This window comes from Alosa pseudoharengus, unplaced genomic scaffold, assembly GCF_046254945.1.
Source record: "Alosa pseudoharengus isolate Yale_2024_CS ecotype anadromous, Long Island Sound unplaced genomic scaffold, YU_APseudo_1.1 YU_APseudo_1.1_scf_7, whole genome shotgun sequence".
NCBI classification, from domain to species: domain Eukaryota; kingdom Metazoa; phylum Chordata; class Actinopteri; order Clupeiformes; family Clupeidae; genus Alosa; species Alosa pseudoharengus.
This window is the reverse complement of record NW_027468859.1, coordinates 39,128,124-39,272,302: the sequence shown is the minus strand read 5'-3', so window position 1 is coordinate 39,272,302 and position 144,179 is coordinate 39,128,124. Positions and strand designations below refer to the sequence as shown.

Sequence of the window (144,179 nt, the reverse complement as noted above, 5' to 3'; positions counted from 1 at the left end):
CGACACTTGAAGAACGCTGCACGTGTTTGGGCTATGCTGGCAGTCTCCCCATACAACTCCTGTAAGGCTGCAAGAAGTTTTTCACCTGTGTCACGTCTATGTTCGTCCAGCAGTGCCACTTAACGTCTGGCTTCTCCTTCTAGTGCGCTGAACAAGAAGTCGGCTTGTTGTTCGCCAGAGAGAGGTTGTGCATGCAGCATAGCTTCCACCTGGGCTCGCCATTCCCCAAATTGTCGCCGCTCCCCACTAAACTTTGGGAGCCAGGGGGCGCTGTAAAACCATGGCATGAGTAAAGGTGATGCAGGAGTACCCATCATACCATCAGTTCCCTGAGCTGGTATATTTAGTAAATTGGTAGCCCTCCCTCTTGAACTACTTGGCCCTGAGTATTCGTCTTCTGTGTCACTGGTACCTTTCTGTTCAGACACTCCCTATAACCTTTCACCAATGCCCAGGACACAGAAGCTCACAACAAATTTTAGTATAAAAAAATACAAGTTGCTTTATTTATTATTATATAATATATAGTTGTAAGATTTAAAATTAGTTAAAAATAGTGAGTTAAAGTTCACAGTTCAAGCTTAAGCTGAGACGATCTTAGTGTAGTAGACGGTGTGTGACGTCATCGGCCGCGCCTCCGTGTGATGATAGGGGTTCCCCCGGAATTCCCAGTGACGACGTCAGCAACCTGGGATCAGGACACCGCAGGTCATTCAAACAAGTTCAACCACGCAAACAAGCAGGCAGACTTACGTCCCTTTAGGTGGAAATAGTGAGCGTTGATCGCTGTTTGGGATCAAATCTTCGTAGCCCAGGTAGTTGGCTCGTCCGTCGTTCTCGTCTTCCCCCTTGGGTTTAGCGGCGTCTCCAAGGCCGATGTGGCGTCCGTCTCCCCGCCGTCTCTCCTCGTAAGTACTGTACCACCTCTTTTTATACTCCTCCTCGCTGTCTGTTGCGATCGTGGATAGGCTGGGTAGTAATAGTCAGTATAATTGTCCACGTCAAGCAATTAAGAGTTAGTTGAGAGCCTGGGTAGGAAACAGTCTGGGTAATAGCAATCTTGCATCACACGGTGCAGACAATCAAAAGGAGCACAGCAAATATACGTGAGCACTACAACCAGTCACACAGTGAATATAAGCATAATAATCACAGCAATCTATCAGTCCAGTAAATGTGAGCACTGCAATTAGACATCACCCCACCACAATGCTTGTCCCACAGCTATTTCTATTAGGCTGACATAAGCTACGGCTGCACCTTACCAACAGGCAACTCAACAACGATAAACAGTTTCCAAGTTGACCTAACTTTCCAACTCTACACAGTATCCCATTAACTGCATGACAGTAGGCTATTTACAATATTTTATGTAAAGTAGAGTTTGTAAACACGTTATCATCAACTTAATGCACGCACAACTTTTGTTTGAGCAGGAGAGAGAATAACAATGAATGGACGCAGCAACTACAGAAATTGTAGGCAAGGCTACTTGCTGCTTTCTTTTATGGTTGCTGGTTAACAGCACATAATAAGCTTATTTAAGCGAATTCACAAACTCAAGACTTCCGGGCCATCATGGATATAAAACGTTTTTTTGAAAACAACGAAAGGATAGAGGGAACATAGCAAAGTTTGGAGTTATTTCAGATGGGCTACAACAAGGTAGGCAAAATTGTGGTGCTTGTCAAAACCTTAGCGCAGCTGGAATAATGCTTATAGGCTGATGTTAAAGCACACACGATGTTTAAAGCCATACACAACGGTAAATTGGAACAAAACTGTATAAAGTTGTCCAAATTAATTCGTAATTAGGTCGTAATTAGGTGTTGTTGTTGTAAAGATATTGCATGTAGATGTACTAGGCCTATATAGGCTACTAAATTTTTAGTTGACCAATGCACGAACAAAACCGGGAAATGGACAAATATTATCAAGGCTTTGAATGTTTCCATCTGTGCACAGGGTGTCTGTAGATCAGTGTGCATAGCATTCATTTCTGCAGGCCTGTGGTCATGCATGCGCCCTTAAAATAGCATCTGAATTTGCGCCACTGACTTTAGACCAGGAGGTTCCTGGTCTGTGGCGGAATTGTTTTCTGAAACTGCAAAATATCAACAGGGACCGTTTGCGCCGGAACACGCCCCCTCTTTTTGCTGAAACGCCCCCGTGGGCGCACATGTACCTTTGGAGGGAAAATTCCAATATGCGCTGACTGCAAAATAGGAAAGACAAAAGCGCGAGTATACAAAGTCAATTGCGCTGGTGTGCAAGATAGAGCCCATGGTCCGTTTAACTGGACCGAACCCGAGTGTGATTACTTCCCCCTAGACCTGACCCAGCTTGTTTCCGTTCACATTACATTTTTGTTTGCAGGTCCGTTTATGTCATAAACAATAGTTTTCTATTTACCAATATCGCTTGGCAACATCACAAAAAGCCAGTTCATTTCCTGGTTTTGGAACAGATAGCATTTGAACTCGAGTATTCGAGTTCTAGCGAACCGTACCCCAGACCACTGTTATCTGGTGGACTCTGGTCCAGTCCTGGGTCCACACCCGGGTTCGGTAGATTGCGTTCACATTAGCAAAAATAGCAACATCAGTGCAAACGAACTGCAGCTCGGCGTGTCTAGTGTGAATGCGCCCTAAGTCACTCTGGGAAAAACTGAGTATTTGACATACACTCTCTGCTCTATTTACTGCAGTATAAATGAGTATTTGGATATATAATAGAATTACAGGCTCCAGGACGGCTATTTTAAGTTGGAAACTCAAACTCAAGTACACAATTTAATAAACAAAAAAGAAATGATCCAAAACAGTGTTGATATTATTTATTAATTATCCAAAACAGTGTTGATATTATTTAGTAAGCTAATCAACATTAAAAAATGTGTCTATTTTGGAGGGGTGAGAGGGGGTACTGCATAATTAAACTTTCATTACACTGCAAATTCCTGGGTTGCACTTTTTTTTTCTCCTCCGGAGCTTTTGATGTTAAGACCAAAGAGGTTGTCAAAAATGAGTTGTGTTGTAAGCAATTTGCTAATTCAGCCTCCAGATGGATTGATGAGGTAAATGGCTAAACTGACATTAAGGCGGGGATATGCTGAAATGGAGAGAAGAACATGGCTTTAAGTGTACACATCACAGAGTTGTAAAATACTACACGTATCACTTATCACCCAGCAATAGTAACTCAAACATGTGCTAAACAACATGTAATGCCTAAAGAGCATTGTCAACATATTTATACCCCATCATTTTCCTTAGATAGTTGCTCAGAAACTGACTGACTTGAAGTCAACTGAGTAGTGCTGGCTCAAGTGAAGTGTCTGGATCCATTTGCCTCTAGCTTTGAAGCTACTCTGCATATAAAAGTAGCTCCACTCAGTGGAAGACTAGGAAATATGTAAAATAAAAGGCTAAAGCATCTTTCCATGACAACCCTCTGCTACACGAATCACTGATTTCACAGTGCAGACCTTTCTGAGCCCTGTTCCATTCTCTTTTGCAATCCTGACCCCAATTCCTTAGTTTGCAGCTATGATTAAGATCCCCAGAGGTATTGGCTCTGACGCAGCTGAGAGCAGGCCAAGGAGGCTTGGGCTTTCTGTTCTCCAAAGAGTCGACAGATCCCCTTGAATGTGGAAATAGATTTTCATGTCTGGCTCTGGCAGCTCAAGGTCTTGCACGTCCTGGCACATTTTGCTCAAATTATGCCCCCTAATGGTGGTGTGCAGCTATAAATAACACATCAAATTGACCCACTCATGCGCCCTTAGCTTGTGTCTGTTTTTTACCTACTGTCTAAATGCTTAAATGGTGTTATTATTTGCTATTTAATGTATCACTGTTCAGGCCTCCGCGTCAGCTAAATAAAGGTGAGTTTACTCCTTGCAGCTTATCATGTCTGTTTAATAGAAATTAATTGCCAGCTTTGAGGTACAACACACTGCTTATCACTGAACACTGTTTTCCATTACATAATCCAAAACAAGAAATGTGCCTGTCAAATTAGGTTGGAAATAAATGACCAGAGGCGCTTGTTTATACGCAGGCAATTAGGTCATTATCGTTGACACATCACTCGACAAGCTATAGCTGGTGTGCTGTTTTATGCTGTATGCCTGAAGCATGCTTGAGCTGTTGTGAATGGGAGAGAGGGAATTGAATTGAAGTAAATGGAAAGGTAGGGAAATCCATTCTAGATTACCTCGGTTGGATTCCGAAAATTTAGTGATATTTTTGACATATAGTAACCTACTGTTTTAGATTAAAAAAAAAGATGAATCAAGGACTTTTTAGAGGGCATTAAGGTATTTAAATTAATCTAATATCAAAGAGAAGCAGGTTCACTGTGTGTACTTCTCAGTTGATCAAATTCATTAATACAGAAACATATGTACTTTGCAGCCTACCATACTCTGGGGTTCATATCCTTAGTGTTGTCAAGGACAGAAAAGAGAACGGATTCAGTGGTTATATAGACACAGATTATGAATGACCTATGTGTCCTGTTGCCCTTTGGCTCAAGCACAGGACTGACTTACATGTACTGATTACAGGATTTGCATTAATGTGCTGCAGTTATTGGGACCTTTGATGGCTTCAGTGATGTTCTCCTGCACTAATCCAACCAGGCAGCTGTAATGCCGACTGCCCCTGATTTCCCTTTGAAAATGTGCTTGATTAATCAGCTGACAGCACATAGTCTCTACACCATGCTTCCTCTGTGGGGACACAGTGCGGGTAGGTGTGCTGCATGTCATGGAAACAGATAGCAATACAAGGTGGGTATTAATGAGACTAATGGAAGTGGTAAATAATTGCTGCTATTAAAATTGCAGTTCCAAGGTGTTTGGCAAACCGGTTAAAGGAAAAGCCTTCATAGAACTTTAGGGTGTTCTGTGACATTGTATGTGCGCATTCATATTTGTAAGTGTAATTTGGTCTATAAATCAAACCATAAATGTGCTTTTTATTCAGCATTTTTTCTGAATAATGTGTATCCCTACAATAAAACTTGATAAATGAGTTCCACAGGTAAGCTAATGATAAATGAGGCAGCAATGACATTGCTAAGGACCAGTTGGGAAGAATTACTTTTTAATTTGATTTATTACTATTTTCACAGAGCATATGGAGCGAAATCACGATGCACCTGGGGAGATGTGCAAGTTGTTTTCCCATGGAAGAGATAATACTATAATCAAAACAGAGCAAAAACACCCTTCTAGTTATGCTCGGAAGCACAATACTCGTACAAGCAGGAAGGTGGTTGCAACTTTTTGAAGGAACAGAAAGCAGACATCCAAAAGAGCTAGGAACTGTTGACGAATGGGATTTGATCAGTTAACCTTTGACCCTTTCACACAGAGGAAACTTTTCCAATACTTGGCACTTCATCAGACACCTCAAACATGTTTCAAATTCAGCCAAGAGCAGCAAAGACATAATTGCAAACCAGCCAGTAATTGTGGGCAACCGTGGCCCACTGGTTAGCACTCTGGACTTCGGTTCAAGCCCCGACCAGTGGGCTGAAGTGCCCTTGAGCAAGGCACCTAACCCCTCACTGCTCCCCGAGCACCGCCATTGTAGCAGGCAGCTCACTGCGCCGGGATTAGTGTGTGCTTCACCTCACTGTGTGTTCACTGTGTGCTGTTTGTGTTTCACTAATTCACCGATTGGGTTAAATGCAGAGACCAAATTTCCCTCACGGCATCAAAAAAGTATATATACTTATATACTTAATTCTGTGGAATAATAAAAAAAGAAAATACTACTTCACCTAGGTAAGGTAAAATGTGTAATATTCAAGAAAGATAAGTTGAAATAGTACATTTCTGCATGCATAGTTATGTCAGAAAACCACAAAAAGAATTCCCCTGAATTCTAACATTTAACCAAGGCACACCAGAACCCAGCCACACTGTATTTCTTTGTCCAGTTGTTTTGAGCTTGATATTTGAGAGCTCACTAGATGTCTAATCTGCTTCTCTAATCACAGAACAGACTTTCAATCTATTCAATATCCATTTTCCACCTAGACTATGGTCAGTCTGTTTTCTATGTTTTATTTTCAGTCTGTGTAGGCCTACCTGTGATGAGTGTGCATTAAAGTAAACCCTGAAAAATAAACCAGGCTGTCCCTTCCTCTGTAACCTCTCAGAGGTCCAACTCTTTCTAAACACTGGGTTTGGTCAGCCAGACATGATTCTCTCATCAATTCCACAAAGCATTATATCAGCTTGAATCGAGCCACTAATCAATATTTAGAAAATGCAAATATGGATCAATATGCAAATATGATTTTAGATATCAGTCCTAGCAAATGATGTGCTGCTTTACTCTTTGTTCTGGATTTTTTACTTGAAAATCCAAATGAACTTCACACTCCCTCTGCTATCTGTCTGCTACTCAGAGGAAAGTCAAACCCGCTAACGTTACTTGTCAGCCTGCTGTGCAGGACTGTTTATGAGTGTGCATGATGCTGTGGAACTGTTTCTGTGTCTTTTCTAAGCCTGCATGCAGATGATGATGCAAAAGCATCCCATAACCTTGCATTGTTGCCATTAACCTTGCATTGTTGCTCTAAGGACATCAAAGAATGTTAAACCATTTGGATACAAACAAGCGACGTAGTCATCACAGGAATAGGTCAGTAATGTAAGAAAGATAATAAATATTTAATATCACAGAGAGTGACCGCAGGCATGCTGAGCTCCATCTTACAAACACAAAGAGCCCAAGGAAGGAGGGGGTGAGTGTCAACATGGCTACATCATACACATTCAGGGTTTCAGAAACACGGCTTGTCAATACATAATGAACATTGGAAATGCAGGAGCTCATGAGTCAAACAGTTCTTTTCATAGACTGTTGGAGGAGTTAATATGTCTTCTAAAAATAATACCTACCCACACATGAATTTTATAACCGTGTCTGTCTGTGTTTACATAACATTCATGTCATGAGATACGTACTTCCTTTGGTTATAGTTTGTAAGAAGTACACTTATGCTATAACTTCCCAGGTAAAAAAGTAGTATACTTTAGTGTGTTAGAAATATGATTAAAGTACATGAAGTATAAAGCAAGTATGCTTACACTTTTTGTACTTTATGTAAAGTATGTTTAATGTGTACTTTTAGAAAGTATACTTCAAAGTAGATGTTATTAAGTTCAACTTCAGCTAAAATTAAATATACTTATTGTGCAATATTCAAAGTGTTTTTGTAATGTACTTTTTAAAAGTGTACTTTGTTGTTAGTGTATTTTAAATGGTAAAGAAGTGTATTTAGTTTAAGTGTATTAAATTGCTGATACTTAGAGGTGAAGGGAACTGAAAGAACTGATTCCCGGAATAGAATCATTTGGCCCATGCCTAGGCAGTCCAGTTGACCAATAACATGGTTGTTTGAATTTGAAAGTGGGCGGATCTGTGCAGCTTTCGAGCAAAACGTGGTGTGAGCAAACATTAATGTTATTTTATACAGTCTATGCTTGTAACTTTATTTGCAAGACAGATTGACTGTAGAGACCAGAAAATGCATACGTTTACGGTCCGTATAAGGTTACAGGTTTGTCCAAATTAAAGATACCATAAATTGTAGTCATGCCAGAGACGTTGGTCCTACAGAGCCAGAAGGACTCGTCATATGAGATAACAAGGGCTGAAGCCAGTTGGATTCTGAAGTGCCAAGTTATTCGTTATCAGGTGAGTCCCAAAGCATATTGTTAAATGATTCTGATGTAGCTTACTCTTTATGACCTTTGGTAGTCTTTGGAGAAGTTAAATTGATGGCTTAGCAATCTTTCAAGAGTTTGTTTTTATCCTCGCTAGTACAAGCTAGCAATGCCAGATCACGTTAGCTAATTTAGCTCACGTCATAAACGTCGACCAGATCCCTATCAAGAAGAAAACTACATTAGCCTGCTTTGTGTTTGTGGGATTATTGTGTTTGTGGGATTATTATTAACCGTTGGCTAGCACTAACATTAGACAAACTATGATGGAAGAAAGTGTGTTCTTTATTAAGCAACGTTTGCCTAAAGTTCACCAATGTTCTTTAATATTATAGTGTAGGCTAAGTTAACTCACAGAAAGGAGGATGGTGCTAGGCTAGTCACACTTCACATTCATTAGGCATGCTAATAACATTGTAGCTGTTTTTTTCTTTAATCGTGGAGACATCTTTTAAAATGAGTCTACAGGACAAATTACATGCATTTTATGAAGTAGACATTTTTTTTCCACCATTAATATTAGAGGGGGAATTAAACCTGGTGTTCTACTAAATTAGTGCTATGAAGCTTAGGCTACATGATTGATATTATGCCTTGGTTTATGCAATAGATTTAGATTTTTTAAATTATTTGTGTTTGACAGAGCATTCAAGTTCATTTCATGGTAGTGTTTGTAATTTACCTAGTTTTAATCTGTAGCCTAACTATGTTTTTACAGGTGTTCCTGGACAGTTTTGAAACCGAGATGTCTGAACGCCTCAAATAATCAGCAGTAAAGGTAAATATTCTTCATCCAGGACCTTGTCCCATTACTCTTAAAGCATAACTCTGCCATTTTGAATGGGAGTCGTAGGGGCAGAACTATTTTGATACATGATGATTTTGATTCATGCATCAAAATAATAGGCTAGTGCCCCTACGACTCCCATTTAAAATGCCATTTGACCCGAAAACGATAATACGGTTGTATTAGAAACAAAGGAATCTAAGGTAATCAAATGCAGAAAACAGGGTGGTTGCACTCATATCGGTGCCAAAGTGCACAACACTTTAAGGAAAGACTACCTGGCCAGGTCTACCCATACCAGGATGGCAAACAGATGGTGTCAATACCAGTTTGACCAGTGGCGTAACTATAGTAGGTGCAGCAAGTGCAGTCACACCAGGGCCCGTGACCTCCCGGGGCCCGTCGCTACCCCCGCCCTGCCTCCTTTTTTTTGTTTTTGTTTAGAACTTTAGAATGTTAGAGCACGGAGAGTGAAGCGTCACTTTGACGATCTATCGGAAGATGAGCGCTTAACCGATGCAGAGAGATACTTCAAATTGCAGGTATTTAATGCAACTCTGGACATCATAATCAGTCAGCTCTCCCAAAGATTTGCAAGTATGCGGGAAACTTGTCATGTGTTTGAGTCTTTACGTCCTATGACCCTTCAACTTGCAAGTGATGATGAACTGCTTGAAAAGGCAAGACGTTTGTCAGACCATTATAGCAGGGACATTGCACCGACATTCCCAACACAACTCCTCTCATTCAGGTCTTGCTTTAAAGCAGAGATTTCACAGAAGTCATCTATTTTTCAACTTGCCAAAATGCTGGTGGTAGATTATGACAGTTTAACATCCACATTCGGGGAAGTGTGTACTCATGTTGTTTCTGACATTGCCTGTGACTGTGGCAACAGCTACGCGATCTTTTTCCAAACTCAAACTTATTAAGACCTATACCTAAGGAGCAGCATGGGGCAGGAGAGGCTCCGTGGGTTAGCTATCCTGTCCATTGAAAATACGAGAGCCAGAGCATTAAATATTGGATACATCGTTGACGATTTTGCACAACGAAAGGCTCGTAAGATGGCCTTCTTCTAATGGCCTAATTCACGCATATTGGGGATTGTATGCATATGAATGATTTTATTTGGTTTCTGGACGGTTAAATAAGTTAGGCTACATTAAGTTTTGTTTCTGCGCAGTGCGAGTTTATAAGCAAGCAATCTACGCTTGCAGTTTCAGCAGAGGGTTGAAGAGGCGCATTGAGTGTTCCCATAATTCCATGCGAGTTGATGTTAATGCAGTAATATTAGATTACCCTGGCCTGCAGGCTGTTAATAAAATTATTTTTTAATGTTTTTACATGAGGAACAATGGCGAATCGACGTCTGCGCCTTAACTTTGTGATGTTTTGCCTGGTGCGTGAACTCCAAAGGTTGAGCACAGTAGAAGAAAAAAGCAGAGGCGCACTCAAGGACTTGAATCTAATACAAATTTGTATTTGAGAGCCGAGGTTTTTCAACGAGTCTACAGACAAAAAACTGGAAAACAAACGTTTCGGGCTTAGCCCTTTCTCAATGTCTCCATCTTTTAATGTTTTTACATGTAATGGATATGTAGTCGTGTGTTTTTTATTTGAAATTGTAATCTGTAACTACTAAACTACTTCGGTGCCTCATCCCTTTGCATAAACAATTGAAGTCACCCTTAATGTGTATTGCATGTATCAGAGCTAATTCATCCTGGGCCAAAGTTCATCGGTTTGGGGCCCGCCTAGCGCTCTCGCACCTGGGCACACCATTGGCTTGTTACGCCACTGAGTTTGACCCATAAAAAGTAAATGGCAAATAGGTACAGATAATCTGTATTAATCTCATCATTGCCAATGGATTTCTGTGTAAAATATTGTTTATGTTGTAAAATGTTGTCCATCTTCTCTAATACCAAGGTCAATGCATTTGACTGCTGTCCAGCCCCGGGTTGCCACCGAAAACTCTATGCATCTTGGACTGGAAGATGGTGTGCTAGTAAGGAAGCTAGCTACCACAGCTTTTGCCACCACATCTCAGTGTTGGGAGGGAAGTTCACTCACTGCACAACTCTAACAGCTGTACCTTGCCTCCTCAGCCATGATCCGTAACCACCATGGTTTTCTTTCTGGGCCAGAAGACTTTGCAAACAAATAAGCAATAAATGATCATGCATTACAAATTTAGCCATGTTAGACTGTTAAGTTGTTGGCTTGTAGGCTGGGTGTCCAGTAAACAATGTCAAGCTTAGAGGGCAAATTCTCTCACCTAGGAGGGTAAACAACTTTTGTTTTTCATGTAATCTGCATTTTGAATTGATGGTCTACCAATGAGGCTGTAGAGTATCGCGACACAATAGTGGCAAAAAGCACTTGCGCGATGAAACATGCATTCGGGTGTATTATATTATATATTATTTCACACACGTAGATATTAAATGTGTGCGCACAAATTCTCTCTGCGTGTGCGCACTCAGAGGAAACTGCTCCCCAAGCATGGAAGAAAATGCTGCGAGCGAGGAGGAATCTGACCAGCGCTCCAAACAGCCACTCGAAAAATCTATGCATGTGAAATAATATAATACGCCCAAATGCATGTTTTATTGCGTTACCACATTCAACTTGAAAAGATATGCTCAAGAGATCCATAACTTTCAGAAAAATGTTTTACTTGGTTGATGAATATTATGTTTTGTTTTCATTCATGTCAATAAAATGTTTTTATCATAATCAAAGTGTAATTTGTCATGTAACAGAATAGGTAGGAGAGTACTTATAGTACAATTTTAAATCACACTAATATTATACTTAAATTGTATGCCTTTATAATGCTTAAAGTATCTTAAGACTATACTTTTATTAACATAACTGCAAACTTTCAAGGCACTTATTGTACATTTGAAGTTAATTAAAAATATTACAGAAGCATGCCACATGAATAGAAATGAGGATGATAAGAGTGTATTCAAAATACACTACTACACTATTATTAGTTATACTGTAATGCATTTTAAGTACATTTCCAATACACTTAGGATGTTACAAAATTGTACTGCGACTGTGTTTCGAATGCTCATAAAATCTCTTTTTGTATAATGTACTTAAGAACACTTAAAGTTTGAAAAAAGTTGTTCCATTTTAGCACACTAATTACACTCAAAGTATAGTCAAGTTGGTATTAAGTTGAACTTAATACATAATTCAATACACTTAATTACACTTGGATTTGACAAAAAAAGTACAAACGGTACTTAGTACACTTTCAAAAAGTATACTTTTAATATTTTTTTTTTTTACCTGGGTTGCACAGTAACCAAAATCTTGACCATAATTTTTCTGTCCATATTCTAATAAAATGATAAAATGGGAATGGAATGGAATAAGATTCTGTGTGTCCTAATACAGGACTTGTAAGCGAAGGGGGGAGTGTTATTTCTTTTTTTAAGGAAGTTCAAGTGTGACTTTCAAATCACAATCAATTGTAGGACTAACTTAAAAGTCTACAATGCTTGGAGTTTTAAAACATCCTGGTCAGACTATCTGCAGGGACAGGGCTGTCAAGCAACACACATGAGATCACACACACATTCTTAGATTCAGATGACCAGTCAAGGGGATCTGTCCATTAGAGACCAGACCACTGGACCCACATAGACAAACAAAGTGACAGCCAGTTCTGCTTGTTGACTTCAATATCGCCATGAGAACCTGAAACATTTGACTTGTAATAAAATTACCTTTATGATTTACATATCTGGTGGGTAACCACAATTTAATTTAACATGATTCAAATTCTGACTTATTTGAGTTTACTGTGTATGGGAATACAAACTATGATAACGCTTTTTTGACAAAGAGGGTCTCATTTAAATTTGGACTGAGAGGGTGAGACCTGAGGGTCCCTAATCAGAACTTATTAAGCAGCTGCTCTGAGTTATGGTTCCTGATTTGATTTTAATTAAAAGGATCATAATCTCTGTTAGGATACAAGTGTCTGTGAGCTGTCTTAGGAGAAAACATAAATATTTCAATGACAAATGCAAATGGAAAGTGAAGGCCCATTTAAAAATTCTGGATGAAAGTTATAAAATATGTATTCAATTCCAACACCGCATATCAAATTTTGTTTCAAAATTGTGAAAATATATGTCACAGAGGCACCCTGCATGTCATGTATGCCTGTCCCTCTGGTAGGATTGAGGCCTCCTAGCCGACTGACCAGATGTCTCCTGGGGGCCTTTTGAGTTTGCGAGGGGTGATACCTGGGATCAAGGGACCTTCACTCTGACAGTGAGAGGGAAGATGAGCTGCAGCATGGCTCCCGCTGTGGGCAATGCAATTCCTGGGTGAGTTCACATGGCGCACACAGCAGATGGAGAGCTCTCTCAAACAAGCTCCAAAGCTGGTGGAAAAAGAACCGCAGCTTTGTTAAAACCATGACCATGGCTGTACCACTTCAGGCAGAAATATGTGGGATGGGCCTCCACCTATGTCACCTATGTGATATACAGTAGACAGGCATCACTAGGATGGTTAGTTCTCTCCTCTGGTTGAGCATTATAAGGTGTGGAAGAGGTCAGGATTATCAGATCAACTGTGGGAAATCAGAATGCATCTTTTTACATAATTAAAGATATAGGGCTAATCTATCAGACAACAAATGTGGTTTAACATCAAAACACAATCTGGAGTCAATCTAGCTGAAAAATGTATGCTTCAGAGCAGATAAAGAGGCTATTTTTTCTCTCCACAAGACACCAACTATACACAAGCCCTATTACCATCATAGATAAATAAATAAACAAAAAAACAAGCAGCATAGCAATGTTCAAAGGATATTCAGCTTTGAATGAAACAAGCAAAGAGTAATAGATGCATTCTATCACAAGATGCATCAAAGGACAATCACAGTGTGAAAGTGTCTGTTGTCCTTCCCTGATGGCCCCTCTTCTCAGTTCACGCTTCATTTCCCACCCTACTTGACAAATATCTCGCTCAAAGACTTCACACATAACAAATGATAGTTTAGTCAAGCTCAGTCTTCTCAAAGCAACTGAAATTCTTTTGACAGAAACAAATAAATAAGCCCAGCCATGATAAGCTAATGTAGCAAAGAGTCCAAACCAAAGAGTCATACAGAGATAATGCAGGAAACGTCATCACATACACTGACAAATGGTGCTATTCTTCACCAAACAAAGCACCAATACTCACTACTGTGCAGCAATTCACAGTGTTTTTTTAAAACAAAGGTATGGCATCAATGGAACATTTCGGTGTTTGAAAAAAGGAGTGATTATTTGCGATCACACTGACCAAATACAATTTAATTGTCATGACATCATTGTCATAACTTACACACTTACACATACATACATCACTTGTGATAACGTATACTGTAAGTGGCATTAGTCTTGTGTGGTTTAGCATGTGGGAGAAAAGCAGTGTTAGGCTCATAATTGATGAAGGCAATAGGCAGCGAGTGTGGAATGCTCCATATCAATCATTCCAACAAAAGTGCTTAATAAGCCATTTACTGTGTAGTTGATATGGGAGCCTGAAGGGGATCTTTGCACCACAAATGCCCATAGGCATCAAGGCAGTGTGTCAGTATGCACTGCACTGGTAAAGTGTGTTAATGATTTCTATGAAGTGTAGGACATGATGAGGACCTCACTGTTCACTATAACCAGATACTCCTGTTTAGACATAGAGTGATGTGATGAAAATACGAGATGATAGATGCAGAGCAGCCTGCGCTAACTGAGGTTATTATTTAACCAATAAGACAACAATGTATAGAGGAATGACTTGTGTTTACTCCAACCAATATTCTTGAATACATTTCAAAAAGGCAGTCCCTTCTTTTCTAAATTGAAACCTGACCTAATTTATTGAAAGAGGAATTTAACAGAAAAAACAACCGTTTCTTTGAAGTCTTAGAACTAGATCCATGAACTTTTGTACCTCCTTTGGTGGATAGCAGCTTACTGGGTATGTGTCTTGCTTATTAAATATTTTAGCGCCCTGCTTTTGAGTTGCTTTTCTTGATCACTGGCAAAGCACTTGCAGTGTTGGCACACTGTGTGATGAGGCATGACATATATGCCTCTTATACGTTTTGCATTTATTCTGAGATCACATGTTTAATTGTGTACATGTTTGATTGTGATTGGTGTGTGAGGCTTTAATCCCCTTACATTGTAAAAAGGAAACAGATCCCTTCAGAGTATACATACATACTGTATGCATGCATAACATACATACATACATACATACAGTAGGGGAGACCGGGGCTGGTTGGAACACTTTTCACTCTCGGTTATATTTCTCCGTCTTACAATGCGTTGAAATGGTCAAATTGTGATTAACTGAAAGCTTGGGATCTCAGCTACAAAATGTATACATTCAATGTCAACAAATGATCCCTTGTTTTGAGTTATATATGATTAAAGTGGTGTTGTGCACGTGTTCCAACCTGCCCCATGCACGGGGTTGGTTGGCACATGTAGTCGGGGTTGGTTGGAACACCTATGTTATAGTCCTTTGCAGTACTCCTTTTGCTTTTGTTTGAAGTGCTCATCTATATCACTACCTGTAGGGCTTTGCTGATTTCTTTTCTGTGTGTTTTTCTTCAGTAGGGCCCACCGTCAAGACCAATTTGGTCCCTACCGATTTTTTTTTACTTCAAATGTTTAAAAATGTCTGAAATGCTTCCAAATGTAAAACTATGTTCAGTAATTACAATAACAATGTTAAAATAAAGATTGATGATGTTTTTATATGTAAAATACAAAGTTTATAGATTTGTCACAAAATAGCCATAGAGAATGTATGTGCCAACCAACCCCAAAATCAGTGTGCCAACCTGCCCCGCCCACATTAGGTCAAACTTTTTTGCACCAATGCTGTTAGCCTGCTAATATCGGTCACCTCAGGTTTTTAAACTTCATTTTAAATTATAGATGAGTCCCCTAGCAATCAATTATAATGAATATTTTTTATATATCCCTAACTATTACCCTTCTAGGATGTATTTAGTGGGAGGTGCATATTCTAAGTTTTGACACTACAAAATCAAAAAGTTGTTCTCACCTAAAGGGTTAATGACCTGGAGACCAGTTACATACGTGAGTTTACTCTACTCAATAAGGCCGTCAGTTTAGTGTTGGAATTTTTTTGCAGCTCCCTCTAGTAGCCTGGATATTAACAGTGTCTCAACCTGCCCTTGTTCCAACCAGCCCCGGTCTCCCCTACATACATACATACATACATACATACATAGATACAATAATAACCAAACACTACACACTACAAATTCAAACTCACTCAAATCATTATTATTCATAACGTAATGAGAGGTTCATACAAGGCCGTAGCCATAGAGTAACATGGGGGACAAATATCCCATACAAAGTCATGAACAGATGGAGTGATGTGTTTATATGTTTTCTTTTTAAAATAGTGTCCAATAATACATACCTCTGTTATTCCCCTTTTCATGTTATTTTATCTAATGACATTGAATAAATTACAACCATAACTATGATATGAACAAAAATCTATGCATTGTTATAGGAAAATAAGTGTATTTTTTTATTTATCTCAAAATGTTTGCTCTGCTTTCTTCTAATGTTGTGTAATGTTGTAGGTGTTACAACATTGAGTGTCCCATAAACAACTGCAATAAGCATTTTCAGCATAGTTGAATACTGAGGGAGACATGCCTCCCTCAAATTATATTATAATTATGGCCTTGGATACATAACAAAATACCTTAGATACATAGCATATGTCATATGACTTACTAAGTACTGAGAGAACTGAAAATGAAGCTTTTCCTCAGTCAGGAATTGCTAAAAAAGAACCTTTAAGTGTTAAGGTGAATTATCATGATCTTTATCAAAGTTAAATACATGAGTCACCCTGCTCCACTCTGATTTAAAACAATCAAGAGATTATATATGAACTGACAGATTTTTCCTCATATTGCCCTGGATAATAAACAACTTAATGGGGTTTTCAGATTTCTAGAAATGATATCAGAAACTGGAACAATACTCCCTTTATCTAATACAAAGTCTGCATCTCATGAAACTGTATTGTTCCCTTTTATCAGTTTTAACATGCATCTTTCTCAGACTTTATTTTAGAGTATTTAGATTGTTGCTCTAATACAGTGTTAGATTAGATCTAAATCAATGTATGAGTGTGTTTTAAGTGTTCTGGGTTTATCCTATATGTCAAAATGACTATAAAATACAATTTTATTAATGACAAACTAATACAGATACAGTATCTGGTCACAAACACAAGCCAAACAAAAAATGAGATTCAGACTGCAATTCAGATAGTTACACCACAGAGTTAATTACTTATAAACAATAAAAATGATAGAAACTATCAGATCAAATCTCATTATTCTTAATGACTCAATGTTTCATCATTTATCATGATGGATGCATGACTGCAGCTTACTTAAAACTGAGGACAACAAAATACCTAAACTGACCAATAAGTATTAAGTTTTAAATAAGAACACACATGCATTCACACTCTTGTGCAGTATAAAGGCATTTTGTTTGGACAGACTGATTTTGAGAATGTCTATTATGGAGGTCTGCATGAAACAGACAGATTGTTGTCTTAGAATGTAATACATTGTTGCTGCGTTCCCTTTGCTGTGCATTTTCAATCAAAATAGAAACAAAAGAAGTTTCAGCGACAAGCCATTTGAAAGCGGCCTTGCACTGCTGCCCCATAATAAAATAAGTTCTTCTACCTCATGACCATATTAAGCTGTTCAATTGAGTGCTTTACAGAATAGGATACAGGGTTGCAGTGCCAGTGCATTTCAATTTATCCTCCCCCTACCTCAGTGTGACTGAAGTCCTTGGTCATATTTCATCGGCTTTCCAGGTGATGGAGGAGTCTGCCTTAAGGAGCAAAATGAAAAGAATCCAAGTGAAAATGAAATGGCTCAGTCGTGGGCTCTGTTTGCCATGGGACTCGGCAGGATCCTGGGGTTAATCAGAGAGAGGGGAGCCAGATCTATCGGGCGGCTGCAAAGGAAGGCAGAAGCTGTTTAAAAAGCACAGCTGCACACAGCTGAGGAAGAAATTATTTATTGTGTAATCATGCCTATGCACTCATAAGCTTGTGACAACTTACAGAATCATATACATGAATATCCAATATTTGATTTGTCAAATGGATAGCTTGGGGAAAGTTATTGAATTAAGGGTGTTACAATTCAAACCTTCAATTATTACAAAAATGGAAATCTGCTTTTGCTGAAGATATATTGTGACTGAATGAAATGAATTCTCAATTGTCAGTGTCTCTGTTTGAAAGATATTAATATCAAATATATAGAGGGAGTTAGAGGGAGCTACTATGCAAAATCGATTACACCAGCATTTACTGTTATCTGGATGGCACTGTCTTATGGTGTATTGCCAGGATTGCAAAAGGTGTGAACAATGTTACAACTAATGGTGTTCTACTGCTCTCTTGAGTTTGAGGTTGAAATTGCAGACTTAGTGCATCTGTCATAGGGTGCAAATTTGACAGTGTATTTTGCCGACAGTGCATGCACACTGTGGCCAGAGCAAAGTCAGACGTACAAAGTGGACTGAGTCAGGCCGAAGTTCATTAAAAAAAGATAGAATCGAACACTGGTTGCATGTGATTGGTTTATTCAGTTTCACAAGCTTCACTGGAGGTGTCGTCCATTTCAGATTCCCCGTCGTAGCTTCCCGCTACCTATATCGCCACCGAACTTGGGCCCATAATCTGATAAAAGTTTAAATGTATTATTGTGACTATAAAAAAGACAAAAATAACTGTCTGTGATGGTGGAGATGGCCCCGCTTTCCTGTGCTGACTTGGCAGAAAAATCGTAGATCGCAGATCGCTAAAGCCCGTGCACTGGAGGTAGATCACGCAGCGTGAATATAGGTGGCGCAAAAAACATCCATTGCCGTTGAGGCTTCAGACGGGATTCGAACAGGCAGTCTACTGGCATAATTACACACTCGCTTGACAGTGCAAGGGCTGCACCATTGTGCTACGCAGTCAATAGGTTGTTGTTGTGCTTTGTATGTTAGAATGTCGTAGCCTTCTTTATTGCTATAGGACTGAGGCAATAAGTCTCCACATGAATTCATATGATCAAGTAGCCTACTTTTGGTAGTTAATAGGCCACATAGATAGATAGATAGATAGATAGATAGATAGATAGATAGATACTTTATTGATCCCCAAGGGGAAATTCAAGTGGTCTCGGGGACCCAGTCGACATTCAGTCAGATCCGTTTTAAAGTGTGTGGGCCAGTACAGGCCTGGGAACCAGCCGACACTCAGCTACACCAGTTATGTAGTGTGTGGGCCAGTACAAGCTCAGCCAACACTCAGCCAACACTCAGCTACACCAGTTATGGGTCAGTACAGGCCCAGAGGCCCAGACGACACTCAGACAACACTCAGAGAATAATATCAGAGAATGTCTAATACACTCTAAAAAATGCTGGGTTGAAAACAACCCAAACTGGGTTGTTTTCAACCCAGCCGCTGAGTAAAATGTGGTCCAACACAGCATTGGGTTATCTTAACCAAGCAAATTGGGTTACTAAATTTAACCCAACAACTGGGTTGAAATTTAACCAATATGTTGGGTTATGTTGACACAACTGTTTAGTTAAAGTTACTTAATGTTTGGGTTATGTAACCAAATCCCCCAAAACTACTGGTTGATTTTTAAAATACTCTGCTTGTACAAACTTTTAATAACTCAAGGTTTGTATTTACTTACTTGAAAGTCACACCTTCTGTTAACAGCTTTAGGCCTGATATAAACAGTCTATATTAAATGGCCTTCAAAAGCCATGCAATGAAATAAAACAGTTCGACACAATTATTTATTTGATAATTTTCTTTATTTTTGAATAGATAGCCTAGTATAAAATGCATGTGATACTTCCATGAAGACAGGCAGATTCCAAAGTCCGTTTTGGGGGTCAGCCCTGTCAATCAAACAAAAAAAGAGTGCATTTTAATCACTGTTGTTAGCCTAACGTTACAGAACTTTATATCAAGACTTGCATGAACCATTACCAGTGAATGATATTGACAGACATAAAAATCCACCAGGAGACAAATTATTAGTGCAACACACTCGGAAACCATGACCACCTAATATTATGGAGTAGTTTTAAACATAATACCAGTAATAGCCTACAAAACGTGCGTTTATGTCAGATGAGCTTGATAACAACATTACCATTAGCCTAACATTAGGCTGACAAACATAAGTTCAGCAGTGCTAACGTTAGCTAGCTAATGTTAACACATTATTCAATTAGTGAATCCAAGTTAATGTTACCACCAAGAACCACCCAGTAAGTTACATGGCTATAATATGAGGCTACCCTGAATGATTTAATACGATGTTGTTTGGCATGATTATTATCGTAAGTTACGTGTTGTGAAGAGACTACTTCGACTGTGAGGGCTAGTTGACAAACGTTAACCACGAAGCATATTTAATTAGCATAAAGTTTCCAAGTCTGCTAACGTTACCTACCAGCTGCTGGTATGCTAATTGCAGTTCGTTGTAAAAGTTCGTTTTGTTTCTGTTCAGCAGTTCCTACCCAGTGAATACAGAACTATGTTTTTATGAGTCTGTATTTGTGTAGATTTAACATTAACAGTAGCTAATATTAGTGGAATGACACCTGCTAACCTGCTTGAAGCTGAACGAAATGGCAGGCAGAATATTCCTTGATATCACGAAGGGTATGTCTCTGGGTGGACTTTTAAAATCCGTCTGGATAAAAATAAATAAATAAATAAATAAAAGCAGATACATACCTTCCGAAATCACCTGATTTCCATTGCATGTTGACAGCTGCTGGACTTGACGGTTGAAAGAATATGCCTGCCTGCCTGCCTGCCGATTTTTTTTTTTCTCAACCTTCAAATAACTATGCAGCTGTGTTGAAGTCACCCTGGTGCTGGGTAGTGTACTCCACGTCAGGTGGGGGACAGGAGGGAGCACAGCCCTAAACTATCAACCCAGCAGTGATAAACTATCAACCCAGCAAGCTGGGTTACAGAAATGACCCAATATGAGTAAAAACAACCATACAAAATGACCCAACAGCCTCAACCCAGCGTTTGGGTTGAAAAAATAACCCAGCATTTTTTAGAGTGTAAGGTTGTGTGTGGGCCAGACCGGGGCCAACAGAATGCATGACAGTCATTTCACAGTGTGTGGGCCACACCTGGGCCAACAGAAACAATAAGAGTCATTTTACAGTGTGTGGGCCACATCTGGGCCAGAGGAAATTATTTGTGTCAGTTATCAGTTACTGGGCCATTGTTGGGCCGGAGGCCCAGCCAGAACTGGGCCAACAATCATGCAACTCTGAGGCAATGTAGTGGGCCAGAGGTGGGCCGGTCAAATTTTGCTATCTGGGTTGTGACCTCCACGGCAAGAGTTACAGTGACATAATTTGACAGTAGCCTATCAAAATATGTATGTGACCTGTCCTGCTGAAGTCCACCTGTACACAGGAGTGGTGAGGGCAAGGGCGTAGGTTTGGTCTGAGCTTTGGTGGGGACACTACCCACTAACCCCCCCCCCCCCCCCCCCCCGAAAAAAACAACAACAAAAAACACTCAACTCTTTCACCAGCCACTATAGATATATAAAATGATTAAAATGTGCTATTGTCCAACTATATCCATGATTAAAATGTGCTACTGTTCAACTTGATCTAACTACACTGTGTAGCCTACATAATCTGATTGTATGTAGGCTACAGATATGTAGGCTATATTTAACATTTATTTTCTATTTGGTCTGTTATGAAATCATGCCTATTTAAGCACAGCTCAGTTTTAAGAAACTTAAATACATGCATGCTTAGCATTTTGTGAAAAGAAATCATTAAGGCTACATTGACAAACTCTTAACCGTGAGCTGCCTGTATATTCTCTGATTGTAATATTTACAGATATCTAGGCGATGTAAGCACAGCTCAGTTTTAAGAAATGCAGCCGAAAGACCATGTTGAATTTTTCTATAATTTATTTAAAAACCGGATTACTCTGGAACAGCTAACTATACACGGGAATGCATTACACCTTTGTGTTCGGTAAGGTCTGCTGTTTATTCTGATATATGGTTTGTCATGTGTTGCGTGAAGAGTGTGTAGGCCTACGATATTCCACCGAGACGAATGGATGTGGAGATGGGCGCAGAGAATAATTATTAAATATCTTGAAGTTATTTTTCTCACGAACTGTTTATCACAGCAAACAGTGGCTAGCTAGCACCGTTTAAAAGCTGAGAAAAGGCTCTTTCATGTGACACATGTGTGATGAGTAGCCTACTTCTCGAGGAGTTCAACAGAGAAGAATGTGTGAATTTGGACGCACTTCATGCTTAGTGAAGTAAAGTAAACTTCAAATCAGCGCGATTTACCCTTATAGGCTACTGCACATTACAAGATCTGTACGAGGTGATCCGCAGCACTGAAGTGAGAAATGATTTAACTATTTTTTCCCCATTTCAACCTGAATATTGGTGGGGACATTTCAGTCGTAATTTGATATTGGTGTGGACACGTCCTTCGGTCCCCACGCAAATCTACGCCCCTGGGTGAGGGCTATAGGCTTTAGCTCTACTCTACTGCATAGAGATAGTATAGAGAGCGAAGATACACAGGCAGGCCTGTGGAGTAATATACCCACACCCGGTCCATGTTTCAAAGATTTACAAAGTTTATTAGAAGAATTACACACATAACAGAATTGCCTCGTCAGTGTGTCAGTACAGCTCAGTACATTCAGACTCCAATAAAACAGCGCCCTCTAGAGTCACAAAATTCGACAGCTCACAGAATTTGGTGCAACACCTGTTTTATACTATACGGTATCTGGCTATCATGTTAACTGGCTGGACTGTTTACTTTGCCTCTGGAGTTAACCGCCCCATTCTTTTGCAGATTTGTTCAGCTGATGATTCAGCCTCTGATACCTGGTCGCAGATTCGTCTGTTTAACTCAAGTTCAAATTGAAATGTTTGTGATGCTCCACTTTGTTGTTTAATAAAGGTTTACAACACAACGTGTCAGGTTGTCTGTAGTAGGCTGGATGCGCTGGACCATGAATATTCCACCAAATAAATAAGGGTAAGGCTATTTGCACCCTGGTACAATTAGCAGTGTATGATATTCGTACCCTGGTGCAATAAGAAGTGAATTCTATTCGTACCCTGGTGCACACAGCAATGTGTCCTATTAGTACCCCGTCTGGTACAAATATAAATGTATGCTATTCGTACCCCGGTGCACACAGCAATGTGTTCTATTAGTACCCCGTCTGGTACAAATATCAGTGTATGCTATTTGCACCCCTGTGCATTTATTCTGGCATATTGATCAAACAATGTAGGCTAATAATAAAATTATTAAAAAAACAAGCAACATGTTTTTTTGTTGTTACGTAACAGGGTGTGAATAGCTCAGCTGTGTAATAGACACTCTGAATAAGGTATGCTGTTTGCATCAATGTACAGTTAGAAGTGGATGCTATTCGTACCCTGGGGTTTATAGTGCTGCATGCTATTTACACCTGTATGAAGGTATATTGGGTGCAAAAGTGGCGAGCACATTTAACTGCAGATTTTGCATGTGCACACTAAAGTCATAAATGTGTAACAGTAAAGTTGAAGTTGTACATATTTTTTTATATCTTGTTAACACAAAATAGGGGCTACGGGTTTACAAATCCTTTTTACAGGTACACAAATCCTATCCTGTGAGTTACAACTTTCAAGAGTCATGCACTCGACACTTTTGCTCAAATCGTTGCAGCGCAGTTGGTGCGAAACACATTTGCACATCCGTGTTTCATAATCTGAGAACATGCACAACATTCGTGCATTTGTAAACCCAAATGTGAACTAATGCATCCGAAGTTGTGCATCTGTGAAATAATTTCTCATTAATAAAATTCTACATATGGCTTTGATTTTCTTGCACGACTACAAGTCAATTGATACAAGTGCTCGAATCTGCTTCTACGAGTGACGATACTTTTGCTCCTGGCTAGGCGATATAATAGGAGCAAAAAGATATTATGATATTTAAAGTAACATGATATTATTATCATGTTACTTACCTTATAGGCAATGGTAGTCTGAGCGCGATCCAGGATCCAGATCCGGCCGCCTTGTTTTCTCGATCGATTCGCTCGACGTGCACACATACAAATCTTTTTGCTCCTATTATATCGCCTAGCCAGGAGCAAAAGTATCGTCACTCGTAGAAGCAGATTCGAGCACTTGTATCAATTGACTTGTAGTCGTGCAAGAAAATCAAAGCCATCTGTAGAATTTTATTAATGAGAAATTATTTCACAGATGCACAACTTCGGATGCATTAGTTCACATTTGGGTTTACAAATGCACGAATGTTGTGCATGTTCTCAGATTATGAAACACGGATGTGCAAATGTGTTTCGCACCAACTGCGCTGCAACGATTGGAGCAAAAGTGTCGAGTGCATGACTCTTGAAAGTTGTGACTCACAGGATAGGATTTCTGTACCTGTAAAAAGGATTTGTGAACCCGTAGCCCCTATTTTGTGTTAACAAGATATAAAAAAAATATGTACAACTTCAACTTTACTGTTACACATTTATGACTTTAGTGTGCACATGCAAAATCTGCAGTTAAATGTGCTCGCCACTTTTGCACCCAATATACCTTCATACACCTGGTGCATGAACTAGCTAATTGTTGCAATCAAAACTTCCGTTTGAGAACCGATTTCTTGTTCAAATTGCGCGCCTTTTCTCCAGAGACGTACGAACACATGCACACTCACTCTGCCAAAATGCATCACACAGGAATCGAAACCCAGTCTCCCACATGCTAACCCTTGTCTGCAGATATTAGTGGCGAAACCTTGTGCTCAGGCTATTCGTACCTAATTCGTACCAGGGGTGTAAATAGACACTCCGAATAAATAAATAGGCCTAGGCTAACTAAAATTAACTCCTTAGGGCAGGGGTCTCAAACTCCCGGCCCGCGACATATGTCAATATAATAATGTAATCCAGCCCTTAGGGAATTTTTAATTGCGACAAACAATACTGATTAATAAAATAGATAATAGATCCAAGTATGGTGACAAATCTCATTTGTACTCTCCTCCACTATTTCATCCAGAGTTTGATTCAAACCCAAAATCGCTGCACAACGTTTTCAGGAAATAGCCTACTTGTATTACGGCTCCCACACACAGCTGCGTTCCGTCAATGCATGCCAGTGGGTGTTCCCGACGGTAGCTATGCAAATGACTTGAAGTAAAACCGTAATGTGATTGGTTGGTGCCATCCGTGGCTTGATTGGCCGGTGCCGTCTGTCGGTGCAGCAACAGCTGAACTCCTCAACGCGAGCGGCGGGAGAAACGTGACGCGACGGACCCACAATTCAGTTCGGCAACGGATCACGTGAGCCCATGTAAAGTGAATAGGATGCGTCTCCAGCAATGCGAAGCACGCAGCTGTGTGTGGGAGCCGTTAGGCCTACACGCGATAAACACGAAGACGTGCATTTGTAATGACGCGGAAGCGATGCAGGCCATAGTTTTGCACAAATTGAAGCAGAAATAGGCCTATACAAAACGTTCACGTGTGATGAAATCTTGGGTAGGCTTGGGTATTCACCTATTCTGATTCTGAAGGAGAAGCTTATCCTTTTGGAGATTATGATCGATCGTCTATTGACAGTCACGGTGCGTGAATGGAGGTGCGTCTTTGCGTGTTTACGACGGTGTCCACTAAGCATACCTGCAACGTGGCCACAACGTTGCCTCTATAGGGAGGGAAAGTAATCTCATCGCCATCTAGTGGTTGCGTTCCTAGAGTTTAGCGGAGGGGATGGGATTTTTTTTTAGAAAAAATATATCTCGGTGCACATTGGGATCTTAATTTAATGCCTTCCATATGTTAGGCACTGGGGTCACCTCTATTGCTTCAAGTGGTCATACCTTATTTTTAGGATCAGTTGAATTGTTTTGAGTTTTCGTCGTAACATACACGGGTTTCCCGTTTACCAACAAAACTAGATGCGCGCGCAGCCGCGAGGCAGAAGACGCTTGGTGGCCGTCCACAACGTTATAAACTTAACCTAAATAGTCGGCTGCTGTAAGCTACAATCGGATTTTTTTGTATACCCCTGTTGTCTCAATGATAATAACATCTCATTTCAGACTATATTTCAAAGTTTGACGTTCATTTGGATTATTAATATAATATCGTATTTTGTCATTTTTGGCGAAGACATGCATTCCGTTAGGGATATTGAACATATTTAACATTCTCTAGCCATCGTGATTTCGAATTGGTGCAGTTTTCAGCACAAAAACTCTTTTGTATTGCTCTATGCTGTTCTGTGGTGCTTTCTGCCTCTTGGTTGCGCATGCATGTTTTCGTGACGTTCCATAGAAATCCATGTATGGTGATAACAAATTACAGTAGCATGTGACGTCACAGGTTTGGGCGCTTAATCTCTAACTGATCAATACGGCAATTTGCTTAAAGGAGAATTCCGGTGTGATATTGACCTAAAGTGTATTGAAACATGATACCGAGTGTGAACGTATGTCTCATAGCCCATCTCAGCTTGTCCCCTGCACTCCAAAATCTGGCGCTAGTTAGCCGATGCTACCAACAGCTTTTTCAATTGTGGTGCTTCGGCATCGGGCTAGCCATGAAAATAAATCACTGTTTTACACCATTTACGAGGCTCAATGTATCTCCACACTTCATTGGTAGACTTCTGAGGGCCCTGACATTTAAAACGAGACATTGAGAACTTTGAAAAAGCACTGGTAGTTTACTTACAACACGATTTATACAGACAGTATCTTCACGAAGTTTAGCGTTTGCAGCCATCTTGAATTTAGTCACGATAAGTCGAGCGACGAGTAAGAATGAACAGGTATGATAAGGGATCAGATTCCAAAAATAATTCAGTGGAAATGCATGGATTCCAGTTTCTTCCAGTAGCAGCAACTGGAATCCATGCATTTCTCCTTTAACTGGCTTACATATTTTTGTAGTAACGGAAGGTGATGTAAACCGCGTGGTGATTTTATGTCTGGATAACTGGTGTTGTGCTTCTACTCACACGAAGAGCTGGCAGTAAGTGTTAAGTGGCAATGCTAACCAGGCTAATAAACAAACCATGCTACCGTGAGTAACGTCGAAGGGTAAAGTCACGTGGCTTTTTTGTAGTTCGTTTATGAAGCAAAAGGAGCAATTTCGATTTTTTTAAATAAGGCAAAATAGGGTCTGACATTTTCACAGTTAGAAGATTATTACTGTATAAACATTGAAAAATATTAAATAAATCGCTGATTTGGCTTCACAGTATTTTTTTTAAAATAGGTCTATGGGACCTTTCGGACCCCACGTCCATTGGAATGGACATTATATATTTTTGGGTCTAAACCAATGAAAATCTGTGGTTTCACCATTTTAATTATGCTTTGCTACTGATTGGATCCTGATGACCCAATCAGAATGCAGTTATGACCTGAAACTTGATCTGAGAGCACCTCAGACATCAAACAACACAAGCATGGCTCTGAAGCTAGATAGGAACAGGAGTAAGCATCTTTTTTCCCTCATCAATATGAATTTATGTTTATGATAGCCTAACCAATTTGCACTCAGTATAATTCTAACCATTGCAGGTGATGATATTTTAAGTTAGTTTGAATATATTTCATAACAGTGTAGTACAGGATTTTTTCAAAGTTTAATGTCCATCCCAATGGACACCAGGTGTTGGGAGATGTTAGCCAACACTCATTTAATTATTGTCACCAGGCAAGGTTCTGACATCCTCAAGACCCAAGCTATAATTCTAAATATATATTTTATTTATTTCAGCTATTTTGGATGAATGTGCACTCATTTCACTAAAATGTGTGGTCAGTTGTACTAAATCGTCCTCTCATTTTACTAGATACAGAATTTAGTAAATTGTGTGCCCGGTTTACTAAATAGTATCCTCATTTTACTAAATCATGGACTTATACAACTACATATTCTGAGCATTTAGCTAAATTGTGCTATTTTTTGTGCAAAAGTGTGGAAGATTTAGTAAAACGAGCACACTATGTAGTAAAACTAGCGCAAAATTCAGGGTGCGTTTGTAAATTCAATCTGACACTGAGAAAAAGACAAGCAGTCTAAATCTCTGTGAATTATTTTGGGTTACAAACAGTTTGGTTTAGGCCTACAATATGGACACCACTACAGCACTTGTGAAACAGTGTTTAGGGCCACTTCAACCTTAGCCTGCTTCAACTTAGCCTGACGAGCCAGATCCACATTATTTGCTGCCGCTAGGGTGTGTCTAGATTTCTAGGCTAGCTTCAACCCTCTCTGGTATAACACTCTCTCAGCCTACTGTGTGATGTCATGCTCTGCCACTCCATCCCTTCAGCTGGAGTGCCCAGAGTACGCACTGAAAGCTCCAAGATTGTGACACTCTGAATAAACGAATAATCCGACCCACGCTCCGAATTACGAACGGTTAAAAGTTTCAATGTGTACATTTGGAGTGGCAATTTAAGAATGCACTCTAAGTAAAATGAGTGCATAATTCAGTAAAAACAGTGTATATTATCTTGATATACAAAAACAATCTTGCAATGACATCTCCTGGGGTGTGTCATTGCACGATTTTCTATGTATTGAGAAAACATACACTTGTTTTACTAAATCATGCGCTTGCTTTACTAAATTGTGCACTTGTTATAGCCTACTACATTGTGCACACAATGTGTGTATTGTGCTCTTGTTCTCATTTTGCTAAATTGTGCTCTCATTTTAGTAAATAGTACGCGATAGTGAAATGAGAGTGGAATTTAGCAAATTAGCCCACAATGTAGTAAAATAAATGCACTGTTTAGTAAAACAAGCACAGGGTTTACTAAATTGAGCAAAAATGTAGGAAAATGTGAGCACAATTTCGTAAAACGAGCGCACAATTTAGTAAAGTGAGCAATCAAATATGTTCCAAGCATACCTCCGGTGTTCCGTATTGGAACATGTAATTAAACAGTTCAGTTCACAAGACTGTGTGAAAACAACAAAATGCAAAAAACAATGCAAACAGTGTGTGTATTGAAAACTGCTAAACATTTAGCACTAGCACCACAGGTCTATTGTGTGGACACAATCCGGCACATTACTTTTTTGACCTGCAAAAAAAAAAAAAAAAAAAAAAAAAAAACTATGATGTTATATTTTAAAACTCTTTGGACCTTACAAAAAAACATCATTTGAACTGTTCAAGTTCATGTTCCATGTGATGTCAATGTGAATTATAAGACAAAAAATAGGTATGATGTTGTCATATGATGTTGGTATTTTAACAACTGTTTGGACCCGATGTACATTGAAATGGACAAAAAAAATAACAATTAAAAGGTTGTGATAAAAATTATTTTTTTATTGATTCTCATTTATGGTTGCATTAAGGATGGGAAAAAATCATTATTATATTTTTCACAACCTTGGAACATAATTGGGGTCTGAAGGGGTTAACATTGGCTGCTCTTCGATAGGAACGCAACCACTTGGGGCGCTGGTTTTCACTTTCCCTCCCTATGAAGTTGCCATTTGGTGACATGAGCAATGTTGCCACAATGTGGCGCTAAGGTCACTTGGTAATGTTGCCAGTTCCAAGTAAACACCAAACGTTAGCTGAGGTTATATCAATAGCAATCTCTAATGCAACTTCTAATCCATTTTACCTCGACTTCTGGGATCAGCATACGGAACTCAGGCGTGACAGTATGCAATTTGGTGTCCGGCTCAAGTTAAAGATTAGGTTTGCATGCTCTCTCTCTCTCTCTATTCTATATAAACATGCTATAAGAATAATCACATATATTATCTTCCAGCCAGAAAAATGGACCACTGGTTTGTATTGTTTACTACCTAGTGATGACTCAATTCCCACAAAAAATGCTCAACTGAGATTAATGTTGACCAGAACATCTAGAACTACATTACAAATATATTTAATTTATTAATTTATTTTAAATGCATATGCAGGGAGCACATCAATAAATCACACTGACAATTATTTCTATTAACACATTTGAAGTAAAATTCATGTGTTTCATGAATTCAAGTGATGTGTAGGCCTACAAACAAACCACATTGCAGGGTATACTTATTGGTCAACCAGAGAGCATAAAGACCTTGGAGAGGCTGAGGTGGAGTGACTGCTTATCAGAATCCCATCCAAACTAATGTTAATTATTTATAGTCCAAATTTAAGTTACAAGAAAATAACAGCAGTGCACATGACCCACGGGACAAGACTGATAACTGACAATCAACCAAGTTTAATTTTAGTATTCAGTTACCAAGGCTGAAATAAGGTCAAGCAATTTGAAATTGTGTGAGTATGAGTTGAGTTGGGTAATGATATAATCACGGGTGTTTTGTTTGGCTGTAACCTCGAGGTTCTGAGGTTGAGTAGCGAAGGTAACAACCCCACAATCACAAGTGTGTTGATTCAATACATTAATTCTACCGCCGACTAATTAACCTTAAAATACCAGATTATTCTATTGACCTGGGATATTCCCACTTATGGAAATATCTGTCTCTCGCCCAATAAGAAAACAAGTAAACAATTCCATAGAACCCAAATGTTGTATGAAATCATAACATGAGAAACTAAATTCTACATTACAACACCAGCTTAAGTATTATAATTCAAAAGTTTAGAGGTCATGTTAAGTTCACTTGTAAGGTTATAATGGTTTTTTAGTGAGCAGTGTATATTGCATTTCACATGGCCTTTAAGAACTTTTTCTAAACTTACATTTATTTTCAAAGGTTCTAATCATTCCCATCTCAACAGTACTGCACATTTTGCCTCTGGCAATCAGAATTAAGCATATATGAAGAACATAGGAATGCCATTTCACAGCCAATTTTATTCAATCAGAATTGGTTTGGGCAATACAAATATGAGCATTCAATAATAGGCAATGACACAAATGAACAAGTTTCTGCACCATTATATTTTTTCCATTCATTTGAATAACAGATGACACTTTAGAAAAAAACAGAGACACACAGCTCTGAAGATGAGCAGCAAGCACCAGGAACAGCCACGAAGGGGGGTATCGAGTCCTCGCTGGTTACATCTGCCGCAAGTTAAAAGGGGGAAAGAGCTGGAGCTGGCAGGATGGAGATGGCAGGTGAATGTCTTTTCAATCGCCTATGCACCACGAGAAAACGGCAATAAAAGCCTAGATGTAGCCGGTCTCATTTATAAAGATATCCGTAAGGTGAGTGCTTGATTAAGCATTCTTTAATAGCAGCAATCAAAACATTTTGCATGCAATTACAGTTCCAAAAAATGGCGAAATATATTACTCCGTTCTATTATTTTCTTGGGTTGCCACAATCTCAACCACTTACGTAGGCTCAGTTGTGTGATTAGTATACGTTTTTTTATAATCTACACCCTTGTGCAGCGTAATGGTGGCCAAAGACGACAGTCGCGTTTTCCCAAGGACTTGATGGATGCATAAATCATTTGGCACTTGCTCCTTACGTTACCACGTTCCCAAACACTGCAGCAAGTCAGGTTGAAATAACGCTGCCACTGTCAGCAAACATTCCATTTTATTACCAAAAGCGTCAGGATTTGATTTGCGTTAGCCAATTACGCAGCCTACATGGTAGAAATCGGAAAAAATTGCCATTTACCGTTGAGTGTGATGCAATGTGAAATAACTTGTCTGTAACATGGAGAAGGTTTTCACGCGTATTGTATTTATTCATAGATCGAAAAAATAAATCTCGATCTATGGGTTCTTTTGCACCACTGTAATTAAGCAGACCATATACTTATAAGGCATTTTCCTCTAGGGAATTCGAACCTGGACAAGATTGTTACAGTCCTTAGTGTCACAATAGTAACCTATTGGAGGCGTGTACTGAACAGAGATAAGCCTGCTGTGTTGTGAGTTGTGTTATAATCAGGATATTACTATCAGTGTTATGGGAATGCAATTATTCATCACTTTGGATTTCTCTTACTATCATTAAATAAGCATTTTATTATCTCAAAAGCTAATATATGTTTTTTGCATTTTTGTTCAAGGGAGTCTGGAAATCAGATGGAGATCAGACTCAGATCAAATCGAAAATGCCCAAACAGAAGACCTATAGAATGAATACTTTGAATAATATTTTTTCCTGTGTAATCTTTTCTCCTGTACACTTTTCTTTTCAAATATTCTATTTAAGCTATAGGTCTATATAAAGTGGTATACTGATGAATCAATGTGGTTCCCAAGTGGGCAAGTGCAGTTTTAATGATATCAGGTAAGTTGTCAATTTCTGGTGTAAAACTTCTGGTGTATTGTATACTTAAGATACTCCCATAGTAGACTTGCATGACGTGATATTTTGGGAGGAAACCCCAACATAGCCTGCATCAATATACATATTTGTTATCATCTGTCTTATGCATACAAATTAATTAAAATTAATCTGAAATGATGTTATGTCTCCTCTGTTAAAACAGCACAAAGAATGCCTTCAACATCTTTCAATGGAATTCTGCGGCCACTTCTTATTGGATTCCTATTGCTTGGCTGTTTTGTAACTGTACTTTTTATGTACTTTAAACCATCTAATAATAACTGGCTTTCAGGGCCCACAGAAACAGTAACATCTGCAATCAAGATTAAAGCTCTACCTATTGTCAAAAAAGAGGTGGACCAGACTATAGTGCTCATTTGGCTATGGCCATTCGGTCAGACATATGATTTGGACTCTTGTAATACATTTTTTAATGTTGATGGCTGCTACTTGACAGCAGACCGGAGTTTATATAATAAATCAAGTGGAGTCATTATTCACCACAGAGACATAAGCAAGGACTTATCAAACCTGCCCCCACTGCAGCGTCCATCATTTCAAAAGTGGATATGGATGAATCTGGAATCACCGTCTCATTCTCAAAAAATTCCAGGACTTGAGAAGTTGTTTAATGTGACTCTGAATTATCGACAAGATGCGGACATGCAGATGCCTTATGGGTCAGTTGTGCCCATTCAGGAGGACAAGGAGTTCATACTGCCAACCAAGACAAAGATAGTGTGCTGGATTGTCAGTAACTGGAATGCTGACCACGCCAGAGTAAAATACTACAATGAGTTGTATAAGCACATCGAGGTACATACGTATGGTCAAGCCTTTGGGGAATACGTCATTGACAAAGAGTTCTTATCGACAATATCTAGTTGTAAATTCTATCTGTCGTTTGAAAACTCCATCCACAAAGACTACATCACTGAGAAACTCTTCAACCCTCTCTCTGTGGGGTCAGTGCCCATTGTCCTTGGACCCTCTAGGCAGAATTATGAGAACTTTGTGCCAGGAGATGCCTTCATACATGTTGATGATTTCCTCACTCCTAAAGAGTTAGCTGAGCACCTATTGTACCTAGATAAGAATGACAATGTGTATTTGCAGTACTTTGACTGGCGGAAACAATTCAAAGTGAAAATGGCCTCTTTTTGGGCAGAGCACACATGCCGGGCCTGTGATTACATTAAAAAACATAAGGAGTACAAGGTGTGTAATAATCTTGACACATGGTTTTGGGACTAAACAATTTCAACACAAATGTTCACATAAATATGTACATTTGTGGACTTATTCACAGGCTCAAAATATCTATGAAGTTTTGTGGTACAGTCCACTTATTCAAACTGTTCAGTAAATAGACACGTGTGACTGTCAGGCATCATTACATGCTATATTCTTAAGCTTTGGTGGATCATTTGTCTTATTTATGCCCTGATGATTAGGATGAACTTTCACATTTCATATGACTGTGCCACATCTGAAATATCTGTGGAAATGTCAAAAACATGAGGACAGTATCTTGTCATCACTGCTTGTTTTATATGCTGTAGCCTATGTTTTATAGATCAGTGATTAGTTCTACAGCAGTTCAGACCTATTGTGAACACACATGTTCTGGCCTTGTGCTCATGATCTCTAATCCTGGGGTTTTGATCTTCTGCCAATAAACATTTGATTTTTGCCAATAAATATCACTATGCACAGCAATGTGTGAAAAGTGAAAAGGTATTTGATATGTATCAGAGTAGGCCTTATATGAGAATATATAACGCCTATGAAAACCTTATGTGAACAGGATATTCCCAACCGCATATACGAAAGACGTTTGAACTTAATGGCTATCCGTATTACGTTTTTCTAAGCTGACGTGGGTCTGCCTTCCATGCCGATTGTCAACATTATGAAGATTTAGGCTTACTATTTCACCCTACTTTCTACAACCATATCGCAGCTGATGGGAACGCGACAGTGCTCTGACAACAGAATAATTTAAAAAAGAAAACTCACTAGATACCACAATGGCAGCTGATTGGGAAGAAATCAGGCGACTCGCTGCAGATTTTCAAAGAGCACAATTTGCAGACACTGTGCAACGGTAGGTTAGCTATCACAGCTAGCTAACTTGAAAGCTGACAGATTGTCTGTGTAGTGCCGTTTGCTTTAGTGTGAAATGACCACGGTGTTCACATAACGTCTTTCAGCGGTCCAAAACAATTTAGCCTGATCTGATTGCATTGAAACACCTTGAATGATGGTGCGTTTTAAAACTTGCCGGCTAGTTAGCGACAGATTTTATTGTTGCACGATATAATGCTAAGTTAAAGTTGACTAACATTAATGTTAACCAACCACCTTTCATTAAACAGATGTTTGTTGTAGGACAACAACGTGTCAGTGACCAAGTCTTCTACGATTTGAATGCAGTGTTCTGTATAGATCATTATAGATCATTCGAAGTTACAACTAGCCCAGCCAAGACTAAGTTATTCTCCAAAAGCATTGCAAGTCAGCCTCTTAGGCAAAAGCTTTTCAGGCTGCTGCTCCACTTCCCTTTCACTTCTTCTCCATTACTATTATACAAACACGCTACTACGACTTACCACTATCGAACCATTATAGCCTAAAGACTATAATGGCCAGGCAACTTATTAACAACCACCATATTTAGAAAATGTTCAGCTGTCAAATTCAAATTCTTTACTCGCAAGTGATCGGTGGAAAATCGTGCATGAGTCATGTCAATGCCATGGCGAAATGTGCTAGTTTTTTCTACTTTTTCTCACTCCTTGCCCTGTGTTTTTTTCCTCCTGTGGTGTAGACTGTCGGAGAGGAATTGCATAGAGATTGTTGCCAAACTTGTGGAGGAAAAGAAATTAGATGTTGTGCATACACTGGACGGAAAAGAATACATTACACCAAGTCAAATTTCCAGAGAGATTCGGGATGAACTCTATATTCATGGAGGTCAGTTTGTTAAAAATGACATGGGCTGTTGCAAGGCATGTTCCATAAATAGCTTCAGCGTTTTTCCCCCCAACTGCTTTTTCTATTGGATGAATTGGAATTAGGTTGGTGCTTACATGTCTTTACCCTTCTGTTTATTCAAGGTCGAATCAACATTGTGGACCTACAAAAAGTGAGTTTGTTAGATTGAAGTAAACCTGCAAACATTACAATGTAATGGTGCTTCATCCATTTCATTACAATTGCTACAGCCACCGTTACCATATGTTATCCTTTTAAATACTTTATTTTAAGGGATGCACTGATCCCACTATTTCAGACAGTCTGCAAGTAATTGCTATTACAGACGGTAGTATTTCTACCAAAATCACAATTACCATCAAGCTTAAGTGAAAGAGAGGCTTTATTTATCAAATGCACACTGGTTGTTACAAAATATATATGAATATATATAAGAAACTGGAGGCTATTTATGACCAATAATAAATATAAAATGTTTATAAGTGTAATGTTGCCATGAAGTGCTATCACTGAATTGAGAACTTTTTTGAGATCAACTACAAGTCTGAGCATCTGATGCCTCTTTACACTGGTATAGGTGATGATGCATGCAGGCTGTTAACTAATGGGCCCACTGTTTGGTGATTGGGTACATCTTGCTCTGTTTACAGATCATTAATGTGGATTTAGTACATGTTGAAAAGAGAGCCAATGAAATTGCAAAATCAGATCGGAGCGTTCAGCTGATTCTTGGACAGCTGATTGATGAGTAAGTATCTTTGTCTATGATGTTCAATAGACCCATGTAATGTGCATTTTTGCTCCACTTTTCATGTGCATCACAGATACACACAATTCTACGCTTAAATAAATCAAACACACATCTTGGTACATCTTGCTTTAGCAGCACATTGTAATGCTCAACAGGTGTCTTGTCTTGTGACTGTCCCAAATGGAAAACCTGCAGGATACCCTACGAAGCATGATATGTTTAGCATAAAGCCTGGAGTGTGTTCAAATTTGACAAACAGAGGTGAACGTTCCTGGTGAATTTTATTTCATTGAACGCACCTCAGGATTTAGGCTCAACATACCACTCATCTCATTTTATAGTATACCCCTCTGATGTCAGCTGTGATTATATATGTGGATCTCCATATACCACCCCAGGAACTACCTAAATGGCCTTGCTGAGGAGGTTAATGATAAACTGCAAGAGGCCGGTCAGGTAACCATCCCTGAGCTCTGCAAAAGCTATGATCTGCCTGGTGACTTCCTTACTGAGGTGAGTTCAAGAGCTCTAGAGGACATTGTGAAAGGTTTGTGATCAGAGTGACCCATATCTAACAATACTGTGCTCTGTGTGTGGTAGGAGCTGTCTGTGCGCCTTGGCAAAATCATCCAAGGTCAAATGGACCAATACAACAGAGGGGTCATCTTCACAGAAGCCTTTGTGCTACGCCACAAAGCACGAATTCGAGGTCTTTTCAGTGCAATCACTCGGTATGCTCCAATTCCCTCATCTGTCTGTTTTGGCCTTTCTCTCTAATTCCCATTTTCTGCTCTCTCTCTCTCTCTCTCTCTCTCTCTCTCTCTCTCATTCACTTCATGTTTAAGAAAGAATTATAAATGCTTTTAAGGTCTAATGTGCCATTGTGTTTCCAGGCCAACACCCATTAGTAATCTTATTGGTGTCCATGGGTTTCAGGAACATCTTCTTTATTGTAAGTAATTGTAAGAATATGTGAAAAGTGTGTGTGTTTTAAGAATATGTCTCTGTTAGTATGAGACTGTATATTCAATTCTATGTTTAATTCCTGCAATTTTTAAACATATACTTTTGAAACACAAAAGTCCTTTAAGGGTATTTTTTTCCAGATGAATAGTTCCATTCCACAATATTCTAGAAGTGTGTAAGTGCAGTGTGTAAGTCTGTAAGCCCTGGTGACCAAGTGTGTAGAAGTGTGTAAGCCCTGGTGACCAAGTGTGTAAGTGTGTAAGCCCTGGTGACCAAGTGTGTAGAAGTGTGTAAGTGTGTAAGCCCTGGTGACCAAGTGTGTAGAAGTGTGTAAGTGCAGTGTGTAAGTGTGTAAGCCCTGGTGACCAAGTGTGCTGTCCCCAGCTGTGCTGGAGGAGCTGGTGAACACTGGCCGTCTGAAGGGCTCAGTGGTCGGGGGCAGACAGGACAAAGCCGTCTATATCCCTGACATCTACTCCAAGACGCAGAGCAACTGGGTAGACTCCTTCCTCAAGCAGAACGGATATCTGGGTGAGTTTTGACTGTAATATCTGGTTTACTACTGGTTACTTAGCACGAACCACAAAAGAACATCCCTGTCTTTACCATTGTAAAGCAACATTCTAAAACTGATAGTTCCGGTCCTTGATTGTGATTGGCTGAATCACGTTTGATGCTGTTGTAAAATGCAGCATAAACATACACCTTGACCGCATTTCGTTCTATATTACTGCGCTACCATAACTTGATACAAAAGTTAAAGTAACTGCGTCTCGACGTTGCTTGGCAACCATTCAGATAAAGGAAATATATTTCTTGGCGGAAGAATGATTATCTAGGAATAACTCGTTATATTTCTAGTTGCTGTGCCTTTACTTTATGAAACTTTGCCAGGTATTTATAGTAACAGTTTACTGCTTTTACAGTTTACTACAACAATTCTACGCCCCTTAGCTGTTGTACAGTAGAATCAGTGTAACCTACGGCCTCTTGGGGCTTATTGCTTAAATATGTAATTATTGTAATTATTGTATCTTAAAATAACACCTTTTTTTATGAAACACTGATAATAGTACAGAGAATGGCGTCCATTTGCGGATGTGCAACGACTGGTGTGTGTGTGTGTGTATACATTGAAATTTTACAGCAAAGGGTACACCTGTTCTTACATTATGTTGCGTTAATAGTGCCCTGTCCATTGCTGCTCTGTGTGTTATTTAAAATGAACTCATTGCATCTTTTCAGAGTTTGAAGCCTTGACTCGACTGGGTATCCCGGATCCTGTAAACTACATTAAGAAGCGCTTCAAGTCCAGCAAACTTTTATTCCTGAGGTCAGTCTGTGTCGGTCAGGCTCTAGTCGACCAGCTGGAAGCGTCAGTGGAAGAGGCAGTGAACTCGGCTACTTGGACAGATTTACAGGTATGTAAAGTTCATTGAGGCCATGGATACTGAACTTTAGCATTACTATCATAGATAGATAGATAGATACTTTATTGATCCCCAAGGGAAAAATTTTAAAGTGTTGATCTCTGTTCAGACACTAATGATCATAAATGATCAAGTGCTTTGTGCATTATGTGTCTCTTTATGTGCCCAGCCCATCCTACCCAGCAGTTTCTCTAATGAGGATGTTGGCATCCTGATCAACCAAGTCATGAGAACAACAAACGTGCAGTCGTCTGCCAGAGTTCTGAGTGGCACCGTCGTGGTCAGTGAGAAGTTCATCAGCAACTGCCTGGCACTGTTCAATGAAGCCATGCAACACAAAGCACAGAGAGTAAGCATGGACACAAAATGCACCTGGCAGGCTCAGAGCAGTCGTGGAAGACTCAGTTGAACATTCAATTGTTTTAAAACATTATTTGCATGAAATGAAATAAAATAAATAAATAAATAAATAAATGTATGTGCCAATATGTAATAACATGTGAATGTTTGTAATATTTTCTTATCTTATGGTGGTGCCTATTTTTAACACCACGTCATCTGTTTCTTTTTCAGGAAGTCAAGAACAATCCGGTATTTTTAATCACAGAAGAGGATCTGAAGCAGCCATCTGTGCTGGCTGAGAACACCACCTCCAGAAAGGACAAGAGGGACGAGCGTAGGAAGAAAGCTGCAGGTGACGCACTGTGCTGCACTACAGACCAAAGCCCTCATGAATACCCAAAAGCCAGCAATGGGCTGCTTCTGCAGAACAACAAGATGCACTAAAGCCTGGTGTTTAGCTTCCTGTGTTCATGTCAAAGTAACTGTTTTGCATGTTTCCTTCACTAGAGGGAGGTGGCAGTGTGAAGGGTGGCGGTGGGGGCAACGCTCGAGAGATCAGGATCCGCAAAACCAAGAAAAAGGGGTCAAGGAAAGACGAAGACAGCGACGATGAGGCTGGACCCAACATACAAAGTACGAGTACATGCTGTACTGTGACCTCACACTCTGCTGCATACTGTATGAAGTGTCCAGTCCAGTCTAGAGGCAACATGGCAAAGCTGTTAAGCGTGTATTGATTTTTCACTGCGTTGACGTGTATTTCTCATCTGTTTTGAAAAGATCCCAATAGTAAGGCAGAGATTCCTTTCATGTCTGTTGATGAGATTGTGGCCGTTTTGGAGGAGAAGGTATGTGACTGCTCTGAGGACATGCTCCTGGACCTAGCAGACCACTTACTGAGGTATTCATCGCTTATGACGCATATTCAACTCTCTCCAGTAGCAAATTCCAAGACAGATTTCATTGTTTTGTCTAGTTAAAGTATGAATGAAAATCTTTAATCCTGAATTCTTATCTGACAGACCTTTGACAAAAGTATATCAGGAAGTGGTGCGGACGACATTTATGTCCTCAACCTCATCAACTTCAGGTGGCAACCGCAAGCAGAATGTGAAAGACCTGCAGGATGAAGTCACTAACTTGTACAACAACATCAAGCTTTTTGATAAGGGCACAAAAGTCTTCTCAGGTATGTCATTTTTAGTTGCTGAAGAAAATAAGGACCACATATGCATTGTGCTTTTGATTTTACATTTTTGTCCAATTAATAAATTAACTAATAATACATTGAATTCTTTTCATCAGATGAAACCCAAGCCAATATTGCCAAGCATGTGCTGAAGACTGTGTGTTCTGATGTCACTAACATCCTAGTCAACTTTGTGGCGTCAGATGGCTTGATTACTTCAGATAGTTCTGGGGCTATTACTAATGAGGTAACAGGCTGATGTGTTGATGTTGATGTTTTTACCAAACTTCACATTCCTGTATCTAAGTGAGTGAAACTCTATGCCCAATATGATGTGTCCCTCAGGTTCGGTTGAAGATCTTGGGAAAGCTGTCAAATGAAACTAAGGCTCCTCTAATGAGGCTCCACAACAGTCTGAATGGAAAAGTAGGGCACTGGTTCAACTAGAGCATGTCCATTTAACAGTTCTGTTGAAGTTCTGCTAAAACTTACACAAAGAAGACGTGAGTTTTTGTCAGTTGCTAGTGGTATAGAAATAGCTTCATTTTGCATAATCTGGTGTGCACATTTCTTTTTACAGAGCATTGAGGACTTTATTGACAGTTTAGAAACTGCAGCAGAAGAATGTGGGTTAATGCTAAAGAGAGGAGACAAGAAGAGAGAGAGGTACAGTACTCAACACATACATGTTCAATATGGAGCATCTTAGTGCACATTAAGAGCAAAAGGACATTGGGCAGGAGTTGTGTGGTTTCATGTGAGCAATATTTGTGTATCTTGTAACACCTCATTCAAAGGTTTCATCAAGAAGGCACCAATGTTAATTTAGTTGTGAAACACATCCGCATGTACTCCTTCAGAAAATGATGTAGATATTGTGGAATTAATTTTAGCCAGCTACACTACTACAGTGATATCAGCTTCAATATGTTTCTGAGTTTCTGTGTGTGTGTGTGTGCTCTCACAGGCAGGCCCTCTTTCAGCACCGGCAGGCCCTGCTGGAGCAGCTGAAGCTGACGGAGGACCCTGCGCTGGTGCTGCACCTGACCAGTGTGCTGCTGTTCCAGGCCAGCACCCACTGCATGCTGCACGCGCCTGGACGCTGTGTGCCCCAAATTATAGGCACTCTGGTCGGCAAGATCCCTGAGGTGCCGTTCCACATTCACCACTACACTGCACAAATCCCCATGCCCTCATTCCACCAACAACAAATGATTGTTTTCATCTGTTAATAACAGATAAGCAACAACAAAGAAGTTAAAACTGTGGTTTTCCTTTTAGACCACATTTCTATTTTTAGACTTAGTGTTCATTTTAGACCACATTACTATTGCTACATTGCATTTAAATTGTCTTCTAACGTGATGATAGCCATGGATATCCATCTAGGCCATCCAAATAAGTGAAGCATTTCTATTTGCCCCATTGGGAAGTGTGTGCTAATGGACTAACTGCAGGTGTGTTTTGCGGCTGTGTAGGATCAGCACAAGCTGCTCTCCCGATACCAGGCCCTGGTGGTCAAGCAGCTGGTGAGCCAGAGCCAGGGGAAGAAGCCGGAGCAGGAAGGAGGGGACGGCCAGGGGGACGACGACGGCGAGGACATCCACAAAGAGCTGCTCTCGCTGACCGCAGAGGTCAAAGACCTTGTCTTCTCGCAGAAAAAGAACTCAGTGACCGAGGAATAAAACCTGTTGAACTGACAACAGAATGGATAAATGGTTTAATAAAATTATTAAATGGTTTAATAAAATACATATGGTAAGCCAGCTATTTGACGCCGCTGCTTTGTGGATATATGTGAAGACTGAATTGGATGGGATATAATTTTCTTTCAACCCCATACCCCCACACCCCCCAAGTAGCTGTGGTATTTGGCAGGAAACAGTGCTGTATTCGATTCCAGCCTTACTGTAACTGCACAAATAACCTATGCTTCAATAGCTCAGCTGTGAAAGGATGATACCCTCATTCTACACACTGATACATTCATTTAGTTAACTGACATTGTCTCTATTGAACATTGTGGGATAATGTATGTGAATTGAGATAAGCAACCTCAGAGAGGTGGTACTGTAAATAAATGACCTAGCACTGCATTGAAAACAATGCTTATGCCTGTCAGTGAATTGTACATCTTGCCTTAACAGGATAATTCACACAAAAACCTTGGGTTACTCAACCTCCACCAACCAAACAACCAGCCCCCAACTTTAATTTCTCAGAAAAACACAACTATGAGCTAGCCTATCTAGCAGAAGGTCAGCAACCTAAACAAATCGCTTAACATACTTGCACAGGATTTGAAATGGATCATGAATACAATAAGATTGTGCTGGGAGGCAGGTGTGTAGTGACTAACTGTATTTTCATCTTTTTGTGTGAACTGTCCCTTGAAGATGTCCCCTCAGTATGGTGCCACATTGCACCCATGTTGTGTCCCTCAGTATGGTGCCACATTGCACCCATGTTGTGTCCCTCAGTATGGTGCCACATTGCACCCATGTTGTGTCCCCCAGTTGATAATGCACTTGTAGCGCTCAAAGATACAAATAGTAATTAAAAACCCATCAATACAACCTGTCTAATGTCAGTCTTCTTCTGTCACTTTATTCTCTCCAAAAGGCTTGTACTTCTCATAGCCCACCATGTTGTTACAGTGGAACTGTATCGTATCTTTTCGCTGTTGCATCAGAGGCTTGGTTATTTGAGCTTGTCCCTAGCAGGCCTCAGAAGTTTTCAAGCAAGAGAGTTTCAGTATGACAGTGCATGTGTGCATATCTAATTGCATATGTGTATTTTCTCTGATGTAAGGTAATCAAAGTTAATGTATGATGTGAATACACATTCTTTGAGATTACTTTAATTGATGTGTTCACTGGCACTATTTTAATGTTCCTATCACTGTTTGATTAATGGCCTTTTGCCATCTTGAGTCTATTATGTAGGTCTACTTACCTAGCATGTAAATATCATTTTTATTTATTATTTGACATTTTGTTTTGATGTTGTGTCAACTCCTCAGTACCTGTGTGGTTTGTTTTACATTTGTAGACAACTGTAAAATCTCACATCATAGCATGAAAACAGGTGCATCTCTAGTGGCATCTCCTGTAAATATATATAGACAACCATTATTCTTAGCTATCCTCTGAACATTGAGCATACCGGTAATTATCTGCTCTGTACCTAAAGCAGTGGGCTACAATTTGACTGATGAGAGGGAGGAGCACATTTCTAAAAGATGAGGAAATGATTTCACTCCTGTCGTGTTGGTGTTACCATGTCAACAGTGATAAGTTGCTCATCTGTGTATGACATTATAGGAGCCCTGGTGAATAGGAAATGTAATGCAGGGATTTGTGTTATCTAACATGATTTTGATGTAGCTCAAAAACAGTCACAACATAGCCTAACTTTAGATATTTATCCATCCATTTATAAATTGGTGCAGTATTACTGTGTTATATGTTACAAAATTGACTTGAAGGGAAACTGCGTAAATAACTGAATTTACAGTAAAAAACACCTTAAGAATGGGAATACCATGACACCAAATGGATTACAAGGGTTGACATGACAGACCATGGAGTATATCAAGAGTTAAACTGATATGAGAGATCAGCTGGTGGCTGAGCCATGATTAATCACTGCTTGACTAAGCGAGCCGCTGCAAACAACAATAAACAATCAGGAAAACGATGAGCATAAAACCAAAATAGCCAAATTTGCCAAATAGCCTTTAAAAAAAAAAAATCACACCCATTTGTGGAAAATGTTGTAATAGGATTGACGATAATGGATGAATGCTAATGATGATGATGGTGATGATTACATTAGGCTTTGAGGATATTTTACTTTGCATTTTGGAGACCTAAATTCATGTGAACAGACATGTTGCAGAACCTCACTTAATTAATTAACCAACTTCATGCTAAACACCTTTTGTTAAATGCTAGCTGTCTTGTGGGTCTAGTGTGATTTTTTTGACAGCTACTTCTTCTGTCAGATGCAAGACACGTGCAACACACATACACTGACTCTGTAGACACGTGCTCCTTATTGCCATGGAAACAAGGAAGAGCTATCTCAAGCACAAACCACATTTTTCAAGGTGAGAATTCTGATCCCACTTCTGCTTGGTATGGTGTCTAAAATAACACCAACAGCTGATTAGGTCTGTACTGTTGGGGGAATCACCAGACACTAACACAGCACCCTGACAGACAAAACAGTCTGTTAGGTCTATTCAGACTACTTGAGTTGACCACAGAAGGGAGGACTTCACTGGAAAGGAGATTCAATTTATTTTAAAGAAGGACAAGGTCCTCTCAAGGTTAAGGTTTACAAAATGCTGGCAATTGAGAGTTTACACAATCTCATCTGAAATGGGGATTTTTATTGTTGCATTAATAATTCCTTTTAGCTTAGTTTACATCAGGTTCAGTCTAATTTACTGGGCTATATCACCTACAAGATGACACAGATTTAAAACTATTTGTTCAAGATGACCAGATTCCATGTTTAAAGACCAACATATTCATAACAATGACCAATTATCAGGAGCAATTAATGCTATAACATGAGCAGAAGTAGAATGCTAATAATATTTCAGTCGTGATATAGGCAGGCCAACGGCTTACACATGATTCTTTGCACAGTATCTCATAGTGTTAGTTAATATGATCCATAACACAAAGTAAATAAATGATTTTTGGCAACACAAGATATATTGTTACAAAATATTTGACTTAATGTTATTTCCTCTGTTCTAAAGTTCCATAATATGTCTAGTTGCAACAATCAACAGACATTAATTATGTGTGTTAGCCAACAGAATTATAAAAGGACTCTTTATGTTCTTTAATACGATGCTATTATGAGAGCTAATGACTCACACAGCACAGCTCAATGATTCAAATGTAGCCTATGCTTTTAATATTGGTCACATGGAAATAGCCAGCTAAACGACTAAATATCAATACTTTAACATTAAAAACATTACATGAATAAAGCAGCTTCAACTGGGCAGCTGTTTGCATCATCAGGTTCCTAGGTGATCCAGTTCTCATGATCACATATGGAACAGGAAAACATCAGGGAGTTTAATTCTTTAGGGCTGAAGAGGCGAGGCTTTTTTTGTTTTTGCTCGTTGGAAACCATTCTCTGGCATACAGAGCATAAGTTAACATCAATTAGATGGTCAGTCAAAAGCATCAGTGTCTGACAGCAAAAACATTTTTAATGGTTCAACCATTGTGAACATTTTCTTTCTATATTTCTTTTCCCTGCATATACAGTTGTCTCATGGATAATTGCAAATTGTGGGTAGAATGTCCATACAGGCATGCCATTTCTCAGGAGCAAGGTACTTTTCTCAGAGCATAAAGCCTTGCATCTCTCCAGCATCTCTTGAGACAGCCGTAAGTTCCTGTTGCTTAGTAATGGCACCCTGAGCTATGATTAAGGTGAGCTTCAAAGAGCTGAACGTACTCATTAGCTACTGCTGGCAGAATAATGAATTCCATGGAGGACACTGATTAAGAAAATCATCCTTTGTATTTACAAAGCTGAGAGGAATAAACTCAACCCAGCGCTAGCTGCATTTGAATTATCCTCATCTAAATTAAACTGGCTAGACAACCAGAGGCCCACTGGGGATGCCTACCCCTGAAACCCACACCCTAAAACCCCATCTAACCTCTCTTGGATTTCCTGCCCTTTGGCGTCTGACTCATTGGGCTGTCTGCACCCTCTCTTTGGGCATTCATTCGGTCCAATACGCTCATTACCAATTATATTCTGAAGAGACCTACAACACAATGAATTACACAATTTAAATTCCAAAGAAAGTTTAATTCAGAAATTACCTATTAAACATTCAAGCATTCAAACAGAGCGTTTCATATTTTCTAATGTGAACTTCCAATTTATAGATAATAAAGAAGCATTATTCTGTACAGGTGAAAATCGGCTGGCTTTAGAAATAAAGACATTGATAAGGAACAAGGGTATGTAGAGCATACAAAACGCTGTTAAACCGGCAGAGTCCAGTCAGGTGCTGCTACTCTGGCATCTGAAAGAAATGGTTTATATGCCATTTAATTGGGGCATCAAGAGTCAAAAACAAGACACAAATACACAACAGATGATGTCTTCCTGTGCAAATGCTCTGAGGAGGGAGGCAAATCCTCAGAGGTAGTCACCACTTATCTTACCACTGTGAAAATAAAAGCTCCCTCAACTACAGTTTCCATATACTCTCACAATATCATTTTACAAAAATAGTCTACACAAGCAGACATAACTGCATGTGATGTGTGACACCTGTCTTCTGTAACAGATGCAAGAATTCATATACAGTATGTAAAATATAGTTTGACAAACAGTACATTTAAGGAGCGTGCAGATTACTTATGGAAATGCTCTTTTCCATTGTATACACTCTTCACTTGTGATTCATGTTCACAGCCTCAATAACAATCAAGTTAACCAGTCTGGAAAAGTAGACTGGGTTTATCTTAAGGAAACTTAAAAAGACACTTTAAACAATACTAACAATGTAACAAATATCCACATTGTATTACATTCAATATAATTGTACAGTACACTGAAATTGCACATTTTCACCAGATATAGCAGCATCCTGACTGGTGTTCCCTAAACAAAACATTCTAGTACATATCAATGGCAACAAACGATTTTCAGGTTGTCAACCATCAATTTAAGCACTTAATTTACAGGCTTTGTAAACTTGATTTCCACAGAGCAAAGACACATCCTTAGAAAGCAAAAAACAATCACAGCTTACTACAATTAGTTAGAAATGTCTTAACAGGAAAGGATCACTTCAGCTGTGATTCAAGTCAATTGTTATACCACAGAACGATGCTCTCCACACACGTAGATGGCACTCGGGCGGATCCGCCTCTTAGTATGGCCAGGCAGCTGGGGGAGAAACTTAAAGTACTTGGGCATCAAATCAAGGCAGGCGTCGCGGAACTTCTTGATTCTCCAGTAGTAGATAAGGGGATTTAAAGCCGACTTGAGGTAGCACAACCAGAGGAGCCAGGTGCTGATCTCAAAGAAGCTGTTCTTGTGGTAGAAGCCACTGCTGAAGGTCGAGACTAGACTGTACGTGGTGAATGGGGCCCAGCATACAGTGAATATGGAGAAGAGGATGAGGATGGTGGTGAAGGCACGCGTCTTAAAGCTCATGTCAATGTTCATTTGGAAGGGCCTCTGCAGGCTCATAAGGCCCAGTTTACTGGCCTGACTCAGACTGATGCTGTCAGGATGACTGTGGATGCGAATAGTGTTATGGCGGATGGTGTTCAGGATTCCCATAAAGGTGTACAGCATGACCATGAATGGTACAAAGAAGAAGACTAGCATAATTAGCACAACGTAGGCATGATAGCCAGGTTCACCGGTGTAGCCAAACACACACTGTGGGGCTCTGGGGGGGATCTGTAGAGATGGCTGCCCAATAGCCAGAGGGAAGGAGAAGCAAAACGACAAGCCCCATGAGATTCCAATGAGAACCTTGGCTCTGCGTGGACTTAGCTTGTCTTGTTTCTGTACAATGATGAGGAAGCGATCCACGCTAATTATAAGCAGGATCGCCACCCCTTCAATGACAAAGAGCCAAAAGAACATGGCTGACACCCTGCAGAAGATGTCCCCAAAGATCCAATTTGTGGTTACAGCGGTCACCAAGGCAAACGGCATGTTCAGGACTGCCAGCATCATGTCTGCAAACGCTAGGCTAGCCAACAGGATGTTGATGGCAGAGCGCATGGCAGCACGCTGATAGACCATCAGACACACCACCACATTACCAAGGAAGGCCACCAACAGGATTGCAATGATGACGGTGCAGAAGAAAATCTGCAGTGGGAGGCTGAGGCCTCGCTCAGTGTCCTGTGATGCTAGACTCACTGGTTCTGAAAATGTCCTGTATCCCACAGAACTGTTCTCAGCCGAGGCCCGCTCCATTTCCTGGTGAGCCTCGGGGTGTTGGGTGGAGTTCAGCGCCCCAAAACCAACCAGGCTGGCAAAGGTTGTGTTGACCTCCACAGCATGAGTAATGGTAGTGTGAGTGGCATACACCATTCTTCTTCACAAGCAGCTGACCTGTGTTGAGGCATGGTGACTACAAGTCTTCTACCCTATGTGGTAGCTTCAGCAGTGGCATCCCAACACTGGGGATGAATCGTGTGACAGGAACCTGGAAACAGATGAGCAGACAGACAGAAGGAAATATATTCAATTAAATCTAAAATTTACTGAATAAAAAAACATATCATTTTGAAAACACACTATGATTTTTCTAAAATGATCCATTAATCACAATGGCTCTGGTCTATTCCAACAAGACTTCTAGAATAAAAATACTTTTTCCAAGCCTATGAATTTTAGGGTGTGTTTAATTTTAAAGCCTAGCATTTATGCAAGAGTGCACTCTGATATATCCAGTCTTTTGAATTTTAATCCTATTAAGGTAAGCTTAATCACCATAAACCTTGTCTCATAAAGCTGAGTATTCATTTTGCGTTATCCTAGAGATGTGGCTTCTTGTGCATAGGGGTTGTGTTTTGTACAGGCGCCGACAGCTGCTCACAATATACGCTAGTTTATACAAACACAAAGCATTAGTGGATACTGACCCACTGAAAGTCTGCCTTTGACACAGTAGGCTATTGAACAGGCTGATAAGAAAATGAACGCCAGAGTTTTCAGAATAAGGTAATAACAAGGCACTGAACAGGCTTTTTTTATGCATGCTAACCAGCATTGGGCTAGCCTACTCATCCTGTTTTCAGTGTATCACAACATAAAACCACCAAAACCACACATTAACACGCAAGCTGATGATCAAGCCTAATATAATGGGCCATTTCTGGAAAGCATGATGGAGTAAGCAAACGTTCATCTGGGGACATCTGATAGCAATAAAAAAATCTTATCGCTTGTCCAAACAGAGCATAGCCTATTATTTTACGCCTGCTATGGAGCAGATGTCCAGCTACGCCCAAATCTGATATGGAGACAGGATTTAAACATGTGTTCTCTCCTGTGGAGAAACATGTTTAGTTGAATTTAAGTCTTTGTTTTTGTTGTTACTACCTAGGTTAACAGGTAGGGTTGAAACAAAGATAACCATAACAAACAGCTTGAGAGGACTAGCAGTCATTTTTAGACCTATAATGTACTAAAATGTAAGCCTAAAGTATTAGCACTGCATTGAGTAGAAACTAAGTACTAAATCCAAGGCCACCTGGTTGACTTTTTAATTAGAGGAGGGCAAAGTAGATTTGGAAATGGTACTGTATAAAAAAATGGATCAAACTCAGAACCCCATTTATCAGCTACATTGTACAGCTAATGCCACTATCAGTCCAGCCCAATGGACCAGTGACTGCTACAAATCTTGCAATAAAACAGGGATGCCTGGGTAAGGCAAAGAATAATATGTTTAATCTGATACACATTGGAGTCTTCATCTTCACTATGTCCCATGGTGGGAGTCAAGGGTAAATGGAGTAATAAGTCTAACTTACTGCAGCAAATTATATTTTATTTCTATCAATCTATTTGAGCAGGCATTTAAAGAGTATGGGTTTACCTGAAAGTCACATTTCCAAATCCGAATTCAAATAAATCAGATTATTTTAAAAAGCTGGACCAAAGTCAGAATGCAGGTATCTAATGCAGAAACCATAGTAACTGGAGAAGGGAAATAGGCCTTACTAGAATCACTGACAACATGGTCCAATGCAGAGTGCTTGTTGAACCCAGCATCAAGGCCCAGGCATCTGACTTACAGTATCATCGAGTACACTGTCTAATGTGTGCATTAAAGACTACATTTAGACAGTTAATGCATTACATGCAAATATGCCATCAACTGACAGCAAGGGTCAATCCACCCACTGAAAGCATAACAACCATATCATCCTACTTTATTTAGGGAAGCACAACACAGTAATTATCACTTAATTAGCTGGTCACTTAATCTATCTTAGATCAGTAAGCATCTGAATTTAAATTGCAATCTGGTAATAGGCTAGCATCTACATCACATAATAATTTACATTAATCAAAATCATTTGTTCCTTCAATGCTGCTAACGTATTTTGCCATAGGTTTGGGTTTATGACTGCCTTAAAGACATCACTGCTTGCCTGCAAGTCTGCTTCTTTTGGCAACCTTATTGCCTGGACATTGACAAGGCTTTATTTATTCCCTGAGTAAAACGTATAGACTGTAAAACTATTACCAGGTTGATTTAATCGGACGTTTACTGAACTGTTGGACAAAGACATTGATCTAATGCATCACATTGTGCTTTACATGAGCATTTTAGCTCAACCGTTGCCCTAGAAATAGACAGATGTTCCGTCTTACATGTCACTTAGGCTATCGTATCGTTACACTTAAATGCTTTCGGTAGCTGCTAAGTAAGACGACGGAATCTCATTAGGCTACTGGTTTTCACATACAAAATCTATAATCAACCTTATTAACAAGTAACGTTAATGACAAACCATACCTTATTCACTGTCAGACGAGCAGGAAAATGTCGGTGTTGATCAAGTGAGGGTACCCACATCAATAACTGTAGTGATGATCTAGTAATCACGTTAGAATCACGACAAGACATTTCACTTAGTAAAGATTTTGCTTGTGTGTGGCTGGATACCGGGTAGATATCATCCACTTGTTAAGGTTAACGTTAGCCTACATACTCAACGCGGACTAGCTAACAGGAGGAAGTCTTCGGCGACAAAGAAACACTGAAACACTGATTGCGCTTAAAAAACGACGATGAGGTGTTCTAAATTCTTGAGTGAATATTGTAAGGGTCGGGTGTTTCCTAAAAACGCATCTGTTGACTATAGTGAGTTGTCTATATCCACGGTAAACACGCGTTTACACGTTCAATGAAAAATCACTGTTTACTCTCTTCACCAAAAGGCTTCTCATCAAGTTCCTACCTCAAAGCATAGGCTAATGAATGATTGCGTCAACGCTACAAAACGCCTATCACGAGCTTCAACGAGACCACGTTTAGATTGGCATTTCTTTAACCAATCGTATCGTTGATAGAGGGACATCACCGCCCAATATCAAGTTTGACTGCCATAGCACATGCAATTAAAAGGGCATGCATGATAACAATGATAACTAATGAAATGCATTAAAGTTTACTAGGATGAGGGTATTTGCCAGACTTTAAAAAATAAAAAAAGACACATTTAGAATATTAACAATAACAAATCATAATGCATAACATGTTCCACAATATGTAGTGAAAAGCTATGAGGGAACATACCCCTTCATACATGAAACAGACTACTGTATGCTGGTCAAATGTCACAACTGCAGCTTTATTTGGTGCTATTATGTTATGTCTGCAACTTGGATCTGGCATTCATGTTAACATCCATTTGACATGTTCCAACTACCAAACCATTACTCTAGACCGGTATCCCAATCAGATTAGATGATCAACCAGCCTGGCGGCGATCATGGAGAGTAAGTGGTAGAGGAGCCCTATGGCTTTGTTTTTGCATGAGAATGAAGCCATGACGTTCTTGGAGGTTTACAACATACTCCAAGTCAACTTTGTCAGGCTTATTACTAATCCATGTTCTTGCGTTGTTCAGTGACACACTTGGGTAAACTAACTGAGAGTAGGTGGTAAGCCTCCTAATAGAGCCCTGTTGCTCTGGTTTACTAAAAGAATGAAGCCATGAGTCTCTTCTACTAGGTTTGCCACCTACTCTGACTTAACCTATCTAGATATGTCACTTAATCACACATGGCATATCTAAGGCCCTTCATAGCAACAGTATGAGGAGTGTGGACTCTTTCAATACAATATGATTATACACCCTGCCATAGTGCACACATTATTGGCAAATGGTTTTGAGAAACATGCAAAAGAGGAAGGTGTTGCCTTGGCCCCCATATTGCCCAGATTCCAATGGTAAGGAACAGAAAAACAAATCTGAATCATTTCAACGCCTCCTCAGAATCAGCTACTGCCATCTGAGAGGTAGATGCAACAGGGAATCTTTAGTACAAGTGATTGGTAAGTTGGAGCTGCAGAGGGACCAGAGGACTTAGTCATAATTGGTTTGGCTCATTGGTGCACGCCAGGCTTTTAACATTTAGGGTTTCTCAGCAACACTCCTATCTGAGGCCAAGAGGTTGCAGGGCTACTTCAGTTTCTCAACGTTAGTCCCCATTATACACAGCTATTCACTGATTAAGGCCATTGACTGATTCAAAATATTGTGCGTCTTTTCTTTAAATTCACATTACAACATAAAACATTTTGCTTCTATAACGTGGTATTACAGACATCTTTAACGCAACAGTATGTCAATAAATAATTGTACTCCACTTTAGGCAGAAAAAAAATACTTCTCAGTATTCACAGAATATCAAAATAAACAGGTAATATTTGTGCACGAGCACACACAAATTCAACCTTGACAGTTTGAATCAGATATAGACAGAATGTGCTCCTAGATCCTAAGAGTCCTTAATCTGTTGGGGCCCACCCTCATTGGGTGGTATTATTTTCACTTCAAAGGGGATAAAAAAGGTCAAAAGGCCCCGAGTATCTTTCAAGTCTAACGAGTACTCTTGGGCCACTTTCTCTGGAGTCCATGTCTGAGGTTCCCGTTTGTGGTGGTTGAGTGCATTGAGAGCCTCAACAATGGAGATTTTCCCTTTGGGGACGTCGGTGATATCGCAGATACCATACGGGTCACCTGGCAAGCTAAACTTTAATGGCCTCCGTTCAGCTTCTGCTTTCGTCCCTGACTCAGACGGCACACTCTGAAAAGCAACACATGCAACAATGTTTAAAACACAATGAACTAGAACTGGCCATGAAGGATTTTAATGCCAATGTTTCCTGTTTCAATTATCATGATGTTCTTGAAACTGACATATAAATGTGTGGTAATATAATGGTTCTTATTTATAAATATATTCCAGTGTATGTGACCATGTAGAGGCAGAACACTGCAACAGTGACTGTGAAAAGTAACATGTGTCAACACTGGTGGAGACTGCTATTGGAAAAGGGCCCTTAATCTGGTCTCTGGATTTAACCAATCCAACGCAGTATGTAGATATCAGTGATGTTGGGAATTGATAGCAGTTCTCAGTGCAAATCCCTTTATCTTTGAGAAACAACAACAATTATGCATCTGATCAATTAAACCATGTTTTCCAGACAATGTGGCCTTGAGGAAATTTGCATCACAGCATAGCTCGTCATGCCAGCCCACCATAATGTTACCGCCAGTCTATTAATCACCAACAACTCAGAAATCACTGCCTGATGGCCACACACTGGACAAAACATAGGCTTTAGGAAGACATACCTGAGGTGCTGGATCTTTTGATTCCACATAGACAGTCTTCAATAATGCCAGCAATGGGTCATTTTTCTTATGGATTTCCTCCGTGATTTCTAAAAACAAGAGTAGATATTCTCAAAATGTTCAGACAATACAGTGAAGATGCCAAACACAAATAAGCTAGCTTCTACTGTGACTGTGTGACTGGATGAACGCAATCGCAGCGAACCTTGCCGAGTAGCCTACCTTGAGAGCAAACACGAGACAGACCACTAGCTGCTACGTTTCTTACATCATTTGGCTTGGAGAAGAAACTGTTTAGATAACTGACTGAGAAACTGACTATTATGCCAAAACAACATTAACAAAAGTGGTCACAAATTAGCATCATGTCATGCTGCTGTGAGTGAGGTTGCCAGCTGTCATTGCATATTACGTTAACAGATAACGCATTAAATGTCAGGAAGCGACACTATAGTTTTGTTTAACCCTCGCACTAGCAGCAAGAGGAAATCATGTCCCATGTGAGTCCCAGACTATCCAACCCAGAGTTGTTGTCTATGGCTGGTCGGAATAGTGTGAACCAAGGTTACCGTTAGCGTTGACGTTACCTAACTTACTTCAGTAACCTAGAAGCTATGTTTTATGGGTTAAAAAGTGATCAGCAAACACCTACCCTCGGCGCTTTCAGCCGTAACGTTAGTCACTGGAGTTGGGTGTCGGGGAGCAGCGGCTGGTTTTTCCCTTCCTATTTCACGGTGTGCACGATTTTCTAAATTAAAATTTCTGAACATGCGTCCAACCCGAGCCCCCATCATGAACTGTTTCGTCTCTACGTTTGGTGCCAACCATAGACTGTATAAAGGTATTACACTTTGGTGTCAACCAAATGAGCAAAAAACTAACGCAACGACCTCTTGTGGATAGGATGACTCATCGAAGAAAACGAAACGAAGAAACATCTGAAAAACAGCGAAGGACAACGAAACGAGCTACTTTTTGACCAGATGGCATCATTTCTGCAACACTAAACCACACTGTCTATATCTATTGCATTCACATCACGTTGCGTTGATAATTTCCTGGTTGTGAAACAATTTGCTACACAGGGTTTTTTCCCATACAGTAGGGCTTTTCCTCAACTTTGACCAGCAGGGGTCTCTGTAGGGCTTCAGCTTCTTTGCCATCACTAGTTCAACCATGACAGTTTGATATAGTTGGTAAACTGGATAAAGCAGTGGTCCCCAAACTACGGCCCGCCACCTCATTTTGGGTGGCCCCCCAAAACATGTCCGTGGTATATAGCATCTAGCCCGCACGGGAGAACGACATCGTCAAACTATGACCTCCGTAATTTCCCCCCATTCATTCTCGAGTCTTAACAATACACGTGAAATACTTTTTTTGTCCACTGGTGGTTGTTTTGGCGCTGTTTCGCGTTTGCCATCGAAAACGGAATGAAATGTAGGCCTACCTGCAAACAATATTAGAGGCCTATGCTGACTGCATCAGTGCTCAAAGTATTCTAAAAGTTTATCAATTAATTGGTAACAACTAACTAACTTCTATTTAAGTCATATTTCTGGGACTTTCTGGGATAATAATTTCTATTTTTTTATTCACTCATTTAAATGTTCATAGAGTTCACAAAGTTCTCATAAGGGGATTTCAGATGTTTTTGCCAGCACTTCATAAAACTCTCATAGGTTGAGAACTTTGAATTATTTGTAGGATATTGCTTGTTCACAACTTGAGCTGTGTATGCAGACACAGAGTTCAGAGTTCACACATTTGGAATATAATACTTCTGGGACTCCCTGCTAATACTTTTGAGAATGCTAAAGTCTTTTTATTAGTATTATTTCATTTGAGCTACATTTTACACTGATATGGCATGATGGCAACATAAACACAGCTAACAATGGTATTAAATTGCAGTAACCTATGATTAAATGTAATGGAATATTCAACAAAGGTAGACTGCTGTTGTTGCTGCTAAGCTATTTATGGTTACTGATACTCCGAGTCTCTGGCCCTCTCTTAGAGCCAGGCATAGTGAGCTGGCCCTCGGAAGAAAAAGTTTGGGGACCACTGGGATAAAGGAAAAAAATGGTCAGCAATGGTCGTCTTTGTGATCAAACAATTTCTCGAGGGTGGGGTTTCATTTTGTGCAATCAGTAGGCCTAAGTCTAGGCTAAAAGCAGGCCTACATTTGGCCTACTCTTAGATGCTTATGGCAGTGTGTTATCCATGAATATATTTGTCAGTCATTGTGCCGTAACCTACCATGTAGTTGTTTGAAAATACAAATCCACACAAAATAGACCAGTGTTTTGCAGAATTTTTAATATGTTGAACAATGAAACAGCAAAGGGCATAAGCCTACCAAGAAGCCTAAGTGTTTTAGAGTTACTAGAGTTACTAAAGACCCCTTTAAGATTTTGAAAAGCGAGTTTTGAATTATATATAGCGTACCTGTGCATCTGTTAGATGCACAGGTAGGCTAATGGCCCATTGCATTTTGTGTTGATCTCAAATTAGAAGAAATTAGCCCATGGCTAAACTACAACCTAGCTCACTGGTGCTGCTTCTCAAATAAGCGTTGTCAAGTGATTCCATATCTCATGCAGGAGTGGGACCACCAAGCACTGAAGGATGACCTGTCATAACATCTCCATCTGGTGGCAGCATAGGCCAGCTTTTTTAAATCAACAATTGCATGTCAACTGTCACGGCATAATTTTGTATTGATTTAAATGATGTAAAATGTATTTACTGATAAATCCTTGAGTACATTGTTTAGCTACTGCATGCTAGCCCAGCTCTCTAGCATAACACCACCACCTCCACCTGACCTCATGTGTAGCCCTGCTAACATAAAGACAAGGTTAGATGTATTAGTCCATTATCTTAATGCACCTTTACCTTGTGATCACCTGTTTGTTATGTTGTCATACCATGGTTCAACACGTGGGCCTTGAGAATGTGGGAGCAACTTAAGGTTCACTCTGAAAATGTAACACATTCTCAATTTACTCTAAGTAGCCACATGACATTTTTTGTGGAGCAAACACTGTTTTTTTTCTTTGCTCATAGTGAGCACGAATTTCTAAACTAAAATTCCTTGTGTCCAACTCAAGGCCCTATCACGAGCAACTTATAGGATTCAGTGTAATACATTCTCAATTAAAGTGTGTGTCCATAATGCCATTTCTGCTCATTGTAATGCTAAAAACGTTTTCAATATTACTTCTGACGAGGGCACAGCTCCTGAAATAACACAGAAGGAGCCATACACACTATGTATGTGTTGAAGTTAGTCAGTCATACAGTGCAATGTATGTGTTGAAGTTAGTCAGTCATACAGTACACTATGTATGTGTTGAAGTTAGTCAGTCCTGCACCTGTGGACATGGGATCTGTGCTGTCTTTCTAACACAAGAGTTGTGCAGATATTCAACATACAGCATTATACAGCAACAGCTCTAAAGAGATGAGAGGATTTATTTTTTCATCTGAATGTGGTGCTGATTATGGTACAACTGTAATGGTATTAATAAGGACCACACAATGAAATGCAAGTCATATTTCTGTACTTTAATTACAAAGAGTATAAAATAACTTGAAAAATATATCTTGTTTTAACATATATACACTTTTATATATTCTTGAGAAACATAGGACATTTCCCATTCTGTGTAATTTACCATTCTGCATAGGCCATGACATGACATCTCTGCATTTTAGTGGCTATCCTGGGAGATGTTTGACGTGAGGCAGGAAGTCTGTTGCATGTCAGAGCTCATACAAACTTGATTCTAAAGCTCCACAGAAGCTTACAATCTCAAAGGTGATCTTGCTAAATACGGTAATCTATCAATTCCTATTTGGAATTAACATTTCCTCAACACCCCCATTAGGTTGGCTCAGGTCGGGTGTGCAACACATTCACTCTCTGTAAACGGCAGAGGTTTTGAGTGTGGATTAAATTAACAACACGGTGGCACAGAGTGAGGCTGTCAGCACTGTGCCTGAGAACATGACGAATACAAACAAAGCAGAATGAAGCTGTCAATGATGAGGACACAGTAGAAACACCTCTGGGTGTGCAGACTTTGGGCTCTCTGGAAGCGTGTCAACAGCACAGCCAGGAGCAGGATGAAAGTGGCAATGTTTAGAATGAGGAATATCCGTATGTATGAGGTGGTGTTGGACAGGTCTTCGCTTCTGGCTGTAGCCAGCATATGAACTTCCTTGTATTTCCGGCCCTTTATAAAGCCGGCCTTCTTGCCTTTGCGGATATCGGAGTAATCCACGAAAGCCCTAGAGTCGCCGTCCCCTTCCTCCGGGACCTCTTCATACACACGCTTCATTGTCCTCTGCCTCTCCTTCTTTTCACTGCCCTCAATCAAGGCAAAAATGTCCGGTAGGCTGTCTGAAAGTCTGTCTCCAAGATTACCTTTCTTGCCAACCTTACCTTTGCCCTGCTTCTTGGTCAAAGCAAACATTTTCTCAACAGTTTCCTCTGTCTTCTTCTTGTCAGAGAATTGAAGGAGGCGCTCGGCAGTCTTGCGGAAATGATCCGTGTTGAGCACCCGCGCCAGAATCTGCCTCTCCAGGTGCTGGAAGACGGGCTTGACGTGCTGAAGGTTGTCCTCCACCACGTTCACATACTCCTCCACCTCCTGCAGCTCACTGTCCCTCACTCCTGCCGCCTTCTCAAACACGATCTTCTTGTCGTTGGCCAGGACCATGGCAAACAGCGGCTTGGTGGCCTTATCGCCAGTGAGCAGGTAGATGGTGTAGGTGTGCTCCTTGGTTGTTAGATAAATGTCAACTCGCTGTGCATCTCCTCTCATATTGAAGCTCTGCACCTCCATCCCTGGTCCAAAGAAGATGTAAGCCACTCTGTTGTGGGGGATCCTCAGAGGCATAGTCACATTCACATAGTTTGAGCCATTGTAAGGATATCCACGTGGATAACCCTTGTATCCCAGAACTCCTCGTTCGCTATGGCCCGTGTCATCCATCCAAAACATTTTGTAGGCCTCCTCATCTTGTTTGATGAAGGCGCCATAAATGCCATTCATTGTGATGTCTTTGAAAGGTTGGTCAGTGTTGTGGAAGAAGCTGCTCATGGTCCTTGTCGGGCTGTCTTCTTCCAAGTGGATGTAATCCACCAGAATTAGTAGCTGAGGGTGAAGCAGGAGGAGGTTCCTCTGAAAGCTCTGGATCTTCAGCTCTTCGCTGTAAGCATATTTGCCCTCTCCGCGGATGAACACCATTCCCTGTCTCTCCAGGACGGCGTCCACTCTGCCCAGGCAGTCCGCTGCTGGGCCATGCTTGTATTTCAGCCACTTGGAGTTGCAGGCCTCAGTTAGCTGGCCCTCCCATGGGGCAAAGCAGCTCTCTGACACGGCAGGGGAAAACATGGCCGCATTGTTGAGGAAAGTGTACTTTGGGCCGTAGAGAGCCTCTGTGATGAATGGGACCCCATTGGGAGCGAAGGTGAAAGAGTTCTGGTCAGGGTGCTCATGACCTGCGTTAAAGTTACGCCAGCCCTTAATCCACTCCTTGTACTTGTTCTTGTGTACAATGTCATATATGGCACGTCCTCCCAGCTTCCCTGACTTGAAGGAGAGAAAGGTGTGGTTGAGCGTGGCTGATAAGGCACTCCCATAGGTGACCACTCCCCAGTCCTCAAAGTAGTGGAGTCTAGATAGTCCATAATCAGGAGGAGGTGTGGCTGTTAGTTTTGGATCATACCTATAGAATAAAAAGTAGATATAAGGATAGCAGATCAAATGACTCACAAATATAATTTGATGAGTCCACTGTGTATGGTACAGCCTGACTTTGTGAACACTTACCAGAGAAACTCTGTGTGCAACGTGCACCATCTCTGGCCTTTTCCTGCTTGGCCTGGCCCGTCCACTACACGGTTCTTTTGGATCATGTTTGCAAGCCAGTTCCCACTGCCATTTCGCATTACATATCGGTCCAGGAACACCAGCTGGCTTTCTGGACCATAGAACCAGTTGTAGTTGGAGTCTGCAATGGCAACACTGCGCTGGAAACCTGATGAGAAAAGAGCAAGGTCCATGAAAGATCACACAACATCTAAACATGAACTTCAATGCTCCATATGCGTCATGCCACTAAGAGGATAATCACACAATAAAAGAATTGTCATAGCAAAATGAGACATAATTACATTATACATCTGGGCTCTTCTTCAAATGAAATATTTTGAACACATAACATATGTCTGGAGTATGCCATACTGGGAACAAAAGCTTTTTGTCCGGTCACAAATTTCTACTATAAACAGTCCTAACATATTATTAACCACACATATTGTTGAACTGAGTCAGAGTATATTATTACTTGTTTGGTGAATGTGAATAAATTAAACACAAGGTTTTCATTAATTTGGCTCCATCTAAAGATCTGAGAATAGAAGCAGCAGTTTGATCTGAAAGCCTAGCAACTGCAAGTAAATATTTAACCAAAATGCATCACTAGAAAGCCAAGGATAACAACATGAAAGAAGGAAATCAAAGTGAGAATGACTCTTTTTGTAAAAGCCTTGATGGCAATCAAGGTCAGGTGAAGTGAAAGTGCAGACAATAACATTTGGGCTATCCAAATGAGAACACAAAGAAAAGCTATCCTTTTCTCATTCTGCTCTCTCTTCTGTCATGAAGATAGATAAGTGGAGAAAGTCGAAATTGTTGGTTTAGATCTTCTTTCTGGCTGTAATTAGAGCAGAGCAGTAAATATGTGCAGGCTGTGCTGTCTAAACACAATACAGCTCCTGTTAACAGGGAGTTGTACAATGCCCAGGGCTGACCTGCCGGCCTTCTCCATGGCTGCCCTCCCCCTGACCTTCCAACGGGCCTCTCAGTACTGCCATGGGAGGAGAACTTCACCTGACAACTTAAAGAGGTCACCAAAGAAAGGTGGCCGGCACACATGTGGAATCCTAATCTGAGCATGTGGTGTTTCTCAGTAAGACACAGCTTCTAGGTTCTAGACTAGACTAGACGACTAGACCACAGTCAATGACTCACCACAGACAACACACACAAACACTCAGATTTGTTAAAATACAAAAATAATATTAAGTCTGACATTCAAGGTAATCCACTTTGTATTTAATTCACTCTGCACAAGTCACTAATATAAGCAATGCTCTATACTGGATCAATAAAAGTATCAATAGGTAAACATAACAAATATTGTAAGTGATGAAGCATATTAAACTCTATTTTAAAACTGTAGGATGTAGATCAGCGTGTAAAAGATATGGCCCGGACGGGACTGAGGGCCAGAGCCAGGCAAATATCAAGGATTTAGAGATTTGATCTGTAAGATTTCACTCTTTTGATGCAGGCAATTTTCTCCTTTTCCTTCCCTTCTTACTTTGTCGATTCCGGTGTGAATGTTAAGGTGGCAGTTTTTATTTTTTGATTATCACACTTGTCTCGCGCACAGTCAAGAGGCTATCAGATAACTCAGAGTACATCACAATGATTTAGGGACTGTCTACAAAATCATGTGGGTTATACAAGCATAAGGATCAGTTAACCTTGGTATGCTGTCAATAATGTCTCCACCACTTTGACAACTGAAAATAAATCTCACTACAATGAAAAGTCAAACAATGTGCATGACCATTTTTGGGTAGATGATAATTAAATTGTTACATGCAAATTAAAATATATTCCAATGTAGCTATTCTTCGATGACCAGTCTGATGCAATCACTTTTGCCCCAGTGCATGATGTTAGACATACATGCTTGTGAAACAATGATGGACTAGAAGTGAAACTATGCCAAATTACTGGAACTTAAGTGCTGAGATGTGCAGTACATTTCCGAGAAAAAAGCTGCCTTGCATAACATTTTACTGAGGTTGACATTTTCCCACTGGTCAAGGTTTTTGTAAGTGTGAGTACTGTATGTGTGTGTGTGTCCTGAAGCGTATCTTACGTAACTTACGGTTACTCTAATTTCCTTTAGTAACAATTGGTCTTGACTACATTTAATACTGTATACTGTAGAAGTAGGCTACCTCAAGTACCTCAGCCAGTCAGTGTACAACTTGAGCTTGAGATACACTTTCTCAAAATGCATGTTGTTTCGGGAACAGTTCAATTCTTACACAGCTAAACAACTGGCACTAGATGTAAATCCCCTCACAACAAACACAATATAATGGCTTTTGAACTATTTAGACCAATATCTGTTTTAAAATACACACGTTTATACTGTACCTTTATACACCTCTCTCAAAACAAAGACGGACACAAAGACACAAAGTGTGTTTTTCTGACATGAACACTGATGAAATGGAGGCCTAATGTCTATGTTCAGAAAGCATGTGTTCAGTGACCTAAGAGTCTTTACTGCAACTTTAAAATACACCTCTATATTGGAAGTCATTGCCACCTGTCCACTGAGGGGATGAGTTAGGCTGGTGATTTCCTGGTTCTGTGAATTATGGGTAACTGCCACTTTCTTGTTCTGACATTTACATGTAGTGTTTCCCTTAATTGTTAAATGTGGCATCCCAAGATGGGTGTAGTTTATGACCTTGGTAACTGTGTTTGTGGTTGTGAGAGTGGGCTGGATACCAGTTATGGAGGCCTCTTTGTAAGGCTCTAGAGCAACATAATTTCTACACAGTGTGTGGTTGTCTTTTCCCAAATAGCAAACATTCAAGAGCAAAAATTCCTGACTTTATCAAGACTTTTGCAGGTCTGAAAAACAGTAATTCAAATGTCCATACTTCTTTCAGGCTATCCAGGCCTGCGCAAGCACCCTGCTGCAGAAGTAAATGATGGTGGGGCATTACCTGGCAGTAGAGTCCGGTACAAGAAAGCAAAGTGCTTATGAAGCCATGGATGGTCAAAGTGGCTGATGGCAAAGTGGCGCTGGACCAGGAATATGTATTGGAAGAGGGAGCGAGTGGTGTAAGTTCCATAGGCCACACCTTCATACAGTGACCCATCAGTCACATCCTGAAGAAGCACCATAGATTTCTCCATAACATCCAGAACTTGCTTGGTCCATAGGTACGCTTCCTGCAGATAACCTGGTGGACACATCAACGTCATGTGTACATTACACATTTATCATTTCCTCATGTTTATATTCATGTATTAGCTCACTCTACACATGATAGGTTTAACACAGCATGCATATTCCCTGTACACTCTACATTTTTTTTCAAATTAATGTCATCCAAGCTGAGAGAGAGCGAGAGCATGCGCACAAGAGAGGAAGAGAGAGAGAGAAAGAGAGAGAGGAGAGAGAGAGAGAGACATTGCTTTAATGGAGAAAGTGACTTGTGAATGAATGATCATTTTCTAAGGAAACTTTGAGTCTTTAGTGAAATCCTCAAAGCACTATTCACAAGTATTTCCATCTGTCTGTACATTCATGGAACTCAGATCCTGAAGAGCCACTTGTGGTCTCTTCTACTTTCCTTACCACTGTTAACCACCACAGTTCACAAGCAGATTCCATGTACATTAAATGCCAGAATACCCAGTGCAGAGCCACAGGCTCGTGGCTGTTACGGATCAGGCTGTGAGGTAATGCTGTGAGGGCCAGATGTACTAACGCGTTTGCGCCCAGTATTTGTACTATCAAAAGCAACCTTAACTTTCGTTGGCCTTTTGAATGTCTTCCTTTCACTTTCACGTCATTCACTTAAACTTTCCTACTTGCTATATTTGACTAATTTTCTATAGCCTACGTGCACAAGTACTTTGAGGAAAAAAACTACTGATCTTCATTATCTCCCTGCTTGTTGACATCTTATCATGTATGGTAGGCCTATAATTTCATGATCGCTCAACGTTTGATTCTTTTTAATGTTGTCATCAGTTAACTTCATTCAACTGCGCTTGTATAGGCTCTGCCATTCAGTTGTGGAGGTTCGTAAATTGCGTTTATGGGCGAAGAAAGGCAGAGAAAGGCGAAGTTTACACTAGTTTGATAAATAAGACAGAAACTTGGGTCTGACAGCGTTCGCAATCTGCAGTTTGTCCATGACGCTGATAACGCTACGTTCGCAAATGTACGTACATCTGGCCCTCAGTGTTCTGAGAACCAAACGTAATACTGTGATATGCAAAACGCATGAACATAACACTGTAGTGCCCAAATCAACATGGCCAATTTTCCCATTGCAAAAAAATGGCCTACAAACTGAGTTGTAATAATATATAACACTTTATGCATACTCATAGTTAATGGACTTTTTCCAAGTGTGTGTTTTAATTTTGGAAGCGTATACAAAAGAAGCTTTTCAGTGCTGTGTAACCCAGCAAGACTGTGGCAGCAAATACGAATGCTTTGGCTCCAGAGTCACTGGGTTCATGCTGTTGGAAGCTAATGAGCGCTCTTGTTTATCAAACGACTAGAAGACAGGAGTATGTTTTGTCATGCTGAGGGATTAGTCTTGACTTCACCACTGGGGATCTTCATAACACCAAAGAATCTGAAGTCCAAAACTATAACCGTTATTCCCTACACATCCACCAGAGTCATACAGGGCTGTACATGTGCTTCTGACTTAGCCCAGACTAAATAAAGAGCTCACAAAGTAATTCATGCAAAAGTGCATAGGACAGGTATTCCACGCTATAATAGCTGTTATTTCTTTGGGTGCATAGTGTTCAGATGGAGATATAAAACAGTGTCAAAACACACTGGTAAGCCTGGGAATGATTTGGAGGGCTTCAAGCTTTTTTCTTTGGGAAAGTATCCAACAGCATGTGCCATTATTGGGCCTGAATTAGCTTTGAAACTCTCTTACATAACACTTTTTTTCCTTATTTTCATTTGATCAGAGGATACCGTATGGGCGGACTTCTCCCACATATTTGTTGCATATCGTCTACGAGCTTACAGTAATTTGTCAAGTTTCCATATAATGTCTTTTATCCTTCAACAATAATCATAGCTTTAATTTTGAAAATCTCGGTCATAATTTCTTTGCTGCAAATGATGAACATGAAAGGACTCCTTTCAGAACTGACTAGCAGCTCTCATTGCTCTCATTGCACTCATTTCCACAAATCGGCACAAGATTAAGACAAAAATAGAACATCTCACTGCAAATGTGTGTCCAAACATGCAGACACCTGTGCCTGGAATGCACCTATCCCTTAAGAGCGTCCTGCAATCAAGTGATCTAATGCTTTCTGCCACGTCCCTTCTCACCCCATCCTCCAACCACCATGTTCCCTTTCCTTTTTTTTCTCTGGCTCTCAGTTGAGCAAATTACTATTGGGTGTTAATCGGGGTCAAGTGACAAGGTCAACTAATGCAGCTGAACTGACAGAGTAAAATGTGGCTTTATTGTCTGCCTGAAAATGCCACATCAGCTTTGTACCTTTGCCTACTTATTTCCTGCCTACAAACACTGAAAAAAAACACTGTGAAAGCATTTATTTTTTTCTCCTTGTGTCTGAACAACAGTGTAAAGGAAGGAGAGTGCGTTTCATTCCCCTGACCTAGCATTCCATGCCTGTTTACACCACAGCACACATCATCATAAAGCAGCTTGTGAAGGGAAAAAAAAGAAAAACCTCAACACAGTTACCACAGCAATCTCCACACGCCTGTTGTCATTTATTTTATATCAACTCTGCCCTTTTGTACAAGGAGCCTTTCCATATAAACAGAGCAAGCTGTTCCTGCTGCTGATGGCTGGGAACAACGTGCAGCCCTAGACCGTTGCCCGAATGCCTCCAGTTAAAGCAGCAGACTATTAATGATGTTCAAGCCAGCAAAAGGGCTCACAGAGAAGGAATATATTGTCTGGTTGTATTATCTTCTGATAGTGCAGTGCTGCTGGGTGGAATATATGGGCTGGTTGTATTGTCTTGTGATAGTGCGGTGCTGCTGGGTGGAATATATGGGCTGGTTGTATTGTCTTGTGATAGTGCAGTGCTGCTGGGTGGAATATATGGGCTGGTTGTATTGTCTTGTGATAGTGCAGTGCTGCTGGGTGGAATATATGGGCTGGTTGTATTGTCTTGTGATAGTGCAGTGCTGCTGGGTGGAATATATGGGCTGGTTGTATTGTCTTGTGATAGTGCGGTGCTGCTGGGTGGAATATATGGGCTGGTTGTATTGTCTTGTGATAGTGCAGTGCTGCTGGGTGGAATATATGGGCTGGTTGTATTGTCTTGTGATAGTGCGGTGCTTCTGGGTGCCGCTTCAAGGAGAGAATGAAAGCGGAAAGTCCACGCTGAATGTTATGGAATCATGTGGAGAGTTGCTCCACTGGAGAAACAATTAAAGGGGATTAAGTGGAGCAATGGAGAATGACCTCGGGCTGACTGAACTGAAATTCCAGTCAGGAATGCTTCTTCCCTCGAGGGAGAGGGACTGGCAAAGCTTCCCTTAAGACATCTTACTGAAAGCATGTGCACTGGCCTGGGGACCTCTTGTTTCATTCAGGTGGTCTTTGGGCTCAGGGGGGAGTGCTTTGTATTGACTAGCCTTATTTTGTGCTTATAATGTGCTAACACAACAATACTTTTATAGACCTTTATAAATACTGTATGTGTCATAAATATAGGCAGAGCCTGGAAGAAATTCTATCCCAAACTAGAGCACATTGACAGACTATGGATGTGTGTAGCATGGAAGTCTATTTAGCTTCACAGAGACTCACCCTGGGTCATGAGGACGAGGCTGCCGGTTAGAAGGGCCACACAGTTGGTTGGCTGGTGGTTATGCAAGTACTGGAAGCCCCAACCTCGATGGTAGGACTTCTCGTACATGTAGCGAGAGGCGTTGCCAATGACCTGCAGGAACCGCTCCTGCTGGCGCTTACTCAGGTACTCATAGAGGAAGTCGTAGGCCGTGGCGAAGCCCACCAAGGAGTGAGCCATGGGCACCTCATCCCACGGGGCATCTTTCACCAACCTGGAAAATAAAGAGCATGTCACTGGAGACAATCTACTTATGCTAAATGCTGCTATCTTGTGTTGGGAACAACTTAAATTTGCCAATAGCAATTTACTGTGGTCTTTGAAATATCCATAATACCACATAATAGTTCCAACACTGATGACAATTTTGTGTACAGTGTTGTGTATTATCTTATCCTGTATGTGAAATGAAACATTTCAAACCATTAGGCCAAATATAAGCATCAAAACTGATGTAAGTTATGGTATTCAGACAAACCAGAATAAGAATTACAGCATTAGGATGGTTTATAATGACATGATATATTGGCTGACAAACAGAAAGACTAAATCCATATTTTCTGAACAATATTCAACGTCAAGCAATTACATGACAACTGTGCTAAATGTAGATGTGATCAAGCCATTTAATACAAATACATTGACCCAAAGCTTAAAGTTCCAATGAATCACTATTCTTATATTGCCCTGTTTCACAAAAATACATTTAAAAAGTATGCACTCCAGGTTGGAGGTTTACTGAAAGAATATGGTCTTTCTGGTTCTTGGTGGAAACATAATTTTAAGGTCATGGATACCTAATAACTAATTTTTTATGGCCACTTGTAAGGTTTCTTGAGAGGTTCTGGAATTGTGATGAAAGTGTGTGTAAAGAAAGAACCTCATATTATGCCTTGTTAAAAGTGTGAAAACACATGCTTGGTGGATTTTAATTTTTCAACTGCGGCAGAGCAATGATCTTTGAGGACAGAAATAGAGAGGGGAGTGAAAATGTACTGTTAGTTGGGCGTGGAATGGTTGACTTTTTCAACTAAGATGCATTCTCAAATATTAGCTTAAACAGGTGAGGTCTGAGGTTGCGTTAACACCAAACAGATTTACTTTAAAGACTCACTGCAGCTGAATGGGAATTGATGTAACCTGTTGCATTGGTTTCATATGAGTGTAGCACTTGAAATCTATTTTCTAATTCATGCTGACTCTGGTCAGCAACCTGTTCTAAACAGCCACACACAGCCACAGGATATTCACCCCTCTGCTGCCCATTTCATTTCCTCTGAATGCGGACATGTTCGGCAGCAAATTCAAACAGCTGCAAAACACATTTCCTGGACCACAGGTCTACTGGACCACAGGGCTCTCCAACTGCTCTGTCACTGAGAAATGTATGGACAGCAGAAACGTACACAGCGTAAAGGGCTGCTGCTGTCAAACTCCCAGGGAGCCAACAGAGGCCTGTCAGGCCGTACATTAATACAGACCAGGGATATCCTGCCTAGGGGAACCATGTTGTTCAGCGTTGATGACAGAAACACACGTTAACCTAAAGTGACCTGTGCTGCTTTGGGCACAACACACAGACACACACACACACACACACACACACACACACACTTCAACCAAGAAACTCCTAGATGTCAAAGACACATGAGGTTTCATTTTATGTAGAGCTATACAATATATTATATTATATATTACAGGATATTATGCATCCTGTACCTCTCTCTGAACAACACACATGACAGCTGGAGAGAGCAGGAGACAGAAGCAGTACCCACCAACTCGGCTGAGCTGCCATCCTCTCCATGTAGTCGCGGACTAAATCCAGGGCCCCGGCCCGATGTGGGTAGAGCAGGCAGAACATAGACAGCACTCCGAGGTTATTTCCGTAGACCTCGTTCCAGCGGGCGCTGAAGTCGGCGGGGCTCCAGGGAGGCAGGTAGTCCTCTGGGTGCTCCAGCATGGCCTCGCCGGCCTCACGGATGCGGCTCGCTATGCCCTGATGCGTCTCCGCCGCAGCTCGCTGGAGATCCTCCACGTCGGACTGGCTGAAGTACAGCATGGGATGCCCGTCATAGTTGCCCCCCAAGAAAGGGATGCCCCCACTGGAGTCTATCTCTGCACGTGCCCGGACAAGGTTGGCACACACTAGACTTATGAAGAACACTGTGGGGGCCCCACGGGTATAGGTTCTCATCATGACATCAGTGGCAGTGCTGTGGCATTTCCAGACTCTCAGCTGAGAAGGAATAGAGAAGAAAACTGAGCCATATTTTCCCCACTTTCTCATACAAAGGCTCTGCATGCCTTGAATAATTGGATACAGCTGTATCCCTGATCATTTTGGCTCAAGTGATTATTTAGGCTGAGCTGTAGTTCCAAGATTCTATGACAAAAATGTACAAATGTTTCATTCTTTGACATTTTTTCATTCTTTGACGTCTTTGAAGAAAAAATAGGATATTTTATTTCTGGCTTGCAGTCAATTAAAACACCTAAGGTAACCAAAATCATATTTCATACAGACATCTCCATAATACCACAGTATTTCCTTAAGGCAAAGTCCATCCATTAACAGGAGTCCATCAAGATGTACTCTCTATGTCTGGATATACAAGCAACGCTTAGAAATATACACAAATATACCTTCATTTTTAGACTTCAAATTGTTGAAATTGAGTTAACTGTCAATGGCAGGGTTTTGTAAGTACATATTGTGGTCTAGTCTAAATGTCTATGACCAAATGTTAGAGAAAGAGTCTCATGCCACTGCCAAATGGAAAACATTTTGGCTGTCATTTACAAGTCAGGTTACGAATGTTATATGTTGAATTATCATTATCTTTTTGATGTTTTAGTGATTTCTTACTTATGGAACAAATTAAAATCAGATGTTTGATAGTATACTGTTATTGCTTTAGATTGATTGTTTTGATATGTCCTGTCTAGCATAAGGCTGGAAGAGTTGATGGACTGCAATGCAATACCTAACCTTTGACCTGTCACATTCCTTCCTGATGGACACAGTCAAATACCTCAACCTTGGAGCACAGTGGAGCTTGCATAAGCTCTGGAGTTAGGAAGCCAAACGCACATGTGTTTGAAAAGGCATGGAGGCCAGATTCACTTGGAGCTTTAAAAGAAACCAGATGAAAATGAAGTTCTGTCCTGGTCTGCTTGATCTTTTTCTCAGTACAAACATAAGTTGGGGAAAAAACTAATCGCTAAATCTTCAACAGTGACTTCAAAAGAGACATTTATCAAAAACTGCCACACTAGAATGAATCATTTACCAGCATTTAACGAAGGCGCGCGTCATAATATTTAAGACACAACGTCCTGGTAAGATATCATCTGACCCATTTTGGATTCGAAACATTTATTTGAAAAGTAGGCTAGGACACATGCACAGAAACACCATTTTGTGGTCTGAAATGAATACTGTGAAAACCACAACAGGTTTCTACCTCATGTTCTACTTTCATGCATATTTTTATCCTCTCCCACATTAACACCAAACCACCCGCAGGCTGCATTCACCGACATTTATCTAAACAATGTTAACAAAGTGGTGTATGGACATTGTTTAGGGTTGAGAAAATGCGATATTATATAAAAACAGGCATAAGCCTGATCCAAAACATGAGTTGAACCAATAATTAATTTCAGGCATAATCTAATAATTTATGCAAAACAGTGGGTTTAGTTGAGACTTAATGTAGGCTACGGAACGAAATGACTAGGCTAATACCACAGAAACCCCGGGCGCAACTATTTTCCAAAGTGGGCAGACCTATTACAGTATTTCTGGGAGAATAACTTCATCAGAAACCGGACCAAATATCCACAATTTGATTGTAGTAATACTTTAAATATAATCTTACCTTCCTAATCCGCTAGCGTCATGTTGTCCATGTATGTTTTTCAACTTGTCGTGAGCTTGATTGATACATTCCATTCCCCGCATTCATTACCCTTTCCATCGATACATCGTAACTTCTCCGAGACGGCCTGTAGCTGAGTGAGAAGAGAGGTCTGTGGGCTGGGAAACGTCACCATCCGTGGCTTTTAAGGAGGCGCAGTGGGGGAAAGGGGATTAAGGAGACTGAGAGCAACGTCATCAGAGAAGTGGCTTTTTCGACAACGCTATACTGTATATAATAAGATAGGCTATTGTGAGTAGGCTGTTATTATAATTTTGTTTGATCAATGTTAATCTAATAAGATAATTCTTCTCAATCGATCGTGTCAGTATACTATACATAGGCAACATACATACCTGTACCATAAACAACTGTTATAATAGGCTAATAATAAAAGCATTGATTACATGAATAAAAGCATGTTTCTTCGCCATAGCTTTTGCTATGATTGCCACCATCATCATCACAGTTGTATTTATTTTATCTTGTCCATATCTAAATTGGCATCATAAACAATGCACTTGCATTTTCCTACGTTTCTTTGTTTCTTCTGGCTATTAGTTTTTCTCAGTTGCTTTAGCGTATTACTCAGATTAGAATTGAAATTTTCAAAACAGCTTGTCCAAACTTCATATCATCTTATCACTTTTACACATCATTAAAGCAGTTTCTTCCCATCTTGAACAAACATCAGTGCTTTCCATGCAACTGTGTTTGTACAAATGTCTGCTGCTTTTTACATTTTTAATTGCTAGTGTCATGGTTGTAAAAATGCACTATGGTTGCATGCTGAATAGTCTTACCCCATAAAACAAATTGGCCTTATTTTATTGCTTGAGTCATTGCAAAAGCATTTAACTAGCTGTCATAACTAGTTGTCATAGTCTGTCTATATACTGTATTTGTACTGTATTGTAGTTTTCAGACCCTTTCAAGTTTTCCATATTTTGTTGTGTTTCAGACTCATCTTAAAATTCGGCACACAATTCCAATACTGCCAAATTATCCCGTTTACATAAGTATTCAGACCCTTTGTTATGAAGCTTGCAATTGTGCTCTGGTGCATCCTACTATCAATGGTCCTTGAGATGCCTCAACAACTTACAGTTTTTCTCAGTCGCTTTGGTGCCTTTCTCAGATCAGAATGAAAATTATCCTAACTATTAGTTCAACCTCCACAACATTTAGTCATTTGTGCACATCATAGTAGCAATTTCTCCTTCCTCTGAACAAATTGCAAATGCTTTTGAACATGTATCAGTTGCTTTGTCATGTCAGTCAAAATGAACCATACTTATGGATGCTGAATAGTCGTTCCCAATAAAACTAATAGTCTTCATTTAATTGCTTGAGTCATTACATACAAAATTGGTGAACTAGTTATCAAATTCTGTCACAATGCTGTAGAATTGCAAAGAGCATATACCATAAAACTGTGAAACGTACATATTCAGTATCTTGTACTCACTTACTCCCCTAACTACAGCAATTTGTAACTTTACTGTAGTTTTCAAATGGCTGTACAAGTACTGTATAGTGCTGTCTTTTTCAGGTAGTGTCACCGAGTTCTGACCTTTTTTTGCATGGGAAAACACAGAGCATAAACTGTCGTAATGAAAACATGACAAAGCCATTTGACTATCTTGTTCATAAACAATGGTGTTAAGACTTCTCATTTTGATGACACTGGCAGTTTCATTGACATAAATACTTGCTTTTGAGGAATGGACTATCCATTTTGAACAAGTGACGTGCTTTTGAAGGTTATCCACTATCACTGTAAAAAAAAACCTATAGAATTTACTCAATTTATCTAAGGTAACAATTTGCATCTACTTTGGTTGGGTAAATTTCAATCCGATATTTTGAGTAAAGACTACCTACATTCAACAGCTATGAAATACTACAATAAATTAGGTACATTTTACATACACATTTTACATACAAATTACTCACAATAATTGGGTAATTTTAACTCAAGACTGTTAGGCATTATAAATCTACTTAATAATTCTTAGTAATAATTATCTAATATGACTAATTAACTATTAACTATTCAGGGAAGGTTAGATTTACTAGAAGTTATTTTCAGGCACAGCAGATAGTATTGATCAACTTGTTTATTCAAGCAAACAGATTCACAATATATTTTTAAACAATACTGTGAAAAAAACAAAAAAAAACACACTAGTGTTCCACTATGGAAATGAAAAAATAAATGTATGTACAACTCAGAGTGTGTGTGTGTGTGTGAGAGAGAGTGTGTGTGTGTGTGTTTGTGATAGAGTTTGTGTGTGCATATGAGAGAGAGAGAGAGAGAGAGAGGGTGTGTGTGTGTGAGTGATTGAGAAAGAGTGTTTGTATAATAGAGTGTGTGTGTGTGAGTGAGAGAGAGCGCGTGTGTGAGATTGAGAGAGAGAAAGAGTGTGTAATAGAGAGAGTGCGTGTGTATGTGAGAAAGGGAGAGTGTGTGTGTGAGTGAGAGAGAGAGAGAGAGAAATGGAAAGAGTGAGTGTGTGTGTGTGTGTGTGTGAGTGAGTGAGTCAGTCAATCTCAAAATCTGACACGTTAAACACACATGTAACCAACATTGTTAAACACACAAGTAACCATGACACAGAAAAGTCTTCTGCAGCCTGGTAATATTAAAACAGAACATTTAAACCTCAAAAAAAAAAAGGGGAGTGCGTATGTGTTTCTTTGTTTCTTTGTGTGTGTGTGTGCGTGTGTGCGGGCATGTTGGTCACATTCACAGCTGTGTGTGTATGGTTGGTGTGTTTGTGTGTGTGTGTGAGTGTGAGTGTGTGAGTGAGTGAATCTCAAAATCCGACACGAACATTGCCAAACACACATGTAACTATGACACAGAGAAGCCTTCTGCAGCCTGGTACCAACCTCAAAAAAGTGACTGTGTATGTGTTTCTTTGTGTGTGTGTACGTGTGTGTACTGTACGTGATTGTTCAATTTTAACCAGTGTTTAAAATCACTCTAATAGTTTGATTTTCAGGCTGTGGGCTTTCTTGCCTAGCTTCGCCCCATCAAGCTCCAGAAAAAGTTTCTGGAACACCTCGAAGGTGTTCTCCAGCGTCTTCGGGTATTCCAAGTTGAGGGCATAAACTAACCCCATCAAAAGAATGCATGCCCTGGTGCGGTTCCCACATCTGGACAGCACTGTGTTTCCCTCAATAACAATGGACACCTCTTCCTTTTCAGGGGTGACGATCACCTTCATTGTGTGGTTTGTGTGTCCCTCAGATTGGTCCTCCATGTTTAAAAGAAACAAATAAAAGCATTTGCATTTTTAGAGTATTAACAATATGCTATTCCAATACATGTCAGTTGTGTTGGAGTGTGTTGCATGAATATTCGGTGTGTTTCGCAATCTAGGGCCACCGTAGAACCCTGTGTTAATCAATCATTTAATAACATACCTGGTACTGGAAGAGCTGTTCTTGCTGTTCTCCAAGATACTCGATAAGGCAGCAGACAACGGCATCCCTCTTTTTGTCAATGCTCTGGGACTGAAAAGAGATGCATTTTAGTGAGAGGACTTATAGTTGAAGTCAGGCGAAAGAGGAGAGGAGGACAAGGGGGGAGAAGGATAAGAGATGTGAAACGGAGATGTGAGGACCGGAGAAGAATATGAGAAGAGGAGGAGAAGAGAGTAATAGAGAAGGAGGAGGATGATAGGAGATGAGGAAAGAAGAGGTAACACTTTATTTTAAGGTTCATATGTTAGCCACTAATACATACCTAATTAATGCCTGTATTAGAGACTTGTAAGGCATATGTTAGGCAACAGCAATCATTTGTTAGCCATGTATTCACAAATTTCTTGTTCATGATGAATTAGGCATTCATTCTTGATATAATCTTAATAATGACCTAGTAAGCCTTGATCTCTACTTACTAATTTGTACTTAGTCCCAAAAGAGAATATGTATAACCCATTAGTATACTGTCTGAATATATCCCGAATAGTGGGAGAGCAGTTGTAGAATAAGCTCAACTTCATTGCTGTACTTTCACTGCCCAGGTTGCTGTGACAAACAGCACGTAACAACTGGGAGATAGGCTCCCATTCTAAAGTGGAATCTGTTCTAAAACTATTCAGGATTTATTCAGACAATATACTAGTGGGTTATACATAGTATCTTCATAACTACACATAATACATAATTACACACTAGGCACGTGAAGGAGAGGAGCTGGCCTGGTTTGGTTTCCTGTGGGTGATATCTGGACAAATGTGTCCTTAAAGCACCCCATGTCTTAAAGGTGCAAGGGCAATCATGATAAAGAGAGGATATGGACTGGTTTTGACCAAAATGTCCATGTTGCAATCTATAATGCTGCAATAGATCCAATCGTTTTGATGTGGTGAAGCTACAAACTTTGCACAAGCAGTTCATTTGAAGCACTCACATACCGTTTTCTGTTCTCTTTCTCTTCTCTCCTTTCTCTCTTCTCTTCTTGTCCAACACCTGCAATGGACAGGGCAGACAGGCAATGATTGTTAGTTGTCATGATTCCAAAATGTTGACTAATATACACAAAAGATCAGAAAAAGTTGACAAGGGAATTTAATCCTGGACATAAGATACATGTTGCTCCACGTATTACACACACACACACACACACACACAGTACATGCATACCCAGCAGTAACATTTTCTTATTTTATTCATGGACATAAGGTTTGGATGTGGTGAAGTTACATACTTTTCACCAACAGTTCATTTATAGCACTCACGTATGCCGTTTTATTTTCTCTTCTTTTCTTTTTTTGTCCAACACCTGCAATGGACAGGGCAGACAGGCAATGATTGTTATAGTTGTCATGATTCCAAAATGTTGACTTTAATATACACAACAGATTAGAAACAGTCGACAGGGGACATTAATAAGATACATGTTGCTCCACATATTACACACATTACACATTTGATGCTTTTCCAGCACCAACAGCTGTTGTAACTGATGTATATCAAAGTGATAATTTAACTTCGTCACATTAAATAAGATGTGAATGAACGTGGGGTTGTATCACACGGATTTGGCTAGGGCAAGACCCCAAAGACCACTCGTTAAATAGGCTAGTACTACTCAAAGTTTTTCAGCTAGCCGACAGGCCAACTAGCATTTTAAGCTAACGTTAGTTTGCCTTGGACCGCTAAATTTATGCCCAGGCAGCGGCTACTGTACATTTTATGTTAGCCAGTGTTCACAAGCTTATTGCGTATTTGAGACTTCAACTTATTCGATACATGGATAGGCCTATGGATTATGTTCATAAACACACATTATATTCACAATCACATTCAGGACTAGGTCCACGCACTCGAGGCCAAATAGCTAGGCTATTTCGCCCTGTTGAACCGTGTTGAACTTGCCACTGCTCCCACCACTTAAAACGTTGACGTTTTTCACATTCCTGATATAATAGGCCTATATAACAGCTACACGGTAAAGTTTACAGGAATCATATCATTCTTGATATAATAGGACATAGGCATATATAACAGCTACACGGTACAGTTTACAGGAATCATAGCTTACCATCAATCCAGTAACTCCATCAGCCGACGAGTGAGCACATCTCCAACCGTCGTTCACATGCGCATTGTAGCCTAGAGCAAAACTGATTTCTTTGGGTATATTTTATTATAGTTTTTTAGGTAGACGTTGTTACTGTTAAAAAATAAGTAGTGTAGGCAGAATTTACCCAATTTTTATTATTTTACCTGCTGATTAATAAAGGCAAGTACATTTTAACCAATTTTCAGGGATTGCATTTACCACCCCCCAAAATAATTTTTTACGGTTTTGCAGTTTGCACTAATTGTTTTGAGAACATTTGTTTGGTGCTATTCTCACATCACTATTAACATTTGCACAGCAGTTAGTGCATTTCTCAAAACAATTAGTGCAAACTGCAAAACCTAGTGGATGACCTGCAAAAGCACGTCACTTGCTCAAAATGGATAGTCCATTCCTCAAAAGCACGTATTCATGTCAATGAAACTGTCAGTGTCATCAAAATGAGAAGTCTTGACACCATCGTTTATGAACAAGATAGTCAAATGGCTTGTTCATGTTTTCATTATGACAGTTCTCTCAGTGTTTTCCAATGCAAAAAAGGGCAGAAAAAAAGGTGACACTACCTGAACATGCTCAAGACAGCACTATACACTACTTGTACAGCCATTTGAAAACTACAGTAAAGTTACACATTGCTGTAGTTAGGGGAGTAAGTGAGTACAAGACACTGAATACGTACATTTTTACTGTATGCTCTTTGCAATTCTACAGCATTGTGACAGAATTTGATAACTAGTTCAACAATTTTGTATGTAATGACTCAAGCAATGAAATGAAGACTATTAGTTTTATAGGGAACGACTATTCAGTATCCATAAGTATAGTTCATTTTGACTGACATGACATAAGCAAATGATAATGTTAAAAAACAGCAGAGAATTGTATGAAAGCAACTGATACATGTCCAAAAGCATTTTCAATTTGTTCAGAGGAAGGAGAATTTGCTACTATGATGTGCACAAATGACTAAATGTTGTGGAGGTTGAACTAATAGTTATGAGAATTTTCATTCTGATCTGCAAAAAGCACCAAAGCGACTGAGAAAAACTGTAATATAGGCATTGAGCTGCAACCAAGAAGTAACACTTATCACTGTATACCGCAGTTACTTTACTGTCTCTTCACTAGCACACCTAGAGTTCCCCACTGAAAGACCCACTTCTGGCTTCTTTGAGCTCCATATCTGGATTTCTGACGTTTCATTTAATCTTCTCAAGAGTAGTGAGTTTTATGGATGTAGTAGTACAGCACGTTAACAGAGTGAAAGTGGGTAGGGAGGCGATGTAGGAGTTACATTCTCATTTCCTGCATTTTCGGCGTTGAGTCTTGCATGCACAGACTAGCATCTCAAGGCAGCTGTCTGGACTGGGACTCGGTGCCATCAGTACGGGTGCAGGGAGCTCATGTGTGGAGCTTTGGGTATTTCTCCATATCCCTGTTTGATAGTGTACTGTCTGTGCGACTTAAGTGCGGCTCGAGTCCGAGTCTCAGACTCGAGTCCCCATCTCTGTGCAGAACCAATTTTGTGTTTGCTTCCTCATGTGTGGATTTCAGGGGTGCCAAATCAGTTGTACTTTTTAATGGCTTGACCTCAAGTTCCTCTCTAAATTCCCCTGCAACTACAGTTTCTTTATTTTTAGGCACCTGCAAACACAGTTCCTCTATTAGAAATGTGCCAGTTCTGCTTTATTTTCTGCTAGTTATAAGTATAAGTATATATATAAGTATATATACTCTTTTACAAGGATACAAGGATACAAAGACGTTTATTGTCACATGCATATAGTTACTGGATGTAAGAAATGCAGTGACAAGGAGCACCCAAAAGCAACAGGGGCAAGGAAAAACTCCCTTACTAAGGAAGTAACCTTGGGCAGATCCACGGCTCAAGGGGCTAACCCAACTGCCAGGGGTCTTGGTGTGTGTGTTGGGGGGATGACAAGGGAAATGGGATAGTGTGCTGTGTATGTGGGGAGAGGGCAGTGTGCAATATGTGTGTTGGAGAACCTTCCTCATGAGACAATGTGCTGTGTATTGGGGGGGGGGGGTGTATTGGGCGGGAGTGTGCTGTAAGTATGTTGGCGATATGTGTTGGAGAAGCTTCCTGATGAAATAATGTGCTAGGAGAGAGGGGGGGGGGGCAGTATACTGCAAGTATGGTGAAGGGACTTACTATTGCAAGCAGAGTACTGTATGTATGATGTGAGTGATGATAGTGAAGATGTGTGTGTGGGCGGGAGGGGAGTGGAGCAGTGACTGTGTGTGTGTGTGGGTAGGTGGGGGCAGTGTGCTGTAAGTATGTAGAGGATGTGTGTTGGAGAAGATCCTGAAGACAATGTGCTGTGTATGTAGGGGTGGGGACGGTGCAGTGTGCAGCAAGTATGTAGAGGAGGCTTACTGTAGCAAGCAGTGTGCTGTATGTATGTGAGGTGATGACAGTGATGATGTAAGTGTGTGTGTTTTTTTTGTGTGTGTTGGGGATGGGGGTTGGGGGGGCAGAAAGGCTAGGCAATCAAGGACCTGGGTAGATAGATGGAGGAGAAATCAAAAATAATAAATAAAAAGTTCTATGGAGATCAAGTCAGATATGTGTGTGTGTGTGTGTGTGTGTGTGTGTGTGTGTGTGTGTGTGTGTGTGTTTTGACGTGTGATGAAATAAGAAAATAAATAAAAGGTCTGTAGCATAGGGAGAGGGATGTAAAAGTGCTAAAAGTCATGTAGGTGTGTGTGTGTGTGTGTGTGTGGGGGGGGGGGGGGGGGGGGGTGAGTTCAGGGTTGGGAAATGTTTGAGAGTGCTGAGGAGTGAATGTGTGCAAAGTCAGTATGTGTGAGTTCAGAGTTTGGATTTCCTGGGGATAAAAACTTCTCCTGAGTCTCTCAGTTCTGGCTTTGTGACTACATAGGCGTCTTCTTGATTTCAGCGGTAGGAATAATCCATTGTTAGGATGAGGAGAGTCCTTCAGAATCTTTTGGGATCTTAGGAGTATACTCTTCTGGAATAGATATCTTGTAGAGCAGGGAGTTGAGTTCTTATAGTACGTTCAGCTGAGCGCACTACTCTGCAGAGTACTACAATCTCTAACTGTGGAGTTCCCATACCAGGTGATGATGCTACCAGTTAGAACACTCTCAACCGCTGAAGTGTAGAAGGCCTTCATGATGGATGTAGAAACTTTGAATTTCCTTAGCTGACGAAGGAAGTAGAGTCGTTGTCTGGACTTCTTCAGAACATATTGAGTGTTAACAGCCCGCTGATCATTAGTGGTGTGTAACTGTAGTTCTGCTGCTGCCTTCTGTAATCCACTACCATTTCCTTGGTTTTATTGACATTCAGTGTCAAGCTGTTAGATTGACACCACTGTGCCACCTCATCAACCTGATCCAAATAGAGCTGTTCATTGTTGTTACTAATCAGGCCCAAGATCACTGTGTCATCTGCAAACTTGATGATGGAGGTATGACTACTGTTGGCTTTGCAGTCATGTGTGTAGATGTTGTACAGCAGTGGACTCAGAACACAGCCTTGGGGAGCACCAGTGCTGATGGTTAATGTGTCAGATGTCAGACCCCCCACTCTAACCACTTGTGAACGGTTGGTGAGAAAGTCAAATATCCAGTGACAGGGTGGTGTTCAGTCCTAAGGCCTTCATCTTTGTGACCAAGGTGAGAGGTACTATTGTGTTGAATGCTGAACTAAAGTCAATGAACAGCATCCTCACATAATTCCCATTCCCCTCCTCCAGGTGAGTTAAGGTGGTGTGCATGAGGTTTGAGATGGCATCCTCTGTAGACCTGTTGGCTCTCTAAGCAAATTGGAGGGGGTCGAAGGAGGCAGGGAGGGATGAGCAGATAATGTTTTTCACAAGCTTCTCCAAACACTTTCAGGGCTACTGGGCGGTAGTCATTCAGACATGATGGACTTTTGTTTTTCGGTACTGGAACAATAACAGACTGCTTGAGGCAAGTAGGAACTGTCTCTTGAGCCAATGATGTGTTAAAGATATAAGTGAACACAGGAGCTAACTGAGCAGCGCAGAATTTCAAAACCCTGTTAGAAATTACATCCGGTCCAGCAGTTTTTCTACAATTAACCCTCCTAAAGGCATTGCTCACATCGACCTCAGAGACACAGAAAGGTGCATCCTCACCTTTTGATCCTGTGAGGGAAATTTGGTCTCTGCATTTATCCCTGTTTATTGGTCATTGGACCAGCATTGGACACAATGCTGCAAGCCTTTGCACAATGTCTGTCAACAGTACAAACTCTGAAACATATCTACTGTCTTGAAACATATCTACTGTCTTGAAACATATCTACTGTCTTGCAACCAACCCCCTCCACACAATAATAACTTTGTAGTTTGCTATGCCACATAGAACATAGTGCTTGCACATTGTTTATTAGAACATATTTAGTCATATTGACAACAAGACAAAACAGTCTTGACATTAACAATATGGACTGACAGTTTCATTGGTATAAATACTTGTTTTTTAGACATAAGCATTATGAGCAAGATACATGTTGCAGGTAACTATGTGGTGCAGTTTACACTAATTGTTTTGAGAAATGCAGTCACTGTTGTGCAAACATTAGTGATTTGAGAAATGCACCAAAGAGAAAAGCTGTTTTATCACTCTATTGTGTAACATTTCCATTCCAGTGAGTGAAGGTGCCATTTGCCTCACTGAGATCACAGATCACAGAGTGTATTAAGAAGACATCTCTGGCTTCCTTCCTCTTTTCTCAGTAACCTCTTGATGAACATTTTCACAACAGGATGTAGAAGATCACAGTGATACTATGATTAGATAGCAGTTTTTAGGTCACATATGTGCACTGAAATAATAAGTATACAGCGGTATTAGCTCGTTAGTCACACTTACCAGTAACTATTCATCTAGTGAGTTGATGGAGTATACCTTTAGGTGTTGCACATATAATGCGATGAGTATTAATGCATTGCACTGCAGTACTGTATGTAATGCAATGCATAGGGTACAATTAAATGTGCAGGTGCTTTTTGACAGTTGACTTTTGTTAATTATGTTAAATTAGTTTTTTTTTAGTTATCAGCTTGTCAGCTGTTGGTTTTTGCGACATTAGCTACATCTGTCTAACTCCAGTGTTATACTTCAATGGGTCACAGAGTAGCTTCCTGAGGTCATGTTCTATCCCAGCATGGGGGTTAAGGACAGAACAGGAGCATGTGTCTCCTCCAGTGGTTTGATTATGGGCCTCCTCTCTTGTTGGTAGTTGTGCAGCAGAGTTAAGTTCAGACCTGAGCTAGAGGTAGCACTCCATCACTGCTCTGGTAAACTCAATCATGCAGAGACAGACTATCAGGGATGATTGGTGAAGATAGATTTGAGACACATTACTTTAAGTCTTAAGATGTGAGACATATTTTTTCAGTGTAATATTCATGCATGAAACCATGATTCGCTTGGATGAAGCATCTCAATGTGATGTCAATTTGATTATGTAATAATCTTAGGGTAATTGTAATTATCATAATCCATACATGATTTGCTCAGAGACTTTCTAATGAGGAGACACAGCACTCAAAAAATCCTCTATAGAAATGCATGGGTTAGTTTGGCAGCTGTCTACACATATCACACCCCTTCTGCGGCAAAACGTTGACATGTGAATACATTGAGCCAATCATGTGGTGGGTTGTGAAGACATCGTGCCAATCATGTGTTGTGATCTCGCCGCTGGAGTAAGATTGGTGTCGTGAAGCCTTACGCACGCACATTTCTGTCAAATTAGATGCCCGATAAGTGCCCAAAAAGGGTTGCAATATGGCCGCCAAGTGGAGGGACTTGCCTATTCTCAGTAGCTAAATATCAGTTTTGTCAGATGAATTTGAAAGGAATACACACAAGGGGGAAGTCTGTGTATGCATGTCTTTATTCCACAGATGAGGTGAATGACACTGCTCCTGAATTTTACAGAGTACAAACTATGGATGAGGACAGCACAAGGCCAAATAGGGTTTCTTTAAACTGTAAGAGCAAGATAACACCATTAACCAACTGTAACTAAAGGCTAATCAACTCGATACATACAAAATAGAAAACATTTGGACAAATGAGCTCACCTCATTTTGGCTTTAACTGTGCTTTAAGTACTGTTTGATCCAACACAAATAGTTACAACACAACCTACAGCCAGCTTTCATTCAAACTAACAATGAAAAACATTCAATTCATTCAGTGGTCAGTTTAAGCATGGCTGACATTGCTTCTGCATACAATATGGCACATATGTATCCCACACATATACAGTACAGTAGATCACTGAGCAGGACATTACACTAGAACAATAGAGTACATAGACAAGCTTTTACACTTTTTTTCCACGTGAAACTTATTTTAAGTTCACTTCAAGATGTATGAATGACACAGCATGGTATGACATTTGTGTAGTTAGTACTATTTCCCATTATGACACACGGAGGAAAATGATCAATAATTGAATAGAGCATTGCATACAACAATGTAACTCCAAGGCAAACAAATATCCACAGAATATACTGTGCAAGATTTGACACAATCAGTACAATCAGTCTTTTATTATTTATTAAGACATCATGGGGTACTTTCAACAAACAGAATACTTTCAACTGTTAAGCAGAGAACACATGGCAGTCCTAAAAAGAAAATGCAAGCTTACAATGATCAGAAATGAATATTTCCCATTATAGCCAGGTTTGGAATGATGGCCCCCCTGAGTTATATGCTTATTAAGTAAAATGGACGGTGGTCAATTTAAATGCACCAACCAATGCATAGTGTTGCAGAAATCAATGGCTAAGTATGGAGAATTAGGTCTTTCAAGAAGTTTTCAAGTCCTTTCAAAACAGGAGGTAAAGTAACTTGACGGTTTGACGGACACACTCCAACATCAACAGGTTACATGTTTTCAATTCGAATGACAGACAATGTCTAAACAGACTTAACACGGAGATGCTGATGTGCTGTACTGGGGCAGCACCTTCACATGGTGATCTATCTATGTGCTCGAGAGATGGGGGTGCTGCGCACGGGGCAGCCAGTGGACTGGAGACACCCAGTGGGTGGAGATGGACACTCATGGGTGGCTCTGTGACCACTTCAGCAGGGAGTCGGGGGGCCGGGGGTAGTATCCTGTAGTGCTGGGCTTGTCTGGAGAGAACCGTGGGAATTTGTAGTCCAGAGGAAGATCTAAGAAAGGGAAAGAACATCATCAAAGTAAAAATCCTTAAAAAGGGCCTAGATGAGAACATCAGTCAAACCAGCAAGCTAATAATAACAATGAATAAATAAATAAACAAATACATCCAAAAATCATATTGTAGACACAAAACCGACCTTATATTATCACAAATGCCACAGTCACTCTCCACATTTTAAAGCATAGTTTTAGCCACCTAAAAGCCTTGCAAAAGTTTGCAAACACCCATATTTTTTCACATATTTTACAAAAACAAAAATTAATTTGAAGGTGATACAGTACCAACGCTGGTTGCCTGATAAAAGTATACCTCAAAACATGGCAAATTGCAACATAGTGTTGCTTTAAAGCAAATGACATAATAATGACTAAGCATCTTTTTTATACACTGCTTTCCCCCACTCCCTCTCCCATGAAACCAGCCATTATCATTTACAGCTAGACTCTCATATGCCATTTTTCAATGAAAGCAGACAGTAATGTAGTTGCGGCCCATCGTAAAGATAACATAGTTTCCTGCTCCTACTTTGGTATTTCTCAACATTCTCTTCTCATCAACCGCTACCGGATTTGTCTATTACTCCTTCACATTGTTTGTCACAATTATCACCTTTGTGTGCAAATTAAATATGATAACAGAGCATGGAGTCAACTGAAGCTTCACGCATTTGTTTCTTCACACACGTAGCACATTTCATACGCTCTTAACATTGTAAATTATATTTCCAAAAGACACCAGTTAGTATGTTAGCAAGCTTTTATCAATGCCACATGGGCTGACTGAGGTGTTTGTAAGGTTTTTGCATGAAGGTAGTTAAGTTGGTCAGTGTTGACCAAAACCCCCTAATGCTGTGCTAACGGCATGGATGACCTCGAGGTCAATGCAAGCAGACCGTACCTGCGATGGCTTCTACACTGGGGATGGCCACGGTGCTGTATGTGTGGATGCTGTGAGTGCACCAGGTGAGTTTGAGCGCCTCCTCCTCCCCATCGGCGCTCTTGGGCACGTCCGTAAAGTAGGAGCCCCACTGCTCAGACGAAGCCGAGGGAGTCTTCATGCCTTGATCCTAAAAAATAACATCACACCAGCATGACGTGCTAGAGGAGAGCATTCCACACCCAGACTGCCTCTGGATGGGTGGCTACAGCCCAAAGCAATATTGTTTGTGTTTGTTCTCCACATAAATAACAAATGGAAAACAATACAAATGAACAGACAAACCCAACCGCATTTTATTTAGTAAAAACAAACTAACTCATTCGTGCCACAGGCTAAACAAAAGACTGTGGTGACAAACACATTGCTGTGTTGATGCGCTAATAAAACAACTGTGTCATTGGGCCGCACACAAGAGCACCCAGAGATGCTAATTAGCACCATGCCATGACCATGACTTCTTCACACTTCCTTCAGGCGAGGGAACCTTTTTGCCGTTTTGCAGTTTATTCTCTCTTTGGTCAAACACGGATCCAAACAGTTTCAAACATGGCCCATTGTTATGCTGACCCTCACTCTTCAGCCTCTCCCCAGGCACAGCCCCCAGCTCTGTGCCATTAATAGAAGGCAAATCTCAGAGGTGCTTCCAGTCAGATGAAAGGATAACATCCATCAGATCCCCTGCGTCTGCCCAGTGAAAACAAACTTGAGCCGACACTGGGCCTTTGTGCGGACTTTCCCTACAGGAAGAGCGCCATTCCTCTGAACCCCAATACATGACAACACTGACCCCCCTGAGTCAAACAAAAACTCCAAAGGCACACAAATTACATACTACTGTGGAAATTTCCAGTACATCCTCAAGATCCAAAGCATCAGATGATGGAAAGAAAAGTCTGCACTAGTTCAGAGGAATTCAAAGTCTCAAGAGAGCCTGGATCACGTGAGGAGCCAGACAGATGCATTTGGTCAGGGCTGATATATGTGGAAAGACTGGGCGGCAAACGGCTGGGAGAACCACCGGACATCTCCGGCTGAATCACTCCCCGATTCTTGTCGCTGCCACACTTTTCTGTGAACCATTTCACAAGAATGAGGTGGAGAGTGTGAATGTGTGTGTGAGAGAGCGAGAAAGAGAAAGAGAGAAAGAGAGAGAGAAGTTGAAGGATGTCAGGAGACAGCAGAGGAGGGAGGCCAAAAGAAAATGTGGAACGACGGAGGAAGAGAGACAATGAAAAATGAGGAAGTGAGAGGTAGAAGGACGAGCGCCTACACAAATGGAAGTAGAAATGGAAAATGGGTGGTAGAGAGAAGGGGCGGCAGGAGGAGGATTGTGGGAAGGGGATGGGGGGGTGCGGTGGTGGGCGAGCAGAACAGACTAGGAGTCACTACTCGGTGGAGTGCTCAGACCAAGCTCCTTACACTCCTGCCAACAAAACTGCTGACTCATACCCCACTATCCCTGCACTACACTGTCCCTCCAACACACACACACACACACACAAACACACTCTCTTTCTCTCTCCCACACACAGACACACACACACACATTCATCTGTCTTCATGGCTAACAAACATCCTGCAGCCTGATACCTGTCCAGGAAGTGACCCCACTGAACGCATAGGCCAAGGGGAAACACTCAAGGTCTGGTCAGTGAATGAGACCACTGCCTAATGGCATTGCATCCTGACTTCTACAAGCTGTTTTATTGTTTCCTTCCATGCCATGAGTCAAGAGCCCTGGCCTCCCCTCTCTGCAGCCGCACGCAGACTTTCACTTTTCTCCTCTAATCCTCCTCTCCTCTCCTCTCCTCCCTCTCCTCTCCTCTCCCACACTCGCTTTGCCTTACAGTGCTGCCAGTGGCGTACTTTGCATAAACATGCTGCAACACGACTAAACAGTCTACAAACCCAGCAACTTGAAAGCATAGTTACTGAAACTGGAACTGATTTGCAGTTTACAGATGTTTACCGGGTGTCTTGCCGGCCCTCTCTCTGTGGGCACACACTCACACACTCTCTCTCTCTCACACACACAGACTCACACACACACACTCACACACTCTCTCTCTCTCACACACACTCACACTCACTCACACACACTCACACTCACACACAGACTCACACACAGACTCACACACAGACTCACACACAGACTCACACACACACACACACATTCACACACACTCACTCTCACACACGTAAGAGAGACAGGACTAGGGGGAGAGGGGGAGAGAGTGTGTGTGTGTGTGTGTGAGTGGCTGAATGGATTGAGTGTGGAGTGAAGGTGGGGGCTGCTGAAACTGAGCTCCACAGTGGACGCTTTGTGGCACGTTGCCAGAGGGCTGAGGTGGGGTTCTCTCTCTCTCTCCCTCTCTTTCTCCCTCCACCACCCCCTCTCTCTCCCTCTCTCTCTCCCTCTACCCCCTCTCTCTCCCTCCCTCCCTCCACCCACCACCCCCTCTCTCTCCCTCTCTCTCTCCCTCTACCCCCTCTCTCTCCCTCCCTCCCTCCACCCCCCTCTCTCTCTCCCTCTACCCCCCCTCTCTCTCCCTCTCTCTCTCCCTCCAACTCTCTCTCTCTCCACCCCCTCCCTCTCGCTCTCCCTCCACCTCTCTCGCTCTCCCTCCACCTCTCTCTCTCTCTCTCTCTCTCTCTCTCTCTCTCTCTCTCTCTGACAGGGGGCAGGTGGGTGTGCTCCGTAAGCAGAAGCAGCTGCGTGTGCCGGCCGCTGCTCACCTCATACTTCCCCTTCTTCTCCAGGGGCTCCGCGGGGGCCTCGCTGCTCTTGGCCGCGCTGCTGCCCGGGACTCCCTCGCCCTCCATCTCCTCCACGATCATCACCGTCTCCCACTTCCCGTAGCTGCTGGCGGGGAACATGTCCGAGCGCATGCTGTCTCCAAAATACACCACCTGCACAGCGTAGGAGGGCAGAGCACAGTCGACACATCAATGAATGAGTTGGGATGACCGACAGGCATGGTCATGCTTTAGCGTTTATATCTCTCAGTTCAAACACATATACAGAGCATTCAGGGAGTATTCAAGCTCTTTCACCTTTTCACATTTTGTTTTGTTGCAGCCTTATGCTAACCGTTTAATGCTACAGTAGCCACATCATTCAAATACTATCCAAAGGAGCTTTTTAGTGTAAACAGTTGTCATTTAGAGATTTTCTTATATCATCCGAATATCCGTGTGTCAGTATGTATGTGCTTTCATTAAGTGTTCTCTACATATGTTGCTAGTAACTATTTAGAGGCCTCCGAAACACGATTTGTGATTTGTATGGTTTTGATTGATTGGTTTCAACTTGCAAGTAGATAATCCAGAAACACTTATGCTAAGGAAATAAATACACTTTACTTAAAGGTGCTCTAAGCGATGGCGCACGTTTTTTTAGGCTAAAACATTTTATGTCACTTACTGCAAACATCACCTAACCAACCGCTAGCTGTCTGTGTCCTGAATACACTGTAAAAAAACGTGATCTCTGTGGACAGTCCAGGCTCCACAAACGGCAACAACAACAACCAGGGCAAACCTAGCCCATGAAAACATAACAAACTGTTCCAGCAAATCACAGACGAGATGCGCGTTTAGGAGAGTTTCAATTGCACGGGAGCAGCACGGGAGGGAGGGGGAGGAAGTAGCGAGCTAGCTCTCTGTTTTGTTTGAAAGTCAACAGAAGTGACGTTACCCAGCATCGCTTAGCCTTAGAGCACCTTAAAGTCCGAAGTCTATGTCTCTAAAAACAGCTGTTTAATGTGACTGCTGTTCAGTTCTAAAACTAACTTCCTGATGACATCAAAACTCAGATACTTTTGGTCAACTTTTAGTTTTTTCCTATGTGCTGTTTATCTGTTCCAGTGTAAAGCACTTTGAATTACCATTGCATATCAATTGTAGCCTGGTCCTACCCGCCTAGTATTTTCATTCACTTTCATTTCACTGAGATACTAGTCTGGCATCTGACAATACACTAATGTTTCTCTTGGACATCCAAGGTGCCGGGCCAACCAGAGAAGAAGTGGATAATGTTAGTTTCCAAATTGAAAGTGGCTGTGGTAAACGGTAGTAGCAACACCTGCACACATGCAGTACAGCAAACTAGGTAGACTAAATACATTGTTTCCTGACTGCTGATGCGGCTTAATATCAGTTTGTAGAATAAGAAGAAGAATCCCTGATCAAGGTGAATGGTTAATCTGGAACAATGATTTCAAAGTGAACACAAAATCTATGTCTGTTATGATGCTAGAGTTAGAAACATTTCCCAATCACGAGAGGCCAGACTCTCTTCACAAAGTGAAACAAAGTAGTAAGTCTGGAAGCCAGGCTATATGAGCTGTGCTATATTAATAAGCGTGTCTTTCCTTGCCTAGCCTAAGTCTATCTGACACCTGATGAGATTGTAAATTCCTGTGATGGTGATCATCTCATTGGCTGGACCAAGGGAAAACCACACAATCGAGTTCAGGCCTGCCAAGCAGTACAGGCAGCATGGACTCATTTGAAGGCCCTTTCTTGTCTCGTGTGCACATGGGGCATTTGGAGGAAGGAGGAAAACACTGCACCCTGTGTATCCATATAAAGTGCATTGTATCTTTCAAACCTGAAAAAAAGGAAAATAAAACAGCGGATGCAGGAGCAACAAGCAGAATGTGTTACGACCTGACGAGCTGTTTGCCAAAACCACAGCACTTCCTCAAACAAATGAAAGCTGTTAAGTGTCACAGCAGTGGACAAACAATGACTCTTTCTCACCAGGGTCACCTGAAGCAGGCTTTATAGAGAGAGTAAAGGCTATTACCCCAGGCAGTGTGCTGGAGGGGTAATGAAAACTTTTTAGTGCTAAAGGAGTTGCACTCAGAGGCCCTTTCTGCAGCTCCAGAGTGGAATGCAAGGTTGGGGGAGGCAGGAGAGAGACTCCCGACACAGAGCTAGGGGAGCTGAGGAAGAGGTGGGGGAGGGGAGCGGGAGACGAAGAGGAGGGGAGGGGTGGGGTTGGTGGTCAGTGTTACTCCCGATGACTGCTGGGGCAACTCCGGAAATCAGCCCCTCGGTTAGTGGGCCGTGTGTACGAGCCGGCCGCTTGGCGGGCGTAAATAAACAGTGTCTCTGAGGTGGACTCGGGTTTCGGGTTTCCAGACATTCCCAGAACTCTGCGCCCGTCCCCACCACAGTCACCCCCCGTCCCAGGCCCAGGTCCCCAGCCTCAACGCTGGCCCTGCAGCATGACCGTGTCCACTGATCACTTTTCAGCTCTCCGCTGCCAAAGGGGCAGGTAAAGTATGAAAAATATTTACAGGCCGAGGAATTCCATCCCCTGGCATGGCGGAATAGAGCCGCCTTTATGGGCCTCTTTATTGGCAACATGTGCCTGTATTAAAACCTCACCTCAATTCCTCTCAGGCCACTGTGATGGACGGCCTACTGAGCACAATCTGGTTAATTAAACCATTTCACACAGTGATTTACAAAGGATGTCAGCTTGTGAGGATGATGCTTACAACCCAGGACAGCTCACTGACCACAGGCATAAATACAGGCCAAGATGGAACAGTGACTCGATAGGACAGTTTTGGAAACACGTCTCCTTGTAAAACCAAACAGATCCATCACAGGGCTTGTTTATCCCCGATAGGGCACACAAGGGCTCTTTGTGCTGACCAGTTCCTGCGCATCATTTGAGCAACAGAACTGTTTCTATTTCATGTTTAAAAACATTTCACTTGCAGACGAAGGTTATTACAAGGCTTCATTTGATTACTTTAAGTCTGGAAACCGATTTGTGGTGTTAAGAGGAACAGGGCATCCAGTGGGGTGAATGTCTATAAATAGGAATACACACCCTCATTTTCAAATGATTTAGAATTTTCAGTTCTCCATCACCACTTCATGAGACTAAGGCAACCAGTGTTTCCCACAGAATTGAATTCTATTTGTGGTGGTAGGTTTGCAGAATGCAAACTTGAATGCAACAGTTTTTAACAAATTAGCGCAGCGTGGTTATGATGCTAACCAGATTTAACCACAATTTAGTACAACCTGGAAAATCATTGTGGGGTGGTCAATGTTGATATTGTGGTGGGCCGCTACAAATAAGTCAATGTATGGGAAACACTGAGGCACACTACCTGATGTTTGCCACCTAGTTGTGCAACTGCGGCAGTGGTCATTTTTACAGTACCGCAGTATAAATACAGTGTTACAATAATCTACAGTGATGAAATAACATTTATCCAATACTCCAAGTTTGGCTGTGTTCTGAGCAGTCAAAACATCAACAAGGTAAAAAAAGTGTCAAAACATCACCAAGGAGGCCAGTGAGTACTGAAACATCAACAAACTTCAAGGTTCAAAATACTAAGGCGTGCATTGCACTAGGAAGCTTAACATAACAGTCAACTTTGCATTTCTACAATTCACTATATTATTGTGCATTTATGAATATGACTTGTATGTATGCCTTTAGTTTAAAGAACAACAATTTTATTTTGTTTCATTTCCAATCTTACATTTCTGTTATACTGTTAAAAAATCTTCTCTTCTCCCTGGACACACACATAATGTCTAAATTAATGTCATTCATGTGTTTCTGCACCCAGCATTTTACAGTAAGCCAACACTAGGAAAATAATTCCATAATGCATTTAAAGATTGATTAACAGTTCCAAGGATTACATCTTCTGAAATACGGTTAGGCACGTGAATGTGACATTGTGTCCTGTGGGGAGGGAGGGAGGGAGGGAGGGCCCTCGTCAGTCTGCACTCTAAGGCCTATAAGCCCGTGTGAATGGGGCCCATTCAGCCAGGCTGCCATAAGTCCCGTCAGGTGAAAGTGGAGCGAACCCAAAACATTACAGACACAGGTCACCTCAGAGGCCCCCTCAAGTGGCAGGTTGACACTGCATTCCGACGGAGCGCCGTCCACACAGCCCCCCCAAGAACAGTGGAACACTGGGAGCATTCAGCCACGCGTGGCGGAAAAGCGAGAACCCAAGGAGGATGTGGAGGATGGGCATCCCTAGCTGCACTCACTTTGTGTGTGTGTGTGTGTGTGTGTGTGTGTGTGTGTGTGTGTGTGTGTGTGTGTGTGTGTGTGTGTGTGTGTGTGTGTGTGTTTGTGTGTGTCTCTGTGTGTGTGTGTGTGTGTGTGTGTGTGTGTGTGTGTGTGTGTGTGTGTTTGTCTCTGTGTGTGTGTTTGTGTGTGTGTTTGTGTGTCTTTGTGTGTGTGTGTGTCTGTGTGTGTCTCTGTGTGTGTGTCTCTGTGTGTGTGTTTGTGTGCTTGTGTGTTTCTTTGTGTGTGTGTGTGTGTGTGTGTGAGTGTTTGTCCCTGTGTGTGTGTTTGTGTGTGTGTGTCTCTGTGTGTGTGTCTCTGTGTGTGTGTTTGTGTGTGTGTGTTTGTTTGTGTTTGTCCCTGTGTGTGTGTTTGTGTGTGTGTGTGTATGGTGTGTGTTTTCTGCTTTGGGGTGGAGTCATTTTTTCCTACACAGCTTTGCCTTGTGCACTGGCCGCCTGCAGGCTTCACCGAGGCCCAGCCCTGTTGGCAGATCGCTGCCACACGGCGGGAGCGTCATCTTTTACAGGGGCCGGCCGCTGCAGGTGTCTGCTGCCGTACGCCGCCTGCCTTCATGCCGGTGAGAACTTGTGTCTGTTTGAGTTACGGCGTGGCGCTCTCTGATCCTGTGCCAGTGCTGCGAATGAGAGTCAATCTCAAAGCTCTGCTTGATGCGCTCCCTGACAGCTGGTATGAGGTGCTCAGGATTCCCATATGGATTAGGTTTGATAGTGTAGCAGGAATTTTCACGGGCTGGTTCACTTGTGAATTTGACAGGGATTGACACTAAATTACACAAAAAGATCCCATAGATCATCAGAAGACACTGCTCTGAGTATACAAAAGCAATCACACTCACCCACACTCATGTGCGCACACACACACACACACACCCTCCTTTCTTACCTTAGGATCCTGCTTTCCTGTCATGGTCTTCACCAGCTCATGGAGATGTGGCCAGTTGCCCTGTGAGTACCAGCCTGGCTTGTCCAGCGATGGCAGACCCTCACTGTCCTCCATATCGTTCACTGTACAGAGGAACATTTCTCACAGTCACTGAGAAGCCCTACAACAGTCCACTCCAAGTTGCCTCTACCAGAAAAGACTTCCTTGTTTATATTACATCATATTTCACTAATAAAGGAACTGGCCAGACACAGTTGTTGAAATAGTCAAATAAATACTGTACTAGATATTTTATGAAACAAATAAACTCATGTATACACTGATTACACTGACTCAGTGACACGTATCCAATCCTGGATCTAATTTATTGCAATTCCATGTGATGAAGATTACATTAGGAGTACTTGCACTGAGTTCACATTCATTTGGCTTGCTCTAATTTATCCTTTCATCATACAATCTTACAGCTGAATGCATGAATGAACAACCAGAGTAAAACAGCAACGACATGACAATCATGACAAGTCTGTTCTTACCAGCATGGTAATAAGACCTGACCTGTGATAGATAGATAGATAGATGATAGATAGATATATAGATAGATAGATAGATATACTTTATTGATCTCTAGGGGAAATTCAAGACTCATGAGCCACACTCAACATTTGCAATTTTGCAATCTCCTTGTATGGCTCATGTTCACAGGCTACCATGGCTACCACCTCTGGAGGAGTCAGCTCCAGTCCCGCATGATCACAACGCATGCTCCAACATTCAACAACTTTGTCTCCACTCAGATAAGACATCTTGATCCTTCCAGCATGTTAAAGTAACGGAGAAAGTGCACAGCATGTTAAAGTAATGGAGAAAGTGCACAGCATGTTAAAGTAACGGAGAAAGTGCACAGCCTCCACACAGCTGTGCCCTGAATACGTCTGTGTTCCCCATCCAGTCAATCAGCCTGCCTCTCCACAGCTCTTTGGCTTGCTCACATGTGATTGATATGGTGAAATACCACTCAACTAGTAGGCTTGTCAAAGATGCAAAATAACTCCTAATTCTTCATCCTCCTTGGGTGACCACAGACCATGCTGAGCAACCACTCAACTTCCCCTGCTGGGCACTAGTGTCCTCCACAGTTCTCTGGCCTCTAATCTCTGCCCACTCTGAGGTTGTGGCTGCCACTCTCCTTCTCTAGTTTGGACACCTCTGGGCTGTTCAGGCACATACTGTAATCGCCCCTGCAGGCCTAACAGCCCCATGTGTGCTGCAGTTGCTACACAGGGTTTCTGACACAATGAATAGCTCAATCAACCAACCAAAGTCAATATCTTATTCAAAGGAAACATCCAATGGACATCCAAATCAAAGCTGTATCAGAGCAAGGTGGACCAAATTTGAGAGTAAACAGTAATTGCTCAGAAATATTAAGCAATATTAACAATTACAATGAATAAAGTAACTTGTTAATTGTTAGAAAGTAACTTTTTACACTAGAGAAATATGTTGCTTTCCATGTTCTTTTACGGATTGTACAATTGATGCACAGTTTCAACAATGCTCAATTCTGATTTACTGGTAATACTTGCCTACGGGAAACTGCAGGGCATTACAGACTCCATACGGTAAGCAGCTGCATAAGCATGTAATGCCTCCTCTGTCATCCACCAAAGTGTGATACAAAAAAACTATTTTTTCAGCACGTTTCAGAGTGGGTCATGTTTAATCCTCACATGGACATTATGGTCTGAGGAGATAAGCATGTGTGTTTTTAACCATCGCCGTCCTTTTTTAATTATTATCTGGCTCATTCCTATGGCTTACAAAATGTTACATAGGCCTGTATCTTTTGATTTGAAAGTTTTGAACTCATCCCATAGGTTTCACATGATTCTCCACTGAAATGGCAACACACAGATAACTTAATTAAGAATTACTTAAGAGACAGAGACAAAATAATATTTCTATATGTCTTACATGTGTTAAAGGGATAGATCACATGGGAGCTGGAGTGCAGCATTAACCACAGAAAGCTGGTCTGAAGGATTGTTGGAATTGTAGCTTGGAGAAATATGGTGGGCAAGGGAACATACTGTAACATTTTGAGTGACAGGAATAAAAACTGTAGAATGTATCATTCTAATATAAGGGCCAGTACTGCCCATTACTGGCCTTAGTTCTTGTTTCACACACAAAGCCGCACGGTTTGGGTTTCCCACTCGGGGTGGATTCCTGCGTAACTGCTGGTAAGTATTATGGCAGCCATTCCATCACAGGAGTACGGAACAGCAGCAGCGGGTGATTAGAAACAGACCAATCACAGCTCAGCCCTTTCCTGTGCACTCCCCCCCCCCCCTGGGGCCATGCTCCAGCCGCTCACTCTGCTGCAGTCTCATGTCTGAGAGGGGTTTCACTACGCTGCTCTGTTTCAGCATGACTAATGACCCAACACACACACACACACAGAAAGACATACACACAAACACACACTTTTATCCTTTCAAGTACAATCTACTAATAGCACACACACACACACACACAAACACACACAAACTTTCCACTCAACTACACAGCCTTCTGACTAGCATACTGTAAACTGTGATGGTTACCTCATGGAAGCCTTCACACTTCATAGCACTTTTCTGAAACCTTTTCTTAAAAATCATGTTCATGATGTAAAAGCAGATGAGAATGGCAAGAAAAATGTCAGCCGACCCAATGGGTCTGGCAGGAGCAGGAACATTTTTGGTGAGTAATCACACAAAATACTTTACTTCTAGCTTCCAATGGATCTCCGCCAAGATAAGAGACAGAGGGACTGAACAACACAGCTCCCAGAGTATTACTCATGCTCGAAAACCCTCCGGGAGGCCCAAGGAACAATGTCCATTTGAAAATAAACCAAATGGAAGGTCATGAAACTTGCACTTCATTTAATTAATTACAAGGCACACATTTAATCAAGCCACCAAGACCAGACCACTGACTGGATTTTAATGAATCGTAACAAGACAAGTATTGTTTTCAGTGTCAAGTGTGTGTGTGTGTGTGTATGTTGCTTTACTCATCTTACAGGCAACAAGATTGAACTGACGAGTCAAAAAATGTGTGAATGGTAAAAATGTAACACATATGTATGTCTTAATGCTCTTTGGTGCACCATAGAAACAACATTGGGAGAAGTGACCCCTATCCAAAAATTACATCCATTCTTGGATGGAAAAACAAGTTTACATTCTTGTGAAGGTTAAACAGTTTATCCACACTGTGGCAGAGGGGAAAAGAAACATGTAAATACATACGATCCAACACAAATAAACAGACAAGCCCAAGCATACACACACACAAAGGATCTCTAGTAGAATGGAATGAGAAGATAGTACTGCGGCATGTGAGAAGAGTTGTTATTGTAAAAGTGACTTGAACCAAATGTTTACTGCCGAATTCCATAACCACAGAGAGTGCCAGCATTTGGGACAGGCTGTTTGCCCTGCTATTATGAAAAAACAGGGAGGCAAATGTGTTAATGGATATTCACTCCATTCACTTCCACTAGTTTTGCCACGGCATACTACATGTAGATTAGATTAGATTAGATTAGATTAGATTAGATAGATAGATAGATAGATAAGATAGATACTTTATTGATCCCCAAGGGGAAATTCAAGAAATGTAACTCTTTTTCTGAGAACACTCTGAAACTCTGAATGAAATGTGGGGTTGTGTTGGACTTTTCCCTCATATGCTACTGTCTAGTCGTGGTGCCGCCATGTGTTTTGGCCACTGGCATCTCTGGTCATGCACACGTGTGGCCACACCAATGAGGCTGGTACTAATGAAGTCATGTGGGCCTTTCCATGATGGCATGTCTTTTGCCAAATGAAATGCTTAAATACAGAACTGAACACATTTCATGAAACCAAAGATTGAAACCACTGTGGTCTGGACTTCAAATTGGATTCAATGGTGTTCATAATTCTTAAACTAAACCAAATTCCAATGTGATAGGGGGAAAACTGTATGGGCTCAAGCTTGCTTCCAGGAATAATGGATTATTCCATTAATATAACATCAAGAACCCAACACTAACATTATTTTTCAACACCACAGAGAAGGAGACTCAGGCAGTGACGGTGATCAATCACAGGACAAGGGTCTATTCTTCTTCTCCCTGCAGTAGGAGAGAGTAGCTTCACAAAGTTGATCCACTAGTCTCTGATTAGTAGTATAGTAGTATAGTATATATACTTTTTTTTTTAAATTTGGTCTCTGCATTTAACCCAATCGGTGAATTAGTGAAACACAAACAGCACACACTAATCCACACAGTGAGGTGAAGCACACACTAATCCCGGCGCAGTGAGCTGCCTGCTACAATGGGGGGTTAGGTGCCTTGCTCAAGGGCACTTCAGCCGCGGCCCACTGGTCAGGGCTCGAACCGGCAACCCTCCGGTTACAAGTCCAGAGTGCTAACCAGTGGGCCACGGCTGCCCCCTGTCCAAAAGTGTAAGATAACCAAGTTACCCAAATTGATATCACATCAAGAAACTTTACTGAAACCACCAATGACTAGAGATGTGCTGTAACAGAGGCAAACATTTCAGAATCTTTCACTTTCTAAGGTAGCATGTTGCCAATTTATCTTCCCTAATCATCGCAACTTGATAGTCTGTCTCTGCTCGATGGGGTTTACCAGAACAAGGTGAGCTATCTCTACCTCAGGTCTGAGCATCTCATAACCAGAGAGAGGAGATATCTACACTTCTGTCCTTAGCCCTGATGCTGGGACAGGAACCTTGTCTTGGTAAACTAGCACTCTCTAAAGCAGTGTTTCCCAAACTTTTTTTCTGGCGACCCACTTTTTAAAAATGGCAGACCATCTCACAGCGCGACCCATTTCACTTCAAATCTACCCTGCAACCACCAATATTGTTTTAGGCCACAGGTTCTCCAACTTTTCTATGCCTCCCCCAACCATACATTGCTATAGGATCCCTGCTTTGAACACGGTTGTGTTGCATTTTGAGCACCATCAGCGTGAAAAGTTGGAAATGACTACTGAAAAGATACGTTTTAATGCGCATCCGAGAGTAGGGGAAATTTTCGCATGTTGTGCAGTCGTCATTCGTCAGCATAGTAAGCTGTTCCTGTATTTCTAAAAAAAAATGTTGTAGGCTACGTTGCGTTGCAGACAAATGGGTCCATAACACTGTGGACGTCAATTCCAATGTAAACAGCAAATAACTCAAGTCGTTATATTGTATTGTTGTATTATATTATATTGTATAGTTGTTATATCAGAACAAGAGGCGTTTGCGCAATAGCCGGAAGAATGCGCCTTTACTTTGGAGTTAGCGAGGTAGAAAACGAGAGGAATAGTGTTTAAAATGCCCATTTAAATTGTAGACTATAATGCACTGTTGTGCATTTTAAATCAGAAATAAGAATGTGAGGAGGTTGCTATTAACTTTAAAGATGGCATCTGCAATCGAAACTGTATGCAAATTGAATGGCCTTATGTCCGGTCTATGGATGTCTGCTTTAGTTGACAGCGCGGTCACTAGATTTTAATCGGTAAAGTTGAGGAGCTGGTATCTATTAATGTTCGTGCAAATAGGCGGATTCATGTCCCTTGCAGTTTGCAACTGCGAGGTACATGGCAGGCGCCCCACAGAACGGTTTCATTTTGAGAGGTAGATATCCATGCTGGCACCCCCTCTGCGATGCGTTCGTCCCCCAGTTTCATGCGCCAGTTTCATGAGCTTTTATGACAAAACCGTGACTGTGGTAGTTAACAATCTACATCCTAATAGAAAACTGTTAGCTTTCCTGGTATCAAATGACAATATAACACAACATAAATTGTGCTGGCGACCCAAATAAAATCTCCTTGCGACCCAGACTTTGGGAAACACTGCTCTAAAGTAAGACGTAGGCGTATTTAAAACAAACACATATAAACAAACACATATAAATCAACAATTGACATTACTTTGAAACTTCAAAATTGTTCCATAACAAAATCCAATCTGTCTGATTTCAATTTGAAAATAACAGCTTAAATAACTGGAAATAACTAAGTTCATAAAGAGAAAAAAACATCTCTATCTGAGGAATGTACAGGTAACCATGGCAACAGCCAATTCCCCTGTGAGCCATGTGGAGAAGTTGTTTGAGAGAGACACACTGCATATTTGCAGCAGAATAACAGGTCAGCTGAGGATTGACACAAAGCAGTGACGTGCTGGACGGAGATAACAGAGCAGCAGACCACCAAAGGCTGTGGACAGCTGTGCCAGCGTGGCGACGCTACGAGAGAGTGGACGGGAGAGGAGTCACCGGTCTGCAGACTTGCTCATTTCAGCCTCATCTCCTCCACATGATCTGGCTCAGGAAGCCCGTCCAGATGGGGAGCGACCAAGAATGACAGCCTGATACGAGCTCTGCAGAGGAACACCAGCTGAGATGGGGCTTGGCCAAGCCCCGAGCTCGCCTCTCGGTACAAATCTGAATAGGACCGCTGAACCTGAGATACAATGAGCACAATCAGACGTCCTCGTTTCAAAACTCTCTGACGAGCCTGTGGGACACAGCGTGGCATTATTAGGATGAGAAGAAAAACACAGAGTGCTCACGCTGCAATTAAACCCGATGCAAGACAAACACGGCGCGGGCCAAACCCACTCACGGTTGGGGATACTTGAGCCTGGGACACTATCTGAAGAATAACACTTTAGTCAGCATGTTTCTTCTCAAACAGGAAATTCTGGGACGTGGTCCTCCCAGAAACGTCCAAAATCAGCTCAGAGAGTTCAGAGGGCTAAAAAGGAAAAGTGTGCAGTAATCCCTCTCACAAGGTCTGCACTGCAGCTTGAGAAAATAGGCCACAGTATGGCAGCATGAGCTGTAGCTAGGCGTAGTAAAAAGGTCCAACAGACATTGCATTACACTAACACACTACTCAAAAACTAGATAGTCAGAAGACATACGAAAGAGCCAATTGCAAAAAATAGCAACCAAACAAAACCTAATTTGTGTTAAAGACTGGTCCAATATAACATAGTTTATGGTCCTCTAACCACAACACATGCGAGCACTAAGAGGATTTACATTTACGGCCGGTCAGCATAAAGCACACAACACATACACAGTCCACATACTAACATCACACCATATGCACTGCCGTTGCACTAGTTTATACTCTCCCTTGCGTCTCCACAAAGTGGGACAGCTGCAACATAGAGAGATCTATAGAAGTGATTGTAGTGTCATTGGGCTGGACTCACTGCAACTCACCCAGTGTTCGGAAAGGCCTCTGATGGGGCACCAGTGAGAAGAAGCCAGGCTTCAAGGCATTGGTGATAATGACATCAAACAGCTCCTCAAAGTCTTTCCTGAAAAAAGTCACAGTACAAAACTATTCAACATAGCTGAGCCTGAGGTCACACTTAGGCCAGTGCAGCCTCTTGGACAGACTAAAGCACTGCTGCTCATGTAAACATGACTGTATGGAAAACAAAGAGTGTGGATTTGAGCAAAAAGCAAAATACAGCAGGAATGTGTTTAACATAAACATAATGGAAAGGGATTGGAGATTGCATGCTGAGCCCTTCAGGGGTAAGCGAGGCTGTTGTTTTAAAGTTCTGCGTCCAAATGCCCCTGGACAGCTGAAGTAGCATCCTGTCTCCGGGGCTTTTCCTCAAAGTGGAGTTGCCTGATGGTTGCAGCGGGGTAATGGTTGCAGTTCCCTATTCCCAGAGTTGAAATTCACAAAAATGTCAAGGGGAAAGAGAATGTTTCCACTGCAGGCTTACGTTGGCAGGTGGAGCTGAAGCCAAGTCAGGTCACGAGAGAAAGACCATAAAGCTCTTTATCACACAGCTGTGACAGCCACATGGAGGGAAAAAAGGTTCAAATTCACAAATGCCAGAATAAGTGCAATACGTTTTTGACTTTCCAAAACATTCCTGCCGCAATTGCCAGGATTCAAGATTAGGTATTACTTAAGACATGGCAATACAGCAAGAGAAGGAGGAGGAGGAGGGGAAAGAGGAGGAGAAAGAGGAGGAGGAAGAAGAAGACAAAGAAGACAAAGAAGAAGAAGAAGAAGAAGGACAAAGAGGAAGAAATAATAACCCAAAACTGAACAGCACAGCTCTGCTAATGGCATACTGCTGTTCACATGTGCACATTCTGCTGGCATTAGGTAGTCAGAAAGTAGGGCAGCAAAGGTGAGGTGGCTGCAGCCTGGTCGTGTGACACTTCCCAGCTGCTGCTCGCTAGCCCAGGGCTAGCAGACCTCAGGGACCTCGGAAAGTGTGGCCTCTCCCGGGAAGCATGCCCTTTGACAAGCTCCAGGAAAACAGTGCCTCACTGACAGATTCAGGACCCAGCTGAGTGACTGAACACTTTCCTACACATGGTCCGGGGCGAACATGCCTGCTGCTAAGAGCTTAGAAGAAAGGCCTCTTGGGAAGGTGGAGGGGAGGTGGTGGTGGTATAGTTACTTGGTGCTTTAGTGACAGCAGAGAGGTTCATATACAGGCCAATGTATGGCTCTGAACAAAGCCCTCTTATTCACAGCTCCTGAGATGGACAAGACCCAGCCTGGGAGTCCTGTACTTCACCCAGAGCTTATCTTGACACAAATCTAAGTCTCCACGTCTTGTTAACACGTTCTCTGAAAACAGGCCTCTGCGCCAGCATGACAGGGTGCCCCCATTCCACCGGCCCGCCCGCACAGTGAGGTGGCCCGTGTCCAGAGGTGAGAGGCCACTGGGACGCTGGGGACACTGGGAGCAGCTGCGGCGGCAGCAGCAGGGTCCTCTGGGGGAGCAGTGAGCGGCCAGGCCGGGGTATTTGACAGGAAATTGCTGAGGGAAAAGCTTGTGCCACATGAATCCACAGAGGCCCAGCGGGCGTCCAGAACAAACGCCTCCCCCTTTCCAGAGTTCCGCTCGCGAGCAGCTCTCCCTTACAAACAATGCTCAGTCCCCCCTCACTGTCACAACACAAGCTGCAGACCCTCTGGCCAGGTGGTTGCTGGACACACTACCACTCTGGACGCGGGCCATTTTAATATAACAGAGCTTCTGTGGGGCTACAGAGCTGATAAACTACCCCACATGTCTGTGGGACATCTGCTGGAGAGCCTGGCCAAGACTGTAAGTAGGATCAGGCTCTAATAACAGACTGCAGACCACAGCGAACACCGCCACTGCCACAGGCAAAGGACAGGGCCCCAAGAGCAACCGCTCAAAGTGGTGGTGGTGGCGTGAAAGAGAGTGGGCTACGGGTGGGAGGTTAGGAGAGAGTGTGTGTGTGTGTGTGTATGTGTGTGTGTGTGTGTGTGTGTGAGATGTGAAGTGTTGATGACAGCCTCAGCCCAGGTGGAGGAGGGCTGTGTGCAGGAGGAGGTGACTCACCCCAGGATGTGCTCACACACCAGTCTGCAGTAGTCGCTGTGGGAGCTGGTGATGAGGAGCAGCACCTTGCCCGCGTCCTTCATCCGACGCAGCCAGGCCTTGACCGAGTCCGAACAGGGCTGCAGGTAGCGGCCCGGGTTCTGCTTCACACAGGGGAAGTACGTCCCAGCATCCTCTGATGGACACAAGCAAACAGCAGCAAGGAACTATCAACGTCAGTGCTGTGTCTCACGCCAGTCAGCCAAAGAGCATCAAAACTGAACTCTTGTCCCATATGTGCATCTTTTAAAAATCACTGTGTTTTTTAGCAATCACACAAAGTCTTATACCCATTCAACTGAGAATCCAAATAAAATCAAACCAAGCAGGTGCTGAATAAGCCAATTCAAGGCACTATATGAAGAGTAGCTAATGTATTTCTCCTATGGTATTACAGAGAGATTTACGGTGTAATCTGTTCACATATATAACAGTGAAGCTGCCTTTAAGAGAATGTTAAAGTGTAGGCCAGATGCTGGACACTGCGGGGAGCAAGGGTCTACTTTTGTAACTCACTGAGCTCTAATAGCCTAACCATTTGCCGTGTGACTGCAGGATACTCCCATGTATCTGGTCAGCTTACTTCAGCTTGGTTAGTCAGTTAAGAGTCAGCCATTTTACAATCATTTTCTTTGCTTATTCAGACATGTTATGGCCAATTTCCAGTCACCAACAAATCCCACATTCCACAGAATCCCACTGTTCTCTGAGTCTCCCTTATGAGTAGCATGATGCGTCATCCACCCACTTAGTTCATTAGAGTAGAATACGCAGAAGATGTTCCACTTCACAGTTCATACCCCACGTGACTCTAAAGCCATTGCATTTCTCTAATTGTTAAGAAAACAATACCAATGAAGCCTAGAAGAGGAAATAAGAGAAAATGCTTTAATCCTTGCTTTCATTCACACAAATGGGACATTAAAAAAGTATTTTACAAAACCAAAATTTCACCCAGGGTAAACAAAAACGTGTTGTGAAAAATGGGTATATGGCTTACAGGGGTTGATACATGTCTGCTATTTTCCCTAAGCCTTTCGCTGACATTACCTCACCAGACTCAGGCAGCCTGTGAAGTAAAACTGAGGTCAACATTTGGAATTAATTAGAGATGAAGTGACACATGAAAAAGAGGCGAAGCCATACTCTCCCTCGAACAACATAAAGCTACCAGCACAGGAAGTGCGTTGGGGTTTACACAGGGGAGGAAGAATGTGGACCGTATGTGAGAAGTGGGACACGTCTATTTTCATAAGTCGAGGGAGAAAAGACTTCAGAGAGCAGGGAGCACACCCACATGAGCACCATGCAGCACAGGGCACAGGAGGCCACCTGGAGCTCACCTGGTACACTACCACACACTCACCAGCATTACCACACAGTCTCCTACACTCCTCTGCACCACAAGCACGTGGCCTCCTAGCTGCAAACATGGTGGACATGGTGGTGTGGGCATGTGGTACACGGGGATACAAAGAGAGGCAGCCACATGAGGGTGATAGGATGAGCTGGGGTGGTGGTGAGGAAGCAATAAAGGTCTCAGACACAGCAGACGCCAAACTTAAATCTGTGGATTTATTCTACACTGAAGCTCAGGGAATTGTGAATCCTTTCCCACAATCACTAGAGTCATTTCAAATGATTCAGCTTTAACTGATCTGTGACTTCAAAGAAATGGTCTGATTGGAGCCGGAGTGTTCCCTAGCACTTTCCACAGTAAACCGCCCATAACACACATACCAGAAATGGGAGATGATTCCTCTACGAACACTGCTCTCTGGTGGCAGAACAAATACTGTACACTTCAACACTATTGGGCAGCTTAAAGTAGAAATGCAACGGTGAGATAAATACATACAGTATTTATAGCATCAATTCATTATTTCATTATACCAAAATAAAAAACAATTAATAAAAGAAAGCAAAAAAAAAGCACGCTTTTACGTTAAATTGGTTACCTAGTACGCCTTTGTTTTTGCCATGGTGTGGGATCACAAGGTTGTTTAGCATGAGTTTAACATTGTACAGTTCAATGGAGCTCGAAAGTTTGGACAAACAGGCCAATTTCAGAACCGGATTACTTGGGAACGGCTAAACGTACAGAAGAATGCTTTACATCATTGCATTTGGTAATCATTGTATTTGGAAATCATTATTTTGATATAATGGGTTGTTCAAGTGTTGAGTGAAGTGTTACAATTCATGTGGTATCTGTGTAATGCGTCCTCCATGAGCAACGCAACAGAGAAGAATGGATGTGAATCTGGACGCACTTTGTGTCCGTCGCCCCCATATGGATATGGAGAGGCCAATCTTGCGTGATAAATGAGCGATTATTCCGCTAAATGTATCAACTGTTTTGAAATTATCTTATTGTATGCACATAGATATTAACATCATATTGTCACCTGGAACAATGTGAAATGTGAAATGTATAATTCAAAAAAGTATAACAGAAGCTGAACCATTCCGGGAACGTCATCATCTGCCTTGATCAAAGATGGCTGTGCCTTGGTGACAAAAATCTGAATTAGTAGCTCACTGTCCAGCAAAACCACTTAAAGCAACATTCATAACAGAACAATGATATGGTGAAGACATTGTGATGATGAGATGCAAGCAATGAAGGATTCTGATGACCCCATTCTAACTCTAATTATACATTATTTTCAGCAGCTCATTAGATCAGTGTTTATCTAGTTCAGCTAACTGAGCACATATGGTATTGAATCCAGATGACTATATACTGTATAAAGACACTGTTTTCAAAAAACCTTCAATTTAAAATAGTAGAACTAACCATGGATTTGCGGGAGGAATGACAGCCCAAAAATAGTGCAAAACATACTAAAAAAAGTATAGATATTTCAATGTATCCATAACCACACGTGTGTGTCACTTAGCCCTGTTCGAAATGACAAAACAATCTGTTTAGAAATGTATCACATACACTATGTTATATTCATTCTGACATATTGGCTCTCTAATTCAGGTTGTGACCAAAGCGACTGCATTTGCCAAGTCACGACAGGATGGTAAAGTACAGGCAGAAATGATGCCCTCTTCTGGACAACTGGGTGTTGCATCTAAACTAATGCACTAAATACAGTATATGAAGTGCAATGCAAATAGGCCACAACAGACACACAATTTCACACAGACATTTTGTGTTCGAAACACAATTAAACCATTGGAGTATTGCTTTTTCTTGATTATGTTTCATGTGTTTTAAAAAAGATAAAATCCAGTGGACATCATTGTTAAAATATGAAATGCACATCTAAAGTCTGTAGGCAGGGACTGAAATTAGCACCAGTCACCAGCCAAATGCTGATAAAAGTGGCAACAATGACACATGTGCATAAATGGCAGGTTGACTCACACTCAAAAATATAGTTTACATGTTTAATTCAAACAGTCCCACATATTAAATATGTAGATATTATTCTTGACTCCAATTTATCTTTCAAAAAACAAGTGAAAGGTTATGCAAACTACGAAATATAATCTGGCAAATGTTAGATATATAAGAAACTGTCTGACAACAACAACAGCAAAACTGTACATGAATGCCATGATCATCCACACCTAACAAACTGCATGACGAGCTGGACTCAGGCAAAAACTCTGAAGACCATTCTCTCACTTTACAAGCAAGCTCTCAAGGTATTAGACAGAAAACACGTGTCTTATCATCACTGTGTGGCTGTGTGAACATTCTAGGAGTGTCTGTTGATGCTTTATGTTGGATCTGTGAGGGTTGTATGAACGTTTGTGTGCTCCTCCTTGTGTATGTGCTTTTGTTTTTATCTACATGGTTGATGGCCAGTCCTGTATTGCTCTTTTCATGTGCTTTTGTAAAATATATTTTATTATTATTAACTTGGCATTTAAGAACAAGTTAATTGATGATTTCATAACATCTTGCCAAACGACTACAATTGATAATTAGCTGGCTGGCTAACACTTGAACATTTACAGAAATGTTAATGAATGTGTGTTGTCCTTATGTTATTCTTTGGGGCAGCCGTGGCCTACTGGTTAGGGCTTCGGGCTTGATACCGGAGGGTTGCCGGCCAACCAGTATGAAAAAATGTGGGCGGGGGAAGTGGTTGAGCACTGCTCTCCCATGCCCACATCCATGGCTGAAATGCCCTTGAGCAAGGCACCTAAACCCTGCTCCCCGAGCGCCGTTGTAGCAGGCAGCTCACTGCTCCGGATTAGTGTGTACTTCACCTCACTGTGTGTTTCCCTAATTTACGGATGGGATAAATGCAGAGACCAAATTTCCCTCAAGGGATCAAGAGTACCTATAAATAAATAGATGGTAAATTTCAGACACAAAATAATGATTTACTATTGAATGGACAGTGAATTTGACTGACATTTGTCATTTAGCGGGAAGATAATCACATTTTTAAAAGTGAATATTTAACTGTCTCTGGAGGTTCTATAGTTCCTACCCTAATTATCTAGTATGCATAGTGCTGCTACCAATGCAATGTTCTCTCTGCTGACTCCATGATGAGAGCTTGTCACTGCTGTTTGTCATGAGAGGATACTGGTATGAGCCACATATGACAGAAGTGAGGATGCTTGGCAATGGAATTGTAGAGCTAAGTGAGTATATCATGTGCTGAGTGGATCTTTGCCAGTCACTGTCAGATGTACACTCTATGACAAGCTCTCACCCCCTAGAGGTCATGCAAGACTCTAGTTGCAGAATACCTGAAAATATTTAACAACTACATTACTGGTCAAAAGTTTGGGGTCACTTAGAAATGTCCATTCCACTACATTATAGACAGAATACCAGCTGAGATCAGTTGCATTGTTTTTTGTTTTTTTAATCAGGGCAGCAGTTTTCAGATTACATTATGTGCTTACATACTGTAGTTGCAAACGGGTTCTCCAATGTTTTCTCAGTAGCTTTTTAAAATGATATCAGATTAGTATGTGCCTTGCAACATTGGATGAATGGTTGCTGATAATGGGCAATGTAGATATTGCATTAAAGATCAGCCATTTCTTTCTACAACAGTCAAGAACCTTTTGCAATTATGTAAGCACATAATGTAATGTGAAAACTGTTGCCCTGATTTAAAAAAAAAAAGGAAATCAGTCAGGTTACTGGTTATCCCCTTGCCCACTGGACCGGATGTGTTTAAACTGGAGGAATAATCTTGCAGAAACTCGGAACAGAAATCAATAGAGAACTATGATCTATTTTCATACGCCGTCGTACACAGCATGTCCAGCAGGTGGTGCTGTTGGGTGTTTATAGTTTCCTTCACTCTACACTATTTCATGTGGCCTCCCTCTCTACTCTCGTTGTCTCTATCTGTCTCCTCTCCATCACACACATACAGTACGCAAATGCAAAGGTGCAAAATGAAACATGTCACAACAATGAATAAATTATTGGAGCTCCATATGCTGACGTAATTGCAAGAAAAATGATATGCAACGTACACAGGTTAGTGTTTAATTATAATAATAATTTTATTTTTTTCATTGATTTAATGAGATTTTCTCAAATAAATAACATTACTGGGACTGAGGGTCATTTCTGCAGTGTCTCTTTCTATTCCCATTTCCTCCTGAGTTAAACATCCTCCAGACAACAGATGGTCAAAACTGAGGGGCACGCATATGGGGAGAGGAGAGGAGAAAGAGAGCCGGCAGTCTTTGGGTGGACACCGTTCCACAGCAGATCTTATCCTGCCCGGCTAACTGGACTGCATGTTCCATGAGAATCAAAGCTGAAAAAATGTCCAGCTTTACAAAAACATAATTTGCACTTTTTGTAAAGCACAGAGGCAATTTCCCTTGACCACCCACGATTGGTAAATGGACAAGTGCTGACGATTTTTTGAAGGTGGAGAAGCATTTACAGGAAATTATTATGACCGCCGCTAGCGAAGCTAGCGAAGCGGTCATATAGGGATTGTCAAAGTTTTTTTTTTTTTTTTTTTTTTTTTTTTTTCCCGTCATCTACTTCCTGAAATTTTGGTCAACGATACCCGGGGCACCGAAACACCAGGGCACATGAAATTTGGTGGGTATGTAGCCCCACTAGACTTTTACGGAAAAATTTCGTTTGGTCCCCGGGGGCCACTCCCCCTCCGCGCTGGGCCCCCCGAAACCCAAAAAATGCAGTTTTTCCTCAATAACTACCTGAACCGTGGCACCGAGGATGAATAAATTTTTATGGTATGTTGGTCTCAAGGGCCCACATCAACTTAGCCCATAATCACTCATTTGTGATTTGCACCCCCCCGGTAAAAAATGAAAATGCAATATCATTCTGCTTTAATCGCCCCTCTCTTCAGTAAAGACGTTCAGAACTGCACCAAATTGTATGTGTATGATTAACCTGACATTCTCTGGGGGTATGCCAAGTTTCGTAGAATTTCATCCATGGGGGGGTCTAAAAAATTAAGTTATGTGTACATTTAGTGACTCTACACTCATTGGCCTGTAGATGGTGGTGCACACATATACACATGCACACACACACACAGGCACCCACATACTATCGGTATTAGAACGGCCGATACATAATTACAAATTCAGTAGGATTAAAAGAAAACCAAAATAAATATTCATCATCATCATCATGGCTGCATTTCCAGTATTGGCGATAAGTAGTCGTTTGTCCACTAGATGGCGCATCGTTGCAGTGAGACGTAATTTTGTTGGAAGTTAATCTTAAATGGGTTGGAAAGACACTATGCTTCCTACAAGGACAAGACTGTAGGCTACAGTAGTTTACCGCAGAGAACGTCTAAGGGTAGGATGATTTCTGCATGACATGTAATTCCCATTTCCTCTTGAAGCCGAAATAAATCTGAGAATGTTTATCGGACATGCTTGTTTTTTACTGCAGGTAGGCTACGTTAATCCTATCAATAGCAGAACGTAGGTAAAATAATGTTACCGTTAGCATGGTTGAGTGATGGAGGCCAATTTGATTATTGATGTATTTGTAGAAAACCATAAATGCGTTTATAAGCTACCAAGCAAATCGATAACAGCACTAATTGTATCTTTCGACTGTCATCTCATTTGCTTATGACCATAACCTAGGCTACTAACAGGAGCTAAGTGAGTTAGCCACAACACGTTCGCTACGTGATGGTTTTTAATGGAAAATATATAGGCTACCTGAAAGATAACCTGTCTATGATCCCGTGATGATCTACAATCTCCATTTAAACCAGATGTTTTAGAGCGCACGTTGAGATGTATTCAGGGCAGGGCTGTACCTACACATATTTGTTGCACGTGCTACAAAAATCATTCTTTGCGATGAATGATTTAGTACCAACGTTACAAGGGTCAGATACAGTTTTGCCTATGGCTATTCCGTGAGACTGAGGCGCTTTTTGTTTGTTCGAAGTGCGTGTTTAGGGTGTGAGAGGGGAGTCGATGTGCTTTGATTCCAGCTTGGTAGTTGTAGTCTATGCGATTAAAAAAACACGTGTGTGTGAAGTATCCAAACAATGATAACGCTTTCATTATGGCTGCTTTAGCCACAGACCTTGAGCTACTGTACAGTGGGTTGGGTTCCGTTTAGAAGTGTCCACTTCATTCGCCCTTTCCGTGATTCACAGCTACGTGAAATGTATTACTACTGATATGCAAAACTATTAACTTTTTCGCCAAGAGGTGGCAGCTTGATACTGTAAGGTGTAAGCCATTGGTTCCAACGGAGATTTTATTTGGGTCGCCAGCATAGCCCAGCGACAATTTGTGTTGTGTAATAGGCCTAGCATAGGGCCTACCTTATATAGCTTATAGTTTGTTAACAGTCACGGTTTTGTCATAACTCCCTCTATGCATTTTTGCATTTAGAATAGCTCTAAAACCGGGGGGCGAACACGTCGCAGGGGGGGCGCCAGTGCGTGGATATCTCAATCGCAAAATTAAACAATATTTCTATCGGGCGCCTACCATGGACTAGGCTGGGTGAAAATCAAAAGATTGCGTCAAAAGATTGAGCTTAACCATTGACCTCATGGTTGCAAAATGCAAGGGAACATGAATCAGCATATTATTTGCACAAACAATAACGAAGAGTAGCTCTTCAACTTTGCCCGTTAAAATGTGTATGAACAGTCTCGCAACGCATTTCATGAAGGCCCTTTGGACATGTCAGTTATTTGCACCACTGGGAAAAACGGCATTTTGTTTTAGACTACTGGTATTTCATTTGTGCATTGACAATAAAGCTGAATATCATTTGAACTAGATGACTAAACTTATGCATATGTAGAAGAAGAAACATTCAGAAAAATCCATGACATGACCTCTCTTCTTGATAGCTGTTGAAAACTGCATGGAACTGACAGGGATTGTTTTGTTTAATAATAAATAAATAAATACATTATGCTGCTACCTTCTGCTTTTCCCAAATACAATGTAGCCTACAGGTGTACCTTTCATCAGTCCAGTGGAATGGATGGACTGTGATGAACTGCCCTACTTGTGATTGTTTAGAGATTTTAAAGGTTTTATAACAATGTTACAGATTTTTTGGCCCAGAAACAAATCTATTCACCTTTGCAGCGCCAGTAGGCTACTTTGTGTGCGGAATGTGTGCAAACACACATTTCAAACAAGCATACACAAAAGTTTCAAGAGTGGGGAATGGAGTAGAAGATGGAGACAAATTCATTAATATGATTTATTTTCGCGGAATGGATGTGCAGGACTGAGCGGCGGTCATATTTTGTACCGCTACGCGGTACATCTAGTTTCAAACCATTCTCACAAAATTTTTTTTTTTTTATCCAAGAACGTCCTACTGAACATCAGAGCAATTTCACCTGCGTAAGAGACAAGCTCCCTCAACTCCCTCTTCCAAACAGACACACCCAAACGTTCTGCAGCTCTGAGCTAAGTTAACCAAAACTCTTGGATACAGGAGACTGTCCCAATGTCTCATGTCAAAGGGAGGCTTCTCCACAAGCCTTCCTTATTTCAACCAGACAGACTGAGAGAGGCACACCATGCAGAAACACAGTCCCATTTAAAGAGCGATCACAGAATGGAGAGATCAACAGGAAATTATCCTCCAGACCAGAACCATTTTCAACCACAGGCAGGGCTAAAAAAGAGCTAACTGCCTTGCATCATTCCCAAAGCCCAAGCTGAAGTCTTGATACTACCAAAAACTCCTATAATGTTACTGAAGATCGCAGAACACCTCTAAGGTAGAGAGGTACAAGTTGTTGGACTAAGTTCAGTTAAAACGACTCTATTCAAGTGACTACATTTCTTATGCCAATCCAGGGCCATGTACTCATTTAGCGTGCACAACGGTTGAATGCTCAGCAAACAGAGTCAATGAAGCACATATCCTCACACTGAGAACTATAATCTTGTGTGTGTTTTCTAAAAATGCCTTACCTTACTTAACCTTCACCCATTTCCACTCTGCACATGTTTTCACATTGGGGAAACCACTCAATCTTTAAAATCGAGCCAAATTTAGAAACAGTACCGCAAAGAGCAGCCTATGGGGCACCAGCCACTATTTTCTTCCGTTGTGTGTGACAAACGGCAGGATTTATGACCAATGGTGGCAATAAGTATAAGATGTGCTCTGATGTCAATTCTTTGATTGATGGCGCTCCACCTGCACCCCCTGCATTGGGGGTGGTCAAGCCCAAATCATGTGACCGTCTGTCTGCTCTAGAATTTCCCTCCAAACTTTGTGTCTCTTTGTGAGGACGAGCTCCACAGCAGACACTCTGCAGCAGGCCCACTGAGTGGCCACAAGCTCCCTGCCTGCCTGCCTTGCTATGACGAGTCAGACGGATCACGATTATGCCTTTCCATTGGAGTGGCCTGCCATATGAATGACCCTGTTTGGTGACTCAGCATCACAAACTGACATCAAAACTGTTCTTTTCTTGTCCAACCACTCACTTTCCCTCTCTGAGTCTCTCTCCTTTCTTTTCTGTCTTTAGTGAACGTGGCACAGAGCAGCTTTCTACAACCATACTCTGATACAACGCAACATAATGAAAAGCCCTGGGAAAAGACCAGACTGGAAATAGGGGCATTTTATCATAGTTGTCAAACATTAAGGAGAGTTATTTCTAATTTAAAGTAAAAATCCTTCATGGATGAAATTATCTGGTTAACACTAAATACATTGCAATTTGGGTGGTTAAGTGTTTTCTTTTACTATCTATAACTTTGCCTTACCACAACTGACCTGATGCTTGTTGTAATGACTACCACTACACAAACAAAAAGTCAAATAAAGGAATTGGCCACATGAGAAATGAACAATGCATGGCAATGAAGAAACACAAGAGTGGTTTCTGGGATACCCATGTGGGGTGATGCAGGGAGCCGCTGACGCCAGTTGCACAGTCATGCCCTCTTTGAGGGGAAAGTGTGGACTTAGCCATCTGTCATTACACAAACCCAAGCTAGACATCAGTATGCCTGGGTGGGTCTAGCATTCTCCAAAAGCCTAGTACCTCGAATTGGATGCAATTGAGATTAATCTTACTGTGATCCCCGTAATGCGATCATAATGCAGAATTAATGTGGGAAATACATTTCAGAAGTATATATTATATCCTTATTTCCCACCATTTCACCAAGTCAAATTCCCTGTTCTGTTTTTTCTTGTGTGGAAAAAGAAAAGAAAAACTTGGCAATAAAATTATAAAATAAAATAAAATGGTTAAAAATCTCTATTGTAAACAGGAATGAATAACAATTTTATTTTATCTCCATGTAAGCCATCAGGGGATTAAAATGGTGTTACACAAAACAGAGACATATAAGTAAAATGTCTGCAATCGGTCTATGATATCTTAGATTAGAGGCTCACGACATCAGCTAGTCATAAATCATGCATTTCAAAGGAGTAACACAGGTTTAAATGCACGGAAATGTAATTAAGTCTCCCTTGCTAAATTAGCTAAAGAAGTGGTCCAAATGTCTGACCCACGTGCAACAGTAGGCAGCTGGTTCTGCACAATGAGTAAACCTCCCTCCTGACAGCGTAAGAGGCGTGCTAGCGACACACTCTAGCACCATGGGCTTTAGCCTCCTTGTTAGCACTCCCGCCTCCCATTCTGAGCCTCTGAGGATGCGAGTCCAAGTCCAGACGAGTGTGTTTACACGACACAGGGTGCAATGGTGACGTGAACCGGATGGGAGTGATGTTTTGGGGGGTGAGTGTAACATCAGTCAGCCAGTAGAGCACTGTACACTGACTAAACCTCCCTCTTGACTCCTTGAAAGACGTGTTAGCAATAGACGCTAGTGCTGAGGGGTTTTAGCCTCCCATTCCCCTGCCTCATTGGCTGCAAGTTTGGGTCCAGGAAACACAATGCAGGATAGGCATCCACCAGCATCAGTTCCTGGGGAGTCATCAGAAATGAGATGGGAGTCCCATTTTCTATCTATTTTTTACTCGCCGAATATTCAGTAGCCCTAGAAGCAAAGTTGACAGTGTTTCCACAATGTTACCCCAAGAGAAAGAACTGGAATTCTGACTGTGCAAACTCAATTTCAAACAAGGCCAACAAATGTCCAAGGAGACATTTCAAGGATGTTTGCGTAGAAGCTATATACATGAATCCCATCCTTCACCTATGGGTAGAGATTTGTGTTTAGTTGCAGGAGCCTTAGTTAAAGGATTTTTTAAAACAAAGTGCAAACTTCTACAATTGCATACTGAGGTACTGTAGGTGACGACAGCAGCAAACCATAAAAGAACAGGAATGATAATTCTGGAACGTCAAGAAAGGAACATCACAAAGGCAGTCTTCTCCACTAGACACTTTCAGTCAAATTACAGCCTGCTGAGCTTAGATGTGTCATTATAACACACTCCTTGGAACTGACCATGACAAAGCCTGGATTATAAAATACTGAAACGCAAGTGTGATCTGTGCACTGTTATCGGATTTCTGGAATAAGCCATTCTCCCCAACAGTAAAAACACACAGATCAACTTAATCGTGGGCTGTGCTATTTAAGTGTTAGGGGCAAAGCAAATAAAACATGAAGCAGAAACACACATACTGCCATTGAAAAAAGGGAGGGAAATGAAGGGTGGGTACAAGCACAAGCCCCTTCATCTGCTGCCAAGCTTCACAATTATTATACAAGAAAGGCATAAAACTCATTAACAGATCCTTGGCCTTCATTTTCAGACTTTAGACGGGCTGCTAAATGCATGGGAGAATCACACCATCAATGGCAAGAAATGGCGAAAACATACCATGTTGATATTTAACACAAACATACAGCAGTTGCATGACAAAACTACAGAGAGACCGTACAAATGTAAACAGAATGAAATCCTGCCTAGTTTGGGAAAACAAACTTCACCTCTCCCTCCTCACAAATAAATACCTCCCAAAACAAACGTAGAAAATGCTTTAGAAGTATGACAACCTAAGGCCTAACCTTGAAAGGCCTTGCTGGTCGATTTGGCTTTGAAGAGTGAGTTAAGAGGCTGTTGCTATTACAAAGCAAAACAAAATGTCAGGACTTATCTCAGACGCAACACAACACAGACCAAAACACAAACACAATTACCACACTATTTACATTCTGAGAAACAACTGTGTACATTCCCACCCTGACAAGAATTAAGCTATTTGAAATTGACACTGACTATAAATTAACGGTTTCGTCCTAAACTGACATCAACCCACAAATAGGTGAACCATATGGTTCACCCCATAAAAATAAAAATAAAATATTATAATATGTCTACTGAAGCTAACAGGTATTTTGATACTAAGGACTACCCCTCACTTGCCATTTGCACTGATAGGAGAATATCTGATGCACAGTGACCCAAATGGTTCCCTTCCTGCCTCTGGGAGAGGCTGTCTTTCCCAACAATGTGTACATCTTGTGTACTAAATCCCCTAATCTATCAACACTGTGGTGTGGGGCCTACTGCAAATACACTATGAACACAGACAGACACAAAAATGCTACAATTTCCACAGCATAACCCAGTTCCAAACCAGTTCCAAATCACCAAATGATAACAATCTTTACAATTTGCCTAGGTAATCCCACATATACAAAGTTGTAAATGTTGTACACAATGTATTACAATACAATTGTATACAATACTGCTGTGCAGCCATTTCGTATCATCTAATCTAATATCAGGTCAACATTGGTCCTTATACATTTTTAGCCTACCTATTCCTGATTTGCATCTTTGCATAGCAGTGGTCTTACAAGACATGGTTTCGTTATTGAAAACTTGAACAGAGGTATTGGCCTTCGGCAAAAATGATTATAATTCTTTAGGATCTAGTTGAGTCTATATCAAATTAATTCAACATTATGCACTTGCATCACCTATCTCCACCCCTTTTCCAATACCCAATAAAAAGACCAGTATATTTTCAATGCAAACCATTCTTAGCCGAAACAAACATCACTTTGCTAATTTGTGGATAAACAATGCAGACTTTCAGTTGCAAAATGGTTGCAGGGGAGACAGTTTTCCACCATCTTGACCCCTCTTCTGCCACATGGAATGCCTAAGGTAGATAGAAATAGAGAATGAAGACGTAAACAAAGAATGCCATAATTATGTGTGTCGCTTCCACTTGGGCTTTGAGGTCGGACATTTGTGCACTCCTTTGGTTTCTAATTGAGCGGAATAAGCTAAAATGGGGATGCTAGGAGAAAGATAAACTGGGAATGTATCTTCATGAATTAAAATAAAACAACACTTGCACCTATTTTAAGTCAGTTTTGCCCAGTTATCAAAAGGTCTTGATATCATAGTCATCATAGTCTATGGGTGAAATGCTAATTTCCAAAATGTACATACCACAAGAGCAGCATTTTCTCATCAATGATTCTTGTCTCAAAAATGTATTTTCTTTGTCTCACAAGAAATACAACAGCTCACTGATTCCTAAACAATAAGGATATATATGAATAGATTGAGAAAGAAATTCAAATGAAGCTGAGACTGAAGAGGAGCTATTTCTCAGGAGTTCAAAATAAGAAATTGGAGAACATGGTTAAAATCTCATACTGATTAAACTATGCTCAATTATGTCAATTATGCTCAATTATCAGGAGACATAGTGTAGACAAAGGAGATTTTTTCCTTTCCTATAGGCAGGAACACAAACTGGACAATGCACTGAGGTTACATCAATCTGTGAGAGTGAAAAGATTGACAAAATAATTTAGACTTTTTTCTTTTCTTTTGCAAATAAAGACTTTGAAAGCATACACATAAAATAAACCCAAATTTAGAAGTGTCGCAGTGCCAGTGAAAAACTCCATCCACCAGGCAGGGCTGCTGACGTATTGTTAAGCCTTTTCTTTCATCTTCCCCACTCAACCCAACTCCATAAAAATTACTATTAAATGGAAACTCTGCAACACAACTACTGCGCTGCTGTAAACATTTTCAGCCATGTACTTTTAAAATATTTATATTTTAGCAGACAGGGTCTTAACAGATTATTCCTCTAGCATCAGACATTTTTCTGTAAACTTGAAGGAAGGATGTGGTAAACAACTATTTTAGTGTATAAACTAGTTTGGCTTAATATGGTTGTCAAAGATGATGTTAAATGCTAAATTGAGTATATTTACAATCTTGAACAGGACATCCCCTAAAAAAACTACCAGAGTATAATAAACAAATTTAAATAGCACTCGAAAAGGAAAAATCTCTTGACTCTGCAAATCTCTGTGCTAAAATACTGAAATGGCCACAACCACTTTATGAAGTCACACTATAATTATTAAGTTGGGAGGATGGATACTTGATGGTTAGAGAGCCTGAGCCTGTGGCCTGCTTTAGGGCCTGAGTGATTTCAAGATGGTTGGACAAGGCTTACTGTGAGCAGCCAGCTATTGGTTTATTTGGGGATAGATAATTGAAGCCTTTATAATTGGGGAGGCCATGTCCCTTTTAATGTCAACATGGTACACTTCTGCAGTCTCACAGAGGACACAACTTTGTCAGCTTCAAAACATTACAGGTCCTTGTTTGGATTTGCAGTCTAACAGTTATTTTTGATGTGTGTTTCCTTTTCACGGCATCATAAATTTTGTTTTGTGGTACGAATCCAACACCATTTACACTGTTGTAATAAAAGCAGCCAGTGCAACACCAAAAAAAAACGACTTCTGTTTTCTGCATGACTTGGTATGGGACTTTGGTATTACAAGTACATGCATCAAATTTAAATTAAAAGAGCATTCTCAAAGAGACACACTACAGGAACAAAAGAGTGAAGTTAACAGGGGCTCTTCTGTCAATATATATCACAGTTGAGATAATCACTCAAATGTGTGACAGCACATAGGTTGGTCATGAAGGTCCTGGAATGAGGCTTCCTACTGCTGCATCTCTTTCACTCAAAGGCTGAACCAGCAACCTGACAAGACCACCTGCAACCTGACAAGGCCACCTGCAACCTGACAAGGCCACCTGCAACCTGACAAGACCACCTGCAACCTGACAAGGCCACCTGCAACCTGACAAGGCCACCTGCAACCTGACAAGGCTGAACCTGCAACCTGACAAGGCCACCTGCAACCTGACAAGGCCACCTGCAACCTGACAAGGCCACAGCCCATTTGAAATGTGAGACATACTATATGGTCATCATCTTACGACTTTGACTGTTGGCTGCTGAGGACGTGGAGAAGATAAATAAAAGGGTTGATTCCACACATAGTTTGCTAATTACCTAAACACAATGGCTGCACCAACAGCCAACAGCTCAAAGCCATAAATAATGTCCAGAGATGGCTCTTGGACACAAAAGACCTCTATTTAGGGATCCAAGGAGATCTCTACACTATCTTTAAATGTTCAAGGAACTCTTGAGGCCAACTGTCAAAAATGAACATGTAGGCGAGAAATTCCATGTCTTTCCTCCTACACATTCTCTCATTTTTTCGGGCTCTCCTACACATTCAGCACAATCATGCACACACACACACACACACACACACACACAGCCACACAGAGAGAGAGAGAGAGAAGAAAAAGAGAGAGAAAGAAAGAAAGAAAGAAAGAAAGAAAGAGAGAGAGAAGGAAAGAAAGAGAAATAGAGATACAGTAAACATTATACACAGTCCACCAAAGGTCAAAAGCCATGGTAAAGCTTTACAGCTTGCGAAATTATTCTGCCTTATATCGGGATCATAAAACACATCATTTTAAAAGAAACTGGGTTTCAGTTCAAAATCATTCTAATGTCAAAACACAGTGCAAATTAAGTATTTTTAGTTTGGTCAATTTTCTGCCAATGGCATGCTGAAAATAAAAACACTGGGCACAGATTATTTGATACCACTGACAGAGAAAATAACTTCCAGGAAAAGTATTCCAGTCAAAAATGCTATGTTTTTCCTACTTTCGGAATTTAAAAAGGTACCTCTTGTAGAGTAATCCTGTACTACAGAACAGCACAGGGTTAAATTAGGCCACTGGTGCACAACTCCTTTGCAGCAAATCATGTTAAAATCATCCTGAGCTAAAGGTCAGACGGACTGACTGAAAAGCTGAGGAATGGAGAATGTATAAAGCAAGAAGCACAGGAGGCAGGAATCAAAATTAGGCTCAAAATCAGCAGGCATGAAACGAGGCGATGTCCAAACAGCTAACCAAGGGGGAAAAACAAAGATTATTTTTAAAATGTCATGCACAAAATCATCAAACAATCCTTGACCTATTAGAAACACCCTGTCAGGAAATGTCACATTTCTCTTGCATTTCTTTACAAAGGAGGTAGAGAGAAGCAATTGCTTCTGCTGTGTGTGAATCTCAGGCACCTACATACACCCAACTCCTTTCTCCACATTAATCACTTTGAAAGGGTGACAATTTGGTCTAAAAAAAGCCCTCCATATAGAGAAACAACAACAAGGATAAGAAAAGCATCACAGTAATGTTCAAGACAGTGGCTTTGGCATACAACACCTAGCTTGCTAGTCACCACTAACCCTGACACCACCTCCACAGCCGTATACTTTGGGTCACCAATCAGGAAAAAGACTGAACGCTCTGGTCAGCCCATGTCCTCTTAGGTTGAGTGAGAACCCAACTGTAAGTGGTCGTTTTCCAAATGGTGCCCTCAAAACGGGCAACCTCATGGCCTGTGGGCAGAACTTCCTTCCCCAAACTCTGAACTTGGTAAAGTGCCCATTAACCAGGGAAACGCATAAACAAGATAAATCTCCTAGCTCTAGCTAGACCCTGAAATGACTCTATATGAAATCTTGACACAGACAGAGAGAAAAAAGCTGGAGGTCATTCAACCATGATCACAGCTTTACTGCTACACTGAGCATGGCCAAAACTGCAGTTTTGGTGTCCTTGTGCAAAAATGACATGTCATATTTAACAAACAAAAAAAATACCAACTAGTCTGCAGACATTGGTGCTAACCTTTCATATAATTGGACTGAATTCCATAGCTTGATATATACAGCAATTATGTATTAATCTAAGGGAGATTTTATACAGAGTATATGATGCCAAACAAAGTAGGCAATGCAATACTTCTCTGAAGAAGATCTATGACTAATATAACTTTAATGTGACTGAGCACAAAACAAAACGTAACTTAAACAACTCCTTCAAAAACGCCTTAAACTCCGGTACAGTGATATTTTTAGGAAGTAGTAAGCCAAATTTGTGTGCAGTTATGCCTCTTCAACAATTTTGTCTTTTCTGTAAGCCTCATGATGGTTAAACTTCCGGCAAGGATTTGAGGCGTTTGTCTTTGGGTGTCTGTAATTGAACTTTAAATCATCCTGGTGGGTCACCACCATCACTCCTTACAATCATAAAATTAAAGTGTCTCTTAGTGGCCCATTTAGTTTATTAAAACATTAAATCTGTATTCCCTTCAACTTCCACATAGGAGAAAAAAGAACAGGCTATGTATAGTTGTTACGTTCTGTCTTGGTGGCTAAATCAGTCACCTTAACCTTCAATTAGCTTTTTCTCCCCTACAAGTGGTGCCACAACATTAAGTCACCAGGAGAGTTAAAGGAAGGACAGAGTCTAAACACAGACAATCATGTCTCAGGAGGGTTTTGGCACCTTATCAACATGGCCAGGTGCTACATGACACCTAAATGTAGCAGAGATGTTCAGACTACAGTGTGAGATGCTGCATTACTGAAGCAAAAGTCATCTGGGAAATCAAGTGACTGTCATGTAAACCCCTACCCCCAATTACTTTGTATGTCTAACAAGCCCAGCCTCAGACTACAATATAAGAAAAAGGCCCACTTGTTCCAACCACTAATCTGCTCCACTTGTCTCAAGTAGAAACTAACATAGACACCATTCAGTTACCATAGGACGCCAACACAGTCAAGTATCTACTGTATGGAATTACATATGTGGCGAGAAACACTGTTTACCAATTAAAACAATACATCATAGGAGCTAAATATGATGACAAAGAAACCATAGGAGTTAAAATGGTTTTCTATTTCCAGAACTCAAAGCAAACCATACTCTAAATGAGAAGGCACAAATGGCTCCCAAAAACAGTTACAGCCATTATCTGCTTTAATTCCCTAACAACCACAAAGACAGAAAATCCCATGGCAAAATCCCAAATGATATCATCACGCAATCTAACATCAGGGCCATGAAAATAGTGATACTATAATGGGATAACTGGAGGCGATCATGATTATGATCCATGAAGCTGCTCTGTTAAGCTTGTGGCAGGTGTGTAACATGTGGTCCCTGCGTGCCAGGTGCACTGCATGTACAATACTCATCCCATTAAACCAAACTCAAATTCACAGAATCTCTCTAACATGTAGGAGATTATGCCAGGCTCGGCACCCCACAGGAAGTTTATTTTTAGATGGGAATGCATTTTTTGTGACAGGATGCAAATCCAGAGAAATCAGTAAACAAGTTGCCTCTATGTGGTCACATGTGCCCAGAGGGAGAATATCTATAAGATGCATTGATTGGAGTCTACAATGTTGTTAAGTGTCAGCTTCAGTCTATGTAACTCTGTCATTTGGCTTAAAAGGAGTTCCCTCAGGATGGCCGTGGTTCTCTTGGCTTTTGGCTATAAAGTGGAGAGGTTTTCAAATAATATGTTTAGCATACCGATTAAGGCTCACCGGAACCATAGCAACACGTGCCAAATCACTAATGCCACATGATCAAAAAGCACAGTTGGAGACAGAGATTGTTTCTCCTCATCCGATTGGCTGAGACTCTTCTGAAATTATTTGAAAACAACAAAACAACACAGGATAAGACTGATAAAATTGTTCTTGCTTTTATGCAGCCAAAGGGAATGATCCATATGTCGAGTGTAAAGTGGCTACAATGTCTGAAACACACTCAGAAGTGACACAATTCAGTGCAACTTTAGACAGCCTATTCTAAAAGAACTACTGAACGAACAATGATCTGTACTCTCCTTAACAAGATTATGACAATCTCAGCATTTGACAGCAAGTGTAATGATATATAAATGCCAGTATTAACATCAGAGAAGCCACAAACTTATTTCTGGCAACCAGTCTCTAACCACTACTCATAACACTCCCAAACACACACAGATACCACATACTAAAACAAATAACTCCCACAAGCTGTGGACAAGGTTAATGTCACAGAATGGTTGCATTACTATTTTAGTGAGTATTATTACATCCTCACATTTTTAGGGTGTGTACACAAGGATGACAGCACAATGATAGCAGTTCAATATTTCCTTGCAGTATGTCGAAAACAGACACAGAGGACTAAACTGATTAAGGTGGCTATAGATAATAACTAGATACTCAAAGATCCCCACCTACTGAAAGTGTTCGGCACTAAGTACTGGTTTTAAGATGCTGAAAATAGCTTACATTAGGACCACAATAGCAACTGTGGAAACTGGTTCCCATGAGAAACTGAAAGATCTCTACTATCCCCCCTGCTGTTGCTTTGCAGTACTGCACATACAGTAAAACAGTCTCATGCTTGACTTTTTTGAACAAATAACAACTTTTTTTATTTGCTTAGCATAGGATTTTGACAACTCATTTTAATATCTTTCAGATGAATGAAAAATAATTAATATGTTAACACAGAAGTTTTCAAAAGTATAACTGGTTCTAATTAAACATCTATATATATTTGACAAATATTCTTCATATGAACTACAGACCTCACAAAACTTTTACTGTTAACTCAACACATTTCTAACTTAGTTCCGTTTTTACTTATTTCAGACACTTTTAACAAGTATATGCACACAATTGTCCTCTCCCAACACACTTTTGCCTGGGGTGATATCAAATAAAAACTAACTTTAAAAAAAAAAAAAAAAAAAAAACTTTTTTTTTCAAAGAAAGCCTCAAAAAAATAACTGACAAAATACCATTATATATTTTTTTTCAGTGTAAGTTTAGACAAAGCCATCCAAAATGTAGCATGGCTTCACAAGGGACAACAAACCCCTCATTGAAGCTGACATCACACAAGGGAGGTGCCTCAGCACTAGGTAAGATGCTGGGTGATGCTGGAGGCTGACTCCATATAAATACCCGCATGACTTCACATCAAAACAGTAGCAGCTCCACAGACAGACTCAACACCTGAGGATTTATTGCACAGCCCGGGACAGCAGCCCCGAGTCCTACCCCTCTGAATTTTGGAGCCCAGACCTTCTGGTAAGTGTTCCCTTATCTTCTCTATGACCTGCATGATTTTGACCATCTCATGTGACCTTGCTCATGAGATCCTATAAGGCGAAGAGTGTGTCTACAGATCAAATCTGCAGATCATGTTTGTAGAGGAATGCATGCAAAGACATACATGGGTTCAATAGAGTGAGTGATGGAAGTGATGGAATACTGTGTTCTGTGTCACCTCGAGTGTGAGTTATTCTTCGTCTGCTCCTATTTTTTGTGATGTGTTTTGATCAGTACAGCAGACTGCTGACAGAATGAAAAAAATAATTGAAGTTCACAATCATGCTCATGCTGCAGCACCATGAGAAGTTGACTAGCCTGTGCTGGCTCTATTACTTCTTCCAGGTTTAGCTTCAGAGGATGGACCTTCGACTCAATTGCGTTCTACTTCTGGTGGTGGCCTTGGCAGAGGCCACCCCAGAAAGATACCACTACCAAGTGAAGAAGCACCACCCTCCACCTCCAGTCAAGGCCCACCGTATGTCTGCATATTTTATTTACCGTAATTTCCCAAATATTAGCCGCGGCTTATACATTCATTTTGCAAAATGTCTTCAGCTATGTGGTTAATACACAGGGGCAGTTAACATGGTATTAATATGGTTTTGTTTTTTTAACTTGCATAAAACACAGTCCTGCGTCTTATACACAATGTGGCTAGTACGACATTACTGTACCATCTAATTTGATTGGGCCATAATACATCAGCTTTGAACGACACTGTTTTTCAGTGCAGGATATGACTGTATATTTGCTGCATGCTAAACAGGCAGGCATGTTCAATGTCTACACAAACAAAACAGCACAAGTAGACCCAAGATTATATCAAAAGGAGATAAAATTGCCATTTAGACTACTACTACTGTCTGTGCCAAATTAATGTCATTTAAGTGAATACAACAAGATACAATATTTATTCATTAAGTTGTAATTATAATTACTGGGACAACAATGGAAAAAAGGTCAGCAGAAGAAGCCAATTAATATGTACAATTCAAATGAGCTTTCATGTATATGATACCTATGAGTACTGTTGCATGTAGCATATTGCCTCATTACTTATTCACTTGGACTTGCTCATGCATTGACAAGCAGATTTTCTATAATACACAGAGAGATGCATATAGCTCCACAGGTGAAATTATATTAATATTGTTTAAACACTTCTGTATATCTGAGACAATCATATTGATTTGACGATTCAGAGAAAATGTGATCATGAAATATTGGACTCACTGAGATAACAATAGCCTGTGAGTACCCGTTCCTGCTAAGGCTCTTTCCCACAAACTCCCATCTATGGGTCAGAGAGAGTACAATGGAAGAAGCTTACACCACTTCCACAACCTTCACAGTTTTTCTGTATGATTCACACACTTTAATCATAGTACTTTTTGTCTATGTTTAAGAGCTGTGGCTCCAAAAGTGACTTAAAACTGAACATTTTGTCAACTAAGGTGCAATTAATATAAAAAGAGACTAGAAGTTCAAATTCATTCTCCATGAAAGTCCACTCGTGGTTTTCACGGGTGACATATGCCAACACTTAAACAGGTCTTTCCTAGGGTCAGCTAAGGCTCTTTTTTGAAAGCTCTCCAGACCAGATGTTACCATGGCATGCTAGGCACACCCAAAACAAACCACTTGAGGTGCTAAATTATGCCACAACAGTTTAGACCAAAACAATCCAAAAAGTAAATTACAAAAATCCAAGGCCAAGGGGCAAGCCTTTTACTCAAGCAAACCGTTTTTTCAGGAAATATAGTATATTATATTATTACTGAATAAATGCTATTTGACATTATTATATATTAACTGTTACTAATGGTCAAGAATTGTTGATTGATGTTATATTTTAAAGAATAAACAAGGATATCACAACATAAAAATTTGAAAATTGCCCCCGTCATTGCTGGTTAGTTTTATGAGCTGCAGCTACAGCTGGGGAAGCACCGCTGGCAACCGACACTGCTATGGTGGCTTTTAGCAACCTGCTGATTTCTAACTCTCAAATAGTAGATTAGGTTCTTCAACTGCTGGTCTAAAACAAAAGAGACATAGCTTGGTGTAACAAAAAGTCCACAATAGCTGCACAACATTCCAAACAGTTTTTTGGAGTATTTTATAGTAGAATGCTGAATATTAATATAATATGTGCTGCAATACATCACATTGAGATGGGCGGGGGGAAATAAAGGAAAGAAAACACAACATTTAAATGTTGCTTTCATACTTAAAACTGAACATTGATTTAACATTTCTATACTCTCAGTTCTAACATTTTTTTAAAATCCATACTGAGAGTGAAGCTCTGCTCTCATTTGGCTTGTAAGCTGACATGCCATATGTCCTGCTTAGCCTTCACATGCTCCAAACACAGTTCAGGTCACACAAGGTTATGTAATGACCTTACCTCAGGAATGAAAATGACTTGAGACAGTGCCACGGAAGAGCAGGGCAAATACATTTCATGCCAGAATTCAGTAATCTGGAGTCAGTAATTCTTATTTATCCTTAAAATGACTTGCTCACAATAACCCATGTTGTTGCTAATTAAAGCTACATTGAGTCAGATTTTTGAAATACATAAAAAGATCATGCTGCATCATACGTCTTCAACATGCTCATACAAAAAAAAATGTATACTGAAAATGAATTTCCACATCAAAACTAGAAAAGTATGCAACAAAATACACCATCACCTACTATGATCATAGCTCAGAGAGATGACTGATAACTAGCAGAGTAGACAATGGAATGATCAATTTATCCAACCTACTGATGCATGAAAGCACTGGCCATCAATACCAGTACACAAAAATAGAGGACACCTTCATCTAACCTCAAAGGGGATTCAGCTTTAACTGAAGAAAAGGGACACATGCTTAGAACATATTTTATCCACAGAAAGCCGCAGATCTTTGCTTGAACTCACTAATTTCAATCAAATGGAAACTGTCAATTTGAGTGATGCAGTTGAAAGGACCATGATGGTATTTTTCAGCAATGTATGTCCATACATCACATTGTAATTTTGTGTCCATTTTTTAGCTATCCCCGGGGAGCCAGGACCTCAAGGTAGCCCTGGATTACCTGGACCACAAGGGCCCCCCGGAGCCCCTGGAGCACCTGGAAAAAGTGGTGTTGGACACCCTGGACCAAAGGGTCTCCCTGGACCACCAGGAGCACCCGGCTACTCTGCAACTGGCAAGCCCGGTAACCCAGGGTCCCCTGGGAAGCCTGGCGCCAATGGTCTTCCTGGGGCAAAAGGACATGCTGGTCCTCCAGGTGCAATGGGCCCAAGAGGGGCATCAGGTAGCCCTGGAACCCCTGGACCAGCTGGATACTCTGCTGTTGGAAAACCTGGACCTGTAGGAGCTCCAGGGCCAATGGGACCAAGTGGTGGAATGGGACCTTCTGGTTCACCTGGCATGCCAGGAATGCCAGGTCAAAAAGGTGAAAGAGGTGTGGGCATTCCAGGCTCACCAGGTGGCCCAGGTGGAATGGGACCAATGGGTCCCGTTGGTCCACCTGGAAAGTCTGGAATTGGGGCACCAGGTGCAACAGGACATCCTGGTGATCCTGGAAAGCCAGGTGGCCCAGGTAGAGATGGTATTCCAGGAACTCCTGGTCAACCAGGTTTAAAAGGCCACCCTGGCCCTCCAGGAGTGGGCGCTCCAGGTAAATCTGGAGCAAATGGTAGCCCTGGCATGCCTGGCCAACATGGGCCTAAAGGTCCACAAGGACCTGCCGGACAGCCAGGGTCTCCAGGTCTACCAGGTGTTGGCAAGACAGGGCCACATGGAATTCCAGGAGACAGAGGTGCACCAGGTTCGCCAGGTACAACAGGGCAGAAAGGTGAGCCAGGCCCAACAGGATTTACAGGTGCTCCAGGAGCTATTGGTCCCATAGGCCCAGCTGGTCCTCAGGGAGCTAGGGGATTTCAGGGAGAGCAAGGTGCCATGGGTGCTAAAGGTGATATGGGAGGCATGGGACCTCAAGGGCCAAAGGGTCTTAAGGGTGATCAGGGACATCAAGGTTTAACAGGAAAGCCAGGTATTCCAGGTACTGTTGGACCAACTGGCCCTACAGGTCATATGGGACATCAAGGTCAAAAGGGTGAGCAAGGTTATACTGGTGCACCAGGTATTCCAGGTACAAAGGGGCCAGCTGGAGTTAAGGGGCATCCAGGACAACCTGGACCAAGAGGAGAGCGGGGAGAAAATGGGTTCCCAGGGGGTAGAGGGCCAGTCGGGCCAAGTGGTCCAAGTGGAATCCCAGGGCTTAAAGGTCATCCAGGTCCCCCAGGTGCTCCTGGGCCCGCAGGTGTCATTGCTAAGGGAATGTCTGGTCCTCAAGGGCCACCAGGACCTCCTGGTGCCAGAGGTCATGATGGTCTCCCAGGTCCAGCTGGACCCCCAGGAGCCCCTGGCGCACCAGGTGAGGTCATTTACCATCATGAGAAGAGCATGCCAATAAAATCCCATGAGGTTATGCCTGTTGCTCATGAGTTGGTTAAGGCCCCAATGTCTGCCTTTTCGGCTGTTCTGACCAGGGCTTACCCACCAGCAGGTTCCCCTATTGCCTTTGAGACCGTTTTGTACAACGGTGAGCAACATTATGATCCTAGCTCTGGAATCTTTACCTGCCAAGTCCCTGGACTCTATTACTTTGCTTACCATATGCATGTCAATGGGGCAAATCTCTTGGTTGCACTCTACAGAAATGGCCAGCCAGTGGTTTTCACTTATGACGAGTATAATAAGGGATTCCTGGATCAAATGTCTGGAAGTGCTGTTCTTGAGTTGCACGCTCATGACACAGTTTACATCGCAGTTCCTGATGAGGAATCTAATGGCGTGTTTGCTGCTGATAATGTTCACTGCTCTTTCTCTGGTTTCCTAATTGCCGCAACGTGATACAGACACTGAACAAAACAGCAAACTTTAACATCAAAGAGCAGTTTCTCAAAAAACAAACATTTGCAATCACCATCATTAAGTGCAGGTAATTTTGTTTAGTAATGAGCACTTTTATAAGGTGTACCCAAAACATTATATTGAATGGTTTGCTGAAGAAAGTAAACATAAAATTCCACAAGACCCTTTCAAAAGCCTAACTATGTTAAGTACACTTCTAATGTAACATGAAGATTTTCCATCCATATGTATTGTTTAAAATGTGTTTAAAATCCTGTTCATTATTGTTTTCTGGCTTTAGTGTGAGATACGCCAATCTTGACATGTACAATAGAAAAGTTCACTTCTAAATGGCAGAAATTTTGTAAAATTGTAACTAGATGTCATATGACAAGCAGAAATTACTAGAAATGAAGGACAAGTCTGTTAATGCAACATTTGTTTTGTATATCAAAAGATCACATTATGTACAACATATTGACCGAAATAAAAAAATATTCTAGTTCCCAAACTGATCAGTCTCCTTCTTCTTACCATAAGTCATCGACTGTCTTCAAGGACACTTCTGTAATCTAACACCCACAACCCACACAACCCTTACCACTCAAAAACGTACTAATACCATTTTAGTAGTAGGGGTGTCACGATTTCGAATTTAAATCGAAATCGATCAAAATGACACGATGTCACGTCCAGCATGTATGCCAAGACGCACAAATGCACACACACGTGCTGAACTGCAGCGTCAACACTCCTCTAATTTTAGGCCACTTAAAATATACATATCATATATCAACCGAACGAAATCAAAGCCCCTCTTGCTACTCTGAAATCACCGGTGTGGAAGTATTTTGTCATTCACGTCAATTAACACTAACTTAGGGCTAGTCCACACGTACGAAACCGATCTTTTTTTCCTCCATCTTCCCTGAAACCGCATCAAGAATATTTGCGTCCAAACGGATCCATCTCAACACGACTCAACACGTTACTTCATACCCCATGCCTATAGGTGGCACTGTTTCTTTACAGAAATTGACCAAAACTTGCACTTTACAAACAGACAGAATAGGCTACGACCAAATGGCTAGTGCAAGGAAACCAGAATTGTTTGTGTGGACTGATGGTGAACTGTCAACTGAAAAACTAATAAACTTTATTTTACGGTTTGTGAAGGGTGCAGTCCCGTCCTTTATTTGGCTAATGCAGGTAGGCCTACTAATTACCTTTACTTTCTTTGGTTGTAGGATAGTCCGTGATTCACATTAGTTTTGGCTATCACCGCAATTAGGCTACTAAACGCAAGGCTTACCCAAGTTCTGGGCTATTCTGTCGCCACATTTATACTATTGCTATAAAACCTTCGTTAGTAACAGTCAATACTTTTGCCTGCATCAAATCGCGCATTCGCATTCAGTGTGCTACCATCGGCTTAACGTGAGTTCTAAGCGTCTTTGTATGCTTATATCTGATTTCACTCGACTGTGAATGCATATATATATGTTGTAAGACATGTAAAATAAATGAATGACACTGGCACTACGCACAAATTAATGTAGCCTAAACTTACACCGCACTTTCCTAATAACTTAAGTTCTCTCGCGTCACTGACAGTAGAATGCATAAAAAAACACAGGGAAAAACAGTGTTCAGTCCATAAGCTATCGGCGCTGCGCAGCACCAGTTGTGATATTTATCTTACGGAGTGTAATCGTAGGTAATGTCATGTATGAAAACTAGTATTGTTAGGCAATACTATAAGTGCAAGTCCAGGGCAGCTGAGGTGGGCAATGACATCATCGATACGCAAGCAGGATGTGCGGTTTCGCTGTCTAAACGAATTCAAACGGGCTACGGTTTCAGATTTCTCCACTCTGGGACCAGGTTTTAGAAAAGTGTGGTTTCGGGCAGTGCGTTTACAGGATTCGTTTGGACGCTCGGCCAAGACGAAGCAAAACCTCTGCGTTTAACCTAAAAAGCGTCTCCGTGTGGACGGGCCCTTAGCCTACTCAACTAAGCAAGTGAAAAGATGATCTAGTTGCAGTCCAAAATTACCTTAGGGCTTAAACTGCACATTGATAAGGACATATTCCATGAACACTAACCTTGGGTCTTGAGAGCGTGCTAAAAAAATCAAATTATCATTCTGTGTTGTATAATTCCACTTTGTTCACGTCTCTGTTTAATGTTTGTTCAGTTTACAACCTCGCGGTTGGAACGTTTCAAAAGAAAAACCTCCCCCCCGAAACAGAATTGGAAAAGGCCAAAAAAAGTAAATAACATATAAGGAATGCATTAATAGCAATATTAAAAAAGATCGAAAATCGAATCAAATCGTGACTTTAAAATTGAAAATTAAATCGAATCAGGGATTTGGAGAATCGTGAAACCCCTATTTAGTAGAATGGTTAAAGGCGAACTATGCAGGTTTTTTAGCTTAATTTACCTTTACTTCACAGCTTCGGAGTCATTGGAATTGTTATATGACTTTTTTCGGGTTGAATGGTGGCTGTCACGCTCCCCCCTTGCGCCTGTGACCGGAAAAACCACCCTTGCAACTTTGGGCCGGCGGGCCAGCGGCCTCAGTGTCAGGAAGTATAACGAGTGTAACGAATTGCTTTACTGCATTTAAATACATACACTCCAGGCACCGGCTAGAACAAGGTAGCGATGGTGTTTCTCAGACATTCATCATGACAAGAGCCAGCGAAAAAGAATCAAAAACCTAGAAAACAGTGAGGAAATTGCCAATACTGCATAGTTTCTCTTTAATAAACATACTTTGCCACTTGCTGCCCACATATCTATATGCACCTCTGTTTTGATGGTTTCTCTTGCAGAACTGCAAAACCGACTTTGAATGTGAATATAAAAAGTCCACGCTAACTCACCTTTAAATGCTGATGTGTTGTAATTGTGATCAATAGCGGCAATCATGTCTTTCCAAAAGTCAGATGTCACCTCATTACCACGCTGTAAATGGTGAAAAGTTTGCCAATGAATACCAATGAATAATACAAAATATGAATTGTTGTGTTCAAACAATAATAACAACTTTTTTAAGAAGTTACGTCATTTAAACATCCTTGGGCTTTACCTTGTGCAACATATCCACGACTCTTGCACAGAGTAGTGCTCCAGGGAGGTCAAAGTAGTTGTCATAGAAATAGTATTTTGCTGGAGAATGATAGAAAATACTTAAAAATATATATTTAACCCCAAAGAAACACACTTTGGGCCCTAATTTAAACAATATGCAAAGTCACTCAATGAGCAAAGTGTCTTGTGCCTGGACTAAATCTATTGTGTAGCGTGTGGGAGCACTGAGCTAATCCACCAATGCTTGAGCTTAAGATCTTGCTCATTGTATTGGATTAGCAAATAGGTTTTGCCTCGTCATTAAATTAAGGTAAAACTTCCAATAATAGCTAAGTCTCCAATAACCATAGGTCCCTAATAATCACTTGTATACAAGACCCTTCCAATGAAACAAATGTTGCCTCAAATAAACGCTGGGGAAATTAAATGCACTTTTCATGACTAATACAAAAGAACAATGGGTTGTGATGCATACAGCAGTTCTATTCCTTCCTTCTTTTTAAAAATTGAAATAGCACCGGTTTGGGAAAAGTTGTTTCTTCAACTATATAGTGAGCCACACGGTGGTTTGAAAAGGGGGGGGGGGGGGGTTGTCTGAGGAGTTGTAAATCATCCACTGCTGAAAGAGGAATTATATGCAACAAGGAAAGGCTCTTGCAATCTTAACAACTGCAAGGAATTGTGTTCGAGCTGGATTTTCAATATTACTGTTTATCACTAACAATTATTATTAAGTCATGGGAGTCTAACATTAAGGCCAGGCCTGCTTTCGCTTGTGCCGTTGAAGTTGAACTTGACAAAGAGGGCAGAAATATCACATTTCTTTAATGCTTTTATCCAGTGTTTCCCAGTCTTTTGTTAGGGATACTGTAGGCCTATTTCTCATTGACCGAAATGGGCAGTTACATGCTACAGCTACACGTAACCTTGTAAGCCTGAGCTTAATTTGAAATAAACGCAGGTCTCTTATAATCGCAGTGGCCCCAATAAACACTGTTAACTATAAGTAATTAAAGTAATTATTGGAAGTTTTAGTTAGACTTTACACTTTTGCCCCTCCCCACACACACATACACATTATTTAAATTAGGGCCCTTGAAATAAATGGCTATAACATAATAACAATACTGCACCAGATCGTGTGTACGAGGTATTAAGGCTATTGAAATGCTTCCATTCCCTCTTTGAACCATAGTGCTTCAGTAAGTCTTCTGTGCTAAGGTCATGTGTCCCATGGGTTGCCCTGGATTGAAAAAAGGGAATCAACTATAGGAGCAGCATCCCTTCTCCAAAAGGTGAAGTGCCATATTAATGTGCCAAATGTCAACAATGACAAATAATTATAATCTGACAAAAAAAATAATGCATGCACCTCCCAATCACAGGTATCCTCTCCCAAATAATCAGAGGCATGTATTTTCATTCTCATTCAATTACATCAAAAATAGCTTTTAGAAATAATTGAATACCTCAAAACAGTTCCATCTGCAGCCAATTTTACAAGGTTTCCATCTTCGAGGTCCAACACTAAACCTTTGAAACTGTAAAATAATAATAACAAAATACATTGATTTGGGGTTAATGAACCAGAGATTTCATGTTGATGCCAAGGACATTTTCAATTTTCATTACAGGCTACACCTGATCTTAACAACTTCAGGCTCTGCGAAGTCAAGTCACGACAGACTCATTTAAAATGCATGGTGACGCGGTGTCTGTGCATCATCTCCTTGACCTACGTGTTGTTATCACACATGTAGGCTACTGATGTATTCGGTAGCCTGTTATCCAATTTAAGATGTCAAGGAGACAAAGCCAACTCACCAAAAATCCCAGGTGGCGGGACTGAGGGTCAAAAGATCTTGGTCATATCCTTTATGTTCCACCAAATACCTGGCAAAGCTTTCATAGATAAGCTGCAACATAGGAACATATCTGAAGGTTGATAATCGCGAACAGATGTAGGCTATGTTAAATCATCACATACAGGTTGAATGTTCAACATCAAGGATAAACGGTCAGTGAGCATCATTCAGTTACATAAGGCATGGTGCTGTGTCAAGTCATATTATGGGAGTAGCGCAATAGGCCACATCTGATTCATTTTGCACAATATGAGACGAGGATGATGAAAGCCATACAAACTAAACTAAACCCTGTCACATACTATCGCCTAGTAAAGTAGTCTAGGCTGCTACAACCGATACCGCTGCAGCGAGCAGTGAGGCTATGTTTGCAAGGAGCTGATTCTGTGCTGCCTATAAAAAGGCCATCTGAAATCCTTATTTGACCAAATCATTACGTACGAGAATGCACAGACCTGGCATAGCCAATTTGGTAGCGCACGAATCTAATCAAAGTCAAATATAGGGAGCTATGGAGCACATTCACTGACTGATTGCTTCAATGAGTTCTCGTTCAAATAAAAAAAAAAGAGTCTGCGTCTCCTAGAGGAGTAGGCTATCCTATAATAATCATATTCAAACTCACCCTAGAGGTCTCCTTCAAATGGTAACGACATAGGGTATGGTCCAAATCGAAACCAATTACATCACAGTCTGAAAGACAGAAATATTCGCTCATAATGACTGGTGACAGGAAGGTGAGACTACGCTGCCCCGAAGTTTTGTGTCGACCAGTATCACTGTCACTGATGACTAAAAACTGCACCGCTAGCTATGGTGGCTAACGTTAGCTAATGGAAGGGGAATCTTCCACTGCATGTGTCAGTTAGGCGACACGTGGGACAGCCTTACGTTACAAAACACTGATATTGGTACAGGTCATCAAAGCAATAGAAAAGCTTATAATATGGTTTACAAAGTAACTGAAATCAGTGCTATAATGAAATCACAAACAGGCGTGAGAAGCAAAACACTCATATGTGACTATCATTAAGCTACTTTTTGTTTCAGACTTCCGGGTAAATGTACCGTAATGTATGGTGTAGAGGTGAAATTCAAGTTTAACTTGGTTTTGCAAGGGTCATAGGGCTACTTAAAACCCATCTCTTCCTACTCCAAGTTTATTGATTAGCAGGGATTGATCATGTCCGGTTCCAGGGTTTAAGTAGTCTGGGAGCAAAAGGCTAGTAACTTGGTAAACCTGACTTTGTTGACTGTGTTTTTTTGATGTGCTGGTGAATAGAATGCTTCTGCGTCGACACAATGCAGTTACCTTTACGTCGGCGTAAACCTTTCAAAGTTTTGTGTCTCCTGTGTCTGCGTCGCTCACCACCGCAACGGTTGTTAGAATGTCGAACCGTGGTAAAGTTGGTTTTATATTGGACGTTGGATATTCGACACATTCGAAAAATCTATTTAGCACTGACTACGAGGGTCGAGTTTGTGTCAAACCAACTTTAATGTGTTTAGACAAGGCCTGCCTATATTACACAAAGCTTCTTTTGTCCAAAAACCCATGTTTTGATTTTATGAATTTTTTAGGCTGATAAAAGATTTCAATCTATTATGCGGCTTCACCTTTTGACTTACCCATACTAAAACACATCTCCTGAACTCGGCTTACTGCCCTTTCTAGTACACAAAGCTTCTTTTTCCCTAAAACCTACTCTTTGATTTTATACAATTTTTAATGATAATGTTTCAAATCTATTATGCGGCTTGCCCTTTTGACCTACCCATGTCAAAACACATCTGGTGAACTCGGATTACTGCTCTATATAGTACACAAAGCTTCTTTTTCCCAAAAATCCATTCTTTGATTTTATAAATATTTTTTAATGTAAAAAAATGCTTTAAATGCTTTAAATCTATTATGCGGCTTGACCTTTTGACCTAACCATGTCAAAACACATCTGTTGCACTCAGCTAACTGCCCTACATAATACACAAAGCTTCTTTTTTCCAAAAAACTCACTCTTTGATTTTATATTAATTTTTTACTATTCAAAAATGCTATAAATCTATTATGCGAATTGACCTTTTGACCAACCCATGTCAAAACACATCTGCTGCACTCAGTTAACTGCCCTACATAGTACACAAAGCTTCTTTTTTTCAAAAACTTACTCTTTGATTTTATATACATTTTTTACTATTCAAAAATGCTATAAATCTATTATGCGGCTTGACCTTTTGACCTACCCATGTCAAAACACATCTGTTGCACTCAGCTAACTGGCCTTCATAGTACACAAAGCTTCTTTTTTTCAAAAACACACTCTTTGATTTTATATACATTTTTTACTATTCAAAAATGCTATAAATCTATTATGTGCCTTCCCCTTTCGACTTACCCATATCAAAACACATCTGCTGCACTCGGCTAACTTGCCTACATAGTACACAAAGCTTCTTTTTTTCAAAAACACACTCTTTGATTTTATATACATTTTTTACTATTCAAAAATGCTATAAATCTATTATGTGCCTTCCCCTTTCGCCTTACCCATATCAAAACACATCTGCTGCACTCGGCTAACTGCGCTACATAGTACACAAAGCTTCTTTTTTCCAAAAATGCACTCTTTGATTTTATATAAATTTTTTATTATTCAAAAATGCTATAAATCTATTATGCGGCTTGACCTTTTGACCTAACCATGTCAAAACACATCTGTTGCACTCAGCTAACTGCCCTACATAATACACAAAGCTTCTTTTTTCCAAAAACTCACTCTTTGATTTTATATTAATTTTTTACTATTCAAAAATGCTATACATCTATTATGCGAATTGACCTTTTGACCAACCCATGTCAAAACACATCTGCTGCACTCAGTTAACTGCCCTACATAGTACACAAAGCTTCTTTTTTTCAAAAACGCACTCTTTGATTTTATATTATTTTTTTACTATTCAAAAATGCTATAAATCTATTATGTGCCTTCACCTTTTGACCTAGCCATGTCAAAACACATCTGTTGCACTCGGCTAACTGCCCTTCATAGTGCACAATGCTTCTTTTTTTCCAGAAACTCACTCTTTGATTTTATATTATTTTTTTACTATTCAAAAATGCTATAAATCTATTATGCGGCTTGACCTTTTGACCTACCCATGTCAAAACACATCTGCTGCACTCGGCTAACTGCCCTACATAGTACACAAAGCTTCATTTTTCCAAAAATGCACTCTTTGATTTTATATTATTTTTTTACTATTCAAAAATGCTATAAATCTATTATGTGCCTTCACCTTTTGACCTACCCATGTCAAAACACATCTGTTGCACTCAGCTAACTGCCCTACATAGTACACAAAGCTTCTTTTTTTCAAAAACGCACTCTTTGATTTTCTATTATTTTTTTACTATTCAAAAATGCTATAAATCTATTATGTGCCTTCACCTTTTGACCTACCCATGTCAAAACACATCTGCTGCACTCGGCTAACTGCCCTACATAGTACACAAAGCTTCTTTTTTTTTAAAACGCACTCTTTGATTTTATATAATTCTTTTACTATTCAAAAATGCTATAAATCTATTATGCAGCTTGACCTTTCGACTTACCCATGTCAAAACACATCTGTTGCACTCAGCTAACTTGCCTACATAGTACACAAAGCTTCTTTTTTTCAAAAACGCACTCTTTGATTTTATATAAATTTTTTACTATTCAAAAATGCTATAAATCTATTATGTGCCTTCCCCTTTCGACTTACCCATATCAAAACACATCTGCTGCACTCGGCTAACTTGCCTACATAGTACACAAAGCTTCTTTTTTTCAAAAACACACTCTTTGATTTTATATACATTTTTTACTATTCAAAAATGCTATAAATCTATTATGTGCCTTCCCCTTTCGCCTTACCCATATCAAAACACATCTGCTGCACTCGGTTAACTGCCCTACATAGTACACAAAGCTTCTTTTTTTCAAAAACGCAGTCTTTGATTTTATATTAATTTTTTACTATTCAAAAATGCTATACATCTTTTATGTGCCTTCCCCTTTCGACTTACCCATATCAAAACACATCTGCTGCACTCGGTTAACTGCCCTACATAGTACACAAAGCTTCTTTTTTTCAAAAACACACTCTTTGATTTTATATTAATTTTTAACTATTCAAAAATGCTATAAATCTATTATGCGACCTGACCTTTTGACCTACCCATGTCAAAACACATCTGCTGCACTCAGCTAACTGCCCTACATTGTACACAAAGCTTATTTTTTTCCAAAGCCCACTCTTTGATTTTATAGATGTTTTATTATCAAAAAATGCGATAAATCTATATTATACATTTATTGAAAATTTAAAAAAATCCAGTTGATTTACACAGCCAAATGGAACTTTGGATGGAAAACAAAATATAGTTAACTTAATAAATATAAATTATGTATGTCTACCTACAAAGAGGTAGCTTGTTTTTTTTGCATTTTTGAATAGTAATAAATTAATATAAAATCAAAGAGTGAGTTTTTGAAAAAAAAAAGCTTTGTGTACTACTGTATGTAGGACAGTTAGCTGAGTGCAGCAGATGTGTTTTGACATGGGTAGGTCAAAAGATGAAGGCGCATAATAAATTTATAGCATTTTTGAATAGTAAAAAATTAATATAAAATCAAAGAGTGAGTTTTTGGAAAAAATAAGCTTTGTGTACTATGTAGGGCAGTTAGCCGAGTGCAACAGATGTGTTTTGACATGGCTAGGTCAAAAGGTGAAGGCACATAATAGATTTATAGCATTTTTGAATAGTAAAAAAATAATATAAAATCAAAGAGTGCGTTTTTGAAAAAAAGAAGCTTTGTGTACTATGTAGGGCAGTTAGCCGAGTGCAACAGATGTGTTTTGACATGAGTAGGTCAAAAGGTGAAGGCACATAATAGATTTATAGCATTTTTGAATAGTAAAAAAATAATATAAAATCAAAGAGTGCATTTTTGGAAAAAAGAAGCTTTGTGTACTATATAGGGCAGTTAGCCGAGTGCAGCAGATGTGTTTTGACATGGGTAGGTCAAAAGGTCAAGCCGCATAATCGATTTATAGCATTTTTGAATAATAAAAAATTTATATAAAATCAAAGAGTACGTTTTTGGACAAAAGAAGCTTTGTGTACTATGTAGGCAAGTTAGCCGAGTGCAGCAGATGTGTTTTGATATGGGTAAGTCGAAAGGGGAAGGCACATAATAGATTTATAGCATTTTTGAATAGTAAAAAATGTATATAAAATCAAAGAGTGCATTTTTGGAAAAAATAAGCTTTGTGTATTATGTAGGGCAGTTAGCTGAGTGCAACAGATGTGTTTTGACATGGTTAGGTCAAAAGGTCAAGCCGCATAATAGATTTGAAACATTATCATTAAAAATTGTATAAAATCAAAGAGTAGGTTTTAGGGAAAAAGAAGCTTTGTGTACTAGAAAGGGCAGTAAGCCGAGTTCAGGAGATGTGTTTTAGTATGGGTAAGTCAAAAGGTGAAGCCGCATAAAAGATTGAAATCTTTTATCAGCCTAAAAAATTCATAAAATCAAAACATGGGTTTTTGGACAAAAGAAGCTTTGTGTAATATAGGCAGGCCTTGTTTAAACACATTAAAGTTGGTTTGACACAAACTCGACCCTCGTAGTCAGTGCTAAATAGATTTTTCGAATGTGTCGAATATCCAACGTCCAATATAAAACCAACTTTACCACGGTGAATGTCGAACTCCTATACTGCTGCTCGTTGGCGATACGAAGTGTTCATTTCAAAACGTTACTGACAGATAGACAGTTTACAATCGGATAACCCGTAATTGTAACCAAAATATGCCTGAGTTTATTTGCAAAGCTTATGTTAGCGAACTAGTATGATGCTACTACCCACAGGTTGCTTGAAGCAGCCGGTGTTACCAGATATACGGTTTCTGAGATTCTGGGTTTCCATGGGTGGAGTCAGGTGGAGTTTAGCGTGAATATTTATAAACGGAGGTTGTCGTGCGCGCGCGCCTAGTAGTACAGCGGCTAAGGCCAGATTTTTACCTGAATCGTTCAGTTTTTGCAGAAAGCACGAAACTTGGTACAGGTATACTACTACCCCTAGTGATCAAAAATTGAAATGGACCCCAACACATAGCGCCCCTAGTGGCCCCTATCTTGACTTCAAATATGGCCACCAAAATATGCCCTTTTTTCTACTTTTATAATGCTATGCTGCTTTTATGATGTGTCTATAGCCATCTTTCAGCTTTATGACATACATAATGAGACAATCATGCATATTTAAAATGGCAGACATGTTGTATTTTAAGGAAGTAGCCATACATTCTGACATTGAGTCAAAAACTGGGGTGCGTTTACGCTATGTGTGAAGTTTCGACTGTGTGACTAAACGCACTTGCCTGGGCTCAATCCTTCTAATTTGTCCCCTAGAGGCTGGCATGCTAACAAGGTGGCTAAAACCCATGGATGCTAGCGTCTAGTCTCTCAAAGAATCATATGATGCCTTTTGGGAAATTAGCTATTTTGTCTTCTATCCTAGAGTTAGATAAATTAGTACATACACCCAGTCCAACACATCCTACTGTTAGCCTAATTCAATTGAGGTGGGTGGGGCCAATTAGCATATGCTAAAGTTTCTTTTAAGGCTTATAGTGATCGTTTGAAAAGATCCATTTTGTTTTATTGTAGTTTAACATTTTGCATCCCATAACATGATTATGCCTGTCAATGAAGCTAATTTAAATATGTAATACCTTATGAGTTTAGCTCCCTCCTGACACAATAGGGCTCATGCTAGTCAGTGAACCAGCACTTTCAGGACACTTGCTAGTGCGTTCAGCGCCCAGTCCTTGGGTGTGCTTTGTGGTGGAAACACCAAAAGCTCAAGACAGGTAAAATTGAGTATCGTCCAAATAGCAGTGATAATCAAATTCATGGGAGCGAATGGTCTCACCCAAGGAAGTGTGTAAATAGAGAAAAGTAGGGGCCCTAATACTGATCCTTGAGGCACACCTGTGGTAAGGTCATGTGCCCTTTAAGGTAGGATTTAAACCAGTCAAGGGCTTTCCTAGACATCCCAGTTCAGATAGTGTAGAAATAGTATTGAAGGCTGCAGATAAGTCTAGTAGAATGAATACTAATGACTTAGCAACTTAGATGAGGACTTAGCTACTCTCCATGCTTGGGTCACAGACAGAAAAGGAGTTTCAGTAGAATGACTCTTGAAAACAGACTGCATAGGGTTTAGCAGGTTGTTCTGACCTCCTCCTGGCCGCTGGTGTGAATGTCTCTGACCACACTGTCAGACTTCATGAAGGTGGCCTGAGGGCCCGATGGCCTCTGGAAGGACCTATGCTCACTGCCCAGCACTGTGCAGCTTAATTGGCATTTGCCACAGAATACAAAATTGGCAGATTCGCCATTGACGCCCTGTGCTTTTTATAAATGAGACCAGGTTCACCCTGAGCACATGTGACGTCTGAAGATGTCTTGGAGAATGTAAGGCTGCCTGCAACATCATTTAGCAGGACTGGTTTGGTGGTGGGCCAGTGATGGTCTGGGGAGGGATATCCTTGGAAGGATGCACACACCTCTACGGGCAAGACAACTGCACCCTCACTGCTCTTACGCATCAGGATGAAAACCTCAGACCCATTGTCTGACCCTGTATTGGTGCAGTGGGCCCTGGGTTCCTCCTGGTGCACAACAATGGCTGGAAACATGTAGCGAGAATGTGCAGGCAGTTTCTGGAGGATGAAGGCATTGATACCATTGACTGTCCCCCCACACTCCCGTGACTTAAATCCGATTGAACACCTCTGGGACCTTATATTTTGGTCCATCCAACACCGCCAGGTTGTACCACCGACTGTCAAGGAGCTCAGTGATGGCCATGTCCACATCTGGGAGCAGATCCCCCAGGACACCATCCGCCGTTTCATTAGGAGCATGCCCCGATGCCATCAAGCATGTCGGGACCATACAAACTACTGAGTACCATCATGAGTGGCTGCGCTGAAATTCAAGCAAAATGGACTAGCTTGCCGCATCATCTTAGATTTTCGGGGGGTCTGAATTCAGTCCTCTGTGGATTGATAATTTTCATTCCCAAATAACGAAGTGGCATCCTTTTGTTCCTAACATTACCCAGTCCATATCAGTTTGAATCCTACCTCACAGGATGCTCATTTAGCGTATCATGGCTTGGACAGCTGTCCGCACCTCACCATCCCACCACAGGGGTCCCCCAGTGCTCAGTACTGGGCCCCCTTCTCTTTGGTATCCACACCACTTCTTTGGGACAGATTATCCATTCACACAGCTTCTCATACCACTGCTATGCAGATGACACACAACTTTGAACTGTTCTTTCCACCTGATGACCCCTTGGTCTCAGCACTGATCTTAGATTGCCTCTCAGACATATCTACATGGATGAAGGCACACCACCTCCAGCTAAACCTCAAAAAACAAACTGCTGGTCCTCCCAGCTAAATCTACTGCTCCCACCTACTCGAATGCCCTCATACAGGCATATATGCTACCCCCCGACCGTTGCGCTCTTCAGACAAACATCGTCTAGCTCTGCCACCGGTACGATCAGGTCAATCCAAACCTTTTTCTTTTGTTGTTCCTCGTTGGTAGAACGCACTACCAGTTCCTACTAAAGCAGGGACATCCCTATCCATCTTCAAAAAACCCAGCGCTTCAGAGAATATCTCCTATCGTAGCACTACTTACAACTATTCTAACTATTACTCTTGAATTTCCCCTTGGGGATCAATAAAGTATCTATCTATCTATCTATCTATCTATCTAGCTATCTAACTAGCTAATTCTAGCACTTACCACCTGACTTGACTGTAGAAAAACAGCACTCACTGATGCACTTTTCCCTATTGTACTCAGTGTTGTGCCAGTTCACAGCTTTTCTGAACTAGTTCAAGTTCAGTTCATACATGCTCAAAGTGAACAGTTCACGTTCAAAGTTCACAATTTTAATTCTGAACTAGTTCAAAGTTCAGTTCATTTTACTTTTTTCGTGAGATATTCAAATAAATACTTTTTTTCACACTACGAACTAGAAATCACTATACGTTCTTTGAAGCTGCTCATTGTAGACATTTGCTCATGACACTGCAATTGTGGGTTTCTTACCAGGTGATGAAACTTGCAGCAGTACAGACAAGGTAGACCAGTATCCGTGCCATCACTTCCACTAGCCATTTTTTTTAAAAATTGCAGCGCTTTCTCTCACTCTCGTCATTGGTCTGTCTCTCTCTCTCTCTCTCGCTCCTCCAGCCCTCCGCGCTGCTACGCGGCGTTGCTATGCCTACCCATAGACAGTAAAAGAAAGTGCCTACCCCGCTCTGCTGCAATTCATCACGGGTAACGTTGTGCGGAAGCCAGTATGCTATTCAACTATTCTCAGCCGGACACTACGTTGCCCGCAATGCATTGCGCACACAATGTCAAAACCATTTCTGTCTGGTGATAACATGATTTAAGCGGCACCAGCGAGAATAGGCTACAGGAGGGAGGAACTTTCTCTTGTTGCGTTTCAAAAGAGAAAACAGATGTCACTCAGTTTTCAATGGAAAACAAATTCCAACGTTCATTTACAGTGATGTCTGCCATTCATGACACATAATGTGAACTAATTCACGTTCAAGTTCTTTATTAAAAAATGTGTTGCGTTCAGTTCAACGTTCACGAAAAAATGAGCGTGTTCAATGAATGCGTTCTTTTGAACTCGTTCACGCACAACACTGATTGTACTCTACCTTTTTGAATGGTTTTAAATTGTTATAGAATTGTTGAGAGAATTGTTTTAAAAGCGTTAAACTGTTTACCAGGTTGTAAGTCGCTTTGGCTAAAAATGCGTCAGCCAAATGTAATGTAATGTAGATATCCAGCATGATGTTTTTTCCCCATTGAGATCTGATGTGTTTTATTTTTTAAAATGTATAATTTTTTTGAGCAGTGTATAGTAAGAGTTAAGGTTTGCTCAGAAAGAGAAGAAGGTAGAATAAGAATTATTGATGATGTAGGTAGATACGTCAATTAACCAAAATATAGAATAATTGGCTTATTTTCTTACACATAGTGGCCATATTGGAATCTTACAATGCCTCGTATATTATTGAGGTTGTCATGTGATAAAATGACTGTTCTAACTTTGAAATTGTTTTTGAATGATATTTCTATCATGAATAACAATTGAGATGGTCTATATTGTCACATTTGGTATCCGCCATATTGGATTTCAAAATGGCCAACATCAAGTTTGTTTGGAAATCATGTCAATAGCTTCCTTGGCCCTAAAAATTGAGTGTTAGAACTTAAAGTACTTTTTTATCTTGTTTAATTTTGAAGTCGTATCAACAATTCTATTAAGAATTGTAGCCATATTTGAATTCAAGATGGCGGCCACTAGGGGGCACTATGTGTTGGGGTCCATTTCAATTTTTGATTACTATGGGTAGTAGTATAACTGTGCCAAGTTTCATGCTTTCTGCAAAAACTGAACGATTCCGGTGCTTAGCCGCTTTACTATAGAGAGCATTCATGAAGCGTGACTCAAGTGGAACTGAAAATGTTGGTAAAGAAGCTAGAAGACTACAGCAATTTTAACACGTTTTTGAATGTTGATATGGTTATTGTGGAAAAACGTGACAATTTCGACGACCACTGGTGGTCGAGTAAGTGTACGATTATGCAATTTGGCGTATATGTTTTGATCTTGTGTAGCCTAGACAGGCAGGCTATCCTACAGCCTATCAAATTGTCATTACTTTCATTTAGCCCTGTTTAAATGGGCTATTTAGCACTTAAAGTTGTAATGTCAGTGGGACATCATGGTAGATGTCTTTTAAGTGTCAGTACATCATCTGTTTTTTTTGTGTGTGATGTCCAATGAGTTTCGGGGTTTGGTCATGCATGCTTGCCTACACAAACATGTTAGCCTAGTTTGACAAATGTACTTGTGCTGCATTACAATGCCCAGCTACCTCTGTTGCCAAAACAGATCATTAAGGCATGCTTTATTGGACATTCTGATATCTTGGGAGTCTTGTAAAATAATAAAACTTGTTTTATACAATCATGTTGTTATTATACCATTAGGGAAGCAGGGCATCAATATGGGCCATGCACTTACAGTATATTGGTTATGTTTATCCATAATGGTCATAACTACATTAAGTCAATATGCTTTATTACCTTACAAACACTGTCTAGCTTTACATGGATGATGCCTACTTACAGAAGTCCTTCAGATACATAAGATGAATGGGTTAATGTTATTAATGTGGGGTATGGTCATATAGAATCTGTATATTCAAAAGGTAATGGTTACAAATGCAATTAAGTAGTACTTTACAAGAACCTATGTGCTCAATGAGGATGATGGGGAGGGGGGGACTATAACGTAAAGTTCATCAGATTGAGGTAAATGACTACATATGGGCTGATTATAACAGGTAATCTGGCCCTTCAAAACCCCAAATGAGTCATGTGATGCATAAAGGACCCCTGAAGAGTTTTTACCTTAAAATAACGTTTCCAAAATCATTTTGAAAGCCCATACACTCTTAATGGAGTTAATGGCATTTTGAGCAGGTCTTATCACTTTGAAAGTTTAGGTAGGAACAGAGAAACAGACAACAGAATTATGTTTATGTTCATTATAATATGAATTATTGATTTCTTATTGTAGTGCATCATCAAGATGACAAGTTACTTAGTTGCCTGCTGTGATGAAAATATGTTCACCAGCACTCACCAAAACACACCACTCCACTTGTGTATTTGATGCCAGACAGGCTCATATCACATGCTGTTCTATATGCCTATGAATTTACATTTTCGACCAAATCTGCTCTTATGTTCTATTCCCTTTGAATATTAGGCTAACTTGGCCAGACTCCCTCTTACAATGTAAAATTGAAATTGAAAAGAATAAACTGCTGTACAATAGATAGACAGGGCACCCCATTTCTGCCCTTTGAAGGCTGATTACCCAAACTTTATTTTGTATATCCTTATCCATTGCACACAATACTCTGTGAGTATTTTGGTATGATAATATTGTTTAACTTTGAGTTAATACTGATGTCAAGCCAATGTTTTTTGTCTTGAAGATAAAATGTGATTGCTGCCAGGGCTGGTAGGCCTACCACTGAATGTGTAAACTGGCCTGACACTGAAGGACAGTTTATTTGCCCTGGCTGTAAATAACTAAATAAACTAAAAATAAAATTGTTTTTACAACTTTTTGTGTGTTTAGTTATGTGTAGTAATTCCTATAGATTATGTCTCAGAATAACATATCACATGTGCATGAGGGCAATGACAGGATGCCATTTGTTCAGAGTTAGGACATACACAGGCGTGTAACATGGGCTATTTATTGCACAGACATTTGTGTTGTAAGGCTATACAGTGGGTCAATCTGATGTAGGCTATGTTGCTGCCTGGGCTAACATCACTACAGATGCACAGAGGCTAGGCTACAATCAAAACGATAAAAACATAATAGCCTAGCTAGGCTAGGACTACCATCAAGGCCTACTGTGTAAAAATCGCCAATATCCTTA

General features: G+C 40.8%; 7 protein-coding genes and 1 long non-coding RNA gene across 8 annotated transcripts; 3 read left to right on the top strand and 5 right to left on the bottom strand.

The window, feature by feature from the left end:
- Positions 1-32,207: 32,207 nt before the first annotated feature.
- Positions 32,208-33,290, top strand: LOC143109614 (4-galactosyl-N-acetylglucosaminide 3-alpha-L-fucosyltransferase 9-like). The gene has a single exon (XM_076272390.1). The coding sequence runs from the start codon at positions 32,208-32,210 to the stop codon at positions 33,288-33,290; it is 1,083 nt and encodes a 360-aa protein (XP_076128505.1).
- Positions 33,291-33,918: 628 nt separating this feature from the next.
- On the top strand, positions 33,919-42,291 carry ufl1 (UFM1-specific ligase 1). Its single transcript, XM_076272491.1, has 19 exons — positions 33,919-34,143; positions 34,867-35,012; positions 35,156-35,184; positions 35,684-35,781; positions 36,183-36,297; positions 36,385-36,515; positions 36,678-36,736; positions 37,135-37,281; positions 37,996-38,171; positions 38,350-38,529; positions 38,754-38,874; positions 39,030-39,155; positions 39,303-39,423; positions 39,545-39,711; positions 39,828-39,958; positions 40,057-40,137; positions 40,292-40,377; positions 40,679-40,859; positions 41,190-42,291. The coding sequence occupies exons 1-19, from the start codon at positions 34,067-34,069 to the stop codon at positions 41,394-41,396; spliced, it is 2,379 nt and encodes a 792-aa protein (XP_076128606.1). The 5' UTR covers positions 33,919-34,066; the 3' UTR covers positions 41,397-42,291.
- Positions 42,292-45,543: 3,252 nt separating this feature from the next.
- gpr63 (G protein-coupled receptor 63) lies at positions 45,544-50,707 on the bottom strand. Its single transcript, XM_076273014.1, has 2 exons — positions 50,264-50,707; positions 45,544-47,938 (listed from the first exon to the last, which is right to left on the bottom strand). The coding sequence occupies exon 2, from the start codon at positions 47,821-47,823 to the stop codon at positions 46,582-46,584; it is 1,242 nt and encodes a 413-aa protein (XP_076129129.1). The 5' UTR covers positions 47,824-47,938; positions 50,264-50,707; the 3' UTR covers positions 45,544-46,581.
- A 367-nt stretch (positions 50,708-51,074) lies between these two features.
- On the bottom strand, positions 51,075-53,920 carry ndufaf4 (NADH:ubiquinone oxidoreductase complex assembly factor 4). The gene is made up of 3 exons (XM_076273015.1): positions 53,770-53,920; positions 53,118-53,206; positions 51,075-52,563 (listed from the first exon to the last, which is right to left on the bottom strand). Exons 1-3 carry the CDS (start codon positions 53,909-53,911, stop codon positions 52,255-52,257), a joined length of 540 nt encoding a protein of 179 aa, XP_076129130.1. The 5' UTR covers positions 53,912-53,920; the 3' UTR covers positions 51,075-52,254.
- A 2,749-nt stretch (positions 53,921-56,669) lies between these two features.
- Positions 56,670-69,887, bottom strand: dse (dermatan sulfate epimerase). Its single transcript, XM_076273013.1, has 6 exons — positions 69,718-69,887; positions 67,612-68,072; positions 65,794-66,047; positions 61,954-62,193; positions 58,964-59,171; positions 56,670-58,859 (listed from the first exon to the last, which is right to left on the bottom strand). Exons 2-6 carry the CDS (start codon positions 68,031-68,033, stop codon positions 57,113-57,115), a joined length of 2,871 nt encoding a protein of 956 aa, XP_076129128.1. The 5' UTR covers positions 68,034-68,072; positions 69,718-69,887; the 3' UTR covers positions 56,670-57,112.
- Positions 69,888-72,800: 2,913 nt separating this feature from the next.
- On the bottom strand, positions 72,801-74,556 carry LOC143109922 (uncharacterized). The gene is made up of 4 exons (XR_012984006.1): positions 74,511-74,556; positions 74,187-74,241; positions 73,189-73,278; positions 72,801-73,019 (listed from the first exon to the last, which is right to left on the bottom strand). It is a non-coding gene; the product is annotated as an uncharacterized LOC143109922 (long non-coding RNA).
- Positions 74,557-81,257: 6,701 nt separating this feature from the next.
- nt5dc1 (5'-nucleotidase domain containing 1) lies at positions 81,258-132,587 on the bottom strand. The gene is made up of 12 exons (XM_076273161.1): positions 132,180-132,587; positions 131,514-131,605; positions 131,159-131,230; positions 130,823-130,932; positions 129,688-129,767; positions 129,482-129,563; positions 100,912-101,086; positions 98,783-98,880; positions 91,487-91,608; positions 86,257-86,430; positions 83,479-83,647; positions 81,258-82,570 (listed from the first exon to the last, which is right to left on the bottom strand). The coding sequence occupies exons 1-12, from the start codon at positions 132,270-132,272 to the stop codon at positions 82,458-82,460; spliced, it is 1,380 nt and encodes a 459-aa protein (XP_076129276.1). The 5' UTR covers positions 132,273-132,587; the 3' UTR covers positions 81,258-82,457.
- col10a1b (collagen, type X, alpha 1b) lies at positions 121,525-126,590 on the top strand. Its single transcript, XM_076273149.1, has 3 exons — positions 121,525-121,650; positions 122,017-122,149; positions 124,723-126,590. The coding sequence occupies exons 2-3, from the start codon at positions 122,032-122,034 to the stop codon at positions 126,588-126,590; spliced, it is 1,986 nt and encodes a 661-aa protein (XP_076129264.1). The 5' UTR covers positions 121,525-121,650; positions 122,017-122,031.
- Positions 132,588-144,179: the final 11,592 nt, after the last annotated feature.

Excerpts from the sequence above, each read along its gene's own strand:
- LOC143109614 (XM_076272390.1), top strand. The coding sequence starts at position 32,208 with ATGCCTTCAACATCTTTCAATGGAATTCTGCGGCCACTTCTTATTGGA.
- gpr63 (XM_076273014.1), bottom strand. The coding sequence starts at position 47,823 with ATGGTGTATGCCACTCACACTACCATTACTCATGCTGTGGAGGTCAAC.
- ufl1 (XM_076272491.1), top strand. The coding sequence starts at position 34,067 with ATGGCAGCTGATTGGGAAGAAATCAGGCGACTCGCTGCAGATTTTCAA. Across the intron at positions 36,298-36,384 it reads CTGGTGACTTCCTTACTGAG|GAGCTGTCTGTGCGCCTTGG; the intron begins GTGAGTTCAAGA and ends TGTGTGTGGTAG. Across the intron at positions 39,959-40,056 it reads CTGGGGCTATTACTAATGAG|GTTCGGTTGAAGATCTTGGG; the intron begins GTAACAGGCTGA and ends TGTGTCCCTCAG.
- ndufaf4 (XM_076273015.1), bottom strand. The coding sequence starts at position 53,911 with ATGATGGGGGCTCGGGTTGGACGCATGTTCAGAAATTTTAATTTAGAA. Across the intron at positions 53,207-53,769 it reads TACGGCTGAAAGCGCCGAGG|AAATCACGGAGGAAATCCAT; the intron begins GTAGGTGTTTGC and ends TCTTGTTTTTAG. Across the intron at positions 52,564-53,117 it reads CAAAAGATCCAGCACCTCAG|AGTGTGCCGTCTGAGTCAGG; the intron begins GTATGTCTTCCT and ends GTTGCTTTTCAG.
- dse (XM_076273013.1), bottom strand. The coding sequence starts at position 68,033 with ATGATGAGAACCTATACCCGTGGGGCCCCCACAGTGTTCTTCATAAGT. Across the intron at positions 66,048-67,611 it reads ATGGCAGCTCAGCCGAGTTG|GTTGGTGAAAGATGCCCCGT; the intron begins GTGGGTACTGCT and ends TTTATTTTCCAG. Across the intron at positions 58,860-58,963 it reads TTGCACACAGAGTTTCTCTG|GTATGATCCAAAACTAACAG; the intron begins GTAAGTGTTCAC and ends TTTATTCTATAG.
- nt5dc1 (XM_076273161.1), bottom strand. The coding sequence starts at position 132,272 with ATGAGCGAATATTTCTGTCTTTCAGACTGTGATGTAATTGGTTTCGAT. Across the intron at positions 131,606-132,179 it reads ATTTGAAGGAGACCTCTAGG|CTTATCTATGAAAGCTTTGC; the intron begins GTGAGTTTGAAT and ends CCTATGTTGCAG. Across the intron at positions 82,571-83,478 it reads CAGTGTAGAAGCCATCGCAG|ATCTTCCTCTGGACTACAAA; the intron begins GTACGGTCTGCT and ends TCCCTTTCTTAG.
- col10a1b (XM_076273149.1), top strand. The coding sequence starts at position 122,032 with ATGGACCTTCGACTCAATTGCGTTCTACTTCTGGTGGTGGCCTTGGCA. Across the intron at positions 122,150-124,722 it reads ACCTCCAGTCAAGGCCCACC|CTATCCCCGGGGAGCCAGGA; the intron begins GTATGTCTGCAT and ends TCCATTTTTTAG.